The 144,179-nt window shown below is 44.5% G+C and overlaps 3 protein-coding genes and 1 long non-coding RNA gene across 7 annotated transcripts; 3 read left to right on the top strand and 1 right to left on the bottom strand.

The window, feature by feature from the left end:
* The first annotated feature begins 27,535 nt into the window (after positions 1-27,535).
* LOC141019054 (protein sidekick-2-like) lies at positions 27,536-76,041 on the top strand. Its single transcript, XM_073493832.1, has 44 exons — positions 27,536-27,615; positions 29,720-29,826; positions 30,116-30,263; positions 32,817-32,950; positions 38,260-38,371; positions 38,767-38,957; positions 39,197-39,280; positions 39,389-39,583; positions 40,117-40,233; positions 40,475-40,642; positions 41,074-41,176; positions 43,989-44,165; positions 44,415-44,551; positions 45,238-45,385; positions 46,541-46,681; positions 47,038-47,219; positions 51,455-51,570; positions 52,306-52,501; positions 52,604-52,702; positions 52,790-52,981; positions 53,616-53,737; positions 53,900-54,009; positions 55,639-55,789; positions 57,819-58,054; positions 58,150-58,267; positions 58,375-58,564; positions 59,436-59,534; positions 59,677-59,871; positions 59,979-60,180; positions 60,845-60,948; positions 61,188-61,258; positions 62,568-62,703; positions 62,887-62,943; positions 63,417-63,518; positions 63,606-63,721; positions 63,848-64,034; positions 66,496-66,633; positions 67,289-67,450; positions 67,546-67,671; positions 67,755-67,919; positions 68,153-68,293; positions 70,636-70,780; positions 73,121-73,250; positions 74,815-76,041. The coding sequence occupies exons 1-44, from the start codon at positions 27,536-27,538 to the stop codon at positions 75,223-75,225; spliced, it is 6,441 nt and encodes a 2,146-aa protein (XP_073349933.1). The 3' UTR covers positions 75,226-76,041.
* A 9,480-nt stretch (positions 76,042-85,521) lies between these two features.
* LOC141019055 (cdc42 effector protein 4-like) lies at positions 85,522-103,971 on the top strand. 3 transcript variants are annotated; one of them, XM_073493833.1, is made up of 2 exons: positions 85,522-85,797; positions 99,722-103,971. In XM_073493833.1, the coding sequence occupies exon 2, from the start codon at positions 99,874-99,876 to the stop codon at positions 100,921-100,923; it is 1,050 nt and encodes a 349-aa protein (XP_073349934.1). In that variant the 5' UTR covers positions 85,522-85,797; positions 99,722-99,873; the 3' UTR covers positions 100,924-103,971. The 3 variants fall into 3 exon arrangements, with proteins under 3 accessions (XP_073349934.1, XP_073349936.1, XP_073349935.1); XM_073493835.1 differs by lacking the exon at positions 85,522-85,797 and adding an exon at positions 88,190-88,292; XM_073493834.1 differs by lacking the exon at positions 85,522-85,797 and adding an exon at positions 97,508-97,608.
* A 3,775-nt stretch (positions 103,972-107,746) lies between these two features.
* LOC141020051 (peripheral myelin protein 22-like) lies at positions 107,747-126,936 on the top strand. Of its 2 annotated transcripts, none has more exons than XM_073495093.1 (5): positions 107,747-108,160; positions 125,165-125,256; positions 125,408-125,501; positions 125,596-125,736; positions 125,849-126,936. In XM_073495093.1, exons 2-5 carry the CDS (start codon positions 125,179-125,181, stop codon positions 126,004-126,006), a joined length of 471 nt encoding a protein of 156 aa, XP_073351194.1. In that variant the 5' UTR covers positions 107,747-108,160; positions 125,165-125,178; the 3' UTR covers positions 126,007-126,936. The 2 variants fall into 2 exon arrangements, with proteins under 2 accessions (XP_073351194.1, XP_073351193.1); XM_073495092.1 differs by lacking the exon at positions 107,747-108,160 and adding an exon at positions 123,822-124,408.
* On the bottom strand, positions 117,230-119,085 carry LOC141018878 (uncharacterized). Its single transcript, XR_012180753.1, has 2 exons — positions 118,059-119,085; positions 117,230-117,938 (listed from the first exon to the last, which is right to left on the bottom strand). It is a non-coding gene; the product is annotated as an uncharacterized lncRNA (long non-coding RNA).
* Positions 126,937-144,179: the final 17,243 nt, after the last annotated feature.

Genomic DNA, 144,179 nt, shown 5'->3' with positions numbered 1-144,179 from the left:
GTCCGTCTGAACGAGAAGTGTTAGAATCAGAGTTTCCCTAAAAACAGGAGGGTAAATTTACCAGTCGGATTGGATAATTGCAGCAATTTATGATTCATCTTGACTTCTATAATTAAGTCACTTTATTGTACTTTAGAACAAGCGCAGTGATGATGATGACAACGCAGCATACTAAAAATATGCTCTGAAGAAAGACAGACTTCAAAGACTTCATTCACAAGACTTTCCTCCCCAGAATAACAACAGCATCAGTCATTTCAGCAAACGCTACATCCAACATAACCAATATTAATTAGTCTGTGGAGGAAGTTAGGTAACTAAAGAGACACAACAGCTGCTTAGGGAGGAGATCAGGATGGATGAATGTGTGGGAGACAGTTGTTTATTTCCTGTTTCTTAGTCACAGTAAAGTTTTTTTTTTTTTAACTATGACGACAGTCGTTCCCCAACCTTCCCCAAGTACTTATTACCGTAACCATGATGGTCTGCTAACCTTAATGAAGTCATTTTAAGCCAAACCTAAATGTTTTTCCAACCTTGACTATCTACTAATTTGAACCCTAACCGCGATCTTCACTAAGTCTAACTTTGACTTTGTGCCTAGATGTTACCAAACCTGAACCAAAGCTGTGTCAGCAGATAAAACAGATCTGTTTTTCCAACAGATTTTTTTATTGTGTTTTTTTTTTTTTTTGCACAATATTTTAATTGGGATTTTCAATCACTTTCCCGGCAGCGAAAACAGTAGATCATCAGCATATCAAACATAGATGGTTTAGATCGATGTGATAGAACTTTATTCATTCTACACAGAATCAAAAATTTGGTTGCAAGAAAGTGAAAACCACTGAAGATTCATCTTTTAACTTGAAAGATTCTTTGTTCAGCTTAAAAATATATATCATATAATCATCCTTGGGATTTCTTTGATGTTCAGTACAAAATCAAACCCAATCTGATGAACTATGAGCAATTGTTGAGGCTGAGAATACAAATACAAAGAATCAAATTTAGCTCTGAGGGACAAACCTCAAAAAAGTCATAACTCAATATCTTTTTGCTTTGTACAGCTATTGGATTTTGCAAGTTCGCATGAAGGTTTCCTAATCTCAGTCAACCGTTTCAACTGAAACCTAAATGTCTTTCTAGCCTTCATCTTTCCCGAAGTCTAACCTCAAATTTTATTCCTACACATAACCAAACCTGAACAAAAGCTGTATCAAGCGATAAAGCGGATCTATTTTTCCATCTTTTTTTAATATTGTCAATGGGATTGTCAAAACATTAGTTTTTTAAATAGACAGTCAAAATATGGTTGCAAGAAAGTGAAAACCAGTGAAGATTAACTTCTGAACTTGAAAGATACTTTGTTCAGCTGAAAAATACAGATCATATAATCATCCAAGGGATTTCTTTGATGTTTGGTGCAAATTTCAACCCACTCTGGTGAAATATAAGCAATTGTTGAGGCTGAGAATACAGAATACCGAAATTTTGGAGGCCATTAATATAATAGAAGTTAGAAGCTGGGAAAAGTTGTGAATTGTGCTGGTTGAATTGGCATCGAATGACCCTGAGATGTAATTACAATGTGGAGAAATCTTGAAGACTAGATGAGCTACTTCACTCTATAATCTTATTCCGGCTGCCCCTCCCCACCCACTCTTTATTGATCATAACCACCATTCAGTTTTAAAAAAAAAACTCCTTGAAGCTCCCTCAGATGTTTTCAAAAGCTTTCATTCACTAAGGTATGCTAGTTCTTTTCAAAGCAACCCAGGATGATCCTAAATATATTAATTCATACTCGTAATGGCTCTCTTAGCTGGTAAAAGTCCAATATTGCAAGGTCCATCGTCCTTGAAAAAAAGAAAATAATCAATTGGATAAAGACCAAACTTTGGAGATCAAGACATTTTCAGCTTTGTTATCTGAGAACAACCTTTCAAAAACTTCTGACCACATTCATTCAGTGGAAGAAATTTCCTAGCAACGCAATCGTCAGAATATTTTCCTGTAGAACAACAGATAAGTTCAAGCTGTGTGTTTCTTTATGTTGCAGCTTTACATTTGTTTAGCTTATGCTCCGATTAGGTTAAGGCAAGAAACTCACTTGGTAAGGGTTAGGAAAACATCCTGGTTTGGCTTAAAATACCTGTTTTGGTTGCCACAAACACAGCTAGATGTTGCCTAACTTCCCTTGAAAAATAGAGTTTTGGTTGCCACAAACATGGCTGGAAATGTCCCGAGGTCTACCTTCAAAACACCCAGTTCTGTCCCCGCAAACACAGCTAGAGATGGCCCGACTACCCATGTACAATATCTGGTTTTGGTCACCACAAACACAGATGGAAATGTCCCAAGGTCTACTGGTTTTGGTTGCTGCAAACAGGCCCGGAAAATATCCAGAGGTGGCCCTCAAAACACCTGGTTCTGTCCCCACACCATGGCTGAAAATGTCCCCACATCTCCAGAATATCCAGTGGTGTCATGCTTACAAATGCCGGCCTCATCACCCGCTCAGTAAACAACTCGTAGTCACTGACTTCATAGTCACTTGATGTTCAGCCTTGATGCAGACTGACCTCAGTCGGCCAATAAAAGTCCAAGCTGTCACATTCAGTATGAAACCAAGCGAAATAAGCACTGCACAGAAGGTTAATATCTCACTAGCCTATTATTTATGAGTGAGTTATCAGATGATTGTTTCAGTTGCTTTCATTGTATTTTAATACACTTTTAATGAGGAAGTAACTAACTGAATCACAGCTGAGCTGACAGCGCCACACTCATTCACCCGTAAGTGGAGCTTCACTGCTAAAGGCTCCTGATTCAGTCAGTGTCGTCGTGAAGGGCAGACAAATACTATTATCCTCCGAGTTGGAGGATGTGTTGTGTATTTCTCATTACTGTCGATTCTATCTGCCAGGCAGACACTGGTTTCATTCCAGTCTTTGTCAACATTGGTTTACTTATTGTGGCGCTGTATTGAAAATGTCCTGTATTGAAAAATATTGCGTAATTGGAAAAAAAGCATTCAAATAAAATTCATGATTTCAAGGTTTGTGAGTAGGATGCTTGCTGGAAACAATTTTAAAAAGCAGCAGCATTGTGAAACAATGTTTACCAGCGGTTAATAAACTTAAACGGCACGAAACAACCAATGTGATTCTTTCAAGAGAATACAAGATGGGAATTTTTCTGCACCGAAGTCGGACACACTGTTAATGGGAGCCTCTTGCAGCGAGGGAATTATAATTTAACCTACACAGACAGAAAATCTATTCTTTTCCTCCCATGAAGCTGTGCGAGAACACAGAGCAATCAACAACGTGCCCTTTACCTATAGTTATCTGTACTGACCGATGGGGGAAATGAATAAACAGTTCTCTGCCGATTTTATGGAGAACCCGACTCTGACAGCATCAAACAGACCAGGCTGGGTCCATCACTAGTCAAGCTGAAACACCTTCTCACAGTGCTGTCCTCCCACATCTTTCTCTCCACTCCCTCCACTTGTCTCCTCTAAATAGCCACAGCACAGCTTTGCTATGCATGCAATCACTGGAAAAGACAAAAACGCGCTATAAGGTTGACTTTCCGCAGTGTGGTTCCATCACAATGCCAGACGGAGGGAGACGGGGGGAACTGATGGACAAATGAAAGAGCGAAGAAATGAAACAGCTAGAGAAAGAGAGGAGCTAAGGAAAGGCAAAGAGCTGGACGAATAATAGAGTGAGAGGAATGGGGAAGGAAACGGATCGAACAAGAGGATGCCATGACAATTATAGGCAACAGAGCCCCTAACGTCAAAGTGGAACCCTATTTCTGGGAGCTGTCTATTCATCCGAATGTGAGACAGTAAATACCTTGTTTCTATCTTCCCCAGACGTCATTGTGACCACCAGTGGCACAATGGAAACCCTGATGAGGAGCACATGCAATTGCTCTCTCTTAATAAAATCTCACAGTTCCCATTACACCCCGGCACAATGGGCCTCTCGCCTGGCCGCTGATTGAGTTCCTACTCTCCGGGAGCTGTAATAGCAGCCAAGCCACTCCCCCTCACCACCCTCACCCACTTTACCCCGCTTCCCTCCTCCGCCTTCGCCAGCCCTCATCCAGACTCCCTCCTGGGCTTGATCAAGGGAAGAGGTTTTTTATCACAAGTGAGAACTTTTCACTCCCCTACCTCTCTCCTTCTCCTTCTTTATTTCCTTCCACCCTCGCTACATTTCCTCCCACATAGAGCAAAACAATAAGAGACACCTGGGCTTCTTCGGTCATTCGATCTGATCGATAAGTGGATATTTTAGTTTGAGTGTTCTCCCATCTCATTGATGCGAGGCACACCTTTATCAGGATGGCCTTAGCGGCCGTGGAGGCAGAGTCTGTCAGGGAGCAGTGCTGATTATGAGGGATTTTGAGGAGGTTTGCTGAAAGAGTCACGAGGTGGGTTGGATTCCTTTGCCGGGGAAAAGGGCGAGATTGTTCTCAGAAGTGGGTTAGGTTGTGGGAAAGAGGATTTACTTGGTGTAATTGCTCTTTCTTCTCAAGCAGGACTTTGGCCTTAAGCATACACACACCTTGAGGGAGAATTCACCCCAAAGCAGAAACACAACTTACAAATGTAACAGAGAATGTAGAAACAGTATTTGTTCTGTAAATGCATATTAATATCTAGTAGTTGAATGGCAGTTCAGTTCACGACTACAAGTATTCAAACTCTTGTCTCTCTTCTAGGAATGCCAGTAGCCTTGAAGGGGAATTCAATTTTGTTTTAAACCTGGGTTGCATTTGCATATTTTAAGAAATGGTTCACACTTTCTGAAAGTTTTGGGATCGGTCCAGTAGGTTGCCTCAGTCGGTAGCTGCGACACAGCTGCAATGGCTGCAACGTAATCCTTCAGGGATTACGACCTTCAAAGTTCTGTCCACTTGTTTTTGTGACTCACGGGCTGAGATTCTTATTTTAAGTGTCTGACGAAGTAACAGAAACAAGTCCTAGACGTAGAGATAGACCTTTTTGTTTAACAATAAGAACCTTTTAGTTATCAGAAAAGAAAAGTCTTGCTCGAGGAGAGACAAGAGTCAGAATTGGAGAGAGGAGGTTGGTGTTTGCCAAGAAGAACTGCCAGCAAGAATTTATTTCCAAAGTAACGGCTGAATATTTAGCTGATTTTGACCATCCAGATGAGGCATCAGTGTTAACAACTAACCTTTGCAAGATTTTAGAGTGAGACTTCTCCTTGAGCGAGAAAAGGATTTTACTCTTAAACAAAAGGTCTGTCTCCGTAGTCAGACTGGCTGATGTGTCAATATAATATCGCTTAGACTTTGTTATATCGTGTTTTGGCCTTTTTTTAAAGGCTGCAACAGACAAAGCCACATTACTGATGATTATTGATCACAGATCTTATTGTGTATTAAGGGTGCAACGTGTAAGAATTTTCAGTTGGACAAAAGTTTGAAAATTATCAACAGAATGTACCAAAATGGTGTCAGATGTTATGGCATTTGTGTATTGTGTCTTTGCTTACCAGCTAGCCCACAGCCCATCCCAGTCCAAAGCTCCTGTGCTAGCAGTTTGAACACCAACGTACTGCTACCTGCACAGCTAAATGAGCTAACTAGCTAATGGCTAGTGGCTAGTCACTAGTTACTCTAGTGGCATGCTGCCCCCTATATCGTTTGAGTATGAATTCAACATGGTGGCCATTTTTTACATACTGCATCTTTAATATGATAGCCATCCTCTGTTGAAATATGAGTTGTGATATTTGATTTTCTTGCCCACTGTGAACATTTATGAAGCGCTTTGGAGGAGATTTCCAAATATCAAGATTCATATGGTGTTTCACGATACAGCTTAAAAAGGTCATATTTTTCAGTTGCTATTCTTCTTCTTTGAGTTTGCTGCTTTTTTTAAATTGTCCTGGTGGTGCATCACACACGTAACTTGTTGGCAAAATGTCACACCAAAGTTGTACAAAGTCCGAGGAACAGAGGAATTCAAACCGTGACCCATCTGACCTTTTTTTAGGTGTGGTTGTGGTGTTGAAATGCAGCGGAGGTCGGAACGGTCGTGTGGTTCCTTACAAATTAAAGGACGAGACTGAAACTCGAATTTGATTTATTTAATCCCACTGACTCACACCCACTTTGAGGGCCTTCGCAGCACAGCCCACATCCACTTTGTAGTGGGTCAAAGAGCTAATTTTCTTTTCCTTGTTGACTCGTAATGATATAATCAAAACATTATATGAGCATGTGTACGGAAAAATAATGCGCACACACATACAGCCACGCATTGTAACCCTGTTCATGAATAAACACAGTAAACAGACTCACACACACAGAGAGAGAGCTCCTCACAGGTGGTAACCCATTAGAGACCTTTTGATTAGCTGTTTTCAAGATGTGAGGCAGGTAAACCGAGGCACTCCCTGCTGCTGTGTGATGCTAGTAAAGGTCAGCAGCTGGTGGCTTCGCTCATGTCTGCACCGCATTTACTCCCTGAACTCAGGCACCCTGGGAGGGAAAGGGAAAAAAAATACTTGTATTCACGAGGTGGCTTCATGTATGCTCCAGAGACGACGTTCAGAATTGTAAGCAGGCGCCTTAAAAAGAAATCACAAATAGGATGTGGTCTTTTTTTTCTTTTTTTGTGCTTTACACCACTTTTTTAGATAAGAGTATGGCTTCCAGATGTCACTTCTCTGTCTGGCAGGGACGGCTTCAGATTTCTAAACTTGGCAGAGTGTGTGAAAGCGAGGAGGAGAGATGGAGGAAAGTAGAAAATGCTCATTCTGGCTCTGTCCAGTCTACTGTTTAACTTGAGTGAAGCTGTTTCATGTAGGTCACAACTCTCGACGAAGGCTTCCTCTCACTGTGATACTCCCCGGGCCTGGCATCAGCTGCTTATGTCATATTAATTTCATATGGACTGGTAGATGGGCAGCCTTTGATGTACTTTATATTGATTTTTTGTGTGTCACTTATATTTAATCCGGTTGACTGACTCGTCTGTGTGTGAGGGGACTGATACCATGAAGATAAGGGTGTCAGATCAGTCGGGTGCCATGCTTTATTTCCCCCTCGACAAATCCGACGAAGTTTTCGCATCTCATCGCCGCACCGCGGTGACAGCCCGACAGGAGGGGTCCGGCCCGACACACTGCAACGATAGACAGCTCACGCTGACAATAACGCCACCGTTGCTCATGCTGACAAGAGCCCATCCTTTCTCATTTCATTGAGAAGAGATGCAGAGAGAAAGATGGAGGGAGGTAGAGCGGAGAGGTGGGGAAAAAGAGGGAGGCTGACTGGCATCCAGTCAAGGAAAAAAGACCGATTTTTGAGCTCCAGACAGTCTGCCACCGCGATGGTAATCCTTCAGTAACACCCCTCTTCTGCTGTGTAGGTAGACTGTCACACTGATAAACACACGCACACACACAAACACAGATTATATAAAGCAGGCCTGTTCATACGTAGGCAACCTGCATGGTAACACACTGCTCAGTCACATTTGGCAAAGAAATCACTGTTTCACCTCAGCAATAAAAATACAGTTACCAAATTATCACCGCACTTGTTAATATGTATCTAAAAACGCATTTAAAGTTCCCTTAAGTGTTTTTTTTTATCAAATTAATTTTGCTCTATATGTCACCTATGTTGTAATTTCCTGGAAACGATACAAAATCTTCACTATGACTCATCCTACACTAATTTTCACGTCCAATGATCTCTCACTGACATGGTTGTATAAAAAGGAAAGACCAACACCAGGGCGGAGTGTTTTTTCAGGGGCTGGGCCTCATGACTTACTGTACAAAAACACAACTTTACGGCCAGATGCAGCTTCCTTTAGGGAGTTGGAAGTCGTATTTTTGCTGACTCAGTCCAGGAAACCGCCTCAGTACTGTATCCACTGTCATCTTACTGGCTGATCCGTCTGTGTTCACTGGGCGCTGCCAGTGTGGACAGAGTTGGCAGAACCGCTATACTTTCCAATCCCAAACATTTCTGTACTTGGAACGATTTATGATTGGTTGAAAGTAACTTCACTATCACTGGGATCTAGTTTAAGTAATACCCGGCTGATAGGACCAACTTCTCCTTCTGCCCGTCAGAGTCACGTGTGAATTATGGCTCTATAAATGCAGAACTGACAGGAAATAGATATTCATGATGGCTCGTGTGTGTGGAGCTTTTTCAGTTCTCAGAACAGCATTGACGCTCTCGAGCTGCGAGGTGCTGACAAAACACCACAAACCTTATTAAGCATTTGAGATCTAATCACAGTACAGACTATGATGAGGTAAGCAGCGACGGACTGAAGAGGAAAAGAAAGTCCTTTGGCAGTGGCAGGCAGCATCCAGGTACAGAAAGAGAGAGGCTGTTACTATTGGCAACATTCGTCAGTGTCACTGACCGCTGGAAAGTGATTCACATCTGTCTAGGCTTCAGTTTGTGAGTTGATGTACAAAAACAGCACTATTCTTAAAACTACAGGATGCTGTTTTATTAAGATTTTGTGCTAATTATCGGTACGATATTGGCATCAGTGATACCGGCCTTCGTACTGGATTGGACAGGAAGTCACATAACGCACATCACTAACCGCTAGCTCCGTGGGGGTGTAACACACATTCAGTGCTATTGACGACTGTAAACACTAATCAATATCTGCAACAAGTCCTTCTTTAGCTGACTGTTTCTACAGGAAAACATGTGCTGAGCCTAAACAATAAGCAGCAAATTAGAAAATCTATTTATTTCACCTCACAGGAGAACATGGCAAAAAATAGAAGTGGAGGTGTTAAATGTGATCAATGGAGGTGCTAAAAGATAAAAGTTGACTGTATTTGCTGTAAAACTTTGGTATTTACACTTATATTCAAACCCCCTCTGCACATTTTTCTCACCAGTCACAATGAAGTGACATCAGCAGACACGTGTAGGAGACGTTGGCTTTGGTTTGGATACTGACTCCATTGTTGTATTTGAATGTCATGCTGCAGCACAACCTTCGATGTCTTGAGAAGTCTCAACGTTGGTCAGCGTTAGAGCATTTTCTGCAAACTGGGTTGTTTTCACTCATGTTATAAAATCACAAGACGTATGCCTCCTGTGTGCAGGAAATATGTCCCTCCGGTGAAAACCTGCCACACTCGTGACGGATTTCACACAACACTGAAAAGCAATCAGCCATTTGTTGTGTTGAAATGTGGGTGTGTGGCTCTTTGAGGCTGATGTGATTAAGTGCTGCACAAATAAGTTCGACTTGACTTTTCTTGTTGGGGGTTGGACCTGTTAATCCAATTTTAGATGTGAGCTTACATCTCTGATTACTTCTCGTCTGACTGCGAGCCTATTTTTACAAATCAAAATGCCAAAGTTTCTCTGAGATCATTTTTTAAAAATGCTTCGATTTAGTCATTAGAATCAACTGAAAAATATAAAAGCACGTATTCAACAAACAGTCCAGCCTGCCTTACGCAGCTGGGATGTAATTGTTTATCCATTAAGGGAAGAAGCACAACTGCTAGAGGTAATTTTGTGGCTGTACAAATGAACCAAAGAGAAAACAGGGAAAGGATTCAGAATGAAATGCAAAATAAATCATCGAAGCGATTAATGAGTATTATTTTTGTGTAAAACACACGTAGGACATCACAGCACAGCCGAAACCCGAGTACTCAATATATAAACGTGACAGTCTCTGGCTGATATGCATTGGATTAGATCAGAGTGGATTAGAGGGATGTGGAGGCAGGTTGGTGAGAACAGATCACCTAGATTGAAGAAGGATTTCTAACACTTCTAAATGAGATATGGGCACGCATTCAGAGATAAGACGCTGCATATGAAAATGGGTCAATTGTTCTGCAGGTTTAGCTCGTGATTAAGAAGATTACGTTCCACCAGTGAACAACAATGGCAAAGTCAGACAGCAGCCCAGTTGTACTTAGCCACTCTGTCAGCCTGGCTGATCCCTATTCTGTCCTTTCACCAGCATCCAGACTTTCATGTTTTGAGCGATGGGACTTAAGTACTGAGGCAGTGCTTGTCAGGCAGAAGATTTTCTGCTGGAACAGAACATAACAAAGCACAGTATAATTTGACTCATTCCCAGACCAAAGACTGTTTTGATGAAAGTTTGTGCGGGTATGTTTCTGTTCTGTCCACCCTCCATTTTCCAGAGGAGAGTGATTAGAGCGGGGGCACTTAGGCCAGAGCTAGCGGACTGCTATTGATTGATCAAACCTGGTCGTTCAGTCCTGGAGAAGAGGGAGGGTTTTCCGAGCGGTCTTCCATTCCTCCTTAATGAAAGGGAGGCAAAGCTCGCTGCCTCCTTTGATCCAGAGGGGATTAAAATAGTGTTGCTTATGGAAGTAGAAAGATCAGGGCTGAATGTTTCTCTGTGTGTCTGATGTACTGCTGGGGAGGATATACAGCCCTGTTCTGAGGAATCTGAGGCTGGGTTTAGTTCACGGGAGGGCCAGGAGGTCCGATTCACCATGTGTTCAATTAATAAGAACACCTGCCTCTGTGAAGCTTTGATCAGCGGCATCGTCATCTTTATGTTCTTTCAAGCTCCTCTCTTCTGCGAGTTTTGTAAGATATGTTGCTGCGCCTCCATCTCCCGTTTTCTGTTTGTTTCTAATTTCCTTCCAGAATCATATCCGTGCTTTGCCGCTATTACATGTTTCTCCGTGTGCGTGCGTGTCTACAAACGGTTGTCTTTGTGATGCACCGTGAGCATCTCCGCTGAAGGCAGCAGATCTGAGGTTTTTGACAGTCTGTCTGTTTGCAGCAGCGAAAAGCAGGTTAGAATCAATAAGATCGTTTTGATATGCACAACGGCGCCTTGGACAGCCATTTGAAGGAAGTCCCGAAAAACACTAATAAACTTGAAGCCGCGCTCTCAATAATTAAAGCTGATTTTCTCTGAGAGAAAATATTTTCGAGGGAGCTGGCGAGGTGGAAGGCTTTGATACAGCCTAGAAGCCTTCATAAAAGTTTTAGATGTTAGAGAGAGTAATTGACATTTTTCGCAAGTTGGCAGTCAGAACCACACATACTTTGCCAAGTGGGCCCTCAAATTTGTGCGGTCAGTCCCTCTCTCTCTTTCTCTCACCATCTCTTCTTCTCTTGTGTCAACACACACACACACACACACACACTTTGTGTCCGGTGCATTTTCAGTTTGATCTGTTTTATGGATTTCTCTCACAGCTCAGTTGAGAAATTCAATTAATTGAGCCATGCTGTGAAATATCGCTCCGATCAGGATACAGTCGTTTTTCAGAGTGTGGACCATGCAGTATTCATATCTGCATGATGCATAGAGCGCACAACATAAACCATCGTGGATCAGTTGATTTATGCACATATCTGCCTGATTAATCTGTGCCGTACACACACACACACACACACACACACGTTGAGCCAGGCACTTTAGGTGATGAAGCGGTCGACCAGGTACTTAAGTTTTCAAGCCCCTGGGCAGTGGAATGCGCTGTGATATGTACAGTGACATGTGGCTCTGCTATTAAACGAACACTTGTTGTGTCCGTGCCCTTTTGAAGCCACGGCTGGTAAAAAGCCTCCAAGCTGTTCGGGAATGGTCTGTTTACGCTAAGGCCGGCCACCGGGGGGTGGGTTTGTGTGGCTATTTAACACACACACACACACGGATTCTCTCTGCATGTATGTTCCCACAAAGGGAAGGCGGAGTTGTTAAAGAGACACTGATAGCCGCTGGCAGAAACTGTAGCTCCGTCTGATTGTTCTCTCTAGGAGCGTTGTGCATGAGAGAGCGAAAACACAGCAAGTGGCGTGATAGAGCGAGAGAAAAGACAGCCTCTTTCTTCTCCGTTCAGCCTTTCCCTCCAACTACCTGCTCATTAGGTTGGAGACCGGGGAGCTGCATGAGGCCCGGTAACTGCGTGCCTACCGGAGAAAAAGCCTGACATTATCGGCGATTTATCAGAAGTCGCTGAACTCGTCAATGCACTAGCAGGCGTCAATGCATCAATAAATCAGCAATCACTCTGGGCGGTCTCGACTTCTACGGCTTCCTGCCGCCCTGACACACTTTTATATACTCTGTTTTATTCACTTTTTATGTGCCGGGTTGATGTATTTTATCGAGCTAGTTACTACAGAACATAAACTAGGGATTACAACCTTGTGCATAAAAAAAATCTGCCCCCAGAGAGAAATGGGAGCAATCTGTTTTTAATATACCCTACTTCTCATTCTCTGCACCGCTTCCACGCTTCACATTTCCGTCACTCAGCCTTGCCTTGCCTTGTTGCCTGCGAATGTATGCAGAAAACTGAGCAACATTGTTTTTATATCCTATTATCCGGAGGATTCGCCGGGCCCTCTCACCCCTCCAATTCCCCCACCTACTTTACCTTTCTACCTGTTAAGACTTCCACTAGCAGATGCTGTTATCTCTCAGGCTTTCAACAGCCTGTCACATCCACTAGCTTCTCGCTTCTTCAAAAGCTGTCTCCCACTTCCCTTCTGGATGTACTCCCCCTGCGGTTGCCGGTACCTGCTGGGAGGTGCAGCCGGCGATGTCAAACTTTGGGTGGGTGAAAAAAAAAAAAAAGAAAAAGGAGGAGCCAACGCGAGGGTCAGAATGATGGAAGGAGGGAGGGAGCGTTTGAGTGAAAGACTGAGGGGTCCCACTGCAATAAGGTTGTTATTTATTTTTTTCCTTCTGTTTCCAAAGCTGACTTTATTGATTTCTCTAACCTGAAACACAGCCACAGTAGAACCTTCCATCGTCCTATAGATTGGAATTGATTGCCTTGAGGCTCTCTTGTCCTGTAAATATTTGCAAGGCTTTATTGATTCCATTAGTGGCTGGCTGCTATTTGTGACAATGGTATGGATGGTTGCTGTTGGTAAGACTAAACTAATGCTGGGAGGCCGGAGCTTTTTTTTCATGGCACATTAAGGTCTTGTTGCAGCCATTATGTTGCAAATGGTCGCCTACTAGATTTGTTTTTGAAAGCAGTTATTCAGGTGGATGATATACAAGCTCGAAGCCGTTCTAATTAGTCCATTTATTCATCTTCAAAGAAGCCGTCAATACTCTATTTACCGCCACATGTGTCTGCATACAAAGCGGTGCACATGGGATGGCAGAGGATCTGACCTTGGATGTGACCCTCAGGAGCCCGACTTGATCTGGAAAGAAACAGAAGAGAGTAGTGCCTTTTAAAAAGAGCTGTAGTTCCTAACTCATAAAGCTCAGACACAATGCTCATATAGGGGCCAGTGATGTATAGACTGTGGGCGTTTCATCTAATCTGAGGAAGCGAGGGGCCAGGAGAGTGCTGCTGCTTAAGAGCACAGGGGAGAGCCGGGTGGCCCACGCACTGCTGCGCTGTTAACCCGCATCTCCTCAAACCCCTCCGCCTCCTGCATATTCTACTGTTGTCTCAGGAACACAAAGACTATTTTCAGGCAGCCAATCCACAGAAGAGCGGGGAAACTGCAGCCCTGCATGCCCCTAAAAGCCTTCATGACTTTTTAATCGGTGGCTCAGGGCTCTGCGTCCAGCGGTTAGAGAGTGGACCCCACTGCCAGAGCTCCACTCCATGGAGGGATCAAATCCCCCCCGCTTGAATCTCGGGCCTGTCAAAGCAGTCAGGCATGGAGGCAGTGGATGGGTGGCATTTGAAGGTGAGAGAGGGAGGGAGCGAGACGGAGTTGGCAGTGGAAAAGAGCAGTTTGCGGTTGAGGAGGGTCGGTAGAAGAGAGCCAGGAGGGAATGTTTGTAAAGGGAGGGAAGAATTTATGTGAAAGTGCTGAGAGGAGGAATAGCCCCGCACCAAAATAGCTATTTCTGAGGTGAGAAAGAGTTTGTTCAGTCGAGTTGTAAGAGAAAAGTGATGTGTGTGTGTGTTTGTGTGTGTGTGCGCATGGTGCGTTTGGTAGCACAGCATTTGGAAGTGATGGATTGTTACAGCATACCAAACAGAGTGGGAAAGGTGGGTGGTGGATTTTATTGGAGAGCTGGAAAGGTTTTGTGATGAATAATAGTCATGAGTGAATTGGTCATTGTCAGAACCCTCCAGAGCCTATTGAATCAGCAAGGCTAGGGTTTTACAATGAGCTTCAGCCATGAAGATCAGCCTGTTGGGTCGTAATAGATGGAAAGTGAGTTGATGGAGGCAGGAGGTACGATAGATGAGGCTAGCTCTCACCGCTGGAGCGGCATTTGTCTGTGGGGAAATGGGCCACAGGAGAGACCCGTGTTCCTCCCACACACTGTGCAGAGATCAGAGAGCAATATGGATGCATTTTGATGATCACGGTACATGCACGTGCACTCACGCGCAGGTACACACACACACACACACACAATGAGGCGCAGAGCAGAGTAAACATGCTGCGAGTGTAGCACGCTGGCTAATGATGCCCTGTTGACCCATCGCTAATGATCCCCCTCAACTCAGCCAGGAACATGATGGGCTTTGATCCATCTGTCATTAAGGGACTGTGGAGTACATGCACGTCTCTTTAATCTGATGAGGAATTCAGATATACATCAACTCGCTGGAGACACACACACACTCACACTTACAAGCATGTATTTACATATGAATAATTACACTTGCGCATTCACTGCGAAGATACATCTACTGTATGCTCACAAACATCCACATTTATTGTGTGTGAAGGTCAACAAGTATGCAGGCTCTTGCAGTTATAAACTCTAACACAGTTGTGTTTTCACCATTTTATTTTCTTCTTTCATTGATGTCCAGGAGTGTAACCCTTTTATCCACATTACTGATGATTACTGGTCAAAAATCTCATTGTGCTACTGTTTTAAAATACCAATATTGTCACTATAGAGATATTTAGTCAAAAATATCATGATTTGAGGATTAATCCAAGCATTTATGAAGTGTTTTTGACGACATTTCAAAATATCAAGATGTACAGTACAGTCTAAAAATACCCTGATATTACTATAAGGCCATACTGCTCCACCCTTACCTAAAAATCAAGACGCATGATTTCGAAATGTCATTATGCTATCTTGTGTTTAATGATGACAGTTAAATACATCTTGAATTAACCTAAATCTAACCCTAAAGCAAGGTAATGTAACTGTAAGACCAAAGAATCAACATTGTATTGCTTTAAATCAAGTCTTCAATGGATTTAATGCATTTTGTCCCCATTAGGACGGTGAGTCCCCACAAATATCAACGTCCCCACAATGTTAGTAATACACGTACGAAAATACACACGTGGTGATTCATGTCACTTCTGGGGACTTTTACATCAAATTACATTCATTTTCTGCAGACTTCGCCACAAGCACTCCAACCCATCCCCACTAAACTGGTCTATAGTCTAAAATGTATCGTTGAAAGTAGCCTGTCAGAGAACACACACACACACACACACACACACAAACTTTAAAAGCACAAAAAGCCCTTGAATCCATAACAGAGATTACACATGTCACTTACTCGCTGGGGTAAAAGAGCAGTAATAAATAAAACAGATGATTTATTAATATCCAGAGTTGTAATCCACTGCATTATATGTGTATTAAAGCACATTACTTACCACGGCATGGTGAGCGTTAAAGTGCTTCTAATAAAATTCTTAAGTGCCTACAGGCATTTCAAAGCAGCAGCAGATCTCTGAGCGCTATCTCCTCAGTGTCTCACTAATGGGACTGATGTAAATATGTTCATTTGTGAATCTTCCCTCCAATTTAGCGCTGCTCATATTGTAGATGAAGATTATCCAGGGATTATGAGGCTGGAAAAAAAAATGCTATTTGATGTGTATTTACGCACGGCTTATAGATGTAGTAATATGGAATTAGGTCCCATCATGGGTGGAAAATACCAACGTGAAAAAAGTGTCACTCCCCCCATCTGGCTCCCTGTCAGCTTGTCATTTAGCGATATTCATTTCCAAAAGTGGAAATTTAACAGACGTTTATGATGCAAATCACAGGCTATAACTCTATGGCGGTGTGGAGGGCCGCATTAAGACTTCAAATCACTCATGCCGTTGCTTTGGCGCTGGTTACATTATGCCATATCCGCTTGATCGTTTGCACATATTTCATTGTGTAAATGCAGCTAACAACAGTCAGTGCCTCCGCTTTGTAGGTCCTCAGAGGCGGAGAAAGTTCAGAGAATTACCGACATGTTTTCTTTTTTTTTCTTTTCTTTTTTCACTGGTGTGTTAAGAGCAGCAGTGGGAACATTTCAATAACACGGTTGGAAAAAAATGCTCTGAATACATTAACTTGATGGAAGATGGTGCTCGTATTTAAATTTATATAATTTCTAACGATAACCTCCAGGATATACGTGACATTGTGTGAAGACTAAAATTGCTGTGGTTGTAATTCCTTTTTTTATGAGGAGCTTTTGCATATGTATAAGACTGTGTCAAAAAATAGAGCTAACCTTGGTTTTTACTTTCACAGATATAAAACTTCTATACAGCTTCCCATACTCCATCCCCCCATGTGAAATGGACACGTTAGGGTGCAGAGAGTTGAAGGTTTAAATACTGGATCTTCCTTTAAGCACGTGTCTTAATCTTTGTCCTTGACCCAGAATGAGAAAAAACAACAACTCCGGCGTGCCAACATCACTGAAGCAACACTGGTGGCAATTTTCGCTTCAGTGAAAGCTTAAGAATATAATTAGTAAAACATCATCAACCTCATGTATAAGATAGGATTGTTGGCAAAGGGCTCCAAGCTGCATTTTGTTGCCAGTGTTTAGTATCAGGGGGTATGGTTCTGTTTACTTGCTTGAAGTTTTCAATAAACGACACGATCTTCACAATTTTAAAACATGGGCGCAGATGACAGGCGTGTTAGAAGGAAACGGGCGGTTAATTAGAGCTTGTTTATAGAGCGGAAAGGATTAATCGACTAGTTGCTCAAAAGAACATTGCTCAAACATTTTGATAATCAACTCATCATTTAAGTTGTTTTTTCATTTCCTGTTTCCAGCATCCTAAATGTAAGAATTTTGCTGTTTTTCTTTGTTATTTTTGAGTCTTTCAGTTTTAGAAGAAGCAATTTTGGAGATGTCACTATGATGAGCATTTTTCACACTAAACAATGAATCAAATAAGAATGAAAATAAACGTGCAGATTAGTCAATAATGAAAATAATCATTAGTCGCAGCTCTATTTGTTTGTATATAACAAATATATAATATTATTATCGGGCCACTCGATTTATTTTACACATCAGAGGCAGTTTACTGCTGTTAAGATGACGCCAACAGCTTTTTAAACTCGCTTCCTTTGGCTTTGAATAAAGTTTTACAAAATACAAAGCCTCCATAAATCAATAATTGATAATAGAAAGAGTCGTCACTGACCTTGTCATCTTTTCATCATGGGGCTCAAACGAGGATAATGCTGTTCGGGCCCCAAGGGAACGTTTGTTTGTAGTACTGCGAGTGGCCCCTGGGCAAAATTGGAAGGTCGTGCTGAGAGGTGCCACATAATATAATATATTCATGTTATACTACCTGTGAAAACAGCTGCATAAAGTCCTCTGTGGATCAGAGGGGAACTCTCCAAAGTCTGAAAAATCAATCCTGATGATGTTATAGAGATGTCATCAGGGTTATCTTGGCTCGGAGTGTGGCGTCTGAAAGATAAGAACATTTACGTGGGTGACCTTGAGTTGTGGTCTGGCAAATTTAGGATCCAAAAGTGGAAACATTTAGGCCTCTGCTGATGCTGCTACGAGATTGATGGAGTATCCCTTTAAGAGGACAGATCCTCCACTTTGTTATCCTAAGTTGTGTACACAGATAATGAAAAGAAATACACGTCTTTAATGTTCTGGTGTGGTCTGTCAGAGCCTCATCATTAGTCATTCTTTTTATTCTCAAGCATGCATAATTTCATAGTATTCACATAGGATGCTATTATGCACCCCCGATTTTAACAAGTCGTGTTTCTGGCGCTAAATCATCCTAAAGGATCATGTGGAGAGAGCACAACAATTAGTATCTCCGACTGAGAATTTTCTACGCTTTTGTTCGCGTTGCATGCTTCTCACTCACCACCCGTTACTGTATCTGATAATTGAGATGAGCAATGTGGTGTGAAGTCATGTAAGAACCAGCCAAACGCTTCCATTAGCATAATGTCAGGGCGTTCAGATCTTTGTCTGCCTGCTGGCACAGTACTGGCTGCCTGTCTTCACACAATGCAACCGAGCTGTGTTTCTCCTCTGTCTTTTTTTTCTCCTGCTTTGGGGGGGCATGTGCACTTCACAGACAGGGTCGGGCGAAAAAGACTTTCCTATATATGTGTGTGTGTGCATGCCTCAGAGGTCAGAGATGAAGCCTGGTAGGATGTAGGAGGCTGGCAGCTTTGAGGTTCCAGCTGAAGGAAGTGAGTTGGGAGTTGATGGAGTAGCTGCGACTTGGTGCTCCGGCATGGATGATGGGAGAAAATAGTGGTCAGAGGGGCCTCCCTGTAATGTGCTGGAGAGAGGCAGCGATGTGACAAGCTCCATTCTGTCAGCTCTCACACTCCAGAGGTCTCAATTAGGAACAGGGACTGTGTGTTCCCGCAGGCTGCCCCTGCTCACAAAGGTGAGGATCCTGTTACACATCTCGCCCAGACCTCCACCAAAATTAGAAAAAACATCCATCCGCGTACCCTTCAACTGTACTCATCTGTCATCTCTAAGTCCTTCCCGCCAAAGATCTGTTGTTGCTCACGTGTAATCGAATTTTCCGTGACGTATTGTCAATGTGAGAAACTCCCGAGATCCCGATCCCCTGACCGGATGATGCATCGACACCGAGGAAGGTGTTTGTCTTCTGCAAAACAGGTAAATAAAGCTTTGGCAGCACTGATCGCTGTTAAGGCTCGGGCCTCGAGGAAGGAAGTGAGACAGACAGGCAGGCAGGCCGTGTAAATGTAATGAAGGGAGATAATAATTCTTTTCTCTGTCAGCTGCTCTCTGCCATTAGCATTTACTGCCAGCCCCTGCCACTCACTGCTTGGAGCCCGTGCACTCTGCCACACTGATAAGAATCACAATCACCAGTCTTTCCACACGCATATATTACAATGGCAGGCGCCCTGATACCTCGCACCTAGCAAAACACTATTAGCATGCCAGCGGTATCGCTTCAATTCAGGAGATTCAAAGGGATTCGGCTGGGGAAGGGAAGCACGGATGGGACATGGCAGTTTGAATCCATGCATTATGTCTGACGGTATTCTGTATCTTAAAGACGCGCGAACACACGAGGACGACGAGCGCACGTTTTTTCATGCGCGCACACATGCAGCGCGAGGGGATAAAGGAGAACAAGGAGCGGACAGGTTTTCATAATGTCAAGAGCAAAGATGACTTTCTCCTCCCAAAAAAAAAGAAAGTACAAGTCTATCTATATGTTAATGGTGGGAGGGAAAAAAAGGACCAGAGTGTCTGGTGCATCAAGCAATTAAATCAAGACCCTGTCTGATAGCTGCACGGAGCTCCCCACAGATGTCCCACGATGGACAAGGCAGCTCAGCCTTGCAGGTGCATGTGATCGTCTCCATCTCGATGCGTGTGAAATAATGTTTCCCTCACCATACCATCCACTAATTAGGATCTAATTATCCAGGCTAGTGTAAACAATCGCAGCAGATGGCATAGCGCGCAGTATTAACTCTAATGACCCGGGGCCCTGTGGAATTCACATTTCAGCGCGTTTGTTTATTTTCCTCCATTAGTCTTTGCCCTACTTTCTAAATTCACTTAGGCCTATTTCCAACCTTCTCATGCCTTGAGAAAAGCTGCCCGCCTCCTATTCCCGACGCTGCTCTGCTTGTTTTTTTATTTGCTATTTCTTCCACTTACTGTCGTTTATCTGTTTTGTGATGCCTTTTTCTTTGTTGGGCTTTTTCTTTTCTTCCCCCCTTTTTCAAACAATGTCAATTAGCTCTCACAAAGATCAAGTGGAAATTTGTACCTGTTTCTCTCCCCCACCCACCCATCCAACCACCACTGCCTCCCTTCTCCCCAGTGGAAAGAGAAGAGAGGGGAAGTCAGGGGGGGAGACGTGTATGTGATCTGGCGTACGCAAATAAGAAAAAAAATCTTCCAAATCGTAGAAGCTGTCTGTCACACCTGGGAAATAACGCTGTGATGTCAGTCGCTTCAACGAGTGGGGAGTCTGGATCATTTCCCATTGTGTTCAGCTCAAACCTCACTTTCTGTAAGAAAAAAACAAATTCACGTATCTCTTCCTTAGAAAGTAAAAAATTGCCATACTGTCTTGGCTTACATTTCTAAGTTGATACACTGATCTGTTGGTGCCAAGAATATCCTCGCAGCTCTCTGCTGCAAGACATAAATCTTATGCCACAACGTCCGACGAGAATCCGTTCTTTGTCTTCTACAAAGCTGCGACTATCCCTTGTTGATTAAAGACATAACTTTCTTAAGCCGAGCTACAGTTGTTCAGCTGTGGATTTCCCACTGTTCATCGGACAAGGCTGAGCAGACGAGAGACTCGATGCTGCAGAGGGCGTGTAATGGCGGCTGTGGGTGTGTGAGGTCTCATTAATTGACGCCGGGCCTTGTGCCTGTGCTCCTCTGCGTGCCGTGTTCTGTGCCAGGAGCTGGACTTGCTAATTAGGCTCCTGGATATCACAGACACGTCCCACGGTGCGCCATACAATATACTGCTAGTGACTCAGTGCCGACGAGACGGAGAGCGAGAGGACGGAGGGTAGATGGAGAGTAAGGAGCGATTGCTGAGAGACGGGGGGGAGAAAAAAAAAGATGCAGAGACATCTGGACGAGAGCTTGGAAGGAAGGGGAACGGCGAGAGAAAAGTGTGAGATGGAGGAAAGAGATGACAACTGATGAGAGGAGAGGGCAGGGAGATAGAGAGAGAGAGAGAGTATGAAAACTACTGTTTTGGGAGAGATCAAGGCCGCCAAGAAAGAGAGACTGCCACAGCACACAGAGAGGAAACTGTTATTGTGGCGGGTAAAAAGAGAAGAGAGAAGAGAAAGCTAAGATGGGTAGAGAAAGGGAAAAAAAAAGAAAAAGAAGAGGGAATCAAAAAGAAAAAGATAGTTCGAGAGAAGCAGAGCATAGCAGAGAGGCAGAGAAAGGCACTCAGAGGAGCAGCGAGGCAAACAGGGAAGAATTCCAAACAGAAAAGGGTGTGTGTGTGTCTGTGTGTGTGTGTCTGTGTGTGTATCTGAGTGTTTGTGCGCGCGCCCTGTGAATTTGTCTGCGCTGCCCGCTGGAGTGTGTGTCCAGATAATTCAATCTGCTGCCCATTGACTGGCCTCCCCGCTCCGTCTTCACTCCTAATTAAATCTCCATTTGTTGGCTGGATGCTACTGCTTCTAATTGTGTTTCCGTAGCACCGGCTAGACACACACAGGTACGCCCAAACACACACACACACACACAGGCCCCACAGCAAGTGGGATCCCGCACACACGTCACCGCGCTACATTACACCTCAATTAATCACATCAATTACACATCAATTAACCCGTGGCGATCGGCTCAACACAGCTGCACGCAGGCGGGTTTTCTCATCTGCGGCGCGACCCGGGGACGTTTTTCTACAACATCAAAGCATCATCAAACAGAAAAACGTTTCAGTCGGCTTAAACGTGAAAATCTATACTCCTAATTCAGCTCTCTGTGTGAGCAGAGAGGCATGACTGTATGAGCTTTTTAAAAAGCATGCTACCTGGGCCATGACGTCTATATCGCCACAGCGTAGATACTGAAAGGAACTTGGTCGTACTGAATGCTGCACAAAGATGTACAAGAGGTTATAAATACGGGGAGCGGGGTGAGGGGACATCGAGCTGTGATGGACCGGCACTCACTCGCAGATGCAGATCCTGATCCATGGGCCATTTCTCTAAATGAATGTAGGCCTAGATGGAGGCTCTCCATCTTCCCCCCCCCATCTCTCAGGCCGGGACTGCTTGTTTGGCTTCGGCTGTAATGGGTCGCTTCACCTTGCTGCCTGGTGTTGGAGGACACCCCCCTCTTCTCTCTTCTCCTCCTCCACCCATCACCTCGTCCTGCCTCCTCATCACTTCTTCTCCATCTCTCGCTCTGTTCTTATATCATCTGTTTCACTCCCTCTTCCTCCTCTCTGTCTTTTCCTCGTACGCTCTTTTTTTGAATCCCTCCCTCCGTGTCCGCCCGCTCCCTGACTCACCTAAGTGATGGAGTGTAAATCGGTGGGGTGCCTGTTGTCACGGTGACAGCAGCTTGTGACAGAGTGACAGATCGGGTTGACCTTCAGGACGGGCCGTGTATTCGCAGGTGGGGAGGAGGAGGTTAGGTGTGAATATTTGTCGTGTTAGTGTGTGTTTTTGTTGGGGTTGGCTTCACGTCCTGGCCTTAACATACACATGTGTGTGTGTTATCGCTTGTATCCATAAGGGAAGCGTTTCATCAGCTCTTGAAGATGCTTTTAACCCTCCTCCACAAGCCCTACAATCAGCACCCTTTCACCAGCCCATTACTGGGGCAAGGTCACTCCCATGACTGTTGCATAACCCCCATCAGAGGAGCTAACCATGACCCAGCCTGCGTGTTAAAGTCCCATCGGAGAGGCTAAATGATAGCTCTAAATTCTCACGGATGACATGATGCACCATGAGTAGAGGTGGTCGATGGAGACGGGAAGTTATGTGCATACTGAATGTATGCGTGTGAGTCCAGGAAAAGGAAGAAGCGGAGTGGATAACATCAGAGCAGACCTCCAAATGTTTTCAACAAGCAGAGGCTCCACTTTATCGCTGCATCTCTCAGTGATATGGTTGCGCCGAGTGCCAGCGAGGATGTGGTTACATCGGCTCAAACGCAGGTGCCTGAGGATTAAACAGAGGGCAGGAAGAGCTCCCTGCTGCTGGAGTGGAGCAGGGGTAAAGAGGTGAGGCACAAAATAAGCACAGGGACAAAAAAACAAAAAAAAAAACAGAAGACAAAAGTCAATGTGAACGCTGTGTGATTGTGTGCCAGCGTGGCGCAACGGGGAACACAATGGGCCTTGGTTTATAAAGCTGCACCGTGCCTGTGGTCTTTGTCTCAGAGCCATTAAAATTCTGTGTTTGCAGCAGGGGACCCGGCTGGAGCCGTGCCACCATTCAACCTCAGCTGTCAGGTTAGAATAAGGTGTTTTTTATATCTGGTGAATAGGCTGCGGAGGTGAAGCTCCTCCACACAGCAGCCACATTAAAGCCCTCCCGGTCCTGCGGTGCCAGTTTTGGGTCTTCCCCTCGATCTGCCGACCCATTTCCATTGGCTTTTGTCTCTGCTCGCAGTGCTGCAGGAATTCCTGGTCCAGAAGCACTGCCCTCAAGCTTTCCATCTGGATGTGAAGCCTGCAGCAGGCGCCGCCGAGCACCTGCCAAGCCCACCACTGTCCCCTTTGTTCGTCGCTGGGATGCAGGAAGCGACAGTTCTTCTCCGCCAGAGCTCTTCTGTTTTTCTTCCTGTCCGCCCTGTCTCTTCCTCAGAACATGTCAGCTTTACCTTGACACAATGCAGCCAGTCAGAAGGACACATGTCCTCCGGTCATTCACTTACTGTGCGTCTGTGAACATATATTTATCAACTGGCACTACAGTCTTTCCCTCAAACTCAAAGCTGGCAAGATAGTTGGTTTTTGAGTCTCAATCCCAGAGTGTCAGTATTACTATCTCACTCACAGGAGCTTTAATTATATTGTGCATTTGTCTGAAGTCCCGATCAGACAGCTTATAGTTTTTTTTGCAGTGAGAGGCATCTTTTCCAATTGTTTTCTATAGTCAGTAAGCGTTAAATGTGCTGCCATCCACCCTGGGCACCTCATGTTTTTATGGCTCATATTTTTGCAGGAGCTCTCTGAATGCTCTGAGTTTAAATCAGGAGCAGAAAAAGCGTCAGATGCCATAGTCTGTCCCCGACTCATCCAAAAATAAAAATGATTGGCCTTGAAGTGACCATCATTCAGGTGAAGCTCCTGGACCAGCTGGTTGCACAGTACAGGGTGCTACTGGGGATCGACTGCTCACCCTCAGTCGGAGCCAAAGCTCCTTTAAGATGTTATTTATTCAGGAGGTTGCTAATTACCTATCTTGGAAGTTAACTTCTTCAACCTTGCCAAATTAAAATTTACAGATCTGCAAGTTTACTTCACAGTTCCTCTCAAGACAGGTGATGCGGCGGTTGCCAAGCAATAATTAAAAAAAACGCTCCACACTGCTTTTTTGATTTTTAACTCCTTGAGTTTTACCTCCTACAAAACGCGCCCTTGTCGATCACGGCCTCAACATCTTCCACTGCAGAAGAGAAAAGCTACATTACAAGAAAATAAACAAGAAAATGATTCAGCACTTGTGAAATTATCCATCCACGCAGCCCAGATAATTCTACTTGAAAACAAGTTGATTCAGTCTGAAGATGAGGAGGATCTGATAATGCTGTTTTTTTAATCAAATTACTTGCAACAGAACATTAACAAGTGAACTGAATTCAAGCATATATTCTTAATTATTTCTCCCCGTTCATATTTTGAGCACAGCGGCAAGAACAAGAGAAAAAAAACGTTTATTTAAGTGGAAAACGATTTAATACAAGTGGAGTGTGATTATGCTGCTTCTCCCAAAAAGTTTTCTTTTTGTGTGTTAATGCAGCCGTAAAGTAAAAATACTCAATTAAGATTTCCTGACTAATTGAGGCGTAAAGGACACGTTTGTGATCAATGTAGGAATATATATAATGAATTCAATTTTTTAAAAACAAGCTCATTAATCTGGTGGTTTCCAAATATAGATATTAAATCTTTGCATGCAAACAAATGTATGCAGCATGTGTGAACAGCACGAGGTGACACCTGAGACACTTAACAGATCGGATCAGAGTGGAGGTGAACGCAAGAGTGACAGCAGCTGCAGCGAGCCGCCGCCGCTACTGTACGTGTTGCATATATTAACAGAGCTTAATGTAAAGTTCAGATCTGCATGAGCAAAAATAGACACGTCCACCATGTGATTTACAGTCAGACACGTTTGATATATACAGTGTTGCTCTGCAGTGGGTGGCTCGCACACAAAGAGAGAAAGACTTAAAACACACCCACCGTCCGCCGCAGACACAAACACGTATCGGTGTCGTTTGACCTCAGCGGTTCACTGCAAAGATCAAAAGCACAGTGATGAAGAGGAAGGGGAGAATGAGGGTCAGACAAGAGGTTCTCTGTTGGAAACTCATTAGATCCCAGAGCCCGGTGTGCAGACGAAGTGCTCCCATCCTTCCTGCAGCAGTGTGAACTGTTAGCGGTCAGCGGCCACTTTAGTTTCTCACCGAGTCTGGGAGAGAAGATCACTTCAGTCGTGTTTCACGGGGAGCAATCCATGTAACAATCTCCGATTCAGCAACATTGGAACGGGGATGTCGATTCTGTTCTTTATGTGATGTCAAACAATGGCTTTTTCTTTGGCCTCTCGCTGGCTTTGTTCCTGAAAAATATACACTTTGCTTTAACTGTAAAATTGGTCACAAGAGCCGCGGCGCTCTGGGATCCATAATCAGACTTCAGACGAATGGTTCGGTTGAGGCAGGAATGAATGTGAGCGCATGAATAGAAGTGAAACAGGTAACCGCAGCGGTGATTACTGTGCACTCAATTCCCCGGTCCACAATTCCACACGGGTAACTACTTGGTATTATGCATATTCCTTTGCCTCAGACGATCGATGTGTGCGGCTGGGTTCGGCGTGTGCAGGTCTCTAATGGTGGCTTGTTGATGGAGCCGCGTTGCTAAGTGCACGTTGCCACCAAGCGTCCGGACCAGCTGGAAGTGGTCGGGTGTTGCCTGTGTGTGCGGAGTGAATGTTTTGTGTGTCTGCCGTGTGTGTGTCAAGTACAAATACATTTATGAGTGGATGGAATTACAGCAAAGCCGCCTCTCCCGCGGCTACTGCTGGAGGGAAAATAGGAGGATGGCTCCTCCATTTGGGCTCAGACGGAGGGGATCAGTTTTCGAGGGCCTGTCGGGTTTGACAGTGTTTGTTTTGGAGAAGTCCATGCGAGGGTGGTAGAAAGAGCAGATTTAGCCAGGAAGTGGAGTGTTGTTGTCACCAGACGGGAAACAGTGTAAGGACTGGTTGTTGGAAATGGAAAGCAACGAGATGGCTGTTGTTTGTTTGCCTCCTTTTTTACGAGCGGTGTCTGTACAGATACGGGAGCGAGCTGCAGCTTTTTCCGACTGGTACTGCACGAGCTGGTGTGTCCCGTTATCTCGTGTTTGTGTGAAACACAGAGGTGCACAGTCATTCTTTTATTTACAGTTTCAATCAGGTTCAATTTTCTGTATCCGCCTGCCCGGCCCCGGCGAGGCTGCCCTCACATTCACCCAGTTCCCACCACACCATCCTCTGCATTTACCGACATAAATCTGGGGTGTTAACTTGGATGTGGAGGGAGAGAGAAAAAAGAGAAAGAGAGAGGGGCTCCAGTAATCATCCACGAGAGTGAGTCAGCCAGTGTGGTAGACCCAGAACCAGGCGTGCTCCGGGCCTTTGGCGGCTTACTGCAACTATTAATACAGACTTTAATTAGCCCGCCACAAACACTGGCACAATCGGCTCAGTGTCGCCCGTGGCTGGTGAGGCAGACAGATCAATAGGTCTGATCATGCCTTTTTCATCAGCTCAAATGAAAGCACTTTGTCTCCGAGCCTCAGCCCTGGACCTTGCGTCTCACCTTAAAGGCTTTCTGTGGCTGCGCAGGCTGTGTGCAGTGTTGCGGATGGGGCCTGTATAATCTGGCTGCATTAGGGAACTATAAAGATAAATGAAGGGAGGCACAGAGCATAACTCATCCTGTCAGAGAAGAGGGTTTAAGGCTGGGAAACTTTGTGTTTTCTAAAGCAGCCCCTACCACCACCTCCCCACCCCCCATGGCTTCCTAGTTTCACACTCTCTCTTGTGCTTGTGTTCTTCTTTTTCTTTTTTTTGTTTCTCGTGCACAATCTCTGCCGTATTTTTCTCCATCTGCTTTCTGTCTATTCCCCCTTATCTCCCCAGCCTCCCCCTCTCTTTTCCATCCTCTTTTTACTGATCTAGAGGTATGGAAGTGTTCATTTACACTTCCCTCTGCTGCACAAATTGCTCTTCTACCTCTTTGCCAGCGCATTTCAAATGAAATAAAAGAGTAAGCTGCTTTGGCGGTAACAACTTATTCCATGTGCTTTTTGGCAGGCTTCTCTGTTGACCTTCAAGTTCCCAATCAGCGCCGAAGAAAAATGGAAATGGCTTGTTCTGAGTCCTCATTTCCTGTGAATTGCTGGGATTGTGTTGTGTGTGCTCACAGGGGTTACTGAATCACTGCCTCTCACCACTTTTTTTTCTCCCCCCTTTTCTTCAGATGACGTCCCACCGTACTTTAAGATGGAGCCTCCCCAGACCCAGGTGCACCTGGAGGGGAACCGCCTGGTCCTCACCTGCATGGCGGAGGGCAGCTGGCCCCTGGAGTTCAAATGGATCTACAACGGGTCGGAGCTCACCAGTTTCTCCTTGGAGTACAGGTGAGGAACGCAACCTTGTCTGACTGAACCGATTTCTATTATCTTTTTTATTATTATTATTATTATTCATCAACTATAATTAGCTTACTACATGAGGACATTTAAGCGGCATTTAATTGTAACTAATAGCTCAATTGCTCATTTTTATTCATATTCCAGTCTCATTTTTATGGATTTATTCAGGACTGATTTGGCTGCACGTCTCCCTCGAGACATAACATCCTGCGTTCAGGGGATTGTCAGATTTATTCCGATTTGTATCTCACGCTACTCGACATCCAGAGATGGTGTAAGCAGATGACTCTTCTTTTAGTGACTTCGTTCCCGCTGTTTATTGAAACTGCAACAAAAAAAATAAATAAATAAAATCACACAATGCATATTTCTCTTCAGGTCGTCCGGTGCGGGTGACTTTGCTATGTCAGCAGCAAGACTGTGGAGTTCGTACTGGGCACTTTACTAACTACGCACTTCAGCCACTAACCACAAGGCTGAACAGTTCGACTAACAGCCTAGAGTGTGCCGAGAGAAAGCTCAAGCCTGGCCTAACAAGGCCACTGTGTGTGTGTGTGTCTGTGTGTGTCTGTGTGTGTGTGTGTGTGTGTGTGTGTGTGTGTGTGTGTGTGTGTGTGTACTGTATGCTCTTGCTCTTGTGTGTGTCCCAGGTCTCAGTTGCAGCACAGTAAAAAAAAAAGTCGGTTTCTATCTCATTCCAACCCTGTTTCCTGAACTCTCGACTCACAGTCTGACTAGTCTCCCCGACATGGACAGACACTCCCAGGTGGCGTTGTCTGATTGCTATCACAGTCTCCCCACCCTCCCCTCGCACACCTTCCCCTTCCTGTCTCTCTCCTCCCCCCTTCCTCCTCCTCGTCGTCTTCTTCTTCTTCTTTCCCTGTCTTTCCTCAGCATTTGGCTGTGCTCTCACGTGGCTTAGTCTCTGGGTCTGCTTTTTGCAGCCCTCTGCTTGTTATTCTTCACCAGCCCTGATCAAAGAGGAGAACTGGAATCCATTTAATCAGACCCCCCACACCCCCTCTCCCCCCACACACCCTCCTCCTCCACCCGAATTGCAGCGCAGTGGGAGCATGGCAGGGGCGGACTCACACTCCTAAGTGGGCTGTAGCAAACCAATTAAAAGAGGACTCGGCTGTGGGGTTATCTCGCTCGCGTTTCACACACAACATTTAACATGAATGCACATCAGGGGACAGATGCAGGTACGGTGACGCAGGACGACGTGCGACAGATGTTGCCACGCTTTGGTTCAACCGAGTAAAGACTCACAATAACAATGGATTTTTTTGTGAGTCGACACCGGGCCTTAAAGAAACAGATCGGAAAATTCAGTCGTTATCCGCTCACCAGATGGAAAATCAGGTGAGGTTTAGTATTCCACAAAACATTTTCTGGAGCTTCACAGCAAAACAAATAAAAACAAAAACAGAAAAAAACACAAATTGGCTCCAAACAGCTCGTCCAGGTGTTTTATAAAAGTCTCCAGAAGCTCCAAGATCCTGCATAGATTCAAAAGATGTTATTTACACACTTTTTAAAGCTGAAAGCTTCACTGTAGCTGCTCTGCTAAAGGCGTTAGCTTGTGGGTGCACAAGCTTGATGTCACATTGACAGTGTTAAAGAAGTCTTTTCAAATCAGTTAAGGATACACTTGGACTAAACAAGAACAGCTGTATGGAGCCATTTTATGTTTTCTTTTTGGTTGTTAAAGTCCCCATCTACTTCTGTTGTTTAGCAGAATGCGACACTGTTTTGCTGTGAAACTCCAGAAATGTTTTGTTGACTACGAAACTTCACCCAACTTACTATCAGCATGGACGTGAAAAAATAACGACATTTCATTTTTGGGTGAACTTGTCCTTTAAAATACCACCATGTACTGCACCTACTGTCCTGAACCACGTCGTCACACTTCAAGGCCGCCCCGTTGGCTAAGTGGATTTGAGCTGGTGCCCATTGAAACATCTCGATTAATTTGGCATCTTGACTGTGTGTGGGGGGGTGAAAGCGTCAAGATGACAAATGCCGCTGTCCGTCACGCTGATGATGACTAATGGCGCTTTGTGTTTTGCGTGTTGCCCATTAGGTACCTGATCCCCTCGCTGGACAGAGCGCACGCCGGCCACTACCGCTGCATCGTGAGGAATCGAGTGGGAGCTATAATGCAGTGCAGCACTGAAGTGCAGGTCGCCTGTAAGTGTGTGTTTCTGTTCCATATATCCCCCCCCCCACGGTTCTGAGAGAGTAAGGGGAGGACACTGTTTTTGTTAAAGGCTTGTCATGCACAGTATGTGGATGAGTCACTCTGAGTAAAGGAGCTTAGGTTTTTGAAAAGGTGGTAATAATGACAATTCCTCTTTTTCATCTTCTTTGTTGCTGGCGTGCTTTTCCTCCATGTTGGCAACATTCTCCTCTCCTGGTGTTAATATTTAATTTTCTTTGTCTCCCCTTCTTACATGCTTTTCTCTATTATTTCTGCCAGACATGGGCGGCTTTGTGGAGGCCGAGAGGTCCCAAACGGTATCTCAGGGCGAGGGCGCTCTCATCCACGCCCCGCGGATACACAGCTTCCCCAGGCCGCAGATCACCTGGTTCAGAGACGGACGTAAGATTCCTTCCAGCAGCCGCATGTAAGTCCACTTTCACCTCGGCTCGGTGTGTTCGGCGCGTTTTTTGGCACGTGCTCTCACATTTGAGTTGTTTTGAGAACAACGAGCTCCCGAAGCAGAATATCTTTCACTTCGGAGAACTCTGAGAAGTTCAATACCGCTCACAGATTCTTTCCTCCAATCCCCCGCACACACCGCCACGCCGAAAAGTTGAGCGGGAGTAGTTGATGAACGAATTTTGGTGCGGGGCTCTGTGTTCATCATTGAATTACTTCTCAGTGATAAAGCGGGTTATTATATCGCCCCTATTGACTTTGCAGGCGGAATGATTGAAGGGTGGAGATAGAGCAGGCAGCAGGGGAACCAATTAGACAAAATTGGACAAAAGGCCTCAATTGATGATATGTTTGACTGACAGCACTCACCCCTGGGTGGATTTGTGTGTGGGAGGGTGTGTGTGTGCACATGTGCATGCAGTAAGAATCTATATAAGGCCATATGTGCACAGTGGGAGTTCTCGTAGGGGGAACTGTATGTGCTGCGATGTGTGAGCACTAGCGTGGCAGCTGTTTTTTTTTGTGGATTCACGTCTGAAGAGACACTGTGAAGGTAATCACCTGAGATTAATTCTGCCATCCAGGACAAATAGAAGAAGGCAGTCCACAACTCCTCAGAAACCACCTCCTCATCTATTATTCAGCAGCGATGGTTGGCATGTCGTGGCTGACATGAAGACTTCTACCCTGCTCTCCATCTTCTGTCTGCAGGGCTCCAAACGCGAAGAGGAAAAAGCAGAAAGAAAATTGCGAGAAAAGAAAAAATCTCTCATCCCCCCCCGTCCATGAATGTTTCGACCGATTCCAGAGCTGGTTACTATGGCGCTGACTCTTATCAGAAGTGAAGCGGTGAAGCTTTGCTCTGTGACAATGAGAGGCACTGACAGGACACTCTGCATTTACCGCTTGTTTGCTTACTTTGTGTCAGGCCGCATTGATATTCACAGGCGTGTGTGTACATCGGTGTTTGTGCGTTTTGCGTCAGTGTCTGTTGACTCGGTAAAAAAAAGCCGCGGCTCCTAATTGTCCAGGAGTGTGTCTGTTTATCCCTCACCGATCAGGCAGATGCCGGCAGATACGGAGAGTCTAATCTGGCCTCGCGCTTAGCGTCAGTTCTCATTTAATGGGCGCTTCTCAAACGTTCGACGCCGTCAAACGATCTCAGCCGTTCTACGGGCTGCTGGGACGCAACAGTCGCGCGAAAGAAACGTATTTTAAAGGAATAGCTCTGTGTTTTTTCTGTGTAGTTTCTGCGCCTGACCACCATTTTCAGATGCAGTTAATTTGGGAGGAATCAGAAATGTATTTCGCGCCCCAAAGCAAAGCAGAGCTCACAGTTCGTACTAAATTAGGGACTCGCCCTTTTAAGATCTGTCTGTCACAATTATTCATGTCTATATAATGAGGCAGGTTGCACACAGATGGAGTTTGACTGTGGCTTACATCATACAAATGTACTTCAAATATGTAGACATCTAAGTTTAGCTAGTTGCACAAAGCTGTTGCGGGACCAATTAATTTGTCCCGATATATTAAGACTGACTGAGCTTCTGTGAACCGAACTCACACTGGCCTACAGCGTCTCACAAGACCAGCAGCACTCATCCAAACTTCTGTGGAAATTACAGTAAACTTTGTCCTGCAGGATTAGTGGATATAAAAATGAACTGAACTGTTCCACTGAAACACGGTGGTACCTTGAAGACGGTTATTGTTTATGTTTGCTTTTCTTTTTGAGACGTAATTTATGTGAATGTGCGTGTTTGTTTGTGTTTTCAGTTTCCCCTCAGGATTTACTGACTGCTCGCTGCTGTTTTAATGATACCGATGTGTCCGCACACTTGTTAATGTTGAGAGACACGGTTTTTTTTGGAACGTGTGATTAATTTGCAGCCAAAATAGCGACAAACTACATTCAGAACGACCCGGAGCTGTTTTAATTAAAGGGTTAAGTGTGTGTCGTGAGAATGAATGTAAACCAATGCAGAGAAACCCTGCAGGTGAATCAATATCACCATGAAACTTCCCCAGTTGATCATTTACATCAAGACAATTATTTTTTGTGTTGCCAGTTTGTGTCTTTAAAACGTGCAAATGAAGCAATATGTAGTTAAAAACGTGACATTTCCACAACAGAAATCAAAATTCTTGTCCCATTTTGTCGACATACTACAGTCAAAGATTTATACAAAGAGAATAAAGGATATATTTTGTTTTTCTATCACTCAGTAAATCAGAAAATACTACCAACAGCCATAAAAAATCAATTTCTGCCATGTGCATCCCTCCGCTCTGGTGATAGCCGTGATCGGAGGCAACATGGTCTTCAGGTTGAAAATGAGGTAATTTGCCTGAATGTCCAGTGAAGATATCAAAAACTGATTCCAACACCTTCAATATGTATTCTGGATGTTTTATTTCCACTCGTCTGAAAGAAGAAAACCTGAAAATTGAGCAGAGCGTTTAAAAACAACATGTTTCAGCACAACTAATGTCTACGACTACATATTCCCTTTAGTGCCATCACCCTGGAGAACACGCTGGTCATCCTCTCCACCGTGGCGCCCGACGCGGGACGTTACTACGCCCAGGCGGTCAACGACAAGAACGGGGAGAACAAAACCAGTCAGCCCATCACGCTCACCGTGGAGAGTAAGTACACTCAGACGAAGAAGACGCACCTCACGAGCAGATTGTTTGTGTCGTGGGCAGATTGTGTTAACAGGTTGTCGCAGATGAAAATGTTCAGCAACACTTCATCTAACAGCTACGCAACAGGTGGCTCAGTTGAGACAATAGAAACACGTTGCGCCCTCTACAGGCGTCCGCCTCTCATCAGATCACTCCCTCCTTCTTCTTCAGTGTGTCCTGCAGTAATCATACCCATTACCTTCACCACAGTCATCCTCCTCTAAACCTCCGGCAGTGAATCACACTCGTAAGGGTTGTTTTTTCACCTCTCTTCTCTCCGACTGGCTGGATGTGCGCTCCCGTAAAGTGGACCTTCACTTTAATCACTCCTCACAAAAAAGCAGATTTATGAAAATGACAACCGAGCGAGCGGGAGGGAGCGATTAACATGCTGCCATGCAAACACACACACGCGTCGCGACTAGAAGGTCGGCCTTCGCTTACAGATGGCGGCGTGTTTCACAACTTCAAATAAGGTTCCGCGTCGCTTCTGCAAGCGTGGTGTCAAATCATTAGTGTTTAACTGAACCTGTCGCGTCTCTGTCGCCCCACCTACTGTTGCCTTACTTTGATCCGAACAAAAAAACAGTTTTTCCTCTGCTTACTTTGAACAGCCAATTAAAGGGAGTCAACACATGTATTCTGTGAATATAATATTTATGATGATACAACACAAACTTTGATAGAAGATGAAACGCAACTATGATGTACAGCAGATATCAAGAAAAGGGGGTTGCGACTACCTTATTGGTGTTTTCGAATGCCAAGAAATCTTCTTCTTTTACTGCCGTGTGAGGGTTTTTTTCACAACATTTTTCAGTATCAGCTTCCTGCCGGCTCCAGCATCTGCTCGTCATATCATTAATAAAGTGTTTGTAATTCAGCACGCATGACGCAGCAATCTGCGGGGACCAGATATCGCCGAGTATCACTGGATCTGGCCTCGTGGATCACACAAGCGCACTTTGCATCTGAAAGTCAATAAGGTTTTTTTTACAGCTGCATTTGTTCATTTTAGCAAGTCTGTGGAGAAAAGAGAGAGGAAAAATATGCAGGAGGGGGGAGAGAGCGTCGATCCAGAGGGAGCATACAAATGAGATGGAGCTGAGTTTAATAGTAAAAAAAGCAAACTGACACCGGCTAATACTCCAACTGGGCAGACGTGTTGCTTTTTGTTCCATTCTTCCGAGTATGAAATTCACTCGGTGGTTCACAGTTTGTCTTTTGGACAGATGTAAAACAATACGGTGACATTAGTAGCTAGGATTTTGCTATGCAGGTCACCACGTTGTTTACTTCCCCATTTAATTAGAAGATTACACACTCGAGGTATTCTCACCACTGAGAGTTTATGAACTGCAATACATTAATTAGTGTCTGCCAGAGAACCAATCATGTCTTCCAGGAACTAAAAAATGAGTTATTGGACGAGACCGATGGATGAATTCCCTATTTTTTCGCTGGCAAACGTGGGCGGAAGTCTCGAGGAAATATTAAAGAATTTAACTCCATTTATCAAACTAATTTATCGGTCTGTTAAACATTTATTTACACAAATCTGTAAACAATTTCGTTAAGCTTAAATACTGTGTTAAGTCGACTATCAGCTCTCTGTTGAAAGAGACAGCAACTATCTTATTTATCTTATCATGACCGCGGCGATAACAATCAATAAATCATCCACAGACATAATTATGTATTATGGTTCTGTTTATACCATACTAATTAGTGACCTTAGTGACTTTGCTTATTCTTCATCTCTGGAAGAGAATGAAAATATATGAATTAGGGCTGCAACTAACAATTATTTTCATTATCGATTCATGCTGCTGATAATTTCATCATTTATTCTCTAAAATGTTGAAAAATTGTCAATAATCCTCATCACAATTGATGTCACAAGTGACGTTCTCAAATCGCTTCTTTGGTCCAACCGACAGTCCAGAATCCAAAAGTCTCCTCATTTACTATCATAAACTAGTCAGTAGAGAGCATACCTCCGCCCAACAGTGCCCTTTTGTACTTTTTAATCAAGATTCATGCCGTCATTCCCTGAAAATTGACAAGAAAAGTCTCACAATGTTGAAGAAAGAGCGCAAAAAGTCCTAGATCCGACCCTTTATCGGGATCTGCACCAAGCCAACCACCAAACAGACACAGCTGAAAACATAACCTCCTTTATTGAAGTATTTACAAAGAAAAGCTACAAATCCTTGCATTTAAAGGAGCTGGAATCAGCAAATGTTTGACATTTTTGCCTTAAAAATTACTGAAAAAATCAACTGATTATCAAAATACTTGACTAATCTAAATCCTTCCCTTCCCTTCACTCTCCATTCATCCACTTCTCCTCCTCAGACGTCATCAGACCCAACACCAGGCAAACTTTCCACGTAATCTCCTCCAATAATTAGGCGAGAAAAACCTGCACAAATTACACATTTTAGCCAATAAATTCTGATCCAAGTGATTTAGATTTTTCCTCATAAATCCCCTGGACCTCTGCAAATCATTGCAGCCTGTTTAAGTTCATCTTTTTCAGTTTTTTTTGACTCCCCTGCTGACTTGACAGCGAGCTGCTCTTCTGCATGAATTGATTGGTCTTCGCTATGCTAATTAATAATAATGTCAATAATGCCCCCAAGATGATGCCTCACCATCACGATAGGATGGATTCATCTGGATGTGTCGTAGAATTTTAAAACCTTCCAGTCAGCTGCAGTAACACAGAGCTGTGTCTATTTACTTACAGAGAGAAAACACTGAGTCAGTGGAAATATATTGTCTTTATGTGGAGATTAAACAGTGTTATGGTAATATTTTCACCCTGTAGTTACATATCACACTGATATGAAGAGTTGACGCATGCTAATGAGTAAATTGTGTGTCATCCTCATAGGTATTCACAATGCATTACCGAATATATATATATATATAAGGATATTTTTTTCTATATATTGACAAATATATCCAATAATTGCTGTTTCTCATTGTTTCTATTGCAAAAATAATACCAGATAGTATATTATAAAAATATACAATATAGTAATATATGTAAAATACATTTGAGGTATTCATTTTTATAAAACATACACGAGTTGACTTACAAAAGGCTAACCCGGCTGTTAGCATCGCCCTGGTTCCCTCGATAAAAAAGCCTAAATGGGATTTTTCCAACTGGACTGACACAAGTTTATGATGCTTGCAATGCAGAAGCCAAAGTTAGGCTTTAAACGAACTACGTCGAATGTCTTCAACGTCACCGCCATAAAGCCTCTTACTCGACTCTAAACTGATCAATCTACAAGTTTTAAAGTTAGAGTTAGAGTGGTTTTAAACTGAAGTCTGCCTGTAAAGACAGACGAGTGAGTAGATGAGTGTTCTGAGCGATGGCGTTTTAACATCCTGAACTTGTTAGCAACCACCTTTTTTAAGACATGTTTAATAATTCAAACGTGGGGTATTTACTGACGTATTTTATGTCGCAGAACATGAAAAATCTCTAAAGCTGTGGTGCCCCGTAGGAGGCTCATCCCGTTTCCTGTCGTCTCTCAAACTGTCCTATCAATAAAGCCATGAAAGCCCAAAAAATACTTTAAAAAAAAGAAAAATCTCTAAAGCCTGGGTTGATTACAGACCGTATTTCAGGTGTCTAACCAAAAAATGACCATTGACTTCGAGACGAGGAAACCAGAAATGCAAAAATGCTAACTTATTTCCAGGTTTTAAGACTCATTACTGCGGCACTATATGATAATATATTGGCATGATTGCCCCCCCAGGTGCCCCCATGTTTGTTAAAAACCAGCGTAAGCGCCCTCTATGGTGCCCCCCCAGTGCAGTAGATATAATCAGATAATCAAAATGTATCTTCACGGTAAATTTATCCTGACTTTCTGTGTGCTTGTGCCACTTTTTATTTTTATCGCCCCTGACCCTCAAACATCCTGAGTCCACCCCTGGTGGACCGCCTGGAACCACTTGTTCCACAAGGGTCCAAAACGCGAGGAAAAATGTCATCGTTCCCAAACTTCTCACTTCAAGAACCCAAACTTTTCTGTCTCTCAAACATCATTACATTGAATTTTAAGGTCAGGGTTCACCACTCACCTGTTTAATACACTCTGTGGTGCTGTGAGGGATCATCGTCTCAGTCAGTGTGTAGGTAATGCTCTGGGGTTTAATTCAAATGCTGTAATTTTGAAATGTTAAATGAGTCCTTTAAATGTCAGCAGCAGCTAAATGTGACTTGAAGCTATAAAGTCGTTGTTGGTATCTGGATCAGCCAGAATCACTACTTTCAATTCCAGTTTGTTTACAGTGAACAGCTGCACTCGACGCTGTACATTGACTTTTAAATCTCAAAACTTATGGAGCCGATTACATGAATGAGAATTTATATGCGAGCCTTGCAGAAAAATCTAATTCCACAAGGCAAATTGTTTGAAAGTGTTTTTCATGGCAACTTTCTCAATGCTCTGTATTAAAATTGAAATTGTAAAAAATCATTTTTTAACTCCGCAGCTGAAGAGCCAGAGACATGAATGAGGCAATCAAAGTGGGAGCAGAACCAAACAGCAGCAGCCCATCAGGAGGCCTGCTCCTACATTCAGACAGTGTTTGCTGAGGGAAGCTTTGTCATTACACCGCTGAGCTTCCACAAAAATGGGCCTTGAAAGGGTGTGATTTACAATGAGGTGGCGCAAAATAACAATAATGATAATGAAAACTTGATTAGGCGCGCTATTAACCCGGGATAGCCTCGAAAAACCTTCGCGAACACACAGATGCGTACGAAACACGCAATCACTCAAACACATACGAGTGCACAGGCCCGTAGTCGTACTCCGGGGAGGTGGGTGGAAAATGAGATCAGATTCAGAGAGAGATCACTGATTGAGGGCAGTGAATCGATGGTTGGCTGGAGGCTCCGTGAAACCCGTGAGTGATGGTGCTGCATTTAATCGCCTTTTGTGTTTGTCTCAATTATGCTACATAATGGCTTCTAACACCTGGGCTAACACCGTGCTCTGGAAACGCTGTGCGCACTAGACAGAAGGATCTAAAGTAAAGACAGGGGTGTTAATAGTTGGGCGATAGCATGCTGGCTACCTGCTGCCGCTAGTGACAGATTGTCAGTCTCTGTGTAAGGATGGAGTCACGCTCAATTGGCTGCAGCAGACAGGTGCACTGGGATTAATCTGAGCTCTGCATATAGCTTATAGATTTTCTCACGTTTTTCTATCTGCCTTCTGTGTGTGATGTGATAGATGTGGGAGGACCGGCGGACCCCATCGCCCCGTCCATCATCGTCCCCCCCAAGAACACCAGCGTAACCATGGGGAGAAACGAGGCCGTCATAGAGTGTGTCGCCAACGCCAGGTATATTTTTTCACACAGCAAACACACACAGGCACCCAGGCATTATGCAAACACCTTCGCTCACCTCCACATCTGATGCTTTATGACTTGAATTAATCTTGAAATCTTTTGTTTGAACATGATGGAAAAGTATTTTGTTACGGCTCTCATTTTGTACCTCTCCCTCCATTCTTCCCCTTTGATTCAAGGCCCTGGCTCTGTTCGAGCTGTCTTGCGCAATTCCAGTCCTGAATTCTGACTATTATCTCCGATTCAAAGACTTAATCAAAATGACAGATGTATCCCGTTGCTCTCTCAATGCTCCGTAACCTTGAAACAGAATATGAATCTGTATTAAAAACCCCACACTCCCGCTTCTCTCTTTTCTTCCTTTTCATCTTTTTTTTCTCCGCTAGACCCCTCGTCAAAATGAGTATTACTTGGAGGAAAGACGGCGTGGTGGTCAACACGGGGATCCGGGATTTTGGCCGTCGATTGGTCATCAGCTTGCCCGCGGTCAGCGATAGCGGCTACTACGAGTGCGAGGCGTCGCTCCGCAGCAGCAGCGTCCCCTCAGTGACTGCCGGGGCCTTCCTGCATGTTCTCGGTAACTAACCCAGCAGCTTATGTTTTTAACAGCTTGGCTTAAATTATCCAAATATTGCATCAGCGAGCTAACCCCCCTCGATGTTGAGAGAACATTTTTGCTGCCATTTTTATACTCCGGTAATAGAGTTGATGTTCTTATCTGAGAAAGGCCGAGATAAAAAAAAGACGATTTGTGAGTTGTTTTTAAGGCTTTAATGGAGCGATTTTTCATGCTTTTTTTTCTCTCCTTTGAAACAGAGTACCCTCTGTTTGTCAAAGAGCCACCGAGTCACATCAGCGCAGAGATGGAGAAGGTGGTGGATATCCCCTGTCAGGCGCGAGGTGAATGCTGTTTGGTTTTTTTTCGTGTGCTGTGTGAAAGAGCAAAAAGGAATAAAAGGGTCACAGCGACAAGGGAAGAAAAAAGCTAATCCTCTCCTTCCTCTGCAGGCACGCCGCAGCCAGACATAGTGTGGTATAAGGATGCAGTGCCCATCAGCCCGGTGAAGATGCCCAGGTACAGGGTGCTGGTAGGAGGCAGCCTGCAGATCAACGGCCTCCTGCCGGATGATACGGGGATGTTTCAGTGCTTCGCCCGCAATCTCGCAGGAGAGATCCAGACAAACACCTACCTAGCTGTTACGAGTACGTCCTCCTTGAAGAAAATTTCAAAGCTATCTGCACGTCTGCTGCTTAATTCCGCTCATCTTCTCCTCTCTGTTCCCTCCCTGTTTTTTTTATTTCTTAAATCCGCTCCACTGTTCGCGTCTCTAATCCTCTTTTCTCCCTCTTCTCTGTCTTGCCTCCTACACCCCATCTATCTATATATCTCTTCGCATTGACAGATTTGTCACCTTGGATGCTCGGGCAATTATTGGCTATTTTTGAATGTGCAGCAGAAAGCAGAGAGAGAGAGAGAGAAAGGGGGAGAGAGAGGGGAAGAGAGGGAGACTTGCCTTGTCACATTCTCCGAGCTGTCCCTGAAAATGAGACCTGACAGCCGCCCCTTTTGTCAAGTCTATTAAGCTCTCAGCTGCAGTCTGCTTTATTAGGACCAAAACTGTTTATATATCTCATTATCACCTCTGTCTCACTTGATCTCGTTGTGCATGTGTGTGTGTGTGTGTGTGTGTGTGTGTGTGTGTGTGTGTGTGTGGCTGACCCCTCCCCCCTCGCAGGTATCGCTCCCAACATCACGGCTGGCCCCGCCGACAGTGCCGTGATTGACGGCATGTCAGTCATACTGCATTGTGAGACCTCGGGAGCCCCACGGCCCGCCATCACCTGGCAGAAAGGTGCGTGGGTTAACAGCGTGAGGTTCTGAGTGGGGGGGGGTTTGTTATGTTGGACTTGTCAAACTTAGAGAAAAGGATTGAGAATATGCATTTTCTCCAAACAAGCTTCCTTACTTTGCTGCACTGCTTCCCCTCCTGTTTGTTTTCCCTGACATCTTTCCAATACCCTAATCTCTCTTTCTCCTTGTTCCCCCCTTTCTTCATCCCATACCATCCATCACTTCCGTCCCTTTCCCCGCAGGTGAACGTGTCTTGGCCAGTGGCTCGGTCCAGCTGCCCAGGTTCACCCTGCTGGAGTCGGGCAGTTTGCTAATCAGTCCCTCCCACCTGTCCGACGCCGGTACCTACACCTGCATGGCCAGTAACTCCAGAGGCATTGATGAAGCTTCGGCTGACCTAGTGGTCTGGGGTAAGCATAACAGAAACTGGATACACATCCTTCATGCTGCTTGGATCATCTGCCTGTGCCTTCATTTTTTCCCTCTTGACCAGCATAAAATTCTGCAAAGTATGAGCTAAACCTTAAAGATGAAGAGAAAAATCCTAATATCTTTAATCCGCGACTTGTTTACTTGAAGATGCATTAAGTACCTGGCTCCTGGAGGTCATTGTCAAGATTTCCTGACTATTAGTCTAATGACTCATGCGTGTGCTTATTTCTCAGTGCATGAATTCACAGTACCAGTCCTTGCAAATACTCCACGCAGCAGAAATAGCATATGATTCACACTGTTCCAGAGAGACATTGACTGAAAGATGAGACCAAGTCCAGTAAGCTCTCCTCAAATCCGCTGTTCAAACACAGTCTCTGTATAACAACCGCTCTGTGTGTGTTGGCAGCACGTACCCGCATCACTAAACCGCCGCAGGACCAGAGTGTCATCAAAGGGACCAAGGCTGTGATGAGCTGTGGGGTGACCCATGACCCCAGTGTCACTATCAGGTAATTGTGACTTCCAGCTGCAGTATGTATTGGAATTCAGTCGAGCAAATGTGGGAACTATTCATTTCACCGATATCTAAAGGTTTCTATTTTAAGTCCAAGCCTTTTTACAGTTTATATTAATAGTATTAATAGATTTTTATCTGTCAAGCACATTCAATATGCTGATGATACACTATTGTACTGTAATATTCCCCAAATTGCACTTAATGATCTTAAACTTAGTTAAAGGTGCAATACGTGTTAACTCTAGTTGAATTTTCTTTTTGAAGAAATCACAGTTTTTATGTCATTACGTCTGTGTATCGTTGCAAAGATGTTTACTGAAGTTAGCATGCTAACCAGCAAGCCCCGGCTCGTCACGGGCTAAATTTCCTGAATCGATGCTCCAAGCTCCAAGTTTGGCCCCGTTACTTTTAAAGCTAACTGAACTAACTAGCTAATGGCAGCTACAGTTAGCAGCAGTTAGCTGTTATTCTGGGGATATGCTGCCCCCTACTGGTTTGGAGTATGAACTCGACAGGTGGCCAATTCTTGCTTGAGGCCAATGATGGAGAAAACTTTCCTATTTCCACTGCACAAGGATCCGACATTAAGTCACAGAATATAAATGCCTCGGTATCACAGAGACAATTTTGTCAATTATGGCAAAAAAAGAATTAGACCTAATTTTGCCATGCTTTGAAGGAAATGGTTTGTCAAAGCTGTCTGTCTTTGTTCTGTAATGGATTATGATAATGTGATTTATAGGTATGCCTCTGCATCAACCCTTAAGCCCTCGATGCTATTTATCATTCTGCTCTTAGGTTTATTACTGGTGATGCTAATAGCACTCATCATTGTACCTTGCACAAAAAAGCTGGGTGGTCCTCTCTCTTCACAGAGACAGGATAGGCGTTTTTAATGATATGATTTGTTTATCTATAATAAAGTCCTTAATGGGAAGTTGTTGATCTATATATCTGCTATTCTACACGGGTCGTCTGGAGCTTATTAAACTTGGTCTAATGACTGACTTTCAAGTGTGTGTCTCTTTAGTTTGTTCTGGCCTTGGAAGATCTGCTTTTTGTTTCTATGTGCTGTCTACCTGGAACTCTTTACAAAGCACCATGATAATAACACTTTGGTGAAATAAATTGATTCAGCTTCTGTTTGTCCCTGTTTAAATGTAATGTTTTGTAAAGTGTATCTTATATGAAAAGCCCAGTTGCCAGAATGAATGTTCACAACGGATATATTCAAACTTTACATTTCTGTTTTTTGCAGCTTTACCTTTATTCAGGTTACATTTTATGTTGTGACAACATCGGGCTGAGGGTAAAGATCATGTTTTGTCGACACAAGCAGGACTGGAGGTCCACAAAAAAGTACCTAGAAATATGAAATTATTTCTGCAAATGTGTGGTTTTATTTTGGTGATTGTGCTCTCATGAACCATATTTATATATTTGTTTAAATGAATAGTTTTATTGTGGTATAGTGGCAGACTCAGGATGTTTGAGTCAGGGGCAGAGAGAATATAAAGGGCACCAGCTGTAGGCAGTGGGGGCTCCAAGAGGGCATTTTTTCATGTTTTTTGTACCATAAGCGCTTTTTGCTGCATTTTTTCAAACACAGGGGCACCAGAGGGCCAATGTTATGGTATCTTATTTTTGTATCTTTTATATTAACATGGTTCTCAACAGAGCTGTAAATTAGAATCTGCCCTCAATTATCTTTGAGTTAAAATCAAGGTTATGTATAATGCACTGTTGCAAAAACTACCCAAAAGTCATACTTGTGTACAAGTAAAGATATGGTGTTGAAATATTACTGATAGAATCTGATAATAAATGCAAAAGTATCAAAATTGGATCTCAGCATTTTCTGATTATCGGGATCAGCAGGCGAGAAAATTAATTGGCTTTAATGCAGCGTGCAATCTGAAGAGTGACTCGAAACTAAACATGTAATGGAGTATAAAGTACAATATAAAGTTACAGAAAATGGAAATAATCAAGTGAAGTAAAACTGTACTTAACTTAGTTACACTCCAGCAGTTAATTATTATCAGACATCACAACTATTCCTTGACGCAACCTCGGTCGAGAAAACAAGTGGGTGTTTAAATGTCGTACTTAATTAGTTTATGAAATCTCCGAGAGATCTTATAGTGTTTATCCACCCTTAGACGACCTCCTATGGGAAGATTTTGAAACTCATACAAACTGATTGAGGAATTAGTCCGGCGCTTTGCCTCCTCTCTTCAGACAGTCTTGAGCATGATGGAGTGTGTGTACATGCGTCTGTCTCGGAGGGAGTGAAATGATGTCTGCGGAGCCCAGTGATTAGAGTGCCTGTCACCTGTGGGCCCGCGGCATTGATCAGATCGCGGGGTAAACAGATGAATATGTAAACAGAGTAATAACTTCAGACAGCGCCTTTAATTAAACGCAACACAGAGGAGATTAGCTGGAAAGCCCGAACAGTCGCAATTAATCACAGGGAGCTCCTAGTGTGTTGCATGCCTATGTGGAAAGAGGGAAGAGGGGGGATGGGGGGGAGGCTTCCATATGTGCATTTGGGTCTGTGACAGGGAGAGGGATGCATGGAGCAGAGGTTCGGTACTGTATGTGAGACAGAGAGAGATGGTTTTCGGATTCAAATCGCTTTGCAATCAGCCTCACAAGGCTTTTCATCGGTGTCAGCGCCTTCTGTGTTTTGCTGTTCGAAACTGGCGCAAAGCAAACAGATTTACTGTCACGACACTCCCGAGTGTTAGTGTGTGTGTGTGTGTGTGTCTCTCACATATGCATGTACATACATCCTCCAGGTATGTGTGGGAGAAGAGCAGCTCGGTGATTGACGTGAGCGCGTCGCCCCGCCTGCGGCAGGATCCCGACGGGACCCTGCACATCTCCCAGACGTGGTCGGGCGACATCGGAACATACACCTGCAGGGTGACCTCAGTCGGTGGCAACGACTCCCGTAGTGCCCACCTCAGAGTCAGGTATGCATATCTGCCTCTCCTGGCATTATTTTCCCTCTTATTTACGTCACACCGGGACATGATGGATGGATGTTTTCTCCGCTTTTTGTGGTTTATCACCGCTCTCCTCTCTAATCCATCAAACACTCTAATATTTACAATGCAAGCCGCTCGCTTCGGCTGTTTAATTCTTTTTATTTGCTGCCTCTCTTGTCTGATTCTGTTTCGCTTTACCTCTTTGTCCACACACACACAAACACACAAATACAGGCAGCTGCCCCACGCTCCAGAAAACCCAATAGCGGTCCTGAGCGCCTCAGAGAAGAGGGCCATCAACCTGACGTGGGCTCAGGCCTTCGACGGCAACAGCCCTCTGATCCGCTACATCCTGGAGGTCTCGGAAAACAGTAAGGCGCTGGTGTCACCATTAGCACCGCTTGTTGCTCAGATGCATTTATTGTGTCTTGTTAGTCATTTTAAAAGCAATATTGTTACCTCATACTCTCTGGAAGAACTCATTTGCTGCCCCTCTTATTACATTACATTTCCATGGTGTCCCCAAAATTGGCAGTTGCGTCCCCTCTTACCTTCTGCAATCAGTCTAACTCGATTGCCTCACCTGTGCGCTTCCCTTTCGCGAATGATCCGAGGGAGCCAAATTGCGTTGATGCCCGGCAAGCTTATCTTCCTCTTTTTTTCGCTTGATAAAATCAAAGAAGTGGGAACGCTTTTCACCCACAGAGAGTGAACCGTTCAGCCATTGCTCATCAGAGCTCAGGCTAACTGAGAAGATGACAACTCATTAAGAGGAAAATGAATCCGGGGATGCAGATGGGATCTGGGTTTTTTTTTTTGGATAATTGAATTTCAATCTGATATTTAGCGCAAGTGTGTACAAAATAAATGACTTGTTTTGTATCAGCTGCAATAATATTGCTGAAAATGAAACAATGGTGTGCAATAACAGTCAGGAATGACACTGAATTTGAGTTTGCGAGGAGCTGATGAGGTTTTTCTCAAGAATGCAAATGCTCTCGCAAGGTCATTTACGGCTCACTAGCTGCTGCTCACAGCTGTGTCTCCTCCGTCTCAGACGCCCCGTGGACGGTGCTGCTGGCCAACATCGAACCGGAGTTCACGGGGGTCACCGTCGGTGGCCTCATCCCAGCGCGCTCCTACCAGTTCCGCCTGTGTGCCGTCAACGACGTGGGAAGAGGCCAGTTCAGCAAAGAGACCGACAGGTTAGTGCTCTTCTGCATCTGCTGAATATGAGTGATGTTGCAGGTGGTTTGTGTGCTAGCCATGGGAACGGTGCTGCACTGGGGGGCTTTCACAGCTCTGGTACAGCCTGTACTCCCCCCCCCTCATCTTTGGCAGTTCAATAGAAAATCCACTGATTATTTCCTGTAAGTCCACTTTTTTTTTTTTTGGCTTCACTCCTGTGGGAGAGAGTGAGAGATGAGGCAGCTTCAGGACGGGCCTTTTTCAAGATAAAACTGTGAATGAGCTGAAATTGTGCTTTGTGAAGACTTGATGGGTGCGCTGACCCAGCTTCATCTCTCTCCCTCCTATTAACTGTCTTCATGGGTAAAATACAGAGAGGCGAGAGCGAGGCGAGAGCTTCACACGGACTCGACTCTCAAGTAAATTCTCTTGACTAGCAAGACGAAATGGACGTAATTACACAGACGTACGCACGCTCTCAGCTCATCACCATTCACCTGTGCACACGACTGCCTGACCTTGTCTGCATCAACACAATCCCATTTCCCGCTATTACACCTGCAGCGAGGAAATCCCTCAAACCCAAAAGTCATCGCTGCCCATCACGCATCTTCTCGCACCGCGCACATTCATGTGAAGCGTGCCCAGACAAGAGCGCACGGCAGGAGGGCGACCGAGCGCCAGCGAGAGTGCAGGGCTTCTTCTGAGGCGTCTCTCAGGCACACCTCTTTGATCCTAAACACTCTGCTTCATCTCCTCCACAGCAGTGCGCCGGTGCACTGGGAAGAAATCAAGATGTCATCTTAAATTGACTTAAGGGAAAAGTCTGCCTGGATCGCTCTTTCTTGTTTCTTTTATATCTTTTTTTTTTTTCTCTCGCTCGTTCTGTCTTCTCTATTGTGCCGCTCCGTTCTCACCAAGGCCTCTTTGATCCTTGTCATGCCACTTCAAGATGTCCCTCTGCGGACAGTATTATGGAGAATATGTTTCGGACAAAGACGCGGGCACGCTTATCTCGACTTTCCTTTATGCCGTTCTGAAAAAAAATACAAAAAAGCGAGCTTTATTATAATTTGATGTCTATGATGAAATGGGATAGAAATATGCAGAAACTCACATAATTAATGCATGGTTTCGCTCCGTGTCTCCTCTTTCACCTCTTCCCTCTGCAGACTCACGCTCCCCGAAGAGCCGCCCAGCGCCCCCCCGCAGACGGTCATCGCGAGTGGCCGCACAAATCAGTCCATCATGATCCAGTGGCAGCCGCCCCCGGAGAGCCACCAGAACGGGCCACTGCAGGGCTACATCATCAGGTAAGAAGACCGTGACAAGCTGCCTAATTTCTTCCCAGAGATAGGTGCCTGTCTGGGCCAATGCCATTCAGGAGTGATAATAACTGTTATGTCAGCTCCTTTTCTTCCTCTCCATTTCGCTTCATTCTCGCTCACTGCTGCAATAGAATAATTGGTGCCAATTAAATACCTTCCTCTCCATTCATCTGTTGTCACCACTCTTCCTGTAACCATTTTATTACTGTTCTGCGTGACTTCTCCTCCGTGACTACTCTCCCCCTCTCCCTCTCCTCTTTCCTGGAATCTCTTTTCTAATATATTTGTATTTATGTCACCTGTCTGTCTCTCTGTCTATCGATTACTCCCTCTGCTGCCAGGTACTGTCTGTCAGGGCTTCCGGTTGATTGTCAGATGAAAAACATCACCAGCCCGGACCAGAGCAGTCTGCTCCTGGAGGACCTCATCATCTGGACCAACTATGAGATCGAGGTGGCAGCCTATAATGGAGCGGGCAGGGGCACCTACAGCCACAAAGTCACTGAATGGACACTGCAAGGAGGTGAGGGCAGCACACAGGGATTTATATCGCATACTGTTTATTCCCAAGGAAGCCTGACAGCAATCCCAAGCAGCCAAGCTCGATTTAAGGCTTGTCTGCTAGCATCACGTTGTGCTTTTCAGAGTTAATGTTTATACCTGGCGTTAGCATCTGTCCTGAGTGATCCAATCACAAGGGACAACTCTAAGTCTGTGAGTTCACACGTGGCATTAGAATGCGTCTCGATATGCATCTCGAGTGACCTCTTATGATCGGATCGGACAAACAGACAGTGTTTTTTGCACAAAAAAGGGAGAACTTTATGTATAAGATATGCCGAATTTACAAGGAGGCCCAATTAATTAAGAATTTGTTGGAGACAGCATTTAACAATGTTTACATTGGGTCTCCTAACTCAACAATTCATAAAATCATGCGATTTTTAAAGGGAGTCTGGGGATTTTTTCCATGGAAGACAAAAAAGTAGCCTATATTAGTTACTGTTTACTGTATTTGTAAAATTTGACATGTTTACTGTCTAATGAATGTACTGTAATGTAATACTGAATTTTGGCATGTCAGGCACACACTTAAGACACTGAAGCTGGTACAATAAAGCCGCGACAAACAGACACTTTTTACAAAGAAAGAAACAGCTAAATGTATTGCATTTAATGCCGAATTTAAAAGGCAGTCAAAATAATTAAGAATTTGTTGTAGACAGCATTTTACAACGTTTATAATGTTTCTCCTAACTCAACAACTCATAAAATCATGCGATTTTTAAAGGGAGTCTGGGGATTTTCTCCACGGGCGACAGAGAAGTAGCCTATATTAGTTACTGTTAAGGTCTTTGCAAAATTTGACATGTTTACTGTCAATAAAAAGGCGTCTTCATTCATAAATTTTGTATAATCGGTGAAATCAGTTGAAACTGTTCGAACAGCTGCTAAATGTTTTGCAGTTAAGATGCACTTAAGAGGCAACTTACTGTATTGCATTTCCATTTCCACTCCTCCGCCTGTTGTTGTGGCTTCTTCCTCTTGTTTCACAGAGGACGTCAGTTGGCGTTCCGTCGCTATGACAACCGTGATGTCCTTGTTGTGGTCAAATGCGTCCCAGACCACCTTGACAACGTGTCTTGGTGGACATTTACACTGGTCTTTGATGCATGTTAATGCCGGGTGTAAACAGCCTCTTCTTTATTTGGCTCTACAGATTCCCATTCATCACCTGCAGCCTCATCGTGTCAGGACGACGCTCAGTCTGCCGCACGAAACCTGCGACTTGCTTTAATCTAATGATCTGCTTTTAAATATCATAAGAGCTGTACAGCCGTGTTCCTCCACAGCACAGCCTTTTTAAGAAAAAATCCTTTGCCAACCTTGAAAAGGTGATTTGCGCATGTTGTTGAGAAAACTACTCGCTCTTGTCTCAATCAGAAGCCGGCATTTAGACTGCAGCAGCAGGGCTTTTAAAGGGAATTTAAGACGGCCATGTAAGTGCTATTTGCCTCTCAGCGCTGCTTATTTGTTTTTGTCAGGTTTATTGCAGGTAATTTCTCAATAAGTGCTGCAGCACTGTAGAACAAAATTGTGTGCAGAAATGAGAATATACAGGTTTTTTTTTTTTTTCACTTCAGCTTAATATTGACTTTCTTCCTGCTGATTTTTAGCCTCAGCACCTGTTTTTGTGTGATGGCGCGTTCTGATTTTTTATCTCTGCTTTCGAATTTAAACTCTCCAGGAAAAAAAATCTGACTCTTATTAGGTGTTTTCTTCTGACTTGCAGCACCTCACGAAAAAGAGAAAAATGTTGACATTGACCACCTGGAGATGTCGGGGCGTTCTCAAATTTAATTGATGCCGCACATAAATTACCAGGTGATGAAGTGCGTGAGACGTACCTTTTCGATGTTTCCACAGGAAGCTGCCTCGGTTGACTTCTTCTCTCATCCTACATGCTGAGTAATATAATTAGAACACACAATGTGAACTTTCCCCAGGTGTCAAACAGCTACATATTTCTGTCACGGCCGGCGATTCCGACGCCTTATGTTCCCCGTCTCCTCCGTCTATTCAAAACCTTCAGAGGATGAAAGTCACATTTGTTACTGTGAAATTATATCGAGTCACGTCTAAGATTATTTTTGGCAGCGAACCCCAAAGAGAATAACAGCACAGATATTGAATCTGGCTCCAGCGGATGAAACTCAGATAAAAAAAATAAAAAAAATACCCAAGGTGTGATTTCACAATGTAACCTTCAACCTCACATTTACATGCCGACTTTTTTTTGTCCAGAAAATATCGCTAAAGTAAGCCGCAGCCGGGTGCATTTGCATGTTGAAAGGTTAATCTGTGTTTTTATTAAAAAATATTGAATAAACCACCTCTCTCTCTCTCTCTCTCTCTCTCTCTCTCTCTCTCTCTCTCTCTCTCTCCTGGCTTTTCCCTCAAAAGTCAATTCATAGAATACAGTGCGAGTCAAAAAAAACACAAGTAAGAGGATCTCGCCTCTGGTTCTGCGCCGGCCTCCACTTCGATTTTATATTCCTTTAACTTGTATATAAAGCTCGGAGAGGCTTAACACACTCACGCATCTCCGAATCCCTGTCATGTTAAATCCACTCTCATGAACGGAGATCCTCTACACCAGGCTCACTAAATATTCTCAAGAGCACTCGCAAGAAAATTGGGAGTGTTTCCATTTCCTATTCTGTTCCACTCCCTGCTCCGATGCAGTCATTAGAGAGGGTGAATCAGCAGATATTTTGATTTCATTAGATTGTATGGGTTGTACAGCAGACTGTTACACTGGTTTCGAGTTTGAGCTAATTTATTCATATCGTTTTTTTTTGTAATGAGAAAGTCTGAGATGCTTTGCGGAGAGGAGAAAAAAAAGTGGAGCAAAGAAAAAGACAGACGAATAAAGACGACAGAGTTTAATCCGTTTAGTAGAAGAAGCAAAATATTTCTTCTTCTCCTTTTTCTTCTTCTTCTTCTTCTTCTTCCTCGGAGCTGCGGTGATTAATCAAGTAATCGATTAGCTGTCGGCTGTGGAATTAATTGCCGAGCATTTTTTGATAATCGATTAATCCGTTTAAGGGACATTTTAAGCAAAAATAGGCAAAATTATCTGATTTCAGCTCCTTAAACGTGAATATTTTGTCTATGTTTGGACAAAACAAGACTTCTGAGGACGTCATCTTCGGCTCGATCGATGTTTTTCGCCATTTTAGGACGTTTTATTGACCAAACAACGAACATTTAATCGAGGAAATAATCGAAAATCGCAGCCTTATTCGTACCTGAGCGTCTAACGCGGCGGGTCTGTACATTTCTACACATTCGTCTCTATAAATTTCCTCTAGCTGATTTATGTTATGAGCGCTGAGCAGGTGTGTGTGTGTGTGTGTCACTTTCATTTGGCTGGATGATTACAAAAACACTTCAAACGCCTCAGAACATGATGCGCTCTACCTGGCACGCGTTATCGTTAAACCTTGAGAAAACTTCGCCGTGCTTCCCGTGTGTGTGTGACGCCCGATCAATCAATCAATTAACGAGAGTCTGCAAATAAACAAGCGTCGCTGCATTTGTAAAGACGCTGCGATCGTCGTGTTTAATTAGCAAAAACTTTGAAACCTGGAAGGTATGGCAAACACCGCCACTTTATTTTCCATGTCACTTCCCCTGCGGAAGAAAAAATAAATAAATAGTAATTTCATCATCCAAGTCTCGCTGTCAGTGGGTAATGACAGCGAGCGAGGCGTTCGTGTTGTTTAGCTCAGCTCCCATTAATTGGATGTTTCCGTCACTCACTCCATTAAAGGCACAAGAGCAGATCATGACGAGCATTTAAATGCATCCGAAGAGGAAACCGAGGACGGAATATTGATGAGGGGGACCGACGCCGGCCAATCGCCTTCATTAACGTTCGCCTTCCTCCTCGACTGTTTTTTTTTTTTTTTTTCCGGTGTTACATCAGAATCGCTTGCTCACATCAAACAAACCGCTGCAGGGTTCACCTGGAAGCCGCCTGAGGCGAGCGCTCTCACACCCGGTTTGATTGGCATGTTCTTACCTCCCCAAATGAGCCGAGCGCCATCCTGATTCTCACGCTGTAGACCGGGCCGGGCTGAAAGTGCCTGTTGTACATTTTCAAGTTTTTTTCCGCCTCCTATCTCATCTCTCTCTCGTTTTTTTTTCCCTCCCACCCCTCTCTGCTTTTCTTCTCTCCCTCCTCTGGATCAGTGCCCACTGTGCCACCAGGAAATGTACAAGCCGAGCCTGTCAACTCCACCACGGTGCGTTTCACCTGGAGTGCCCCGAGCCCTCAGTTTATCAATGGAATCAACCAGGGATATAAGGTGAGCCCCGGCACCCTTCTGTCAACTGGTGCACTCTAGTGGTCGGAGGCAGACAAGCACGCTAGTCTGCAAAATCTCATCATGTCTTCAGCACTGAAAGGATATATACTGTATCTCTCAGTGGTACTTAAAGACACGTGAGCAGTTTCTCACATGTTCTCATAAACAGCTGTTGTAAATGTAAATACTCCTCTTTAAGTTGAATCCAAAGTCTCCAGAAGCACCAAGATCCAGAATTGATTTCAAAAGACGTTATTTAAATCCTTTTATGTCATCAAAATCTGCAATGTAACCGCCAAAATAAAAGCATTAGCCAACCAAAACGCTTATTGAGGGTGTAAATAAGGTCATTTTAGATGAATGTGGGATCCCGAGGCTTCTGGAGCACTTTATGGGTATTTTTCTGTTGTTTTTTTACATTTTAAAACAAGTCCCCGTCTACTTCAGTTATTTAGGAGAATGCTGAAATGTTTTGTTTTAACTGTGAAGCTCCAGAAATGATTTGTCTGACTATGAACTTCATCTGACTTTCTGTCGGCATGGAGGTGGTTAGATAACGAGTGAATTTTGATTTTTGGGTGAACTCTTCCTTTAACCTTAGAGGAGACACTTCAGGTGAAAACAATTTTTTTTTTCATGCACTAGATTTTGGGCAATTTTGCCTCTCATAGCTTGACTGACTATTGACTATTTTACTTACTATAATTACAATAATACTTCCAATTGTGCGTCTAGCTGTTGGCATGGGAACCAGGCCGTGGAAACGAAGTCACCGTCGTCACGGTGCGTCCCAACTTCCAGGACAGCGTTCACGTCGGTTACATCTCCGGCCTGAAGAAGTTCACCGAGTACTACATATCAGTGTTGTGCTTCACCACCCCGGGGGACGGCCCACGCAGCCCCCCACAGCGGCTTCGCACCCACGAGGACAGTGAGTTCAGGATATTATATATTTTATAGTACAGACAGATAATTACGTGTCAGGCTGCTGTTCTGCTCGTTTACTACCTGTTTTTTATGATTTTGTTTACAGCCCCCGGTGCCGTGGGACACCTCAGCTTCACCGACATCCTGGACACCTCGCTGAAAGTCAGCTGGAAGGAGCCGCAGGAGAAAAACGGCGTTCTCACAGGTAACCGAGCGACATTAACACGTCTGTGAGTCACCGCCGTGTGTTTTTTCTCTGCCTCACACTTTGGATTTCGAACACTTCCTCCAGGCTACCGTATCTCCTGGGAGGAGTTCAACAGGACCAATACTCGGGTGACCCATTATTTGCCCAACTTAACTCAGGAGTACAAAGTGACGGGGCTCACCGCGCTCACCACTTACACCATCCAGGTAGCAGCCATGACCTCCAAGGGCCAGGGACAGCTCTCCGCCTCCACCATCTCCTCCGGTGTACCGCCAGGTCAGATGAGATATTTCACTTTAAGTTGACTTAAATTAGAGTGTTTTTCACATGGAGTCCGGCTGAAATGAACCAAACTCGGTCCTCTTTCTGGTCCACTTCAGCTCTGATGGGGCCTCAGTCCTCTCTCTGTTCTGACCTTCTCTGCTTTGGATTATCGGTAGTTTCACTCGGCACCAGATTGCTGAGGATTCTCTGCTTTTTCTCAGTTTAGTGTGTGGTAAAGTACTGTTTTACTGCAGCGTGGCCCTACTGAAGCCTTTTACTCTCATATAAACAGAACATTTAAATCTTAGCGTTGTAAAACAGTTGTGCAGTAATTTCTTCCTAAAAACTACTCTGTCGTCTCCCGTGTTTGTTTTTGCGAGCGTCTCAGTTTTGTCTACGGCAAGCCTAGAGGGCTAAAACGCAATCGCAAATGCTGACTAATCGCTCTGTGTTCGCTTAGAGGGCTTGGAAGGCACCGAGTGAGAAAACACCCCTATAAGTGCCTGAAACATCCACTGAAATGATTTCAAGATGACTCATTTCCACTTACTGTGACTCAACAGATTTTCTCCTCAGCTGTGATATTTTAAAAGTGTATTTTAATCCGTCTCTCCTCCATCCTCATCCTCCTCCTCTTCATCCGCAGAGTTGCCCGGCCCTCCGACCAATTTAGCCATCTCCAATATCGGCCCCCGCTCCGTCGCCCTGCAGTTCAAACCTGGCTACGATGGCAAGACCTCCATTTCCCGTTGGCTGGTCGAAGCCCAAGTAAGACGCTTCACATCTATTTCAACATAATGAGAACAGTCTGGGTGTTTGTGTGTGTGTTTGTGTGTGTGTGTGTGTGTGTGTGCATTTTTCTGTGATAGCAGTTAATTAGTTTAATTTGTTGAGCTGCTGATATCTCCTCGTTGTCTCTGTGTGTCTCAGGTCGGTATAATAGGAGACAATGAAGAGTGGCTGACGGTTCATCAGCTGTCTAATGAACCTGACGCCAGATCGCTGGAGGTCCTGGACCTGAACCCCTATACGTTCTACAGGTACGCACACACACAGACAGACACACGTGTACAGGTGTGGCATGAAGACAAAAATCTTGTACACCTGCGTACTTTACAACCCTGAGATCTGATTCACATGGCGCCCATCTTCCTGCGTTGTACCGCTCACATGTGGTACCATCGTATAAACAGTTGTATAAACGGACAGAATCAGACAAATTAGTTATTTCACTGCTTTGGGATTGATTAGCAACTAAAAAGATGATGATAGTGAAAATTTGGAGAGACGTCAGGACATGACTGGAGGTGAAACGACATATTTGATAACCTCTTAGCCAACGTTAGACAGCAGTTAATGTTAGACAACAGCTAAATTTTGACAACAGCTAACGTTAGACAGCAGCTAACGTTAGACAACAACTAACGTAAGACAGCAGCTAAAGTTTGACAACAGCTAATGTTAGACAACAGCTAACGTTAGACAGCAGCTAACGTTAGACAGCAGCTTATATTAGACAACAGCTAACGTTCGACAGCAGCTAACATTAGACAGCAGCTAATGTTAAACAGCAGCTAACGTTAGCCATCAACCACTTCCGAGCTAACTTACGAGACACATTTATTTAAACCTGGCGGTAAAACACACTGGATGTAATCAAGCGCTATTGTTAGCTAGGAAAGTGGTTGAATGCTAACGTTAGCTAACAGGTTATCACATATGCTACGTAGCCCTGAAATATGTGTTCCTCCAGATTTTCACTAATCATTGTCTTTTCACCAGCTAATCAATCAAGAAGTGGTTAATTGATAATGACTTGTCACATTTCCTACGTTTGTACCCACCCTGACTGTGACATCAGAGGAAAATGGCCGCCATGTCAGAATCAGAATCAGAAATTCCTTTATTTGTCCCGCAAACGGGGAAATTTGTGCGTCACAGCAGCCAAAGTTCACAGTTCAATATAACAATAAACAATAATAATAATAGTAGAAAATAAACAATATACTAAAAAGGTAAGAAGAAGAGATAGAGATGTGAGTACGGTCCTGAGGGAGGTTTTCAAAAACACACTGCAACAGTATTTTTATGTTGAATTCTTTAAATTGAACTTTTAATTCTCGGGAAAGAATGCAGAATAATTGGCCCCTCTGGTGTGAATTTGCATGAAAATCTGGCATTAACTAGTTTCATCAGTTTCATTCATTCACTCATGTTTTGCTGCTGACCCTTAGAGACTCTTTCCAGGATGTCTGAAATATTTATTTGTCTTTCTCCATCTCTCACTCGCTGAGGAGGGCCAGAAACAAGTCGTGATGACTAAAAAGGGGAAAAACATGTGAATGTTTGTCGTGAATCGGTAAAAACACGGAGAGTTTTGACCGCGGGAGGAAACTAGGAGAGAGCAATGAAAAGCCAGAGTGAAAATAAAGTGAAAATGATACACTGATTATCCTTTATCTTGATAAATCCTTTCAATTTACTGTTATCCGAGATTTCTCTGCCACCACAATGACCCAGTTTCCTTTTGGGCGTCATTAAAGTTTCATCTAATCTAATCTAAACTAATCTAATCTAATCCTTCCCGCCGTATCATCGCGATTAAACGCCCACCTTCCGTTGATTTACCCCTCCGTCAGCTCGTTTTCCCTTTTTTTTTCCCCCTCCAGGTTCCGGATGTGTCAGGTGAACATCGTGGGCACCAGTCCTCCCAGTCAGCCCTCCAGGAAGATCGAGACCCTGCAGGCCCCTCCGGACATCTCCCCCGCCAACGTCACCCTGCGCACGGCCAGCGAGACCAGCCTGTGGCTCCGCTGGGTGGTGAGTGCTCACGGCTCGTTGCGCATCGCGGCCTCGCTGAGAGCGTATGAAGTTAGTGGAGTTTATATGATTATGATCAGATTTAGATAGGCATGTCTGAGTCGCTCCTTTTTCAGACTTGGGATTACTGAAATCTCGGCGCTGTAGATGAAGGTACGCCTCTGCATGCTCATAAGCTATTTGAAATTGCTCGTCTGTTTTCTTTTCCGTCCTTGTCGTTGGTAAGGTGGAACATCATGTTGGTGCTGAATTGGTAAAACGCCCTTGGGATATTAATTGGATCCAACATTTTTTAAAGATAAGCTTTGTCAAATCAGATTTAGGCAATTTCATTTCGCCTTCAGAATCCATTTTTTTAAAATATGTTTTAGAAAGCTTGACATTAAATGGTGACTCTTTCAATGGGAGTTGCTTTTTTTTATCTCAGCCGACTCTAAAGCGTCGCTCTTGTCACAAAACCTCATTTCACTTCGTTACGTCTTCATTGTCGTTCGGTCCGAGTGTCAAGCAAGTCGCAGGTCAGGTCACATGCTGTGTTGACTCCCAAATAACTGAAGTAGCTGGGGACTTGTTTTAAAAGCTAATAAAACAACTGAAATAAAGACATAAATTGGCTCTTATACAGCTCGTGCAGCATAATCCAAGTCTCTGGGAGCCCTGACAAGTTATTTAGGCCTTTTTTAAAGCCAAAATCTTCACTGTAGCTGCGAAGCTAAAAGCGTTAGCGCACACAAGGCAGGTACGCAAGCTCGACCGCATGTCCAGGTTGTAAAAATAGTCTTTTCAAATCAATTTGGGATATCAGGGCGTTGGATTACACCAGATGTATGGATTGGCCGATTCATCTACCCTGCTCAATTTGTAAGACAATGAATTGAACTTATATTAAAGTTATTGATATTCAGTGACATAAATGTAATAAAAAAAAAACAAATAACTTTATAAAAGCTCATTTATTTCACTTTTAAACCGTGAAATTATGACTGAATTCGAGTCGTCATGTCTCAATTCCAAGTCGAGTCTGGAGCTATTTATTTAAAGTTGGCTCTCATCACCACCTGGAGTCCACGTCTCTGCTGATTTCACTGTTTGGGCCATGAAAAGTCGCCTCTTCTTTCTCCTCTGTATCTGTTTTCTGTGTTTTTTGAGCTGTTATATGCTGAAAACACTGATTATGTTTTGGAAAGCCGGTGCGCTCTCCGTCCTTGATTATTGCTCCCCTCGTCAGCGTCCGGCCCAAAATATATTCTTTGCTGCGTCTGTCCATTATCATCGCCGTGCCAGTGGCTGAGCAGGTGCCAGGCTGCCGACGGTCTCGTTTCAGGAGCTCCTGCAGGATTATAACGAGCGCACGTTACCTGGATTTAACAGCGGAGGAGTGTCGGCCGTGTGATGTGGCTCTACAAGTTAATGACATAGCTCAATGATTGCGGGCGTTTTGAAAGCTGGTATTATGCCGCAGTAAAAATTTTGTGGTCAGCTTCACGGCCGTGACACGGGAAGTCTCAGCTCCAATCAGACTCGCTCTTTAGAAATCTGTATGCTCACTTATCATGCTCAATTATGTGCGTGATACACTGCAGAGGAAACACCGGCTGGATGACTTTTACAGTGATTGCAAAACGCCTTCAGAAGTCACGACATTAAGTTCAATATTAATGTACTCAAACTCACTCAAACCTATGTTTTTTGATTGCCTTGAAGAACTCTACTGAGAAAGATATTTACGTCCTCTTCTTCTTTATTATTATTGGTTTAACAGATTTAGCGACGGTGCTGTTATTGTAAGACAATGGCGCATTAGCACATTTTATTAAACCCACTCAGCGCGGTGCTTAGCGCTAAGAGGGTTTAGCTTCTCTTCCCATATTGCCTCTCATCGCTCCTGACAACACCTCTCAGCTGCTGTAAAATCACTGTTAAGTACGACCTCTCATGGCTTACTGCTTCACTATACGCCCAGTTATGATGTCATTTATATTGATTTTTCCTTGAACTGGGGGAATAAAAACAAAAAATCCTCTCTCAGCCTCTTCCAGAGTGGGAGTACAACGGGAATCCGGATCTCGTCGGCTACAAGGTGCAGTACTCCAAAGCCGGGTCTAAAGGGGGAGTTCTGTCTCACGTCATCATGGACCGGCTGGAGAGGGAGTTCACCATCGAGGACCTGGAGGAGTGGACCGAGTACGAGGTCAGAGTTCAGGCCGTCAACGGTATCGGCTCCGGGCCCTGGAGCCAGCCGGTCCACGGCAGGACCAGAGAGTCTGGTGAGGACAGAAAGGAGCTTCATTACTAAGCTAAACACGTACTCGCTCAGACACATGCTCGAGTGCTAAGCTGCTGTCCATCCTCTCACTGCAGGTGCCCTCCAGCGGTCCCACCAACGTGTCGGCTTTCGCCACAACCTCCAGCAGCATCCTGGTGCGGTGGGGGGAGGTCCCAGAGGCGGATCGCAACGGACTCATCCTGGGATACAAGGTCAGAAGTCAACAGTCAATCCACAGTTTATACCGTCCCTCTGAGAGTGAGTGCAGAATAATAATAAGGCCATAAACACTGTGTGTGTGTGTGTGTGTGTGTTTCAGGTTGTGTATAAGGAGAAGGACTCGGACACAGCTCCTGACTTCTGGCCGGTGGAGGGAAACACCAGCCACAGCGTCCAGCTGAACGGGCTGGGCAAGTACGTCCTGTATGAGATCCAGGTTCTGGCCTTCACGCGGATCGGAGACGGGAGGAGCAGCTCGCCGTCCATTTTGGAGAGGACCCTGGACGATGGTAAACATATGAGCAGCCTAAACATATATGTTGATGCATGTACTATATATTATGGGTCGACTTGTCTTCCTGGCAGATAATTGGATCCGATATTAAGCAATTTTATGATTACACGTGTTAGTTTTCTTGTTTTTAATCTGATTGCTGATGAAATAAATTAATTTAATGCTCTATGTAGCTCTAATGTAGCATGTAATCTGCATAGTTAGTAGTAACTAGTTTTAAAATAAAGTTAGTGGAGTATAAAGCAGCTGAAGATTAAAACATTTTAACTTAAAGGGTAACTCCACGCCTTTTGTGGCTCCTGAAGAAGCTGCATGGAATCTGCCTGCAGTGGTGTCACTCAGTGGCTCTGTTGCATTGTGGGTAATGTAGGCGCCAGGCTGTGAAAAGGAAAAGTGTTATAGGAGAGCACTGCTAGAGGGCAAAACTGGACTGCTTTACAAAACCTGGTTCCACATTACCCACAATGCAACTGAGTAACATCAATGGAGCCACAAAAGGCTTTGTACTTACTTTTTCTCACATATACTCACTTTAATGTGTAAAAAATTGCAGGAATCAGCCTTTAAGCACAGTTTCTTGAGTAAATGTCATTAGTTACATTTCTTCACTGCAGCCTATTCAATCTTCTTATCTTTCTGAAATGCGTTTCTCACCACGCTGAGATCATTTCACTCTTCGCGGATCAATTTGCATCAAGAATTTTCTTGCTTGAAGTGTTTTTCCAGCAGCTGATTGAAACGTTCTGCCTTCTAACTCCTTGTTTGAAGAAGCATGTGAGAGAGTTTTTTTTTAATCCCTGGATGTACATGTATGGCACATGTAATACTTGTACCCTGATCGGTCGGTTTTATGTGTTTTCATGTAGTACCGGGCCCTCCCGTCGGCATCCTCTTCCCAGAAGTCAGAACCACATCAGTCAGGCTCATCTGGCAGCCTCCTGCACAGCCCAACGGCATTATCCTGGGTCAGTTAAATACCGTCATGAGAGCAATGTGTTGCTTTTGTCCTTCAGATGTCTCCACAGGCCGCTGTTTGATTTTGTAGTGCAGCCCGAAATCGTTCTCTTTGCTCTCTCTTTCCGACTGATCTGGGTTTTGCCTTCTCAGCCTATCAGATCACATACAGAAGAAACTCTTCAAACAGCAACGCCGCCACTGTAGACGTGCTGAGCCCCAGCGCGCGGCAGTACACAGCCACCGGACTCAAACCAGAACTGGTGTATGTGTTTCGCCTCACCGCTCAAACACGAAAGGGATGGGGGGAGGCTGCCGAGGCTTTGGTGGTCACGACAGAAAAGAGAGGTAAAAAAAAAAACACAGCGGCTGAAATGTTTTATTCAAATTACTCTCCTCTAAAAATATTAACTGTTGAGAGTGAACCCGTGTGTGTGTGTGTGTGTGGCCTTCAGCCCGACCCCAGCCCACGAGCCGTCCTGTAGTGCCTCAAAATGAAGTCCAGGCTCGCAGAGTGCTGTTGTCATGGGAACCGGGCAGCGACGGCCTGTCCCCAGTTCGTTATTACACAGTCCAGTACAGAGAGCTGCCAGACAGCAACTGGACTGTCCACTCTGCGTCAGTCAGCCATGAGACACACTCCTACATCGTGGACAGGTAACTGTCAAGGTCCACTTACTCTACCCTCATTTATTTATTTGTTTTTATTATATATTTTATAAAATATCATATAATATTTTATTTATCTCAAACAAAACTAATAACTAAATGTATAAGTTTAATGTAGTGCAGTTAAAAGTACATTATTTCCCTCTGAAATGAAGTGAAGTAGCAAAAAATGGAAATACTGAGGTAAAGTACAAGTAGCTTAAAAGGGGGACTAAAGTGTGTTAACAGGTGAAGTGATATCACTCAGTGGCTAAGTTGCATTGTGGGTAATGTAGGCAGTGAAAAGCAGACATCAGGTGTTTCATCGTCGGACTCATTGTGGACAGTTTAAAAACAAATGTCCAGACTATGAACAAAAATCCATGCAGCCATTTTTAATCCGACGCATCCTCCTTCCTTTCCTTGTGCCTGCATTACCCATAATGCAACTCAGCCACTGAGCAACACCACTGGAGGCAATTTATGAGATTACATGCAGCTTCCTCTGGAGCCACACAAAGCTTTTATACATCCTTCTCACACATTCCCTCCCTGTAGCGCCGTAAACACAGTTTCATGTGTAAAGTTGGAGTATAATACAACACGATGCTCGTACAATACACGAGAAGAAGCTGTACGAGACGTACACATTGCTCTTTTTCTCCCCTTCAAGGTTGAAGCCTTTCACTTCCTACCAGTTTCGTGTAAAAGCCACCAATGACATCGGGGACAGTGAATACAGCCAGGAGAGCGAGGCCATCACAACGCTGCAGGATGGTGAGAACTTGTGACAAACGCTGTCAGCGTGCGGCGCTGTTCTGACGCACTAATTGTGTGAGCATGCCTCCACATCAGCGTTTTAACTTTGGATTTTTTCACAGTGAATACTTTACGTCAACACTGCGTGTGTTTACTCTCAAGCTGTTCCCCCCGCCAGACTGTTTGAATTATATATCACTCTCGACAGCTGTGTTGGTTTGCTCACACCGAAAGTCTTTTTTTTTTATCCTCTCCAGCCCCAGACAAAGCCCCGACGATCCTGTCTGTAACACCTCACACCACCACCTCGGTACTGGTCCGCTGGCAGGTACACTGTGACTTACATCACATGTTTTTATGAATGAGAGAATGAATGATGAAGGTGGCAGTTATGACCCAGAGCTGGTTTTGTGTTGTGTGTTGAGGTGAGACACTACAGGTGAAAATTATGTTTTCACGCACTGGTCAACTTCGAGATTTTGGGCTCTACTTTCAGACTAGTGGAAGAAAAAACACATGTAGGTGTGCAATGCAAAAAATAATTGTCTTAATGTGAGTAATCAGCTGGGGAGGTTTCATGGTGATTTCCTTTCGACATTTCTCTCTCTGATTCTCTGAGTCTCCACTTCAGTCGCTCTCCCACTCAGCAAAACATATCCAAAGAGGTGCCAATTGACCACTCTTTGTCGACGTTGAAAAGACTTCCACTGAAGGTTTTTGCCTTCAGTGGAAGTCTTTTTTTTACGTCTTTTTTAAGATGTCTTTTTTAAGATGTCTTTTCAACGTTCACTTTCACTTCGGATCCTTAAAGGGTTGAAAACTAAAAGTATTTACGTCGGCGTTTCAAGACGTCTTTTCAACTTCGATTACAGTCGCCGGAAGATCAACGTCTTGTGGTTCAGAATTACAGTTTTTTTTTTTATGACGGCCCAATTTTAGTACATCCTGCAGAAGCTACAGGGTGGTGCCGACTCTACCAGGCGAGCTAGCAGGGAATCGTGCAGACTCACTTCTTTAACTGTAATAATTGAATTCAAAGGTGGGAGCAGTAGCCCACCTGAAGAAGGTTGGAGGACCAAAACAAGGTTTTCAATAAAGCTCATAGTAAATGAAGATGTCTTTTGGATATGTTTTGCTCAACGGGTAGACAAACTTTCCATCTTCTGAAGGTTTTCACAGAGGGGTTTGTTCATATATCATTTATAGCCTGATTTATACAGGAGATATCCAAAATTCCCTCTGTAAAAAACCTTTGACTGTAGCATGTCAACAGAATGAAACAAGTATTTTGAACTCAGCTTGATCCAGTGTTCACTGTTCTGTTCTGGAAATGCTAAAGGGGCACCAGAATTTTAATATTTACAATATTAATGAGGTAATAATACAAACTGAGAAATATAATTGTTTTCCATAAGTGAATAAACAAGCTGTTCTCAGAGGAAAATAAGGTCCCAGAACACTGTTTGAAGCTCGAAAGGTGGCAGGGTCCGCCACATATGAACAAAGTAAAACAAGCAGGGAGCAGCATATTACCATAGTAACTGCTCACTGTTGGTGCCGTTAGCTAGTTAGCTCCATTAGCCGAGCATCCATTCATCCAGACTGGGAGCTCAACAAGAGAGTGTTTCTCTTCACAGCCTCCATCTGAAGATCACATAAATGGAGTCCTGTTGGGGTTCAGGGTCCGGTACCGGGAGCTGCACTACGACCGAATACGCAGCTTCACTGTCCGCACAGTCAACAGTCCCTCCGCCAACTGGGCCGATCTGACTGGTGAGTTTACATTTCGGTCAAATACTTCTGCTTTTATGCAGAAATCGGTGCTTTTTACATCCAAGTCTTGCTTTGATGCTATCAGCAAAAGGCCTTGAGTGTGTTCTGGAGAATAGATAAATCTGATAATATATTTGCTTCACCTCTTTTCCCAACCCCGCCCATCCTCCCTCCAAACTCCAGCTCCTTACAGCGTCAGGAACCTAAGTGAATCCTCGCTCACCCAATACGAACTGGATAGTAAGTCGCTCTTATGCCTTCCCTTCCATCACTCTCCATCTGTTTGAATGCCATCTGTTGTATTGTACTTCCACACATTATACCATTTGTATGATAATTTACTGCGAGCGCGCGTTGCACCATCCTCCCACTCAGCTGCATCCGCTGAGAGGCCGGGCGCTGAGGGGCCGCCGATGAGTTTTTATGATGTGCGGACGACTTTAATCTCTCCGAGCTGCCCTGTCATTCTTTTTTTCAGTGTGTTTTTGTTTCATTTTAATCACCGACAAATCTTCCTCGTGTCCCCACAACAACCCCGTCTTTTCATCAGCTCGCCTTATAATTCCAAGCCCTCGTCTTTTTTTGTTCAATTTTGTGATGTTGTCTTGCCACGGGCGTCACTGTGACTGTGTGGTCTCTCTGGAGTGAACTTCTTTTTTTTCCTCTTTTTATCTTAACCGTTTTTATTACAACGCTGCCGTCTCTCCTCGCAGATTTGAGTAAACACAAACGCTACGAGATCCGTCTCAGTGTGTACAACGCTGTGGGGGAGGGTCCCAGCAGTGCACCACAGGAAGTGTTTGTTGGAGAGGCGGGTGAGTGTGTTTGTATGCTTTACCTTTTTATCTTGTCGAGTAACAAATGGAGCAGATAAAACGTATTTACACTCTGCTCCCTTCCAGTCCCAACATCCCCTCCTCAGACTGTGGTGGTCCAGTCCTCAACAGCCACACAGCTGGACGTCACGTGGGACCCTCCACCTCTGGATGCTCAGAACGGGGACATTCAGGGTTACAAGGTATCAATAATGTGTCTTTTTCTCTGTGTTGCTGCATATCTGCCGAAATTACATCAACTTATTTTTAATATTTTCATTGAACAACAGATGAATCGTGCACCCTAAACTCTTTTATTCTCTTTATAGATCTATTTCTGGGAGTTTCAGCTGCAGAACGAGACGGAGCGCCTGCGCACTCTGTTCCTGCCGGAGCTCGGCGTGAAGCTGAAGAACCTGACGGGCTACACCACCTACATGATCAGCGTGGCAGCCTTCAATGCTGCAGGGGACGGGCCCCGCTCCCTGCCCACTAGAGGGCGCACTCAGCAAGCAGGTGAGTTGCAGTGAATCCAGATGTGGCTGAGGGGAGACTGCAGATGATGTTCAGATTAACTTGCAGCAAAGAGACCTGCTGCCAGCACCATGTAGCATTTGACAGTCTGAGGGTTGTGCTTTCGTTGGGCCTCTCAAATGTTTCCCCCTGTCTGTCGGTCTCCCCCTCCCCTCCCCTGTCTCCTGCACAATTATACTCATTATTTAACCACATTGTTAATGGTTTCTCAAGTGATTTTGTAGAGTGGCATCTCAAGGTTAGTCCGCTCTTCGGTGACAAAAGGTGCCTGCGAAAGAATAGACGCTGAGTGCTTTCAGCTCGAGTCACCGCGCTGCACAAAAACTTCACACTGGAGCTGGAGTGCTGCTGCTTTAAGACAAATAATGCAAGACCCACTTCTCCTATTCACTGAGAAATAGAACAGTTTCACTAAAGAGTTTAGTTTCGTCCTGTGGGATACAGCATAAGAGATCAGAGCCTTCTTGGCACCTCCTCCAGGACAAGTCACGGGGGTGGAAGCCTAATGACAGCGGCAGAGCGCTGAATACAGAGTGCGGGGGACACATGTAGATTAGTTTTTTTTGGCCGCAACTGCACAAAGACGTCTGTGTTTACAAGCGAGCGAGAGTCCCTCCTCTGCGGTTTCAGCACAAAAATGGTTTACAGTATAAATTTCTCTTGTCTTTTCCACCCCCTTGAAGGCTGTGACATTGGCGAGGGGTACAAAGTGCTGAGAACTTAAAAAACACAGGCAGGAATTTTGGCTCTCCGCACCACAGGGTACTGGGAAGTGAGCCAACACAAGCTTTTGTGAATTTTATGCAGAATTGTAGCAAAAATCCTGACACTTAGCTGGATCTGGGTTGGGTCAGCAGGCAGAATTCTCACAGCTCGTTTTCAAGGTCACTGGCTGATATTTAACACTCTTATGTCGACTTTCAGTTGGCTTTTTCAGTGCCTCATTTGCTTAAACAGTGTGTACACCGCCGGGGTGCATGCTTTTACATGCACAAAACATTTTGTTGTTCGTGCTCTGATAAAGAACAATGAACAATGAAACTGCTTTCATTTTATAATCTCCTAATATTTCAGTTTCATGCCGTCTAGCATAACACGATTTTTTTCCTTTTGAGACTTTGAGCTGTGCCTTTTCATTTCCCTCTGTCGCACTGGTCCAGTGGTGTTTTTGTTGCCAGTTTACCCAAATGTCTCGAGTGTTTGGAGCAAATGGGGAAAAGCTGCAACAGAGGTAATTTAAGTAGGTGAAAAATTACTTTTGTGACTTATGAAAACTCCCCGGATGTATCCTGGTGGTATAAGCCTGCCTTTGGACGACTATTTCAGTCAGGAGTCTCCTCACTTTTGCTATCTTCATATTACTGTCGTCACTCACTGTGGTAATCAACGCGTTATTATGGATCCCACTGCTTTTTTGGCAAGACCCACCCTACTCTGCCACTCATTGGCTGCCTTCGTTGGGTGTATCTATGTGTGTTTTTCTTGCGGTTCTGATACAGCAGTTTATGAGCTGTAGTTTCGCCGCTAAACACACCGACCTCTTCGGCCTCTCACAGTTTACTGGCGCTCTTTTTGAGGTCATTCATCCTCCGGATTGAGTGTCTTTGGGCTAGGCAGAGTGGACAGGCTGCATGTCAGTTGGGCGGTCGCTCGCTAGCTTAGAGACACTGCAGTTGCAAAAGCTGAAGAGGTCGGTGTGTTTACCGGGGAAACTACAACTCATGATCCGCTGTATCCGCTTCACCGCTGGTCGTTTTGTTTTCCAAATCAACCAGAAGAATACAGACACGAAACATTAACAGAAGACAGCCACTGGACATACAGTTGAGAAACAGCATGCTAGCTGGCTAATTGTTGTCTCATTTGTGGTGTGATTAATAGTGAATGTATTTGTTTAGTGGACTTTCAGTGGGCCACAAAAATCTTTATCAGATTTTTTGTTTCTTTGATGAGAAGAAGGTGTCTATTGCTTGAACTCCCCTGCTTTGCTCGCCTCCTCAAGTACTAAACAACTTCCCCTTGGCACTATTTTGCAGAGGCGCCATTGTTGCGTCCTGCGTTTAGCGCCTCCTGCGATGATTGTTAGTTGGTTGTAAATTGGTGCAGCCAGACCGTTCGACAGCAGTGACACAGCACTGTGGAGATCTGGCTATGTGAGGCTAACTGGAGAGGAACGTTAAGAATGAATTTAATAAATATTTCTGAACTTCAAATTGCTCGCTGGATACGTATAATAAATAAATAATGAGTTCATTTATTTATTTTTCTGACGCATGTGGGTCTCAGTTCGTGCCTTAATTACAGAATTTCACTGAGAATTTACAGATGTTTTCATGAATATGTAGACATTTGCGCTGCAGTTTGGCAGCTGAGCGTATGCAGAGTGTTGAAGAGATCTGACTGTCATCACCTCTTTCCTCCCTTTTTCTTCGCCCAAAAAAAGCGCCGAGTGCTCCGAGCTTCATCCACTTCAGCGAGTTGACCACCACCTCGGTCAACGTGTCCTGGGGAGAGCCCAAACAGGCCAACGGCATCATCGAGGGGTACCGCCTGGTTTACGAGCCCTGCACTCCAGTAGATGGTGAGAAACTCTGCCTGGAGCCCTAACAACCCTGCCATGTCTTGACATTCCACAGCTGGCTTTCGCAGACAGTGATTTACAACCTCTCGCCTGGTTACCGTACTCTTTTTTTTTTTAACTCATGCTGCTTAAGCTCACGCTCTAATCCGTTGCAGATGAGTATATGCCTTGCACTAATATATATGGCATGGCTGATAAAAAGAAATATGTAGGAATGCTCAGGTGAGACCTTGCAGTTTTGTCTCTGACTGGGAAAAACATGGCTAATAGGTGGCTAAGTGTGGGTGCCTGGACCAGATTGTCAAGTAATTGGGTGCAGAGGTGAAATGCTGAGCTGAGGCTGTTGTGGTCCCTCGGCTATTCACTAATGGACCCAGAGCAAGCCGAACAGAGCGGTATAGACACAGAATATCAGTTGGTCTATTACAAAAAGGTCCTAGTGTCTCCTCCTATCTGGATATCTAGACGCCTGCTGGACTAACTTTTTGTGTTATGTATGCAAAGATGTGTGTGATGGTCTGAGTCTCATGAATAAGTCTGTGTGACTGTATCTATGTGTCTATTTATATGCAAAAGCTTGGCTATTTGTCGCTTGTAGAAAGCAGTGTCTAGAGTCTTAGTGTTTTCTGCACAGACTCCTCTCCTCGCACTCCAGGTGTCAGTAAGATAGTGACAGTGGATGTGAAGGGCAGCGCTCCCCTGTGGATGAAGATCAAGGATCTGGCCGACGGCGTCACCTACAACTTCCGCATTCGGGCCAAAACGCTCACTTACGGGCCCGAGGTGGAGGCCAACATCACTACCGGGCCTGGAGAAGGTGGGAGACTCTGAATATTCTGATGTTCACGTCAGTCATAATCCTCGTAGGAGGCCTGCTTTTTCTTACTATCTGCCTATTTTTGTCTTCTCAAGGAGCCCCGGGCCCTCCTGGAGAGCCCTTTATTTCTCGGTATGGCACTGCCCTCACGCTGCATTGGTCCAGCGGCGATCAAGGCCGTGCACCCATCACACGATACGTCATCGAGGCCCGACCCTCTGGTGAGAACACTTTTTGGTTGTTGCGTGATGACTACAGCTTTCTTCATCGGTGTATTCACATATTTTCCTCGTCCTGCCTTTAGATGAAGGACTGTGGGATATTCTGATCAAAGACATCCCGAAAGAAGTGACATCCTACACACTTAACCTGGACATGCTACGAGAAGGGGTCACGTACGACTTCCGAGTGATTGCAGTCAACGACTATGGCTACGGGTCGCCCAGCGCCCCCTCGCCCTCCATATCAGGTACTTTAAACGTGGCGTTATGTCGCAGGCCAGGCCGACTGCAGTCAGCTAACACGGCCACTAGCTCCACGGATACTGAGCCAAATAGTTAATGGCAGCAATAAGCGGTTATGCTGCCCTCTAGAGTTTTGGAGCTACCTTTGAATTCTGGCCATATCTTGCAAATTACACCTTTAAACTAAAATGTCCTGCCTGTTTTCTTTATTCACGTCTGTTTCATGTCGTGTTCTCAGCCCAGAAAGTGTCTCCGTTCTACGAGGAGTGGTGGTTCCTGGTCGTGATCGCTCTGGTGGGCCTCATCTTCATCCTCCTCCTGGTTTTCATCCTCATCATCCGAGGCCAGAGCAAGAAATACACCAAAAAAGCAGATTCAGGTAGGAAAACGCCGCTGCGGCTAACGTCTTACTTTCTCCATTTGTTTCTGCAAACCTAAGCCATCGACTGGAGTTTGTCTTCCTCTCGGACAGCTCTGCTGAGGATTGCACTCTAGTGATTGTACTTTTTAAGCTTCTACAATTAGACAAATTGCCCAGATTTTCCCCAACATTGTTCGGCTGACAGGGGAAAGATGAGAGTAAAGGTTACTGTGGTGAAACAGGCAGGTGAATAAACATTATTGTTCATGTTTAACTGCAGCGAGGATCGATACGAGGATAAATGGCTTGGCAGTGGTTTAATGCTCAGGTCATTAGTCAGACCGAGAGTAATTATATAACTACAGCGCTGCAGCCGGGAGCCGATTTTCATGATTGTGAATTATCCCAGGTGACACTGCTGCTCCCAGAAACTCTTTATCAGAGCTTCTATCTTCAAACCTTAAAAACATGAGGTAGAGGACGTTAATCAATGTTAGTGGACTTACTGTTAATACTTCACATTATGGCTGGCGTGTAATCACAGCGAGGGCATCTGAGGCTGATTTTTTTAGACTTGTTCCGGCCACCAGCGTGCAGTGGTGGGAGATTTTTGGGGGGGAAAGTAAAGGGTGAGGTCAAGCCCTCCTAAAGCTGCGTCCCAGTGACTTTTTAGCTTGGTCAGCAGTTAGCATGGTGCCAGGGTTACCAGGGTCAATAAACAGGGCTCAGCGAGACCCAGTCCAGACAAGGACTGTGTTTGTGTGTGGACACAAAGAGGTCTTCTTAGCCCGTCTGAACCCCTCCCCAGTTTTCTCAGCCATGAAGCTGATCCGTCCTACTTGCTGCTGTTTGTTTTTTACCAGAGGCCAGGACTGGACAGTGGGCCCGACTGACTGACAGACTGATGATGTTTCTTTAATGTTGTTTTTATGGCGTGGTGTTCAACTAATCACTACAGGTGAAGCACTGCTCAATGAGATTTTGGGCTATTTTGCTTCCACAACATGTCTTCTTTCAGACTCATGGAGAGTTTCTTTTGCATATTTAAACAAAAAATATCAGCATTTTTGTCAAAAAATACATGTACGATGTTTATCTTTTGAGGAAAAGTTCACCCAAAAACTTTAAATTCACTCATTATCTCCTCACCTCTATGCCAGTGGAAAGTCGGGTGAAGTTTCGCTGTCCATAAAACATTTCTGCAGCTTCACAGCAAAACAGTGTTGCAGCCTTCTCCTAAACAACTGAAGCAGATGGAGACGTGAAGTCATAGACTGCTCCGTACAGCTCGTCTCTGGAAGCCCCGAGATCCCAAACTGATTTAAAGAGACGTTATTTACCCTGATTATTGAGCCCAAATCTTCTGCACTGTAGCTGTTAAGCTAAAATCGATGTGCTCTCGGGGCTTGTTGTGTTTGTTTAAGTTCATATTTCCCTTCAGTTAAACAGCATCGCGTCCAAATTTAAACAGACAACTTGTAATACAAAACAGAACTGTTTTAATGTAACTAATCAGACGGGGAAGTTTTTATATCTGATATCTATTAAAGTGCAACTCGAATAAATTCCCTCCAGGGATGTCACTCAAGTTGCATTGTGGGTAATGTAGGCGCCAGGTTTTGAAAAAAAGGAAGTAAATATGTGATAGATTGTTTTTAAAAACCTGGTTACCCACAATGCAATGTAGCCACTGAGTGACATCACCGGGGGCAGTTTATCAGATTACTACAGCTTCTTCTGGAGCCACAAAACACTTTATACTTCCTTTCTTTTCATACATATGCAGACGTACTCCCTGATGAGGAACATTTGTGAAGCTAACCCTTTAAGTTTTTTACTTTAGTCACAATTCTTTGCCTGAAAATGTCTGAAATGTACCTTATTAAGGCCGTGTTTTCTCAAAATGAGAAGTTTTCTCATTCTCCACTTCACTTACAAACACCAGACTTTGCAGTTTTATTCCTATCTATATTCTGAAGGTTTTTACAGAGGGGACTGTTCATATATCATTTATAGCTCGAGTTATCGAAGATTTTATTCCGCAGAACACGGTGAAAATGGATTTTTCTTGGTTGTTTTTTCTTATTTATGGAGTGATAAGAAGAGATGTCCAAACATCTCCTCTGACTCTGATGTGTCAAATAAATGAAACTGGCTTTATTCAATGTTCAGATTTCCGATTAAACTAAAATAATTGTCTTCATGTAGGTTATTAAGTGGGGAAAGTTTCATGGTGATTTCTATTAGCTAACCTGTAGTGTCTCCCCGTAAGACTGAACTTGATTGGAGGTTTGATTGATTCACAGATCACTTATTTCAATCCACAACCCTCACAGTGTCGTCTACATATCACTGTCCAGGCAACCACTCCAACTGCACGGCCCTGCCTCTGACCCACGGGGAGATGGTGCGCCTGGACGAGGGACGCTTCCCGTCGCTGGAGCTCAACAACAGACGCCTCTCCGTGAAAAACTCCTTCTGCCGCAAGAACGGCATCTACACACGGTCAGTTCCCGACCGCACACAGCATTCATTTCCCGCGTGCTGCACCTCTCAGGCATATTGTTAGCTTCGGCCCCGCCTGAGTTTTTCCTCCTTGCTATTCAGCGTGTTGCTTGTGATACTGACAGGAATTAATAATGTAGTGTTGTGTGTTCCCCGCTCGCCTCACAATAGTCTGTCAGTCTGGAGAGAACAAACCGAGCCTCGAGAAGCCCAGCTGCTGATTGGAGCCGTCTTCCGCTGCCCTCGTTGATATTCAGCGTTTGTGTGGAGCAACAATTTATAGAAAGGGACAACACAATACCGGCTAATTAGCATTCATGAGCTCCTGCGTGTGCTCTTTGTCCGTCCGTCACTGCTGTAGACAAAGGGTGCTTATGGGTCAGAGCCGGACCATTTTTTTTCCTCCTGGCCTCCAGCCCGGAGTTTCTCTGGAGTGCGGTGCTGTGAGAGCTATCTTGACACAAAGTACAACGCCGTCAGTATGCGGACATGTCCTTCTACCCGTCAGGAGGACTTTGGCAGGCGGCCGACTCTTTGGGAATGCTTAGGCAAACATTAGATAAGAGGAACTTCACAAACTCTGGACGCGGAAGGAGACACGGGTCATTTACACGTTCGGTGACTGGACGGACGGACGGTCACGTGGGTTTGTTGGGAGGTTAGGGTTCAGAGTCCAGAAAGAAAGATGTTGGTTTTTACACATTATGCTGGAATGTGCCAGAAGTGGTGCATTAAGGGGCAGCTGAGCCTGTGCTGATTTCTCCTTGACCAAGGAGGCCAGAGACGGGGGATCAAAGGGCCTCGAGTTGCTCCCTCGCTTTGAAGAGCTCCAATCTGCTAACGTACTCTTTGCTAATGATCTGTGGACTGAGGAGGAAGAGTGGAAGGAGGGGGCTCCCTGTGGGATATTTGAAAGAGGGATGAATTAGACAGATAAGGCGTAGAGGAAAATACAGTGCTCCTAAATAATTCAAAGCTCACTGGCAAGCGTGATCGGTGGCGGGGATCCGATGGGCTCCTCCTCCTGTACGCTCACGTGGCAGCATCCTTTTTTTAATGTCTGACTCAGCCTCGTCTGAATACTAAGTAGAGGTTTTTATTCCTTCGCTCTCCGCCCCCTCACGTCACCCCCTTTAACCTAGAGGAGAAGTCCCTTTGTTGTGTCAGCCCTTTCATGGCCTTCGTCGCGTCGTGTCTTCTAAGCTTTTTCCCCGTTTCCCGGTGATTTAGCTCCCCGCGTACGTCTCAGCACATCTTAATTTTCATTTGAGAGCTCGTCAAGGTTGTCTGCTTTATGCCTTAGTGTTGCTCTTGACATCACAGCGTTTTTATGCTCATCTGTTTCTGCCCCCTCATGCAGCGTTTCTTTTCCCATCCCAGATCATTTAAACATTTACTTTCATGCCATTCCTAGTTTACGTAATGACTTCTGAAAAACCGACTGTGCAAACTCTCCTCCCTGCACGGCGAGCCCGCTGATGGAGCTCTGTGATGCGAGGGGGTTAGCGGTCCACTCTCGGCCCTCCGACCATCCCGCTCAGTCTCGGCAGACCTTGAACGCAGCAGCAGTCATTACGGCAGAAAGAGAAAAATAATTGTCTGCGCAGATGTTTTTCTCTGCCTCACTTTACGGACTTAATGACTGGAGCCAGAAGACGGGCGAGGGGGGGCCTTTTTACTTGACCTGCGCTCGTAAAAGAACTTTTATAATACATTGCTGAGCTCAGGGCCGCGCTTAGTTACGCAGCTTTTCTGCAGGAGGTCTAAATCTCAAAGCGCACAGTCCTTCACCTCTAATCAGCACAAAGAATCCTTTCATGGAGAGCATCCTGCTCGTGCGTCCCGTGGCGGTGGAGGTGAGATGAACTCTCGCAGAACTTGACTGACGTTTAGCAAAGATCAGAAGGAAACAGCTAAAAGATTTACACCAATTATAATCTCCTCCCTGCTTTGTGTATTAGTGGCTCCCAGGAATGCATAAATAACCCGTCCTGTGCCTGTCTGAGCTCAGCTTTCATTTTCATTTTCATAACCTGATGAGTCGGCGCTTGAGTCTGCGCGTGCTGACCCCCCTCTGAGATGTTAAAGCTTCTTCATTTTCCAGAAGTACTTTGCATCCTTCCATTAGTCATCTGAGCGGTGTCAGTCACACCAACGATCAGACGTTTTACTTGAGGAAGAGAGAGCTCTTGAAAATCTGTTTGAGTTTCCCAGAGTAATATATGATGATGATGATCAAATGAAACATTTTCGTCTTATATAACCATTTTGCTCCCTCTCAGCGCCTGTCTTCTGCTTTGACACTCTTTCTCTGCCTCCTTTTTCTCTCCACCCACCCAGGTCCCCACCGAGGCCCAGTCCTGGAAGCCTGCACTACTCAGATGAGGATGTCAGCACTAAGTACAATGACCTGATCCCGGCAGAGAGCAGCAGTCTGACCGAGAAACCCTCAGAGATATCCGACTCTCAGGTAAGCGCTGACCCTGGCTCGCGGCCCAGTGTCCGCTCCGACTCCGGCATCGGCAATGAACTTGAATTTAAAAGTGAAATTCAACTGTTTGAGTTTCTCAAAGGGAGAAAGTCCTCCCGGGCAAAGTCATACCCTCTCCCAACTCAGATATACTTCTTTTATTCCACTGTCTTTCACTTCTGGCACATTCACTTTCTTGATAACCTCCATTCTTATATGTCAAGATCACTGCATTTTCCAGATGTAAAAACTGGATAGCTGTCTCATTATGAAGCATCAGGACAAATTAATCAGCCTCAAGGTGCGTCGCTCCGACATTAAATATCTTCTGTTAGCCGAGGCCGGTCACGGCTGACAACTCTGGATCCGGGTTTTTATTACTGATCTCTCCCATGGGAAGGAAGCACGGGACTGATTCTCATGTCTCATGTGTTTTCAGATGTCTTCACAACTAATTAATTCTCCTCAAACAGGAAATGTCGCGTTAATCTGTGCTGCAGCTTGTCATGTGATTTCTCAGTGTGCGTTTGTAGAAGAGGGGAGGTCCAGTGAACAGACAGGGAGGTTAGAAGTGACGAGGGATGATGAACACAAAAAGGAGGAGAAAGCTGATCGCAGCAGATCGCGAACATCTGTCTTCCCACACTCTCTCAGGGTCTCCCCGGCCAATTTATGTGCTACCTGCACAGTCAAAACATTGTTCAGCCCGGTTTGAACAAACACGGCCCTCGTGGGAGACACAAACCGGTGTTTTTCTTTTTCCTCTGCATTGCCTCCCACTGTTTACCTGCCACTTGTGCAAATAAATGGTGCTGCAACATCTGTTAAGCTGGAGTGTCTCAATAGAGCGGTAGATGGGCAGGCACTTGTCAGGCGCACGAATGTGCCAAGTGTGTTTTTCTGTGAGAGTAATTTGCTCTCTTGTTGTTTTTTATTTCGCTGTTTGTGTCTCTCAGTATGCTGGAGAAGAGACAGGACTCACCCACACACACACACACACACACACACACACACACACACACACACACACAACTTAAAAAGACTGATGGCTTCCTGATACAACAAAGGCAAGAATTCATCCTGTAAACACTGTTTCTGTCCAATTCCAGGACACACTCGTGTACACTTATCACATCTGTGCTCCGCGGAGTCACGGGTGAGCTCCTACGTATGAAAGATGAACAACAGTAATAGATCCCAGTCGTCTCTCTGTAGATGCATCCTGCTGTGTCACGACTCAGTTTTGTGCTGTTTGACTGTAAGGATTAGAGTTAGCTGTCATTTTTCTCTCTGTAGTGAACATCCTGTCTGTTTAGTGAGCTCACTGTGTACAGAGTCCTTTCACAAAGTACTCAAGTATCAAAAGTAAAAGTAGATCCAGTACAGATTTACATGTATGTAATTCATTTATGCTGCTGTTAGTCAGTTATCAGATCCGATACTAGAAACCCACTCGAGTCCAAGTAGATTTAATGGTAACTAAAGTGAAAGTAAGCGGTGCAATCTGCAATGTAACTAGTAACTAAAGTGTACTTCTCACCTCTTCCTCCTGATTGGCTCGCAGGGCAGCGACAGCGAGTACGAGATGGATCAGAGCCGGCAGAAGACCCACTCCTTCGTCAACCACTACATCAGTGACCCCACCTACTACAACTCCTGGCGGCGGCAGCAGAAGGGCGTCTCTCGTCCGCCTGCGTACGGCTACTCGCAGCCCGAGCCCCTGGTGGAGCAGGAGTCGCGACAGCACCCGCCGCCCGTGCCCCCGCTGCCGCCTCTCCTCCCCCAGAGCGCCCCGTCCCCGCAGCCGCAGTGCCAGGGCCAGGGCACCCTGTTCAGGTCGAAGGGAAGCCGGACTCCCACCCCCTCCCTGCTGTCCTCGGAACCTCCCAGCCAGCACAGCACCCTGTACCGGCCCCCCAGCAGCCTGGGCTGTGCTGCGCAGGCACCCACCGCCGGCTTCTCCTCTTTTGTTTGACACACAGCTCTCCTTCCAATAACAACAGGACCCTGAGGACGAGTCTTTGATTTTGTTGTTGTTGGTTTATTTGTATTTTGCTCTTTTTTTTTTTTTTTTATCTCCATTTTTTTTCTGTCTCACCTGACAGAGTTGTTGCTCTATAATTAAGCATTGCAGGCATCTTGAATAGCGTTTTCTCCTCTGTGAAGAGTGTGTGTGTATGACTGTGTGTGTGTAGAGCGTATGGCTGGTTAATCCATGTGATATGTATTTTAATGAAAAGACAATCATTTGAAAAGTTTTTATGCGTTGCTTAAGTAAAAAAATGTATTTGAAGGTACAAACCATGTAAACAAGGGAGAACAGAACAGAACCCGAGGCTCTGAAAAAAGAAAACCTTGTTTTAAAAAAACACTGTATTATTGTTTATATGAGAGCTTTATGGATAAAAACAACCACCTTAGAACCATATAGAGTATGGACCACTTGGCTTGCTGAGACTGTACAATGGATCAACCCAACTCTGATGGACTCATGTGATGTTTGGACTCAAGGACAACACTGATAAGTGAGGACTGGACTCCGACTCGGAGCGCGGCACCACGCGGGGCACCGTGGCCCCTCGGCTGCCTTTGAGTTTCTCACTCTGCCTAATCATTGTTGGAAAACTGCATTACGTGTTTACTATATGTACTTGTCTCATATTGTTTACCAGATATTTATATCAATCAGCTTCAAGCTACAAACATTTTCCGAAAAACATCGCTAGTGACAATGTTATGAATCACATTAAAGCATTGTGGCACCTTTATAGTAGTCTGGGGAATGTGTTGATCGTGCGCTGGTGCTCATGTCAGTAGATATACAAGCTAAGACAACTTTCTTAATGTGCATCCATTTGCTTTTTATGTTTCTCACAGAATATGACTGAGGACCAACAGCACAAAATCTTCTTGGTTCTAATAATATTATCCCATCACGACCACATCACAACACGACGCTACGAGTAGCTGTCAAAGACACAGAAGAATAAACCGTCTCCGAGACGTGAATTAGTAAAAGGTGAAGCGAAAGCAGGTCTGCTTACAAACGTAAGAGATCTAAACTGTCGTGTTATTTCTCACAACAATGAAAAAACTGACTTTACAAAATGCAAGAAAGGGTTTTCTTGACAACACTGGAAAAGAAAACAGCACGAAAATTGCTCAATTTCAGACGGTAAAAGTCCCAAAAAAAAAAAGGAAAAGCAGATATTTTACCATCTGTTTGTTAAAGAGGCTGCGGAGGAGTTCAGCTTGATTGTGCATCTGTGTCGATTCGAGAAGCTTTACTTAATGATGCACAGCGACAGGACGAAGGTATTGTACATGAAATGCATCACCGATGACGTGAGATTATTGTGTTGAACATGCTACAGTGTAACATGGCGATTATACGATGACTGGAAATGTGTTTTATGCTCACAGTACGTACATGATAATGTTATGATGAGATGTTTTCTACGAGACTTTTTTGAATATTGCTGGATCTTTACTTTAAAAGTTGAATGGGACATTTGCTGTGCTGGAGGTGGACCCATAGTGTATAAACTTTAGACGGTCGGTCCAAAATATTCTGTCAAAATTTGCAATGTGAACATCACTGTATACATCATGAAGGATACATTATGGACCTATTCATGGTAGCTCTCTAAAATAAATTATTCTATTTTGTAATGGCTTTTTCTTCATGCCTCGCCTGAATGTTTTAGAATGTAATTTAAAAATATTGGGTCAAAAAGTCGCGGACCACAAGTCAAAGTGACGTCCATTTTGTTTGGAGTGCAAAACTTTTTCTTTTTTTTTTGTTACAAGTGATAAAATAAGCTGAACAGTTCGAGTGACAAGTTGGATTATTGTCAAATTATGGTGGGATGACGTGAGTCATCAAGTTTGGCACTAACTAGTGGAGTCCATGCCAGCTCAAGAGCATGCAGCCATTAAAGCAAAAGGGGGCATTTCAAAATATTCTGAAATGTGTGTAGCCCAGATTTCACAGTCTCTTAGTATTCGGTGTCCCACTTTTGCTTTAATGCCAGCATGTGTTAGACCAGGCATGGACTCCACAAGTTTGTGCAAAAACCTGATGACTCGTGTTATCCCAGCATGATTTGACAATGAATCAACTTTTTATTGGCGTCCATGTTGCTCCATGATGCACATGAACGCACCAAAGTCAGTGTAACAACTTCCCTACTAGAGACATGGGACCATACGAGGCGCACATGAATTCAGCAAGTGCTCCCATAAATGTTCTGAGTGTTAAGGTTGGTTGACTGTGGAGTCGTGACAGTCAGGACTCCTTCTTCAACTTGTTCTCGCAAAGCTTCGAGGGGTGTTTGGGCTCGTTATCCCGCTGCAGAACTGTTGCAATCCCATTGTGTTTTATTTTGGCTGAATTTTTAAAATCCCTCTGGATTGATTGCGGTGGATTCAGATCACCTGTGCACAGAGTGTGGAGACCAGCTCCTAGTTAATGAGTGAGAGCAGCTTGGGGCATTGCCCTCGCAGCCAATCGGGATGTGGCGACACGCTTTTTGTGAAGGCTTAATAGAGGTGCCACCAAAGGGCAGCCTGATCCTCATTCTGATTCAGTCCTTGACTCACTGCGGACCTCAGAAACTCTGCTCTGTTTAGGCCCTGTTGAGATTTCTTTGCTGTCCTTGTTCTTTCTAGTTGAGGGTATTTGTGAGCATTATGTAATCTAGTTGAGGGACCGTCAAAAAAAAAAAAGAAGCAATCTCATCGCAGATAATTTACTGAATAAACAACACAAGACTCCGATCAGCAAAAGTTCTGTCAGAAGATGGGCTGTGTTGTGGCGTCTCAGCTGAAGAGCAGCAGTTTCTAAAACACTTCTCAGGAGGGGAAATGAGGTCAAATGCTGGAGGTGGGCTTAGAAATACCAGCATTTCACAGTGGACACCTGGAAAAATCATTCCTGGAAAAAAAAAAGTCCTATTTACTGATGAATCCCAGGTAGAGATTTATGGCAGTAACAGAAGGGCGTGTCAGGAGACAGACAGGAGACAGGATGATACCACAGTGTTTCAAACCCACAGTGAAACATTGTTGTGGGAATATTCAAGTCTGTGGTTGTTTTGTCTCCTCTGGAATCGGACACCTGCTCCAAATGGACCCCACCCTTACCCAAGGACAAGTACAACCCCATTCCTCAGAGACACGCTCTGTGGGAGAAAAATACGATTCTCCCAGGTCATTCTGTCCTCATACAACAGGACGTCATACGTACCCTGTACAGACGTTAAAGTCTGGACGAGGATAGTGAAGACTGCTCTATGAGGAGCATATCTCATCTGCAACCTGGTCAGTCAAAGCTGGGAGAATCATATTTTTCTCCCACACGCTCCACCCTCTGGTTTGGGCTTTGTGCAGAAGGATTCATACTGCAGCAGGATTATGAGCCAAAAAACACCTGGAAGCTTGTAAGACCAAAGGAGACCACGGAGTCCTGACTGTTACCTGACCTCCACCCCAATGAACATTTATGGGGGCACTTGAAGGCTGAGAAAGCCAAGCATTTTGTGACATCACAAGAAGCTTTGTGGAATAACATGAGTCAACAGCAAAAGGAGCGCATATCATTACAAAAAAACCTGTTGGATTATTGTCAAATCATGCTCAGATAACATGAATCACCATGTTTTGCACCAACTTGTGGAGTCTATGCCAGCTGGAGTGCATGTTCATGAAGCAAAACAAGGACATACCATCACAAAAAACTCGTTGGGTTATTGTCAAATCATGCTGGGATAACAGGAGTCATCAGACATCAAACTTGTGGAGTCCATGCCAGCTTAAGTGCATGCTACCATTAAAGCAAAAGGGGGGGCATAGCATCACAAGAAATCGTGTTGGATTCTTGTCAAATCATGCTCAGATTACCATGTTTTGCACAAACTTGTGGAGTCCATGCCAGCTTGAGTGCATACTGTCATTAACACGAAAGGGGGACATACCATTACAAAAAAATCCCTTTGGACTATTGTCAAATTATGGTGTGATAACATGAGTCATCAGGTTTTTGCACAAACTTGTGGAGTCCATGCCAGCTGGAGTGCATGTTCATAAAGCAAAAGGGGGACACACCATCACAAAAAAAAACTCTTTGGGTTATTGTCAAATCATGCTGGGATAATGAGTCAGCCGGTTTGGCACAAACTTGTGGAGTCCATGCCAGCTCGAATACACAGTCATTAAAGCAAAAGTGGGACAAACCATTACACAAAACCCTTTGAATTATTGTCAAATCATGCTGGGATAACAAAAGTCATTAGGTTTGGCACAAATTTGTGGAGTCCATGCCAGCTCTAGAGCATGCAGCCTTTAAAGCAAAAGGGGGGGACATACAAAATATTGAGATATTCTGAAATTTGTGTAGCCCAGATTTTTTCACTCATATTGTTATGCTTATATTATCATTTGTACTTAAGGAAAATGTCTTACGTTCAAAACAAAAGCTAAATTTGAATTACTGTCAAGTCAAGCTGGGATGACATGTGTTACCAGGTTTAGCACAAACTTGCGGAGTCCATGCCAGGTCAAGTGCACACTGTCATTAAAGCAAAACAGGGACATACCATCACAAAAAACTCTTTTGGACTATTGTCAAATCATGCTGCGGTAATGAGTCATCAGGTTTGGCACAGACTTGTGGAGTCCATGCCAGCTCAAGAGCATGGTGTCATTAAAGCTAAAGGGGGCATTACAAATACTAAGGTATTCTGAAAGTCATACATTTTTCAGATCGAACTTTTCACTTATATTGTTAAGCTGAGATAATTTTCACTGAAAGAAAAACGTCTGACATTCAGAACAGAAGTATTTTGTCTGGTCTCAGACTTTTTGACCCCATTTTACATTCAAAAAGGCAAAGCAAGGTGAATCTTTGAATTAGCGTCGGGTTTTTAAAGCAAATGGAAACCGTATCGGAGCCCGCAGGCGACTGCTTCACACAGACAGTCAGACCTATTTGCATGGTCTGGAAGACAAAGTGATTCTAGGTGACACTTGATCCCACAGTGCAGAAACGGGCCTGAATCTCTCAGCCACAACAGAGACATAATTGGGATGCATAAGAGCATGAGTTACAGGGCAGAATTTTGAAGAAGAACCTGATCCGGTGCAAGCATGCTGAAAAGCTTGGGGGGAGGGTGGGAGAGTGCGTCTGGGTAATCTCCTTATTTCAGGCCGGAAAACATTGATCTTAAGGAAGGCGAGGGGGGAGAACAGAGGGATCAGGCTGGAAGGTTTTAAGGGGAAAAAAAGAGAAAGTCATGTCAAGGGTACTGATAGTGGCTGCTGGAACATCTGTATTTGCCCTCATTAGGAGCTTTAACAGACCATAATATCAGTTTAAATCACACTGGCAGATGCATAAGTGGATGGATCATCACATATGGATAATTGATCATTATGCAAATCATTACATTTCTTAATATTCCCCCAGAAAACAGTCCCTCAACTGCAGAATAGGGGAAATCAGTCACATCACATCTCATGTATATTTTATAGCCACAAAACTAAAGCTCAGTTTTTAAAAACCCTAAACATAACATATCGCTTGAATAATTCTAATTTGTAAAATCCAGATTATGGTAATTCTTCAACGCTAACGTGACTATTGTTCACCTTCTGCCGATCCACTGCATACACAGTGATCTTCTGTCAGACGCACAGACGCAGCTTCACATCAACAAATCTGTTACATTTTCTTTTTTTTTTTATGCATTTCAGTTCAGTTCAGCGTCTCCTCGTGGGACCGACTTATACAGAATGCGTCCTAATTCTGACTGCGTTCGCCGGAGTGCATCAGAGCGAGTTTTGCAGCGCGGCTAACTCATCCTGACTGGTGAGTCAGAAATTAGGACAAAAAAACAGGACACAGAAGAGAAATTGGACGTTACCGCCTTTTCAAAAATATTGATGAACAAAGGATTTAGTCCTTCACCTCGTTTAAATTCACTCAGTCAGTTTAGTTGAAATGAAATGAAGGTTATGAGTCATAATGTTTCTTTTTTGTGTGTGTGAGCATGGTCCAAGCCTTGGGATGGTTGTAAAATAGGTTTTTCTCCACTGTCCTCTGCAAGGAAACAAGCTGAAATTGCTGCATGTACTCGCTGAACTAATCAGGACTGTGATATTTGTCCTTAAATGGCCGCTGCCATCCAAATTTTCACCCATAAAGCGACAGACAACGTGATTAAAGGGCACGGTCTTCCCTCTCTTATACGGTTTATAGGCTTAGCTGTGAAGTCTGACCTTATTGTGCACCCTCAGCTGTGAAATAACATAAAACATCAGATTTATAATGTGCATCCGATTCATTGCTGGACGCCTCAGATCTGGTCAGGCTGAAGAGATAACACACCGACCAAGGGTTAAAGGGGTCCCAAGTAAAAAATGTAGAAACCTCAACATCTGATCCTCTGAGCATCACTGTACAGCAGCGGATGATGAAACCAGTGAAAAACAAGCCAGACAGCCAGAGATGTTCCTGAACGCCCCAACATGCAACTGAGAAGTAATTTTCTTTTTGAAGATTGAAAAACATGAAATGTGTAAGTTAGCCAGGGGAAAGTAGAGGATGTGTTACTGAGCAGAGCTGTCAGAGCTGCAACAACAGCAGTGTGTAGCTGTATGGAGGAGTTAGACTGACAAAATCAACAATGAATAAAGAAGAAATAAATAAAATGCATTAATTAATTTATAAAATATGACATAAAGTGATATTTCTGCTTTTTAATTTGTATTTGTATTTATTACCCTATTTATTTAGCTGTCTTTTTTAATTTTTAATTGGATTTTTATTAATATTTCTCATTATTCATGTATTATTTTCCCCATTTATATCCACAAACTCACTTATCTCTGTATTTTTTGTACATTTCTTTGTGCATTTCTCCTTCATTATGCAAAAAGCCTACTTGTATTTTCCATAACTTCAATGCAAATCATCGATTTTTGACATTTCCCTTTGCGTTTTGTCCATTTATCACCACAAACATATTTATTTCCATCTTTTCTTTTTACATTTCTTTATGCATGTCTCCTTCATTATGCAAAATGTACACATTTTTTTAAAAATTGTTGAGAGTTGTCAGGTTTTTTTTACTTATTTTTTATTTTGGCAGTTTTCATCTTCCATACCACACGGCCTACAATATAAGAAATAATGTGCTTACTTGTATTTTTGCCTGTTTATCACCACAAACATATTTATTTCCATGTTTTCTTTTTACATTTCTTTTTTCATTTCTGCTTCATTAAACAACATTTACGCATATGTTGTTTTTATTGACAGTAGTCATTTATTGATTTTCTAATGTTGACAGTTTTCATCCTCCATACAACAGGGTCTGGAATATAAGAAACAATGTGCTCATAACTTGAATGCAGATCATCCTCACTTTATTAAACAAAGTTGTGTTTTTGCTACTTTACATCCTGCAGACATGACATTAACCCTCCTGACGGGTCAGTGGAAAGTTCACCGTATCACCAACGAGCCTGCATTTCTAACTTTCCTGCCTCCGAGAACTAACACGAGCACTGAATGCGTAAAACTGTCTGCGCTCACTCTGCTCGGAGGGCCAGGAGAGAAAACCTGATTACTGGCTGTAACTGCAGGTTTTGGAAGTGCGAGCCTACGATTTCCTGTCCTAACCAGATTCCAGTAACCAGGTTTGGAGAGTCAAACATCCGGTCGACACACATTTAATGTTTCCTCTTAGCAGTATGTCGGTAGCGAGCGGTAGAATTGATAGTTTTGGGGCATGAGCATGTCAAAGAAGCAACTTATAAAATGTGAGCACAGCTTGCTGCTGAACAAAAGGCCACTGCAGTCACATTCTCATCATAAAGAGGCCTGTTCTCCCATCAGCTGCAGGGACAGACCGTACTGGGAACATAGCCAAAGGCAGGAAATAACTTCTGAATGTGTGTGAGGGACATTTTCAGTGCAGCTCATTACATTATGGCAAGAGCACAGATTTTAAAGTATAGCAATGGATGGATAGACTGTGAAACGGCTGTGAAAGACGGAGGTGAGTAGTCATTCGGTGCAGGTATCGGAGGAAAGTGACTTCTGCCCTTTGATAATTATCAACCATTCACACATTCCTCCTCTCTGGAGCTCAGGGCGAGCAGCCTTGGGGTGCATCGCGTCTGCTTCCCCTCTCATTTCCAATGCAAAGTGGACTAATGAGCAGTCGCTGACAGACGGCAGCTGATCAGTCTGGAATACACAAGATCAAAATATAAAAGGTTCACCCATTAAAGGGAGTCTTTACAAGAAAATCAATGAAAGCTTCTGAACTTCTCAAGCGTGAATAATTTGACTCCGGTGTTGTGACTTCAAAAGAGAGGAGAGCTGTTTCTTTTTTAAAATCCTTAAAATGGCACCCCCACTCCTTTTGCAGTAAATATTCCAGAATAAATGCAATTATTTTTACATTTTTCAACTGTAAAGTCCTCTCTCAGTGAACTGGTCTGTAGGCTTAAGTCTGACTCTGGGGACAGGAGTGGAGTGAAGCAGGAGGGAGGGCTTCATCAGCGCCCTCCTCCAGAGGCCTCAGCTATACTGTCACCTCGTCAGATACAAAGTGGATGACATGAGACTTGGACCAAGTGACTTCTGCTATTACGAGATAGGACAGGCCAGGGCTAGCAGGTTAGCATGCTAACTTTAGTAGATATCTCTGCAACATAGTACATGAACATCTATTTCTTCACATTCTGTTAAAGGTGCATTATGTAAGAATTCTCTTTGAGAACGTATCTAAAATAAAATTATAAACAGAGTCTGAGGGAATAACAGTTTTAGCATGCTAAGCAGCTAGCCCTGGTCCAAATCTCCTGTGCTATTAGCGTGAAGCACCAACACTTTTCCCCGGAGCCCCTGAGCTCCCAGTCCAGACTGCGAGGGCTAGCTGCATGGCTAACTGAGCTAATAGCAGCTACAGTTAGCAGCAGATTGAAGTTACTCTGGTGATATGTTGCCTCGTATTTGTCAATTCTTACATATTGCACCTTTTTTTAAAATAATGTTAACTTTTTTATGTTTTAAAGCAACGTTATGTGGCAGACAGACACCGTTCAGCCTGTTACTGTTACAAGACACTAGCATCAATGACAGCATGATTTTGGAGCTGTTATTTTACGGTAAAGTTACATTATGTTGTTTTAAGTAAGGACTTGACCAGTAATAATGACTTGGGACTTGCTTGAGACTGGGATCAAATGACTTGAGTCCCCATGTGTGGTATCACGAGAAAGGATAGGCCAGGGCTAGCAAGTTAGCATGCTAACTTCAGTTCAACGCAGTACATAGACGTCTTTGACATAACGTCAACATTATTTGTTGTTTATGATAAATAACGTAATTATTTCATCTTTAAAGTTGCAGCAAATGATGTTTTTGCACATAGAAACACATTGTTACTGGGTCCTGTTAGCCTCGCTAGCTTGAGTATTGTATTCTCCTAGTAAATTTACTAGTGTTAGTGTCTCACAATTGCAAGGATGTAATGTAACTAAGTTAATTTACTCAAGTACTGTATTTATGCATCCTTTTGAGATATTTGTACTTTACTTAAGCATTCTCGTTTTCTGCATTTTTGAAGGCAAATCATTTACTCGTAACATTTATTTGATATATTTAGTTACTTCAGATAAAAAAAAGCCCAGGTGATAAAACGAGGCTGATACTTATCCTCCAGTACTTCTCTCATGACTAAGTAATATTTTAATATAACATGTATGACTGTTAGGTACTTTCTTTCACAACACTACCCACTGACACAGTTCATGCATCACATTTCTGAGGAGCTGCAGGATGATATCATCTCACTTCCTCTGCTGTGCCTGGCGCCCTGCAGAGGATGAGTCTGCAGATTCTCTGAATGACACATCACAAAAGGAGACTGAAGCAGAATAAAGCAGCACTTCAGCAGATTTACACCACTGCTATTATAAACACAGCTGCTGGATATTAATCCCCTTGATTGGTGGAAAACACGTGATTAGAAATGATTAAAAATATCCTATATGGTGTCATGTTTGGTGGTGAAGTGATGTTTTTAAAGCTTCTCTGGTGATTTCTATGTGATAAGTGTTGATGTGACAGGCGGACCCCTCCCTCTACACTGCATGCTGAGAGCTGTGTGAGTGGCCCCCATGCTGGCAGCCTGTTTCTTTAAGCAGCCATGTAAAGAGGGCGTGTTCACTCACACACACACTCACACTCACACACACACACACTCCCGAGCAGGCAGCAGCAGCTTTGTAGTGACTTATTGCGCTTCAGAGCTGCAGCGTCGCGTCTGAAGATGCGGTGACAGCAACGCAAACATATATGAGAAGAAGAAGAAGAAGAAGAAGAAGAGTGCTGTGTGCGTGAATGTGAGAGTGTGTGTTATTTGGATTTGGAGTTGATCCGCGTCTCCTCCCGTCTGATGAACGCGCCCCCTCTCCATTGTCAACCTGCTGGGGGGCCTCAAAGTGAAGCCGGCTTTTATGAATGGGATGCTCGGTAAGTGCGTGCTCTCTCTCCAGTGTTTCTACTTCACTTGATAAACAGAAAACAAGAAAAAATACTACTACATGTGTGTGTGCAGCTCGGATGTGCTCGTGTGTGTGTGTGTGGAGCAGAGCGGCTGCGTAAAAGAGCGCACGGTGCGCCAGGCAGCTGACTCTTTGTGGTCAGCTACTTATTGTTCTCCTTGCTGCCATTGACCCACCCTGAATCACAGCCTGTGTTGTTGTGGGGAGGAATCAGCAGCACAGAGGGGGGAAATGTCCCGAGTGCTGTCAGAGATCCTCTCACACTGAAGTGTTTCTGCTCTTTAAAGCGTTTCTGTGGTGTCGGGAGAGGAGCTACTTTGTCTGCTCCCCCCCTCAGCAACCATGTTCATTTGGCTTCATCATATTAGCTTTGGAGGCACAATGGATGCTTTGATTTCCCTTTTTCTATATTTTTTTTATAATATCACTTTCCATTAAAGGGAAACTCACAGGAGGAGAGGGGAGTATTCAGGAATTAGGCCGAACATGTGGGGGATGACATTTTGCTTTGCACTGCATGCAGAGAGGATGTGGTGTTGGCCTACATGTACACATGCATGGTTTTCTTTACTATAGATATATTATGTGACCAGTGATAGAATGTAACTAAGTATATTTACTCAAGTACTGTACTGAAGTTGAATTTTGAGATACTGCTACTTTGTCCTACAGTCCAGAGGCTAATATTGTACTTTTTTACTCCACTACATCCATTTGGTAAGTTTAGCTGCTACTTACATTGCAGATTACATCCTGTATCAGAGTGTACAGTGTACAGATACATGTAAATATATGTAGAATTTACTTTTACTTCTGATTTGAGCTCAACTGGTGCTTGATTTTGGGGGCAAATGATGATTTTTAGCGAGTAAACAGTTCTGACATCGATCTGTGGGTCAACAAAGACGCATTTCTTTTGTAGTAATCCCTCAAATTTGGTTTTCAAACAACAGCTGCAGGGTGTTTTACAGTTTAACCATCAACCTAGAAGCAAGAAGCTCTCTAGAATTAAAGCATTACCCTGAAACAGTGAACCTGAATGTCCACTTTGTATCAAAGTTGATTTTTGAGTCTCCTTCCAAACTCATCAAACGTGGACACTTTGGGTTTTTGGGTCGGGTTGGTCTCCATGCTTTGGGATGAGATTGAAAAATCAACTTTCTTACAAAGTGGACCTTTTTAACTTGGAATTTAATCCTTATAAACAACCCCAAGAATCTTTTTCTGCATTATAGTCTCTAAAGAAAAGTCGAAAAACATGCTGATACCGATCGGCCTGCTGATATATCGGTCGGGCTCTACTGTCATTAAATATCGGATACTTAAAGACTCTTATAAAGATCTTTATTCTTACTCCACTATGACTTCTGTAACTTCTGCGTAAACTCCTTCCAGACTGAGTGACGTGTCTTCTTCTTTAGAGGAACTTTACCGGCACACATTGACATGAAGTCTCTTACATCATCAGATGACTAAATGTAAAAATCCACACATTACATCACCCACTATCTGCTGCGACACGTCGTGCACGCCTGTCCTGTTTGTCTACCTCATCACCCAACGTGTCCCCGAGACTGTCGACTTGGCAGTTTCTCATAAATTGGCCTCGGCAGGGGGGGAGTCACGATGGCATCTGATGGAGCTCACCGACTGGGATGATGATAATACGGCTCAGGTCTGCGGGCCATCGCACGCTGATAAGAACTCCTCAGCAATTGTTTGAGGAGATAATGTTATCAGAGGTGTCTCCCTGTGAGGCGGACTGAGTGGCTTTCTTTTGTTTTTCGCTGGTTTAAGTTTGACTTTTGACCCAAAACACACAGACGCCCTTTTTGTGAGACGTCAACACGTCCTGCCTGGACTCTGATGGTTTAGGTTGATGACACAGCAAACATGCAAAGCCTCATCACTGAGATCTGAGTCAGGAGCTCAGCCTGTTTACTCGCCTCCCCCTCTGAAAACATTTTCTAACCAGCCTGCACAGGCTCTACTTTACTGTCTCTTAAATCACAAAGCATCTAATTGCCTGCAGGAGACATGTGTTTAGTGCCTGAAGGTGAAAGTTATCCTTCCTCCCGTGTGGTGTCGGACACTCTGCCAAGCACTCTGTTATTGGGCACAGCGCAGCGTCGACAGCAGTTGCTGGCTCGCGGCCCGGGAAACACAACCTGCTCCGAATTTAGTCGACAAAAGTGAGGGAGTTCGTGATGATCCCTCTCTGCTGCGGTGCCGAAGTGCAACTTTAGTGGTATTTGTGGCCGACGAGTGTAAAGTCCTGTCGTCCGTGTTTGAACATGTCTGCAGTTTGTGTGCTCGTTCGAGGCGATGTGTGTGTCCTCGTCCGTCCGGCCCCTTCACATTCCAGGAAATACCAACATAAACTGTTTTTTTTCTCTGGAAGGCCTCTGAGGATGGTGATAGTGGACCGTTGGGTTATTATAGAGGACGTGACTGGTCTTTAGTGTAAGTAAGTAGATGTTGGGTTGTACTACCACATAAATCCAGGCTGAGTACGACATGGACTCGAGTAAATAATTCATGGATGTCGTCTGGTTGACCTGTGACATAACAACCACCTTGTTGTCCCAACATAAAATCCTAAGAGGCGTCTCGTATGTCAGCGTGTGAATGCCGTGTTTGTTCCTGTGTCTTTTGTTTGCTGGCATTGTTTTCTGGTCTAATCCAGCACGCTGAACTGTGGCCCGGCCGTGGGCTGGGGTTTGGTGCTGCGAGCCGGAGGAAATGCTTATTCTTCTCCTCCGTCCTGTTTCCTCGTCAGTAGTTGTAAATATCGGATGGAGTTGATGGTATCAGGGCAGCGGCAGACAATGACGAGGAGTTTATCATCTCAAAACTCGCACAAATGTCACGATGGCTGAGCAGAAGAAGGTATTTTTCGACAATAAAGTATATTTTTTGTGTTAGTTTGAATACTTTTTTGCTATTTTAGACTCATTAAGGCAGAGCGACATGGCTTTAAAGTAATAGAGCGATATTTTCAGGCTGTATCGGACACAAAAATAGATCTCGATATTTTGAAATGATGTTATTTTTTACCAAATACCTCGATTATAGATACTAGCGTACTGGAGACAATACTCCAATTGTCAGTAATGTGAATATAATAACTAAGTGGGTGGATTTGATGCCCGTCACCGTTTGAGTGCAAGACAACGGTCGTAAATACAAATCCCAGGTTTCTGTAGCAGTTTGTCGGATGTAATGTGAAGCTACGTGCTAACTACCAACAAAACTCAGCTCGTCCTAACAGTGTAAACGGTGTCTTTAATAAAACATGCACAGGTATTTTTTTGCCTTGTGGCAGCCAAAGTTTGCACATGTGCTGCACACAACTCAGAATAGTACCAGTAACTGGGTCATTACATGCTACCGGCTAAATCTGTGTTGAAATGAAAATGGGGAAAAAAACAACAACACAAACATAACTCAGTAAGCCGGCTAATGTTACTTCCTACTCCGTCAATGTCCTCTTCAGTCTCTTCACCTCTGTCACGAAGCCCGATGACCTGCTCACCCAGCTCTGGTTCTGGTGCCCATTCGGGCTCTGGACCTGAAAACCTCCTTCTCCTCCGAGCGATCCAAAGCAGCTGTGATAGCGGTGTAAACACTGACAGTCCACGGCGATTGCTCCGAGCGGAGCCTGCTAATAGGGGCAGCTTGTAGCTACGGTAAAAGTTAGCTCTATTAGCTTCTAGAGCTAACGGTACGACAACAGTCACAGGTTGGCAGAAGACATTTTCTCCATTGAACATGATCCAGTTAGACCAAAACCACTGATATATGGTCCTGTGCTGTAAAGCGTTACACACTGTGATCCTACCTGCTGTTTTAAGGTGAAATAAAGTTACATGATGCTTTAAAACCAGGAAAAGACGAGTTATATCACGATATAATGAAAATCAAAGCAGATTACCCAGCTCGAGATGGAGTATCTGTTAGCATAGCAGCAGATACTTCGACAGGTTAATCATAAAAGACTCTCAGGTCGAACCTTTTCTCTTATTTTATTTGATTCATTTTAATCCACTAATTGGATTTTAAGTTCTGAAAGAGAACAACACGCTCGGTGCACTCACGATCCATTTAAAGAGCAAACTCTGCTGCCACATGAAGTCGAGTGGTTTCTCATATTTTGTAAAAAAAAGACAAACTATTTTCCAGAAAGAGCCTCCACTGTTTGATAGCTGTTACTTTGGCTTCCCTCCAGCAGCTCGTGCATTTTGTTGCCTTTTCTGCTGTCCTGACCCCTGTAATTATAGCACTCTCGCACTTTCGAGCAGCATCCCATAATTTTCCCCTGCATTCTTTCCACTGAGGAGCACCGCAGCTTTTCAAAAATGTAACCTCGCTCTCCTTCTGTAGCTTTTTCTTTCAGAGACGGTCGCTGCCCTCGCCGGTGATACGGACACCTGGGGCCCTGAGGGCGGAGCTGTCGGCACCGGTGACTCAGAGGATCCGGTTGTGTTTTCGGCTTCTGCGATGATTAAATGTCATTGAAGCTGTATGGACGGATATATGTTTAATCTAGGCCTGCTGGTGAACACAGAGTCCTGTAGGTTATTAAAACTGTGTGTTGATGGAGATATGAGCTGTGTTTGTTTGGTTAGCCCCCTCTGTCTGTAATACAGTATGATGGAGGACAGCCTTGTTTAGATTACGAGTGGCCAGGAAGGGCAGGCTGAGTAGATTTCCGGAGAGATGGGAGGCTTTACTGCCTTATTTTCTCCCTGCCCTTCCTGTGGTCGTACCCCCCCGAACACGCCACCACGTTCCTCTCCATGAAACGCTTCATCATGTGTGGCAACGTCTGTGTTTTCGGCTAATTTCTGAGGTTATATTGTGGTTCAAGTTGTCTCAGGCGTCTCTTTAAGAGACGGGGGGCAGTTATTGGCGACCCTGAGCTGGTTGTTGACCCCTGCAAGCTCCAGTTGGATGAGAATGGAAAGCCGGAGAGGTTTCAGACGTGTCTCATTAGCGGAAAAAACAAAATAATGTTAAGCGGTTGTTTTCTGGCATGCTCTGGGGTTGATTTTGCCAGTGTCACTGTGCTAACTGCTCAGTCTCTCTGATTATGATAAGATACGTCGGATTTGTGCCAGTGTCTCGCCGCACCATCAGCCTCCTGTTCCAGGAGCCCAGCAGACAGGTACCGCTGATGTTGTTCAGAACAGAAATAGATATTATGTCCTTATAAAAAAGGTATTATAGATCTGTCACCAGTCTGAGCCCAGAGAATACTCTTTTCTCTTGGATGTGTCGATGCAGAGTGCAGCCTTTCTTGTTCGATGTTTACGTGTAATAAAAGCTGTCAGTTTCATCAAAGCGGAGGACGCTGGAGCATCGTGTCTGGAGGCGGCGTCGGCTGGTAAATGTAAGAGAGACGAGTCGTCTCCTCTCGGGTATCAGAGGTCAGCTGGTGCACGTCGAGCCGAGTCGCTGCAGGCTCTGTTCTCTGCCAGGAAACCTTTCATTGGCTGTCGGGGCTCTGTTGAAAGCTATAGTGTCTCTGGTCGTGATCTGTCCGTCACTTTGCCTTCGCTCCTCGCTAGCTTTTCTTGCTGAAACTTTAAAGTTCTGCTCCATTTAAAGGGTTGGAAAGTTCTTTTAGAAGTGATTTTTTTAAAAAATATATTTTGTAGAACATCCAGACAGCCATCAATAAATCAAACACTCTCACAGGAACAGGCCTTGAAGCCAATTTAGGTGGAGGTGAAGCCCAAATGGACTTTCTCCGATAAGCTTACGTGGTGAAAGAAGAAGTGATAACGCTCTGTTAAAGTGTTTTATTCCTGTTCAAGTTAGCGAAAGGCTAAACCAGAACGTAGCCGCTTGGCCAACAGCAGTCTCCACTGCGCACGCTCTGCGGGCCACACAATGTGATAGATCAGGTGATTTTACACCTGGAAGTCGAGCTCTTTCAGGCTTGATGCCTCGTTGTTCTGCCTCCGACACTGTATCCACATTTCCAATATAAATGACCAGAGTCTCCCACAGTTTAGGCAGAGATTACCAAAAGCTATTAGTCAGCTAGTCGCACATGAATGAGCTGCTAGCTTGACAGCTTAAAGTACCAATGATATCCATGCTCGTTGTTTATGTTCAACCAGTTAGCACAACGCACACACCCACAGCAGTGAACAGCAGCTAAACCAGTTAGCACAAAGCACACACCCACAGCAGTGAACAGCAGCTAATCCAGTTAGCACAAAGCACACACCCACAGCAGTGAACAGCAGCTAAACCAGTTAGCGCAAAGCCGACACAATCATGTAAAAAAAACCTATCTTTTAATGTTCAAACTCAAGAATCCTGTCGTCATATTGGCTGGTTTTGTCCTGGTGTCGAGGTTTGCAAGCGTTACATAATCATGCTCACAAGCTATCAGAGTAAAATCAACAAGGTGACAATAAACATTGATTGCTGGGGGTAAAAAAATATTTTTGCAGTTGCATTTCTAGTAGCGATTTAGCTGTGATGCTAAAAGGCTTGGAGAGTCTGGGAATGATTGGTTTGGGTCCCTCGAAAGTGCTTGAATCTCCCTCTCAAACAGCTGTACCGACCCAGCTACCGTCGCACGCTGATTAGATGGAATTAACAGTCCGTTTAGTTGTGTAATCATTTGCCGGTCTACTCATTGTTATTTTTAAACACCGCTGAGTCCTTGTGAGTTTGTTCCTTCTGTCCAAGCTGCTTATACCTTCAGATATTCCCCTCGCTGATCTGAGGATCGGCTCCAGATTCAGAGCTCACTGATATGAACGCCAATTCAAAGACCTACAGGCACTTTTATTAGCAGGAAAAGCTCGAAACAATCTGTTGTGCTTTGATCCTCGGCGAGCAAAATGTCCCGCTGGGTGAGGTGTGACATTTGCATAACAGACTCGCCTCACACCAGCTTGCCGGGTATGAGGGACGGCAATAACACTGATATGTGAGGGTTTTTTTTGCTCTCTGTGTTTGAGGAATCCACACAGCGAGGCTTTTAATCTTCTGCTTCCTGCACTCGAGGCTTTTTACTTGTTTTTTTTGGAAGAATTGTATCAGTATTTATGGGTTTTTTTAGCTTGTTATGATAAAAGATGTTGAAAATAGGGAAAATAGTCTCTGTGTTCACGATGTCCTGATTTATATTCCTATCGAGGGCTGTGACCAACAATTATTCTCATTATTGATTCATCCGTCAACTGTTTTCTCAATTATTCACAGAGTTGTTTAGTCTGTAAAATGTAGATCTCCAACAATTAAGCGATCAGTTATCAGCTATCAAATTAATCACAGACGATTTTGTTAATCCATTAATTGGTTTGTCAGGAAATATGTCAAAATTCATAAAGAAAGACGTTTGGAAACACTGAACGTCATTTTTCAGCATTTCATGACATTTAATAGACCAAACAACTGATCAGTTCATCGTGAAAATAGTCGACAATGAAAATAATGTCAGAAAATCATGAAAAAAGCTGCCTTAACGGTCCAAAACTCCCAAATATCCCATTTAAAATGAGATTAAACAGTAAACAAGGCAGCAAATCCTCACACTGGGTGAGCTTGAACAACCACTTCTGGCATTTTTGCTCGGAAACATCTCTTAATCGATTAAATTTTTGTCGGATTTCCAAATTTTTTCAGCTTTATATGTGTCAAACTGTGATAAAGCGGTTGGTCACAAAAACGGCAGCAAACATTTGAAGGCCTGGAGTTGGTGCGTCACCGGGCCACAGCGTTCCCTCCTCATTTCACAGCGACACATTCTGGATTTGCTCTTTGATCAAAATGAGCCGCTGGCTTTCCTCGCTGTATTGGAAATGCACGCTGGAGAATGGCATTGAAAGTGGGCCGGTGGGGCAGGAGGGCGGCCCAGGTGCCCTGTAGGTCCGACGACAGGATCCGGATCCACGGTGGCCTTAACGAGCCAATTAGACAGCAGCTAAATCTGGCTCTCGTGTGAGTGGGCGGGCTTTATCACTACATTTTCTCATCGCTGTATTTATCTCAAAGAGCAGCGTCAGCTTGATGTCTGCTGCTCCCCCGTCAGTGTGATTGAGAGATAATGTAATTTCCACTGTTTGTCCTTCGGCTGCTCCTTCCTAAATGAGATATTCAGCCCTGCTAACTGAGTTGCGCGGCAGATACCTATCTTCTAGAGGCCATTTGTCTGCTTAATTACTGGAGCATGTGTGTGTGTTATGAGTGTGTGTGCTGCATACCTCTTGCACTTAAACATATGGCAGTGAATGAGGGGTTTTCACCAGCAAATGGGATTTTTTTTGCAAATGGTACGACGAAGCTGGAGATGTTAGTCCCTGTTTTGGACGCACATTTGGGGCACATGTGGCCTCACCACCCCCCGATGTCATTTCACCCTCGGGTCATGCGGTCGTCCATCCAGGTCAGTGCCTTCAAATGAGGCAGACAGAGCGCTTCCCCCACCATCACTGCAGCCGTCGACCCTCTCCCAGACAGCAGAATACACACAGGACGAATTAAGCACAAAGAAGACGCATCAATACTCGATTAGGGAAATGGACCATTAGTCATGTTTGACTGTGTGTGTGTGTGTGTGTGTCTGTGAGTGATCTCTTGTGTATTAGCGTCCACCGGCCTCGTGTGAGAGAAATTGACAAGAGGTGAAAATTACACAAATCATCCAGCAGGTCAAAATCTTTTTTAACAGGATGTCACATGAACATGTAAATTCAGTCTGTTGTTTTTCTGTGAGCTGTAAAAAAAACTCTCGAGTGATTTCTGAGTCACCGCTTCAGCTCGTGTGCTCACTTCCTCTTGTGCAGCATCTGTCCACGTTAAGAAATGACTGCACAGGATTTCCTTTTGAGATGCGAGAGATTCTCCCAGGTGAATTTCACTCGGGTCATCCATTTCACCAAGAAGAAGAAGCCATTTCTGTTCACCTCCCTCCTCTGTTATTTCTGTACGTTCCCTCTAAAAGAAGAGCTGGGTGTGTGTTCTCTCACCGCTAAGTAGCAGCTATAACCATACGATGTTATACGAGCTGATTTAGGAATCCTCCCGAGACCTCAGCTAGGTATTTATATTGATAATTGAGTTATGTGATCTATAAACAGGGCTAACATTACATTCCCATGACATAAATACATTTGGGGGGAAATGGGTTTGGAATATCATTTACCAAAACAGATGTGCAGCAGCACAGAGAGGCGAAGGCCCTCCTCTTCCGGTGAACCGCCATGGGACAGGAAAGATATGCACAGTAGTGAATGGTGGATATGGGCCTCATCCCAATACACACCCACCACTCAGCCCTGCCTCTTTGTTTTGCTTGTTCACACCTACTGTGTCTCAGGTCGGGTTGTGACAGAGGGGAAGGGCAAAGTGGTCGACCCACATGGCTCTCCAAGTGGAGGTTTTAGAGAGGCACACATCAAAACAAGGGTAGCGAGAGTCATTTCAGTGTTTTATGGTCCTTTACGTTATAACAGGGCCGTCACGATAGCAGATATTTTTACTAGACGAGTATCGTGGACAAAATAATTCACGTTAACGATATTATCACGGTATCTCGAGTGTCTTGGCTAGCTAGCTTATGGTACATGGCACCACAATGATGCAGTGTGGCTTTTTTATTTGATGACTTGGATGGTAGGGTGAAGCTGTGATGGCATATTGGAAATGTCCGGTCTCGTGTGTTTACGTAGACGCCATCGACGACTGCTGATGCCGTATGAAGGTTTTGACGGGTTGTCTCGTTCCTTTGGTAGATTTCAACCACTGCCCCTCTGTAACTAACTGAGGGGCAAGTGGGCAATCGAAAACAAGGTGTAGAGCTAAAACTCATGGATCTGAGCCATGATGTGTCAATTTAAAAGACAATTTATCCACTTGAGAAAGTCGTAGTTTATCATAAGAGGAATGAAGTATAAGACTACAGACTAAACACACAACCGTCGTGTAAGTGGCGAAACTCACGCGTCTCTCACCATGCATATGTTTTCTAAAATCAGGTCCCGTGGGGCACACCGGCAGGGCCTGGCATCGGCGACAGTTTGGAAACCTTCCCAGTGTGCTTAAGTTTATCACAGCCTGTGTGCACACATGCTCACACGGCTGCGTTTTACCCAGCAGTTGAGAAATACCACATGAACACTGCTCAGACATCTTCAGAGGGTCTGCAGGTCAGATGAGTCTGCAGCGTGTCACGTTTCTGAGGAGCTCGTAAACCGTCGCCAGAATGAAACGACGCAGACGTGTCTCGTCCTCTCGTCCCGTCTCTTTTCTGTCCCACATTCTGCGTCTCCAGTGGGGCTCCGCTGCAGCCAGACCCCGAGTGTTGTGAAGGTCTGTTTATAAAGTCAATCCCCCCGCCGTGACCCCGCGGTTCCCACGCTAACTGCTGTCTTCTCAGGCCCTTTTCCACTTTTTTTTTTTCATGCACGTGTACACCCACACTTGCATGCACGCACACACGGCTATAAATAAAGCAGGGCTGTGAATCATGTTGGATGTAACTGCAGAAGGCCTCCACTGCTGCTGAGACTCAGGATCTGATTTAGATTCAGCTGATGAAGAAGCCATGTTCTCGCAGTGGGCACCGTCGAGCCTGTCAGATTGATCCTGGCCTGAGGGTTCTGAGTCGGAGGCGGGTTTTCTCCTTTTGTTTCACCCGCTGCTTGTTTTTTTTTTCCTCGTCTGTTTATGCCACCCAGAAGCAACCACTCAGGAAGAAAAAAGAAACTTGTTTTTTTGGCTGGGTGTGAATTATTTCCCTCTCATTATTTCCACAAAAAAACAAATCAGAACATGCAGCTTCAATAATAAATATGTTGCCGTGTTTGTGCGTTTTTTGGCACGAAACCATTCAGAGTTCACGGAAAGTTTTTCACGTGTGACGCCTCAGAAATGCTGCAATCTGACACGCGTTTGCTTCTTTTGACCCGGATGCTTTAGATTTTTTTATTTACAGCACCGGAACATGTTTATATTTGAGTTCATCTTCATTTTTACTGGGGCTGCAGGTCAAAAATGTTGTTTTTTGATTAATACATGAGTTGTTTTGTCTATGAAATGTAGGAAAATGGTTAATTAGTGTTTCCCGAAGCCAAAGATGACGTACTTCATCTGTCTTATATTCAGTTTAATGTCATGAAAGAGGAAAGAAACCAGAAAATATTCACATTTCAGAAGAATTTGGACTTGAAATAACTCAAACATATTAATGAATTACTGGAATTGTTGCCGATTAATCCAATAGTTGACTTTTAATCCTGGCAGATCCAAGTTTTACCGATAAAAATAGAAAGGATGTATGTGAAAGAGAAGCAGCAGAAACGCTGCAGGCTGCAGATGAACAGGCACATTGTGTGAGCTCTGGGCCGACACAGAAGGAGGCCATGTGTTGCATGCATGTATGAAGCCCCGAAGCCTCCTGCAGCCCCAGACAGGAAACGCTGTTGCTTGCTTGTAGGAGGGTGTTTCCATGGAAACCGAAGCAGGTGAGGGCATTAACAGGAAGAGGAGTAGAGGCTCAGCTGGCAGAGGGGGGTGGGGGGTGGGGGGGGGGTGGGGGGGGTGGAGACACGAGAATGAGGTCAATGCACTCAAAAGGCTGTCACATTAAACAGCCCCAACCTCCCGACGGCTCTTCAGCCGACTGACCGAAAATATCTTCGGAGAGGCGTCTCTGCCAGAAACCCAAAGTCGAGGTTAAGTCTCTGACTGTTTTAATGATTATCTCGAGTGTAAACAAAGAGACGGGCATTATGTGCACGCTCAAGACGGCAAGGTAAGCACTTTCTCCTTCAGGCCGGCTTACACAGAACCGTTAGAGATTTTCTTTTTTCCACCCACAAGTCAGAGAGAGGTGCATGTGTTTTTCATGTCTGCCTGCAGAGAAGTGCTCGCTCGGCACTTTGCAGGACCACCTTGGCAGGGCTGTTTTTTATTTTGTGTATTTTATATGATGGGATGTGTTGTTAATGAGACAGAGCAGCACCTGAGGTAGCAGCGGTGGTAGCTGACAGCCTGCGGTGAGGTTTCCTCTAGAGACAGACCGATACTCGATACAGATATCAGGCAGAGAAAAACTCCAGCTGATAAACACATTTTTTTTACTGTAATCCCCCGAAAAAGGTCATCAAACACTGACAAAGATATGTGATGAAGGAAGGATATTTGTTGTTGCAGTGCACTTTCATTTAAGGCAATAAAGTTTTGTTGTTTGACTGTCGAACTCTGCTGGGAATGTGATGTTTATGAAAGCATCTATTTCTGCATTTTAAAGTCGAACTGAAATGGCTTTTTAACCGTTTGTGATCATGTCCGCGGTCAAATTGTGCACCTATTTAACAATATGTGCCAAAAAAAGCTACAAAAAGTTAATTTCTTTGTATTTGCATGTCGTCTTCCTGCAAAACAAAATGTCACCTGTGCTTATGTCAGCCTGTAACAACCAACCTTAACCAATAATATCATCCACCCGTCAACCGATCTTCAACTTTGTCACAAGAATGTTTAACTGCACGAAAACACACATTTATAAAGTTTTTTCACTGATTTTGATGAAACTGAATCATATTTTATGGAGACTGTATTTTCTGGTTTTCCCTCTTAAGTCCGCCGGCTGCTCGGCCTGAACCCTTCGGCTGGTGTTCGAGACCAAACTGGATCCAGTTTGATGACGGGGGATCCAGTGCTGTTAGTCGGGTACCACCATGCCTCTAACGTTAGCTTCCTATTAGCTGTCAAACATTAGGCCCCCGGATTGCCAGGAGCCAAACCTGGCAACAAAACCACCACAGTACTGTGTTCCCTGTCATCACACTGGCAGCCGTCAGTCTCGTGTTTGTCATGGCCGTGTTCACTCGGACCTCGGAGCTGCTCGGTTTAGCTTCCTCGTCTCCTCTGTCTGGGCTGCATGTTTCAGCAAACATGTTTTCTATCAGCTGTCAGTCACAAACCTCCAGGGGTTTGAACACTGCTGTCCGAGAAGGAGAAGCAGACGGCCGCAGAATATTAACACAGCATCTCTTCTTCTGCGATCACAGCTTCAGATACGTTTGTCCAAACAACACTTCTGTGACTGCTGAGTAGTTAAGAGGAGTGTTATTATTCTCAGATGCTCGTACGATGAGTGTTCGGTCATACGACTGTCTGCTGTGCTGTCAGAGTCGAGCGTCACTCTGGCAGCTCTCGACGATCCTCCTCCGATTCATGTCGGTCTGCGGCCGCCGTCACGATGCAGTTAAAAGCAGAATCCTGTGGTGTTTTCCCATCTTGTGTGTGTTTTTCTTCTTCCAGTGCATTTCAGAGGTCATCTCACACAGATGTTGGTGGAGTGCTTCTTATCATTACGGAGCTGCGTAATTGATAGCTTGACTCCCCAGTAATTAGTGGCACATTTTGAAATTCCTCGAAATGTTTTTATTTACTCGGCGGAGATGAAACAGCCGAATGTGGATGTCGGCTGCATTTATCAGACCGCTTTAGTTACTAGTTACTTTGCTGATTACGGTTTCCCTTCCTGTCCAGTAAAAAGACATGTATCTTCATATTCACTGTCATGGAGGAGGAAAGAAACCAGAAAATATTCACATTTAAGATGAATTGATCGATTTTTGCAGCTGTATTGTGAATATTCCTCACAGAGCGTCATGTGGACGCTGTGCAGTAACACACAGTTTCCCCTTATGTGTCTTTTAGACGTCAGTAAAAGTGTGTGAGCTTTATTTTTTGTCATTTTCTGTGTTAGTAATTGCTTTCATGTCTCTTTCTTTGATTGTTCATCACATCCTGACAGATCTATTCACTCTGAATGTCTTCTGTTATTTAACCAGAAGGATAAATTTATCATCTAAATAAATCTGATGTAATTTATTCTATTTTTCTTCCTCTTTCAGGTTCCCGGGCTGACTGCAATTGAGAAGTGTCGATATTCGTTCCAAGGCCTCTAACAAGGATTATATATCCCAAATTTGGAAGCTCTCGTCGTCGCCTGAAAGCATCTTTCGTTACCTCTTTGTGCAAAAAATAAAGCGGCTAATCAGCCACCATGCCGATCCTCAAACAACTGGTGTCTGGCTCCCAGACCAAGCGCCGCTCGCGCATGGACCTGACCAGGGAGATGATCAGCGCGCCGCTGGGCGACTTCCGCCACACCATGCACGTCGGCCGCAGCGGCGACGCGTTTGGAGACACGTCCTTCCTCAGCACCCGCTCGGGAGAACCTCCAGAGGCCACGTCCTACCCCAGCTCCCCCCGGCCCGGCCTCCTGTCTCGCACCTTCAGGAGCAGCAAGCGCTCCCAGTCGGTGACCAGAGTGGACCAGCAGAGAGACAACGCCCTGATGGTGCCCGGTGAGTCGCCCACCTACGTGAAGAACGCCATGTCTCTGCCCTTCCTCAACGACGGAGACAGAGACAGCATGGTGGCAAAGAGTTTGTCCTCGAGTCCTTTAAAGCAGCAGGACGTGGACGGGAGGGGTGCAGCCGCGGCCACTCACTTCCTGGAGCTGGAGGAGCGAAGCTTCGGCGAGCTGACGGAGCTCCCGGAGACCTCCCACCACTACGGAGGCGGCATGAAGCACGCCGAGTCGGTGATGTCTTTCCACGTGGATCTGGGACCCTCCATGCTGGGTGAGATTCTGGGGGTGATGGAGAAGGAGGAGGACGATCTCGGCTACGAGGAGGGCAAGAGCAGCGAGGGGAGGGCCTCGCCGCCTCTCAGCACTCACGGTGAGGAGGAGGAGGAGGACAGCGTGGAGAGAGAAAAAGATGAGGATGCAGAGGAGCAGATGGAGGCAAAGGAGGAGGAGGAGGAGGAGGAAGAAGATCTGCAGCCGCATGCCGGCAGCTCTATCGATCTGGGCCCTGAGCACGGAGGGCCCTACACCCCAGAGTACACTCCTGAGACCCGACCCAAACACTTGCAGCATCTGGACAGCTGCTCCATGTCCAGCTCCGGCTCCGCCGCTCTGGACGAGAAGCCGAGCAGCCAGACGTACACGGGAGACACGGACAGCGCCACCTTCAGCGCCCCGCCGGAGGAGGAGAGCAACTTCTCCTCGTTCCTGGAGGATGAAGACGACGAGATCCGCGTATGAGAATCCAAAAGCCTTCTTTAAAAAAAAAACACAAAAAAAAGAATATGGGACACGGATCAGGAAGGAGTTTATGTGGAAAAAAGGCGAGTCCCTTTGACTGTGTGGATTTGCACTTGAAATGGAAATAAGTCACTGTTGTCGGGAGCTGTGAAGACGAGGGAAGGACCGCGAGGAGAAGAGTGACTGCTCCTGTAGGACGAGCCCGAGCTCCATCTGTCAGAGAGCCTCATCCTCCACTTCTTCTGCGAGTCTGTCAATCCTGCCTCCACCGTTTGAACGCCCCGGGGGGAGCTGACACGGAGGAGCAGCCACTTTTTAAAATATGGAACATTCCAGAAGTAAGAAGAGGAGGAGGAGGACGGGTTAGAGAAGAAACTTTTGTAGGAAAAACACTTTCCATAACTGAAGCTCGGTTCTCACTCTCTCACTTGTCACATGTGCTTTTTTCATTTGCTTCTTGTTGTCCTTTCCTTCTGTCTGTCTCTGGCTGTGGGACGTGAAGAGGCCTGAGCTGAAGGACGAGGCCTCCGTCACTGCTTAGGTGTCTTGTCACAATAAAAGAGGGCTGTGTTTGGCCCTTGCCTTGAGCTCCTCTCATCTGAAACCAATACAGTAAAAAGTGCCACAAGATCTGTCAGAGTGTGTTTTCTCCCTTTTGCAACTCAGGGTCCCTCGCGACGGGAAGCCGGACCACGAAGCCCAAAAGACCAAAATTCCCTTCTTGTTTTTAATTCTCTGTGAGGCGCCACACACTCAGTTTGAGGGAAAGCAGGGCTGTAGAGCTAACGGAGACACACTGGCCTGCGTCACTATAAAACAAGGTGTTACTACAGGAAGCAAGAGGTGTGAGGAGTGGTGTGTGTGTGTGTGTGTGTGGCGAGGGGGCACCGTTTGTTCAATCAGATGATTTTTTTTCTTTCTTTCACCCCCGAAGCCATAAAGATGGTGATTTTTTGCAGATGAGCTGACGTGAATTGGCCATCTTCCTTTTTGACTTATCTGTTATTTCAAGTTGAAGCTGAGAAGACTTTGATAACCACTTCCTTCCTCGTTCTCAGACATCCGAGCTGCAGCTGCAGTGGTGCAACTGAACCTTGTAAAAAAAGATTGTTGCTCCTCATTAGTCCGGCCTTAATGTCAGAAAAAACGGTTTCCACTACCGCTCACGAGGAGAGAATCAGAGCACCGACATGCCTGATTAAAGCAGACACTACTAGTATTTGCTGTTTAATACCTGTTGTTGTTGTTGTTGTTGTTTTATATCTTTGCTACGTTATCCGTCTGAAGAATGGATGAAAAAGAGAGAAGCACAGCCAGCAATAGATGCAAGAGCATTAAGAAAAGATTTGCTATTTTTACACAAGTTGCACAGTCATTGCAGCTTCACTGTATCTCTTGCATCATTAAAGGCCGTGGCCAGAAGTGTCGAGGCTCAGCCGCGCTGATTGATTTTCACTGCCTTAACTGAAACTGACAGATGTGCCAAAATCATAATTCTTTCTAGCCAAATATAATTCAAGCTCACTTCTTTTTTTTTGTGGGAGAGCCTTGTCAAGTCTGTCTGTCACATCCTTCTGTGTGCGTGTGTGCGTGTGTGTGTGTGTGCGGGTAAATCACTGTTGAATTCAAGTTTCAGAACCGAGTCTCAGCTCCGAGGTTAAAGAGTAAAAATAGAGTTCTGAGATGCAGGAAGGAAAAAAAAAAAAAAAGGAGAGAGAGAGAATGAACTCACATAACTGGATATTTATATTTCCAATCACTCAAACACTACATAATATATTCAGGTAATGATAACGGTTAAAGGGACAGTTCACCACAAAATCAGACAGATATTTTTGCTTTAAGCTGTAGTGCTGTTCATGTGTCTAGATCAGGGCGGCCCAGAGTGAAGCCTGCAGCCCCGTCAAGTGTTTCTAATGAAGAAAAAACTTATTATTGTTATTTCAAAACTAATATATCATAAGTGGCTTTTGCAGCTTTACCAAACAATACAAGCACAGCACATAGTCCACCATTAAGTTTCAGTTTTGGCCCTCCAAGGGAAAAAGTCCGGGCACCCAAGAGACAGATTGTTTTGGTGCGAGGTTGTCGAGTTTTGGAGATATCGGCTGTAGAGATGTCTGCCTCCTTAAAAACTCCACAAATCAAGACCTGGTTACTTGAGACCTTGTCGTGAGCAGTTTCATGCTGGAACTATTTTCTTTTAGTATCACTGCGCAGAAGGAAGCGTGCATCTACTCACAGATGAGAGGCTATGCTAACTAAGCTAACGAGGAGGCAATTATTGTTGACATCCCGCGCTGTCACCAGCCTCTCGTCCACGAGCAGGTGCACGCCTCCTTCTGCACGCTCATTCATACATCATAGTTGGGTTGAAAGAAAATCGTTCCTGCATGAAGCTGCTCACAACAAGGCCCGGGGATAAGAAGCTAGCTAACGTTCGAGTTCAGCCGAGGAGAGCGCCGATAATAACAAAAAAATACATTTGAAAAACTATTCATATATTCAAGACTCGCACTTGTCACCGTAAACTTTAATGGCGTCCACTTTGGTGACGTCGGCTAGGTTAGTTAGCTCACCTCTTGTCCGTGAGTGGGTGCACGCTTCCTATACCGAATTGGGATAAAATGCCTTTTTTTAATCTTTATTTTTTTGCTATCGGACGAGATGGATTTATTTTTTGTATCACAGAAGGAAGCCTGTATCTTGTTGTGGACGAGAGGCTAGCCGGCTGAGCTAACTGAGGAGGAGGTCTTCATTATATCAGAGAGACGGCAGACGTCTCTAAAACTTGGCGACTCGCACCAGAACAAGCCAGATAGATAGAAATGACTACAGGTAAGAGGAAAAATATGCATAATTGATTTCAAGGTGAGCTGCCCCTTTAATAATCAAGTGTGAATGGGAGGCTGTCGGTGATGCCCCTGCCTGTGTAATGTTGTATATTAAGCCTTACTGTCTTCTTTTCTGTACATTTACAGCCTTTTTTCTCTGTGTTATCCAAAAATAACCTATATTTTTCAATAAAAGAAATCCTGAACATCTTTACCGCCGCCTGTTTCATTGCCTCACGCTACGTTAGATAACACAGTCGAGTGCGACTCAATCGGCAGCGTTAACAAAGGAATTCCTTGAGTGCCTCGTCTGCTTCCTGACGCTATTCTCCGGCTATTCCCTGAAGAGGAAGGAAGGAAGGAAGCAATCGAGACCCAGTTGGACGTGTCTCTTAAGTATTCGCCATTACAAGCAGAGAATGATGTGATGACTCGTGTTAATAGAGGAGAGTGTATACCCTCACGGTAGGAGGCTGGAGTCACATCAGGACAGATGTGGGAGACGCACAAGTTCAAGGTCTCACCAGCCGGCGCTCCTTCACATTAAAACAAAAAACAACACACACTTCTTCACGTCTTCAATCTTTTCTCGTGTCCACTTGGGCGGATGTCTAATCTCCTTCCACTTTCCCTTTTTCACAGTCACATTATACCAGCGTCCAATCTGCCCGAGGCCTGGGAAAAGTCATTATTCTTACACTCGGGGTAAAAACAGGCCATTTATATCGATTGTTGTAGTCAATACAAACCAGTGGGGGCTATTGATCCTACTTTTTCCTCTCCTGTCTGTATAAAGTCGTTATTCTTTTTTAGAGATTGTTGGGTTTTTCTTCCTCTGAGAGGGTACGGACCTTAAATCCTCACCGGTCAGCCCTTTTTCTGCATTTGTTTTGAGAAGTCTTAAAGGAGCAGTACGTAGTTTTGAGGAGGAGAAAGATCTTCACCGACTGATTTTTAATGCCTAAATAATCAAACTCTCTTTGTTTTCATGACTGATTAAACAAACTGACCTTAAAGGACGACACAGGTTCATACTTTACCTTTATATGTGGCGGACCCTGCCACCTTTCTAGCATCGAAAAGTCTTCCTGGGTCCTTATTTTCCTCTGAGAACAGCTTGTTTATTCAGTTATGGAAAAAAAACCTTCATTAACATTGTCTGAGTGTGTATTTCTTCTCCAAAGCTACGTACTGCCCCTTTAACTGAGTTACAGCCCTCTCCTCTGCTGTGCTGCTGCCTCGTGCTCTGGCTCCAGTCTGTCTAAGCGTTGTTATCTACTGCCATCTAGTGGCGGCACACGGCTCACATCTGGTGATGGGTGTGTCAGTGGATTTTGACTTTGGGGCTGTTGAATCGAGCTTTTGTTTCATCTCACACCCCCAGAACAGCTCGCTGATCGATGAGCTTTATATGTGATTTTTATTCATGTTTCGCTGCGACGCCCACATTTTATAATTTCTTACAGAAAAACCTGATCAGCAGGACTGTCAGGTCACATTACAGGATGATTTGTAGTTAAAGGCAGGATGTGAACACAACTGCTCCAGTCGTCCTGCACATTTTGAACTGGATACCGGAGACGGCTGATTTGTTCGGGGGGCCCTCGGCTTCACCTCCCTCCCCCCACAGAGAGCCCATTGTAATCTGAGTCAGCCCTGCAGCTGCCTCTCCCTCTCAGACACCCTGGATGTAGTTTCTCATCTGCTTCACAGAGCTGTCAAATGTCATTTCCCTTTTGGTTTCCAACCAAAAAAAAAATGGTGTTTTCTTACCAGAGCCGCCAACGGGAGGCGCTCACTGCCTTCAGGTTTATTATGTGAGGAGAGCCTCGGCCTGGACCCACAAACCTTTTCCGCCAAATTCCATCAGCAGACCTCGCAGCCCTTCCAGGAGGCCGACGGCATGCTGAAATCTGGAAAGTATTAAACAACCTGCTGGTGGAGGGGGGACTGGGGAGGAGGAGGAGGAGGAGGAGGGGAGGCGGATGAAGGAGGGACGTGAAAAGTGGGGGATGGGGGAGGCAAAGAAACAGAATACAAAATTGTTCATATACCGCCCTTTGCCTGGCTCTGCTCCCTCTCCACTCCCACACACACACACACACACACACATTAACCCCCCCCTCCCAAAACACACACACACACACACACACACACATCCAGACCACTCCCCACACAGCTCCAACATTTTTCTTTTATGTTTGCAGCACTATCCTGCAAGTCCTTTTTTTTTTTAATGGCTCATAAACAAACAGCCGTTTCTGCTGTGTCGTTCTGGGTGTGTGTGTGTTAGTGTGTGTGTGTGTGTGTGTGTGTGTGTGTGTGTGTGTGTGTGTGTGTGTGTGTGTACGCTGGCACAGAGCTGGAAGGCGAGTGTGACGGTCGAGAAAGCCCCAACTGTGTGTTTGTGGCTGCGAGCGAGAATGAAAAAAGCTGGATGCCATCCAGACATCCTTTCCCATGCTTTGAGGGTCATAACTGACCAAATGTATGCACGGCATCTGGGAGGGCAAGCTGTACCCGAGAGGGAGAACGGGCCCGCCTATAAGAAGATGTATAGAATCTGACTGGTGCCAAGATTCGAGCAGAGAAGAGAGTCGAGACATTAATCTTCCTGAGAGTGGGATCTGTCTCTGCACTCTGCTCAGACACAGTCAGACTGTCATTCATTATGCTGCTGTCACTGATGATCGTCACGCAGCCAAGAAAATGTTGTGGCATTGTGTTTCTGTAAACAGCGGATAACTTTGTACGTTTTGTTCTATCACATCAACATCTCTACATTTCATACTGTGTTTAGACAACATGTATGTGAGCCAACTTCCTTATCAGGAGGAAGAGGAGGAGGAGATAGTGGTGTTGCCAGAACCTGGCTGTTTGCGACCACTTCAGCTGAAAAACAAGATATTTTGTTTCAGCGAGAAGCAGATATTCATATTGAAACAATGTGAGAATTTACAACAGAAAACTGTATTTCTTAAGTGAAATGTCAGAGCTATTTCCAGCCGTAAACAAGGTATTTTTAGCAAAATGTTGGGACGATTTGCAGCCGACAGCTGGGTATTTTCAGCGATGTGTCAGGACAATTTACAGCTAAAAATCTGGTATTTTTAGTGAGATGCCAGGACAACTTGCAGCAGAGAACTGGCAACACATCAGGACAATTTGCAGCTGCTAAACGATATTTTAGCAACATGTCGGGACAGTTTGTCGCAGAAAAACATTTCTTTTTAGCGAGATGTTGGGACCTTTAGCAGCCAAAAACTGGGTATTTATAAGCAGGATGTCAGTGCAATTTACATCCAAAAACCTCTGTAGTTTTTGTGAGATGTCTGGACAATTTGCAGCAAACAACTGGCAACATATCTGGACAATTTGCAGCAGACAACTGGCAACATATCAGGACAATTTGCAGCCGATAAACGGGTATTTTTTAGCAACATGTCGGGACAGTTTGTAGCAGGAGAACATCTCTTTTTAGCGAGATGTTGGGACCTTTGGCAGCCAAAAATTGGGTATTCATATGAAAGATGTCAGGACAATTTGCAGCAGAGGTTTCTTGAATGTAAATTGCACTGACATCTCACTAAAATTACAGACAACTGGCAACATATCAGGACAATTTGCAGCCCATAAACGATATTTTAGCATCATGTCGGGACTCTTTGCAGACAAAAATCGGGTATTTTTGAGCAGGACAATCTGCTGATGAAAACCAGGTATTTTTGACGAGATCTCAGGACGTTTTTCCAGGAGGATCTTCTTGATCGAACCCTCACCGAGTAGTTTTTTGTGCCTACACCTAAACCAGACCAGGAGCACGGTTTTATCACGACACAAAACTGAACACTGAACAAATAGAAACATAAAGTTGCAACACATCATATGTGGAGGTTCAACATATTTGTGGTTTGCAGAAACACACAAGCCAACTTTCTCTCTGGTGACTCTCTGCGTTGCACCATGAACGTTTGCTCAGTAAAGACGTCTCCGTGTTGATCCCGTCTCAACTCTCATCGCCAGATTAATTTATCTTCGCCTTTCCAGCACCTGCCTTCGCTTTGCATCTGCCGAGTACCCAAACAAAGTGTAACACAGTTAAACTAACAGAGTTATCATTAGGAGTTTTTCTCTCTCGTTGTGTCCTCAGACATTTCTCTCCAGCTTTTCCTCCAGGAGTGCGAGGCGCTGCGGATATTGGTGTTAACAGGAGCAGCGAACATAAACATTCCAGTACCCGGTGTTGACCTCCTGACCTCTAAACCCCGGAGCGGCAGGAGACCACACACACGTGGTGGTGGGAGGAGGAGGAGCAGCGAGGAGGATGCAGGACTTCTCCGGTGTCCTCGCCCTGAAAGATTAGCCCGACCCCTGAACATCAGCGCTGCGTTGGACTGTCGCAGGTATGTCAGAATGTGGGTCCGGCTTCCCTCAGATTGGAAACACAGCTCCCGTCTCTCTCTTTCTCTTTCCACCAGTTGTGTAACTAAAAGTTTCCTTTATGAATCTGAGATTGTGTCATAACCTCTTCTGGTCTGGACTCCCTCAGCGTTAAAATATGTTTTTCCGTCTTGCAGAACCGCAATTTCTAAATCCGCCTTCAAGTCAGCAGAAAAAAAGAAAACAATGTTTTCCACAAAAGTTTTATTTTTTTTCTCTCGCAATGAACGAACAAACAATCAGTCGGAACAAAAAGCTGCGAGCTTTCATGTGTTTAACTTCCACCACGGCTCCCCTCAGATGTCCCATTTTCACGTGCAGGGGCTCATTTTTGTCGCCACCAGCACAGAAACAATGATTCATTTTCCATTCTGTCCTTCTGTCTGTGCGCTAACCCTCGTCTCACTCGGCTGAAGAGAGGAGTGCTTCCTGCAGCCATGTGTGTCCCCAGGAGGTCTGGCCTGGCCTGCACTCAGCCATGACCACATAGGCCGGGGCTGGGGGGGCTGCGATGCTCGCTGCTCCCACTCCCTCTCTGCCAGGGGCTGCTTTCCCTTCCAGGGCCCGTCCACGGCTGGCTGACACTGGAGGAAGGAGAGCACACACAACACGCCTCCACACACCCACACCTTCAGTTAGAGAATACAAACTTTCACCAGCAAACTTTCAAGCAATTAGTGAAACGACAACAAATAATTCAGCATTAACTGATATCCGCGTCTTATTCTCATCGGTGGGAACAGTTAATTCGACAGTGAGTCCAGGATTGATACAAAAAATCCGCCTTCAGATGTTGATCACACACTGAGGCTCCGTCCTTGCCAACATAGACTTGGCGCCGTCCCAACAGAGGCTGGTTGTCCATACAATACGCTCCTTGTTGAGGAGACACCGCATGCCCACTGTGGAGCCGAAATACTCCAAAGCTAGGACCAGGAAGTGAGGGATCACGAAGGGTCACTTCCCAAAGGCCAGCCGTAAACTCTGACCTTCCAGTCCTTCTTCAACTTAATCTCCCGTCTCTGCCGACATAATGAGCGATACCAGTGCCACCCGTTCACTGCAGGGACGGAGGGAGCTGAAGGACGGACTCAAGAGATTGATGCCCGCCGATAATTTTGAAATAAGCGGCTCCTTTTGTCCGACACATTTCTTTTCTTCAAGTTATTTTTAATATATATCAGCTGTGCATGTTGAAAGTAAAGTTCTCCGTGTTTCTGCAAACTAATTTCAGCTTTACAGACTCTTAAAGTGCTTTAAATTAAAGTCTACATGACGGGGAATTAGTTTTGAAGTTTTAAAAGTTTTTGCACTTAAAAGTTGCAAACCAAGATATGAAGAGCAGCTTCAGGACTGTGTTAAAGGGACAGCTCACCCCAAAATCAAAAATACATATTTGTCCTCTTACCTGTAGTGCTATTTATTTAAATAAATATATGTCATGACAGAAATCATGACTCGGTTTCTCAAGATAATCCGCAGACCTTGTTGTGAGCAGTTAAATGCAGGAACTATTTTCTTTACGTATCACCGCACAGGAGGAAGTGCACATCTACTCGTGGATGAGAGGCTAGCTAACTATGCTAGCTAACATTACAGCCCAACTCATGGACGCAATAGGGGGCAATCTTGACACAGCGTCAGGAAGCTACTCAGTGGCACATGAGGCCAGAAGAGCTCAACTCGTCCGTGACTAGATGCCGCTTCCTTCTGTGCAGTGATATAGCATGGTCTGTGGACTATCTTGAGTAACGGGGTCATTATTTTTTGGTCTGGTTGCTAGCGTAGTTAGCTTAGTTAGCTCGCTTCTTGTTGCGAGCAGTTTCATGTAGGCTCCCGCTCGGGATGTCAACACGTATTGCCTCCATCTTGGTCTAGCTGTGATGTTAGCTTCGGTAGCTAGCTTCTGAACACTTCCTCCTACATGGTAACACAGTTGGCGGGTTTTCTCACAACAAGGTCTGTGGATTATCTTGAGTAACCGGGTCATGAGTTCTGGAAAGAGACGTTACTGTCTTTCAAACCTCTACAGCTGACATCTGTATTTCTGTTTTTTGGGCGAGCTGTCCCTTTAAAGGACATTTAAACTTTTCTCATTCACTTCATGAAGTGAGGCGAGTGTCTGTGCTCCTCCGGCAGCTTTGTGAAAACACAGTGTCCACTGTTCTCAGTGATTTCATCGTGCACCCCGCTAGTATCACTTTCCATTACAGTCCATCACCTTCCTGTTTTTTTTTTTCGTCCACTCGTGGAAAAAAACCGCAGCAGCTTAAAGACTCACTGAATCTCCAGAGCATCATAAATCAGGGCGTGTCCAGAGATAGAAAACAACACCAGGGTGAAGAATCCCAGAGCTCCATGTGGAGGGCTGTCTTTAAAACACAGTGTACTGGGTGTTGGTCCTCCATTTAACAGCTCCGTCATCCGCTCCATGCTCCCCTCCCCTCTGGCCACGGTTCCCTCTGGGCCGAGCTGGACCGGAGAGGGGGAAAAGTCCGGCCGATGCTGGCTCTCCTCATCGTCATGCCGGCCAGGCTCCGGCTCCCCTCCTCCTCCTCCTCCTCGGAGATGACGCGGCCAATCAGAGGCAGCAGAGCATAAGCAGATGTTTTGTGAGTGTTTGTGTGACTGTTGGGTCGAGTTGTGTTTGTTTTAATAGATCTGATTATTGGATGATTGGATTTATATTTTACTTTAATAAAAACAATTAAACGCAGACAAGAATACTGACTGAGGAAGAGGATGATCATCCTGCACATATTAAAGGGCAACTCCACCAACTTCTATACATTAAAGTGTGTTTACAGGTCTTGGGGAGAAGTTACGCACGTGGAAAAAGGAGCGTAAAGTCATTTGTGGCTCCAGAGGAAGCTGTGTGTAATCTGATAAACTGCCTCCAGTGATGTCACTCAGTGGCATTGTGGGTAATGTAGGCGCCAGGTTTTGAAAAGCAGTCCACTGGTCTATCATCACACTGTTGTAACACTATTGGACTCATTATGTACAGTTTAAAAACAAATGCTCAAAACTGACATTTTAAATCCACATATTCTTCTTCCTTTCCAAAACCTGGTGCCTACATTACCCACAATACACAAGACAACACAAGACTTACACTACTTTTTTTCCACATATGCAGTAGTCCTCCTCACAACCTGTAAACACACTTAAATGTGTAAAATTGGCGGAGTTACCCTTTAAGTTCACCCCTGTACATGTTCCTGCTCTGATGTATCAGTAAAGACGTCTGTACAGCAGCGCTAATCACTTATAAAAGCACTCGTCCTGCAGGCATGCATGCCATAAATGCAAATGTTCACTAAAACGCTGGATAAAAAGCAGCATCAAAAAGCAGCAGCGCACAATTATTTGATCTCTCTAACAGCCGTGACATTCCCGTATCTGTCATGAGATATCTTCTCTTTCTGGGCCTGAAATTTAAAATCTATCTGCAGTGTTTATTTTAATCATAAATACTCAACGTGATGCTTCGCATGTGATGTGAAGGGCGGTGTCTGGAAGACGCAGCTAAGCATGTGAGGCCATCTCTTCCTGGCTTTTCCCCCTGTATCAGACAATTGCCTCTTGGCGGGCGTAGCTCGCATGGTAAAGCCTGGTTAAAGCCCCCCTCCGCCCTCTCCATCTGTAGCTGTTTACTCTGACTGACAGCTCGCTGGGAAGCTCCAGAGAAAAGCTGTACCAGACTCATGTCGAGCCGAGCGCTGCCTCATTCACACCAACGATCTGCAAAGCGAAACGTCATGTTGACGGAGAAAACCGCAAAACTTTTGAGGGAGTGAGGCGCTCGTATGTGTGTGCTGAGGAATGCGGGTGTGCTTACGTGGGTTGTTTGACCGACTTGGTGAGTAAGAGTGAGGTTGGACAAAATGTGAATCAGAGCAGGATGGAACAAATAGAGGAGGAATGGTGAAGTAATCATCCAAATCACTTTTCTTTTCTTTTCCACTATTCTCCGGCTCCAGCTGCTGCCGCCGCTGCTGCTGCTGCTGCTGCTTTGGGCCGGGCCAGGAAGTGTTGAGGGGAGGAGGGAGGGGAGGGTGGGGGAGTGTTTGGGGTGGAGGCAGGGTGAGGTCACCAGGCTGTTGGCCCCTGGGAAGGGAGGAGAGAGTAGAGACACTTGGCCCACTGTCACAGCTCCATCTATTCATCCCTCCATCTCATTGTTGACCGAGCCCTTCGACATATGGTGCAGCCGGAGCGTTTCCAGCACGCAACATCTGGAGCACAGTGCTGCCATTTTTGAAGGCTATCAAACACTGACCCCCTCCTTTTCACACACGTTCCCATAGAGTGAGAGTTGAGTCACCACGCAGAGCTGTAGGCATATTTCAGAAGACCACTGTGTGAGTGTCGGAGGCCTTGCGTGCCTGGGATGCCTTGGGTGTGACCGGGGGGGGGGGGGGGTGGCCTTGCATGTGTGTGTGTGCAGTGTGTGTTTTGGTCGGTCCAGCTGCCTGTCGTCTGCAGCCTGTCCACCCCACCCCCTCCTCGCTTCACTCTGGAGGGAAGAGAGCCAGCCAGACAGCGAGTCAAGTCAAGCACAGATGCAGGAAAGGCGACTGAATGGAAAGAACTGCTGATAGAAAGTGGAATTTCCTGGTCGCCGGCGACTTTTCATTGGGGCGAACTGACTGAGCGTCGGTCGCTTTCCAGGGGCCTCGATAATCCAACTACGCTCATTACGAGTCTTAACGCGGCGAACCGCAGAAAGTCAAATTCAATCATGAAAACACACCGAGTTTAAGCTCAACTGCTATTTTGGATTCGGTCGTGAGAGGTGAAACGGTTTCCTACCGTCACCACAGAGTTTCCAGTCGTGCGATTGTGCAACACTCGCACACCGAGAGCTCCGTCTGGTGAGTCTCAGGAGTTGGCCGGAGCTTTTTACTCCCTCCTCCCACAACCACGTGTGACGGGGGAGATCTACAAACCCAACCATGACCTCAGAGAATTAAACATTCTCCTCGGAAAACCCCCGCATCCCCAAGGTGGTAGTTTAGGTTGTCAGCTGCGTTGTGATTGTATGTGTTTCAGTGTGTGTAAGGTTTTTGACTTTGCGGCTCTCAGATATGCGACTTGTTTTCCACGAGCGTTGCGTTTCCAGCCCGTCGCTTTGTCAACACATGTTTTGTACTGAACGTTAGTTATAAAGCCCCAAAAGAGAGAGAGGGACGACGTTTTTGGGTTCTTGCAGGAGCCCAGAGTTTTAGTTTAACGAGGCTCAGGCTGAACTGTAGGCTCGCTGTAATGAGAGCCCAGGTAATTGTTTTGAAAGGGTAACTTTATAATGGAAAAATATAAAAACAAGTCCTGTTTTCAATTAAGTCTTTCCATCCCATCCCCCCCTGCACGACGCAGTTCAATCCGAGCTGCCATGCTATATTTTCTTCTCTGAGTTCACCACTCGCCTGCAACATATGGCCGAGAACGGGACTTTAATGTAAATTTTCCGCTTGCACACTCTGAACCTCAGCTTCTGGAGGCCTTTATTTATTTATTTGTTCAGTTAAATGTATAGATATTGTTTCTGTCTGTCTTCGTGATGCTGCCACACCCAGATTTCTTCTTCTTTGGTCGTGTGAGGGTGAAATTCCTCACGTAAAAGAGGAACCGAGCTGAACACATGTTTTGTATGGGTGGTGGGGGGGAACAGGCGAAGGTCTCATCTGGAATGCATAAAGCATAACAATACATCCCAACATCTCTCATCACTGGAAGGACGCTAGGCTGCAGATGGGAGTGGGTGGGACCTGCTATGTCTTAAAATCCAGCTGGTATAGGATGAAACTCTGCAGACGGTAGAGATGGAGCTCTTCTTCCTGTGGCCTCTTTCATATTTGTGAATATACTCTTTAAGTTTGTCTCTCTGTTGGGTCACACTGATAATCTGCCAGATCTGTGTTTTATGGGGAACTTTGGACACATCTTTCACGATAAGCCGTGACCGCCTCTTTGGTTTAAGGCTCTACGTTCTGAAGATATCATCAGCCAGAGCTGTGATACTTCTTCTCCTCACATTTTTTCCTTTGAGGAGGTTTCTGTGGCAACAGGCTTTTCCTGCTTCAGCTCAGTCATGGCGGTTATCACTGTTTGTGGTAACTAACCAATTGTTTTTCTATTGAGTCCTATCTAATGAGGGTTTGTTCTCATTTTTTGTTTCCATCCAGAGAACATTGTGTTCTTGGAAAAAACCTACCAGAAACATTTAGCTGTTAGAAGCTTTCATTAACTCGTCAGCATGACTTCATGCAAATCAAGAGAAGGGAGGAACGAGCCTGTGACAGCGGCTCTGTGAGGCTCAGCTCAGCTAATGTCAGCATGCAAACACGCTCACAAAGTTTACCATTGTCATGGCTTAGCATTTTGCATGCTAACATTTGCTTATAACCATTGGTTTGTCTGTTTTGGGCTGCTGTAGAAACATGGCGGTTCAGTATGGTGGAGGAGGCTAGTCCCCATTATTAGCACCAGGCTATAAAAGCTAAATTGACCTAGTGGCGACGAAACGTTTAATTACGTCACATGATGCACACTGGCACCAAAAGACTTTTTCCCATAAGCTTACATTGTTAAAGAAGTGTCTGTACATGGTGGACACATCTTTTGAGCATCACAACCCCTGTGACACGACTCTTTTCAGCATCAGAATTTGATCCTTTCAGTCCGATAACATTTGCAAAGTCAATAGTTAGCGGAGGGCTACACCGGAAGTTAGCCGCTCAGCCGGCTTAAGTCTCGAGAACACACGCTCGATGGGTTGCAGATGGTGTAAAATCCAGATAATTCTGTACCAGCGAAGAAGTTTCTTGCAAACTTGTTTAAATGTCATAATTTGATCCATCAGGTCCGATAATATTTGGAAAAAGTCTAGAAGATACGCAGAATTAAATTATCTTATCCCCCTTCAAGTTAGCCAGGGGCTAAAGGGGAAGCTAGTTGTCGGAAACCTTTGGTGCGCATGCCCAACAGCCTCACAATGCGGGTTATACCTCGGAGGTCAAGCTTTTTGGGCTTCGAGGGCCACTGAGAGGCTTTCATAGGATTGAACGTTGCTTTGCCTCTGACACTGTATCCACATTTATCCATGCATTGAGCTGTATCATTAGCTAAATTAGTTGGCTAGCCTTCCGTCCTTCTGCGCCTGATAAAGCAGAAGATACAGGTAATTTCCTGCGGCACTGAGCAACTTTCATAGGAATTAACTGAGCCAGGCCTCCAACGCTGTATCCAGATTTCCTTTAATTGATCCTTGGGAAGAAGACCCAAGGTGTTGGAGCAACGAGCCGACAGACTGACCAAACAAATTAGCAACCGAGCCACTTCGAGGTCTTGACAAAAAAATATACTTGTCATGATGAATATCTCACGTTACTGCTTTAAGAGGCACTGTACACACTGTGTTCGAGTTGATCTTGGAGTTAGGAGCAGTCACACCAAAATATTTGTGAATTGTGGCTGTTTCAAGTGTGTGAATTATGCGTGTGTGGATTTGTAGCACGTGCTGCTGCATCTCAGAGTCCTGCCAGGATTCATCGGTCCATCCTCACCTCCTCCTTCTCCTCCTTCCACTGAGAGGAGCTGTCAGTGGAGCTCGGCTCAGATCTGGGCTGCAGTCCAGACCGATGCCGACGGATGAGCACACACACACACACACACACAACACAGAGTCTTCTGCATCCAAGCCAGGCTTTAAGACCCGGCCACAGTTTCCTCTGGCCAGGCCGCGGTGCAGTCACCAAGCTCGCCATCACATATGTATGTGTATCACCACATTCCCCCAAAGGCTAACCAAAGTTTGACCAGCCGTCTTCCTCTCCAAACACAGACAGGAAACCAAAACACCAGGAGTATTATGGATTCCACTATCAAGTTTGGTTTCATGTATCAGCGGCTACATGACTCATGATGTAAGCAGCCAGGCCTGATGTAGACGGCGATAAGGCCTCGCTCTGCAGCATGCTTACAGGGACGCTTCACCACCAAATTAAAAACATATTTTTCCTCTTACCTGTCGTGCTATTTATCTATCGACGTTGTTTTGTTTTTGGAGATATCAGTCACAGAGCTGTCTGCCTTCTCTCTAATGTAATGGGACCAGATGGCACTCGGCTGCCCAAAAAATACATTGGAAAAACTCAACAGCAACGTCTCTTTCCATGAATCACGACCCGGTTAGTCATAATACTCCACAGAAGTTGTTTTGAGCAGTTTCACTAAGTTAGCTTAGGATGATCTGATTTAATATTGACTCTTTAGCCTCCTTTCTTTCACACAACACAGCAGCTAGCCCCTTTGTTAGCTGTCCTAAAGCTAATAATCCACCTCCCCAGCTGGTTTGCATGAACTTTCTATTAGTCAGCACTTCTACCACTCGGTGTGAAAACCTCCTGACGGCCCTCGGGCTTCCAGAGCTAAACTCACCACAGCGCTAATCATGTAAACACATCTTACCGAGGAGAGTAAACAAAGCTCAGCGCCTGGTGTTTACACTGGCCTAGCGTGACCTGTGACCCCCAGGAGCAGCTCTGGATATCTGCATAACACACGCACGGCTTAGGTTAGTCAGTTAGAATCGGCTCCTTATCCTCCAGGTAGACCACATTTACAAAAAATCTACAAAGCGTGGCAGCACTTTAGGAAAGAAAGTACTCCCTGGCACACACCTTTCTTTACATAGCGTCTGAACTGGCAGCCGGTAAAGGAAGTGCTGCACTGTTAGCTGTCAAAGGAGCACAGACACTCTGCTCGGAAAAGATAGCACACCAGCAGGAATGGGGGGAAACCACTGATAACAAACAGGCAGGAGTTATTTTCTTCTCTGCGGGGTTGAAGGGGGTTTTAGCGGCACATCTCAGACGTAAATGAATCATAAGACCATCAGTGTATCAAACACTTTTTGATTGTAATTAAACACAACTAGCATGCGGCGTGTCGGATGCAGCTTAGATATTTATCCGTAGATAACGGGGCTGTGAGATCTGTGTAGAAAATGCGAGCAAAGGCGCTACAAATTGAATTCTTTCATAGCTTTTATTGCTTCATTCCAAGCCCCTGAGGCCACTATCACTCTCGTTCGAAGCAACAGTTTGTATGCCGGTCCTGCCTGTTGGGATGTGAGCGCTGATGACATCGACTCCAACAGGAAGCCAGGGGCTAATGATTAGCACATGTTGTAGGATCACTTGGGTGCCACAATCTGGAGTTCGTCACGCCGTATGTCTCTGATTTATTTGGTTGTTGTTTCTTCACAGGGAGGGACAGGCTCGTTTCTGAAGGGAGAGAGGAACTGAGCCACTCTCCCCTCCCTTCTCCTCCCCTCCCGCTGTAACATCTTGGCCCACTTTATCTGATTTTTCACTCCCAGCCGATGGAGCTCTGCAGCTCGGTCATGGTCCGTTTTTTCGGAGCTTGGGAGTTTAAAGTGGGAGAGGTGAGACGGGGCATGCACGGCACAGATGCTCTGATGCGATCCTGATTTACACAGGCAGACCTGCATGTTGTGGTGTTTCCACACACAACAGAGATCAGATGACCGGCTGCACTGTCAACAATAAACTGCAGACGCTGCATAATACAGTCTGAGGGCAGGTCGGGTTTGAGGTGAATCAATACGTGAGCTTGTCTTTTTGTAGTCTGACTCATCGGAGGTAGACTTTGGACCCTTTCAGTCGGTATTCTCCTCCTTTCTGTTTTCTGTTTGTGATTTCAAAATCCCCGTCTCTACAGAAAACACAGCACACAAGTAAATAACAAACCCCGGCACTTCCAGGGGAATTCTGGTACCTGAGCCCTGTGTTAACATATAATGTGTAATCATTTCTGTAAATGATTCATACTTACCAAAAGTATTGGAAGTGGGCCAGCAGATCACCTCAGCTGGCAGCTGTGACACGGCTACAGTGGCTGTGATGTAACTTTATGTTGCAACTACTGTACGACACTTAAAGTTACATCCAATAAAAGTGCTTGTTTTTGTCGCTGACAGGCTGAAGTGTCTGGCAACGTTACAGAAACAGTTCCTGTGGAGATGTTACCGGAAACACACGCCCTAAAATCTGATGTGGAGTTGTTCCTGTTGTGTAAATCAGTTAGTCAGCAGTGACTCTGGAGATAAACTCTTGGCGGTGACCCTAAACTAACCCTGACCCTTCTCTCCGACTGTAGCCGACCTTTCCACCGACATCTTCCTGCAACAACTCGTGAGATTTCATTGTGAGACTTGATGAAGACTTTTGTGTCTGGTTGCAAAATAGATCTTATTATTTATTTATTTCTGGACCTTATTGGACGTAACTTTGACAGTCGTAGTTTCCCCAAAAGCTTACATCGCAGCCGTGTCGCAGCTGCTGGTTGAGGGGATCTACTGGACCGATTCCAAAATGGGAAGTTTGAATTATTTACACACCAAAATATATTTATTAGCCCCAACAAAGACAGTAGGTCAATGTCAATTTAGCCTGTTTTTCCACTATATCTTCACTACAAGAACCTGAAGGCACCATGTCATGTGATGTGACCAAACCCGACCGAACCCTGACAACATTCCAGGTTTTTGGTCGAGTATCGTTGCTCTCTCACTAATGGTATGAATTTAAACATGAGAGCAGCTTGTACCGTTTCTTTTGCTGTGATTTGGCCACTTTAATGCCAGAGCTCGCCTCCCCAAGTGCCAATGTTTCATCAAAACAAGTTCCCCTGACACTATTTTGCAGGGGCGCCATTGCCTCCCCCCCGGGCTGTGATTGGTTTAGAGAAACACAAACAAGCCAGGGCGTTTTTTTTTTTTCCTCCCCCTGTAGCAGAATGATAATGGGTGCAGCCAGACATTTCCCCAGCGCTGGCACACGGCTGTGGAGATATGCCTGGCTGTGCGAAACCGGTCTCTCTCTCTCTCTGAATGCATTTTGTAACATCTGTGCTCCGTGTCAACACGCCGTGTAGCATCGCTGTCATTATGTGTGAACAGTGTAACATGGCCTGGATAAAAGTGTGCAATCCTTTAGGTGTGGGTCTCCTCTGCAGCTCCTCCTGCCTGGTCTGTGGCATGTTATCTGATAGTCACTAAGTGGCGAAACACAAACAGTAAGAGCAGCAGAGCAGAGGAGGCCGGTTCAGGCCTGAGGATGGGGCAGCACGAGAGGAGAGGCAGCCGTGCACGTCCTGGGAAGCAGCGAGTGCATCTGGGAGAGGAATGTCGCCGTCTCTGGTTTCAAAGTGAACTGAGTGATGCGTTTTGAGCGAACAGGCCAAACTAACCCGGAGCTGCAAGCTCAGAGGTTTCACAGATGTGATGAGCCACAGATGACCAGTGAGATGACCTCTGTTTTTTTTGTGCACAGGCGTTGTCAGCTCCTCCCGATCACATCTGAGCAGGCTGACTTCAGGGCTTTAGTGTTTCCTCTTGTTTTGGCAGCGGCTTCCATAGGTGAAGGAGTTACTGAGGCGTTCCACCATTCCTTCATATCCCCACGGGTGAAATAGGCCCGTCCAGCTGTCCCCGCTAACGCGTCCCCTTTGGCGGCTAAACCAGGGTCAAGTCCAAAACTACCTAATTCCTGATTGTCTCACTCTTCCCCTGCTGTCCCATGTTTTGCTGTTGGAGCGCGAGCAGTCCAACAGACTCATTTGGCCACTCCTGCAGGTGGAGCCCATGCAGCACTTTGTACCCGGGCTGGGCCCTGAACTGAGGCTGACTCATGCTGTCATGAAACAGAGGACGGTTCCAGTGAAACGCCCCGACTGTAACACAGGCCTCGACTTGACTTTGGATTAGATATGAGATAAAGACAGAGCTGACATCATCTGCACTGACTGGCAAAAAGAAAAGTGAAAGTTAGCGCTCACCTTGCCTCGGACATTAAAGTCCAATCCAGACGTACAGATACAGATTTAGATTGAAATCTTAATGCCACATAACAAAATCAACGTATTGTCACTGAGGAATCAGAGGATTCATCTCCAAACTGGAGTTATCCACGCTGCAGATGTACTGGGCCCAGTGTTTCACAGCATTACAGTTTGTACTTTCATTAAGAGGCAGTAAACGGCTGTGACGCCTCTGTGGTTTAATTTCAGATCAGCTGTTTTGCTCGAGGTTCCTGCAGCACAAATCTGCGAGGTTCATTTCAGGAAACAGACAAAACACTCTGGTTATTCAGCTTTCCACATGACAAACTTTCTAAAAAACTGCTCACCTGTGTCCTCCAGTGAATCAGGGTGTGTCGGTTTCATATTTCAGTCGCGGCCCTCGCCACAATAGCCGCGACTATAGTTACTGGTGCCGAGCTGCTCCGGCCTGTTTGCTTTGTAATCCTTCACTTTCAAGGGAAGACGAGCTGTGTGTTCTCATCTAATGGGGGTAAAAAGGTTTTGGATGGTTTCCAGCGCTATCAGCCGTGGAAGGCAGATCATAACTCTGCAGGGTTATGCTCGAGCTATCACCGACAGCACAGAGTAATCAGTCAGAGAGGTTGGTGCTAATAACCGTGTGGGGTGAAGTGTGAGAAACCCCTCACACATCTTTCAAAACGTCCTCGCAGAGACTGGGTGTGTGTGTGTGTGTGTGTGTGTGTGTGTGTGTGTGTCGTGCTGAATTAATTATCACAAAACTTCAAATAATAACTGTATAAAGAAGTCATTAAAAATGCAATATGTGGATGTGTTTTGTAAAAAAAATGATTAAACATCCAGCCGCTGTGTAGAAGGACGGGGGCAAGCTCACTGTGGATTAAATGAAAGTTAATAAAAGTTGTGATGAGGGAAGGGTGGGGCTCGTCCTCGCTGCAGAGGAATGTATCACAGACGAGTTTACAGCAACAACAGCAACACAGCAGCGTTTTAATTTCAAGTTATTATTATTGTTGTTAATCTTTAAATGGGTTTTTACACTTTATCAGAGCAAAGTAGACCTTCACCAACACAACTGTCAGCATACATGTCGGCAACGGAGATTTCTGCAAAACGTATAACTTTACGTTTGATATGTTGCAGCTTTATTTTGTTAAGTTACTTTGTGACAGTGTTGTGTTTATGGTCTGGTTAGGTTTAGGAACAAACACCACTTTGTTAGGGTTAGTTTTTGGCTTCATGGTTCTGTCGCCCACAAACGACAGGCTGGAAATTGTTCCGATGTCTCGTCAAAATATCTTTTTTGTTGCCGCTCACACAGCTGGAAAATATCACGACATCTTGTCAAGAATATCCAGTTTTGTTGCCACTAACGCTGCAAAATGTCCTGATGTTTCATCAGAAAGTCTCCCAATTCTTTGCCACTAACTTGCTAGTCTAACTTCGTCAGTACAGGAAGGCGAGTCAGTCTAACTTGTCAGTTTGTGTCACAAACACGGCTGAACACTGTCTGTATGTCTCTTCAAAAACATCCTGTTTGTTGCCACCAACATGATCAACATCTTGTCACAAATATCCAACTTAACTGCCGCTATCACAGCTGGCAAATGCCCCGACACCTCGTCAAAATATCCGGTTATTGTTGCCTCTGACACGACTGGAATATGTCTTGACATCTTGTTATAAACTAGTTGATCTGTCACCACGAACGTCTCGTCAAGTAGCAGCGTAGTTGTCACTCTTCGTCCCCTTCACCTCCTGCCACGAAAGTCAGCTCAGATTCATGTAATGTGAACATGACTTGATTTATTTTGTAGAAATGTTGATGTGTCACGTATGAAACGCACAAAGCTGAATGTATCTGTGGTTTGCAGGACAGTAATGCCAACATTTCATCCTGGTGACTGGTCTCTCCTTCACTATTCAGGGCAGGACTGTGTGTGAATCCTCTCTGAGTGTTGACATTTACAGCCTCCACACACACCTGCTCACGCTGACCAGTCAGGTTTGACTCCTCACCCCGCTGCAGCTGGCACCGGCCTCCGCCTGACCGCTGCACCAATTACATCTTCATAAACAGCAGCGTGTCCAGCTGAGCGGTCAGCTGATCGTCAAAGAGCCTTTTCTCTCTCTCTCACTGCCTCCTCCAGCTCTGCCGGGACTCCTGCCTCACCCCGGCATCCCACCGCGGGCCTGGGCAGCGCCTCGCAGCTCCTCCTCCTCCTCCTCCTCCTCCTCCTCCAGTGTTTACAAACACAGACCGCAGGAATCCACCTGAAGAGCCAAAAACTGCACGGGAGATGGAGGCCGAGAGGGGAGGTGTTCACGCTGCCTTCTCCGCCTGCAGCAGCTGATCACAGTCACGTTCTCCTGCTTTTTTGTCGCTGTTGTTGTTGTTTTGTGTTTCTGGTTTTACAACTTTGTCACTCGTGAGGAAATGGCCTGAGACGACAGAGTAATGAGGGATGCAGAACCACGGCGGGCTGTGGCGGGAAATCATTGTCAGTCATCCTTGAATCATGCGTGCGTGGAGATCCAGGCCGTTCCATCAGTTTAGCGTGACCGTAACATCGCACTGCGGTAACTCCCTTTGGCACTGGACAAACTCTCCCTCATGTCTACAGACGCAGGAGTAAACACACACACACACACACACACACACACACACACACACACACACACACACACACACACACACACACACACACATAGAGGGAGGCATTCTGGGCATACCACGGGGCCTCCAGAGGGCTGGTCTGTTCACACGCAAACACACACACACACTATCCGGATAGAAAACTGATGGACGTGTGTGTTTTATGAAGCTCAATGTGCACCTTTAAGGTCAGTTAGTCAGCGGGGGTCAAACACAAACACCTGGAACGACTTAAATCAGATTCAGAAAATGCTTTATTGACCCTGAGGGGTAAATGTAGTTACGTTACAGTTGCTTCTTCTGAAATAGAAACGTGACAGGGTTTGTGCGTGAAGGCACAAAAATAAAAATGTAAAAATATGTGCATTATACTATAATATATGGCAGCTATACAGAGAGAAAATAGAAATACTGATATAGTATACAAATATGGGCCTCATACTACACAATAATTGCTGTATAGATGCCCAAAGTGGGGCCCACAGGACAAAGTTGGCCCGCCATAAGGTTCATTGTGGCCCTCCAGATGTTTCTAATGAAGCAATAATAAAAAAACGTTTAAAAAATGTGTGTGTGCATCAAATTTTTTGTCAGGGAATAATACTCTTTAGATATGTAGGATCCTTAATTGTTTTTTTGAACTGAGCACAGTGGACAGGAAGTTAGTCAAATAAGGGATCCTACACTATATTATATCATTATACAACACGACACAACTCGACACGGCACGACACACTACCATACGATGCAACACGATACGACACGATACGATACTGTACGGCACGGCACAACACGATATTATACGATATGACACGACACGATATATGATGCGATATGATTCGACACAACACAATGTCATACGATACGATATGATATAATACAAAACGACACGACACGATACAATACCATAAGATACGTATCTGTTGTGTCATATATATATATATATATATATATATATATATATATATATATATATATATATATATATATATATTTATATATGACACAACAGATACATTTCTACTTATTTATTTTTACTGTTTTTAATTGACGCTCAGTGATCTGATCTGATCTTAATGACAGTTAATATCTCAGCTCACACTTTTAGGACTTCAGGTGTGGTTGTAAAGAAAATAACACACTACACAGTGAAGACCTCAGGACGCAGGACCAGGAAATAAAGACATCAGTGTTATAAAATGCAGCAACAACACATGAATCATTAAATGACAGAGCCTCAGAGACTCAACATGCCCTCACTGGAATCTAACCTGTTGTGTCATCGCGGTGTGTAGGTGTGAAATAATAGATGTTTTTTGAGGGGTCGCATTTCTTTAAACAATAGGACAAACTCTACACAACCATGTGGCCTCTGGTACAATCCAGATGAGAGGGTTACCACAGCGAGGAGGAGAAAAGAAATAAAAAGGAGGGAAAAGAAGTGAGCTGGAGCGGGCCTCTGGTGACGTGCAGGGCCTGCAGGGCGGTGTTCTCAGGCGGAGACAGAGGCAGACTGGGGTGTGTGAGCCACATCTGGAATAGTAGCTGCACAGAGAGAGTCGAGAGTCGGAGAGGAGCAGAAGAAGAAGAAGAAGAAGAAGAAGAAGTCTTTCCCAACTCTTCACTCCAGCAGCACTCCCTTCTCGCGGACACCAGCTCTTTCCACCTCCTGTAGTTTTTACTTTTTGTAAGTTGGACTAAACGCGTCGGAGCGTCTTACTTCAGTCACACAGATGATTTTCTTGTGTGTTTTTCCACTCATACATGAGGACCTCTGGACTTTGGATTAACTTGTATTCATAAGTCTCATGTGTTGCTGCTTTACCTGCCTGTCTTCTTCATGTTTCACCGCTTTAAGTTCACGTTTCCTTTTAAAATCTCAGTCTTTAGAATAAACGCGCGGCGGCGGCGGCGGCGGCGGCTGAGGGCGCACGCATGGCGCATGGAGTGTTTTTCGCGCAGATGGCTCCAGTTTGTTTTTCCAGCAGCATGCATTGATTAGTCAGCCTTTCTCTCTCTCGTATCGACCTCCTGCCAAGCTTCTCTTCTTCCTTTTATTTCTTTTTCACCTTTTACGCAAACATGCTTTCCTTAAAATTAACGAGGCGTAATTAAATCGTTAAGGCTCGTAAACGGATCAAAAGTTCACGCACAGTGGGATCAATGTGTGCGCTTTAAAAAGTTGGACGTGTTGTTTTTTTTGCTCCATCGGGAAGAAATTAAAGTTCTTTCTCTCCTTCCTTCTTTTCTTTCTACGTTTGTAAGAGGATACTTTCACATTGAGGTAAACATTGCGGTTGGTTTTGGTGCACAAGTGAGGAAATAGCGCCATCTAGCGTCAGGATGCGATAACATCCAGCTCCACGCCTCACAAGAGGTTTGTTTATGGCTCATGTGGATTGATTTATTTATTTTTTTTCTTTATTTTTTATCTTCTTTTTAGATCTACTTGAAAAAATGCTGCTCATCCTGCTCGGAGTGCTCATCCTGCACCTCATCATCCTCATCCTGCTCATCGTGTCCACAGCAGCCAGTGTAAGTCACTCTTCAGAGGGTAGATTGTAGATTTGTGCACAAACAGGAAGTGATAATAACTGTTATGGGTTGTTGGGTTGGTAAGCCCTCAGCTCAGACTTGCAGGAGGCTGAATCGTCTTTAAACCTCCTCTGTGTTGTTGTGTTCCCAGGCCTGGACTGTAGGTGGGGACAGCAGCACAGATCTATGGTACAAATGCATGACGACTAATGGAGGCTACCACTGCAGGCCGGCCAGCAATGAAGGTTTGTCGGCATCCCTGAAAAAAAAAAAAAAAAAACAAGCTGAAATGATGTTTAGCGTTTGTTTAACTCTCCATCTTCTCTGCGTGTCCTCCAGACTGGATCCAGGCGGTTCAGGCCCTCATGATCCTCTCCATCCTCTTCTGCTTCTTCTCCCTCATCGCCTTCCTGTACCAGCTCTTCAGGCTGGTCAAGGGCGGACGCTTCTTCTTCACGGCCATCTTCCAGATCTTGGCGAGTGAGTATGACCTCATCGGAGGGTCCACACCCTGAGCAGAGATTCGGGTGGAGTCATGAGATCATAATTCGGTTCAGATCCCACCTCACATCTCCCGCCTCTCTTCCCCTAGGTGTGTTCGTGATGTGCGGGGCCATCATCTACACCGTGATGAGTCCGGATGACAGATCCGGGGCGCAGTTCGGCTACGCCTACGTGCTGGCCTGGGTGGCGTTCCCTCTCTGTCTCGTCAGCGGCCTCATTTATATCGTCCTGAGGAAGAAGGAATGAGAGACGGAGCGGTGGAGGAAGGAGGGAGGAGGGGTGGCGAGGAGAGACCCCTGACAACAACATCGCACTGTGCCTACTGCCCACAGACCATAGACTGACATCCCGACTACACGACAAAAGTGCATGTGCCACTAACGACTGTAAACACTAAATCACCGCCGGGGATCTTTTTAAAGCTGTATTCCTGCAGCCCGTTACGTTCCCATCACACCTGTTCGCGTCGCTGCACTTGTTTCCCCGCGGTGACGTCACGATGTGTTTAGAAACGCGTTGGTGGCACGTCGACTTTTGTTGCACGCTGGCACCCCGACTTCCACACAAAAACCCATCAAAGACGAGTAAATCCTGCCTTGCTTTCAGTACAAAGATGTACATAGTGTCTGTGGTTTTTAGACATATTTATAACATTTTTACATACATTTTGTACATAGTGTCGTCAAAGTTAACATTGTCATGCTCAATTTTTTTACGTGATAGAGTTTCGTGTCTCTCACAAATCATGCAGCTGTGCCAAAGAGATGTCGCTTCAACCGCCAGAGTATCAAGCTTCTGTTTTCTAAATGTCGTCCTTTTTTTTTTTTTTTTTCGAGCGTCGATGCTTCGACCCGCGTGCCGTACTCAGAACGTCTCCGTTCTTCTTGAAGGAAATGAGAACATCCTCAGAAACTAAAAATAATAGCAGTAATAGTGTTAATAATAAACTCATGAAGTTTTGTTTTCTGAATTATCTTTGTACTTGATATGCCAAATAAAATGTTTTTGCATTTTGTAATCTAGTCTTGAAAAATGGTGCTTTTTTTACAATCATCTATTCTTGAAATGTAAACTTTGTGTTGCAGTGTGTCGTCGTGTCCTGTGATCACTTTGCTTTGTACAAACTTACGTTTGCATTATTGTCAGTATTCTTCTAAATAAACACTTTGAAATTTATTCTAGTTCTTCTAATATTTACATTATTGATGAGTATAGCTGGACATTAAGTGCACGGTATTATGGGATGACAGACGGAGTCATGGAATGTATATAAAAGTATAATTTGAGGTACTTGTACTTAGTTTTTTCCATTTTCTGCTACTTTACACTCGTACTTCACCACATGTTGAAGGCATCTACTGTACCTTTTACTCCACTACATTTATTTGATCATTTTAGTTACCAGTTACTTTGCAGATTACTTTTGAGGACAACAGATTACTTTTTTTGCAAAACTGCACTGATCAAATGCAACTAAGTACATTTATTAAAGTACAATGTGAGGTACTTGTACTTAACTTGAGTATTTCCATTTTCTGCTACTTTATACCTCCACTCCACTACTTTGGAGGCAAGTATTGAACCTTTTACTCCACTACGTTTGTTTGATATCTTTAGTTACTAGTAACTTATTCTGACAATCAGAAAAATGCTGTATTCAGTATGTAAATATATGTATCATTTACTTCTACTCGTACTTTTGATACTGATACGAGTACATTAACATCGGATACTTCAAGACTTTTACTCGAGTCCTATTTGTTTGACCGACTTTTACTTTCACCAAAGTAATATTTCAACACGATATTTACTTTTACTCAGGTATTACTTTTGCTTACACTGCAGTGATGAAATGTAACTGAGTACATTTATTCAAGTACTGTCTTATAGTACAATTTTGAGGTACTTTACTTGAGTGTTTCCATTTTACTTTACACATTTTGGAGGCAAACATATTGTACTTTTTACTCCACTACATTTATTTTGATAACCTTAGTTACTAGTTACTTTGCAGATTACATGCTGCATCAAAGGTTTTATTTCAGATCTCTTAGCCGTGATCAGCCGACCCTGAGTATACAGTATAGCTAAAGGAAAATATACTGTATGTATACTTTTACTTGTACTTTGATACTTAAGTACATTTATTGCCAGAATATTACAGTTAATAGTCTTTAACTCAAGTACTACTCCTACCAACCCTTTTAACATCACTGTACAGAAATGTTGTCACACACGGCTTCTTGTAGTAGCTGAATTGCACCACTTGGTGGAGCTGTGACCCACAAAACACTCCCAGTTCTGACCTCTCGTTCACCTGAGGGACTCATGGGTGTGTGTGAAAGTCTTATTTCTACATCTCAAGTGGTTCATCCCTCTGATAAGATGTTCAACAACAATTTTTAAGCTGAATAAACTCAGTCTGAACACAGAAAGACGTCTGAGTACAACTTTAAATGATCCAGTACATTGTAAGCTTCCAAAATGTGACTGTTTGGCTTCTAATTCAAACGATTTCTCAGTAAAACTGCTGATCAAATAGATTTCCGTGTGTTTTTTAATCCGTACAGTTGTTTATTCGTCAGCTTCCAGACTGTAAAGAGGCAAACATTCAAAGTACACACAGCTCCATCTGGCTGCCGTCTGAGGAACAAGCTCATCAGCTGCTGGAAACTTGGCACACGACTGAGCATCGATCACAGAATAAAGTGAAATGTGGTGCAGGAAAATCTGCCTGAACAGCATCTCTGTGAGGAAAATTAAATAACATTTCCACAAAATATTCTGTTTGGATCGTCGGCAGCGACACAGTAAAGTGATCTCTGTTTATCCCTGACAGATTCTCCCCTCCATCACTCATTTATCATGTTTAACCTCCTGATACAGTGATGACACAGGGCACAGCACAGTGACGCGCCTCAGTCCAAGTAGCTCTGTAGTATATGATGTAAAATGATTGGATTTGATTCTCCACAGTGCAAGAGTCCCCGTGAGAGGTCAGCAGGTGATATATACACCTGTGTACCTGTATTCACTGTAAAAATCATTGTTGTGATGATGACCAGACATAATTTTACTGCAAAAATACAGTATTTGATGTAAAAGTACTATGTAAACTGCAATAATCATCTTTTTAAATTAATGTAAATTCACAACAATTAACTGTAATATTACAAAGAATTACCCATCACGCACTGCAAAATAGTTTATTGTGGTACTTCACTGTGACAACCTGGTAATTGTTAACATAACTTTGGTAAAAGTAGGAATACCACAGTGTTATAGTGTTACAAGCAAAAATACTGCATTCAAATAAATACTCAGAGTATCAAAAGTAACTGTGCTCATTACGCAGAATAGCTCAACTAGATTATAATTAATTATTGATGCATTAATGTGTTCGCATCTTATACAATAGTGTAATATATCAAAAGTTACATTTTGTATTAATACTCTGAATCAAAACAAAAGTTATCAGCAAAGTTACAACTAAACAAAGCTGTCAAATTAATGTAGTGGAGTAAAAAAGTACAATAAAAGTGGGAATATCTGAGTAAAGTGCCTCAGAATTGGGTTGAATTATGGTACTTGAGTAAATGTATTTAGTTACAGTTACAGTTAGGAGACAAACAACCAGCAGGAGTCTGTATCTCATCCTGTAAATGCTGTTTTAAAGCAGGTAAGCAGTCAGCAGGTGAACACTGATGGTCCTTCTATCTCCACTAGGAGGCGACTGCAACACACTTTTCTCCTGTCATGTCTCCTGAAGTGTTTTTAAGTTCGACAGAGGCGTCACAACTCAGAGTGATGTAGTATAAAATATACTGCTGCTCCTGCCACACTGGAGGAGATGCGTTCCCCTGCTGTTTAAAGCCAACCGCACTGTCGTAACATGACACTAATCTTCTCTCCTTCTCCCCTCTGAAGTTGGCACCACAGTGGATTATTGAAATAGGATTCTGCCTTTGATCAAAAAGGAGTTTATAGATCGTCTTATACTTAACATCAGGAACAAAGTTTACGGCTTCCAGCTCTTGAACTGCTGTACAGTGTGCACATGATGTTACACTACCGAACCAGAAGTGAAGGCTGTTCTTCAGAGGCTCTTCTCTCCTTTTTGTCTTTGTCGTGCTTGAAAACATATAAATCTTATGTGTATATTATATTATAGACCACACTCAATCCATTTCAATTAATTCCTCTGCACACATTTTTATTTTTACTACTGTTGGACACATGCTGATCAGATGGTAAACAATGAAGTCTCCTCCTATCGTGTTTCTAGCAGTTAAATATTTGTGTATTCATATTATTGTGGAGTATTTGATGAAGGAGAAGGAATAGGTGCCATTTTGAGGATTCATTCATTCAAACGATTCATGATGATACCTCCGGTGCTCGGAGGAACTAGCCAAAGTGTTGAAGCATCGTAATAACTGACCCAATGGCGCCACTTTCAAAGCTTTAGCAGTGTTTGCTAAGTGGGCTTAGCAATAATCATTAAGCCGAGACACTTAATGAATGAATGTGGTCTAAGAGCGAGGATTTAGCATCCTTTTTCCCAGTATCATGGGGGCTATGAAAAGGGTGGATAACTGTAGCTGCTGTTAGCTAGATAGCTCAGTTAGCAGTGCAGCTAGCGGTACAATTAGCTGACCCAATCCTGCCCTGACTGGAAGCTTGGTGCACCAGGGGAGTGTTGCTGGGGGGATTTTGGGGAGCTAGCTGGTTAGCTGGCTGACAAACGTCACATCCTGTTTATCATTTTTGTTATTTTTATACCTACGTATTGCAGCTTTAATACATGTGTGGAGGGGATCTTTAAATGTAGTATTGTTGTCGTTTCATGTAAATCCTGACGCTTCAGGTTTCATGTCACTTGTACACGACACGAATCAGAGCGTCTTCAGACTCACAGATAACACCACCAGCCGCCATGACGGATAAACAACAACCTTTTTTTAGCTGCCGACCAGACGCCGCAGTGCAATTACCATTAGTTCACATACTACCCAGCGCCATCTGTGCGCATGCTTGTATGACCGCCTGCGGTACTCTGTGCAGGCAAACAGGATTCACACACACACACACACACAACCTGCATCGCATCCTGCACAACCTGTGTGCAATTTTATCTAATAAGTCGTTACGGCTGCTGAACGAGCAGGCAGAGAATTAAAATCTCATCCTCGGGTTTGTCAGTTAACAGACCTTCTCCTAAGTTCATCAGTCGTGACACAAAAGAGAGGCCAGTTAGTGCTGCTCTGCTCAAAGTCCCTGAGCATACAGATAACATATTGGGGATGTCAAGAAAACTCCGGAGGCCTATAATGGCCTCACAGCTCCATTTCAAACGTGGTTAACCTTAAGGGTTATTTATCACTGGGAAGGTCACCGGGGGGCACTTAGTATTTACTGCAGGACATGCAGGATGGGGGAGAGGGGATAGAGAGGAAGCCACCCTCATAACCGTCCACTGGGTACTTACTTTGGTGGCTGTGTGCATACATCAACACTGTTTAACTGCTTGATAAAGACCAGGGTATTTCAGACTGACTCTCTGAAGGGTTAAACTGCTGCAAAACAACAGACAAGGACATTTACATGTCAGCATCTTAAGTGCCTTCTCCGTATCCCAGGAACACATCAGGATCATTTCCATAAGTCTACGGTTGGGAATTTCTCTGGTGAGGCAGTAATGGTCGTGAAGGAGCAGATACAATGGGCTGCAGCCAGCTGATGGCTCCCTGAATGGGACCTATGAGGACTTCAGAGGAGTCCGCAGCCCTCCTCTCTTCTCTCTTTTTTAGATTTGTTGCCTTTTTATCCGGGGTGTCCGTCTCCCGGAACAAACCCCGGAGCCTTCAGATGTTGCTAAACGATAGAAAAAAATGGGCAACCCCAGTTTATTCAAGGCTGATTTCATCACGCCCATAAATCTCGGAGAAATCAAAGCCCGTCTTACGCCCGCCCCTCTCCTCTCCCTTTGTCTTGCTAATACGCATTAGACTGCGGCTGGCTGCCCACTTTGACGGCGGCCCGGACAGGATCTGGGCAAAGTTGCAAATGTGGAACCTGGAGGCACCTTTGACCCCTGACCCCCACCGTTAAATCCAGCCACTAGAGTCCGCCTCAGACCCCCGCCATGCAGAGGAATCTCCCAGCTCCATTTCCTGCCTGAAAAACTCACACGGAGACATCAAGATATATTAGGATGGAGATGACAGGAGACAAGAATAGCTGTTTTTTCCTCCTTAAATAAAATGTTTTCTGACACGCTCCTGACCACAGATGCACATGACTGCACATATGCATACGCCCAGACCAACATGAATGCTTTCTATATAAATTATGAGTGAATAAAATCCCACAAACGCTAAATCACCCCATCCTTCATGCTCTTTATGGCACGGGCACAGATGGGGAACACTTTCTCTACAGCATCCAGCTGTCAGGAGAGACTGAGTCAGAAGTATTAAGCGGAAAAACTTTCAAAATTTCAAAAAAAAAGAATAAACTTTCAGTGAAGTTTGAGATTAAAGTAGCACCACAACGTGTTCGCTCATCCCAAGTGACCCTGAATCATTTCTGATTCCAAACATCGCTCCTGCAACTTCAGACTTAATTAAAACAGTGTGTTAGTAATAATTTAGAGCCAGCAGCCAAGATTCAACCAGTCATAATCATTGAGTACGAAGTGAGGTGGTTGCACAGGGGAGGAGAAAAAAGGGAATAAAGATCAATTATTCACTGCTATTTTTACGCACATTAAATCTAGTTCCATAAAAAAAATCAGGGAGTGATCTGGGAAGCGGCGCTAACATCGTGCGTCTGCTCACATACGTACACCTGCATACTTAAAAAGGCAGTGTGGCCACCAGCCGCCGACAGAGACCTTCTAATCCAGCTCTGGTGGCTAACAAGGGTTTCTATACTGGTGTGACGAGGCTACTGAGGCAAACATTTCTCCTTTAATTATACAACAGTGAGCCGGAGAGTGTCTTGCTGCTCTCTGGTGTCTCCGGCCCGAGCAGAGCTCCCCTGCAAATTAGAGAGCAGTGTGACAGTGCTGCGATGCATCTCTGTGGGGGGAAACACGGAGCGGCAGTGGTTTGCACGGCTGCTGATCCATTTATGGGCTCCGAGTGCGCTTTGCCACATTGGAGATGAAAATATGTAGATAATTTGAGAGAGCTTGTGAAAGCTTGCACATACAGGCACATGAGGATAATTACACACAAAGATGGCACAGAAATGATTTTAAAAACACGATGCAGTCGGGGAGGAAAGAGGCGAACACACTCAGAATGAAGATGTTAAACGTATTTGATCGTTTTTGTCCTCGGAAATGTGTCTTTGCTGCGACATGAGTCTCTTTTTAAGCGTGTGGAGCCGGAGGGTGACGCTACAGAAAGACATCCATCCCCCTGTACAGCGTTAGCATCAGTATCAGAATTAGTGTCCTCAATATCATGCCTTGTAACTTCAACCCGATCAACTGAAGACAGCTCAGAATACTATTTAATTCACAATATATTCATACATAGATCTAATCACAGCCTCTCGTCTGTCAGTGGGCTAAATAAGCCCGAGCGGTTGATGTGATATCTGCTGGCAGATCAAATGAAGGATGGCGGTCGTGGCCTAATTGAGGGGTCAAACTGAAGTAGCTGTGTTATTTCAACCCCACTGACCCGGGCCAGTCGCCCCCCGGTCTTCCCCCGGTGGATTTTTAGAGTGGATGAGGGAGTCGCTACCAGCCGAGCTGTAGGTGTTTGGAGTGGGTGTCTTTGTTTGCCTTCCCAGCCTTCGATACCCCTCTCTGGTGACTGATGATTCAGAGTCCTGGTGCCTGCTGAAGTCTGGAAGGAGGCGAGCTAGAATTACACCTTTAGCAAACACTCCACTGCCCAAAGTTCAGAAAAAGGGTGGATGAGATTGCTGCTTACACCGGCTAAAAGCTTCACACACTGCAGAAGTTGCCAGTTCCCAGAGTCTATCTGCTCCAACAGATGCCAGGATACCTTTGTTATCTATCTGACTGTACGGCTATTCTGGTGGGTTGATTCGTCAGCAGTTAAATCCCCCGGATCGCCTGCATCCTCTGATTGGATGGAACAGCCTATTTCCTCCCTCTTCCTTTACTTTCCTCTAAGTTTACACCAATTCATCCTCAAATATGTTGTTGCAAGAGAGCCCCGAGATATCTTTTTGGTGCAATAGCTGCTGTTGCTGTGCTGCAGCTGCAAATTCATTAATGGCCAGGTCCACTCATGGCGTTAGGACCACCCCACGAGCTACACGCTTTGTTTTTGTCTGTTTCAATTGCTCCTGTGTGATTTTATCTGCTTTTTAAGGAGACTGGCATGGATTTAGATACAACGGACGACTGAGTAAAAACCACTAAAGAAGGTATAAACATGTTATCCTCAAATGTGCCTTTATTTTGATGAGTTTTAACCTAACAGAGTTCGCTTCCTTCCTGCAAATTTAAGTCTAAGAATGTCTGAGTAAGAATTCCCAATTAGGTCTTTAACGAGTGTTGATGTGACCGAGGCTGGACAATGTAAGCAGCACAGAGGCCAGAAAACCTTTTTAAAGCGGCTGGCATAAACCTGTAAACACTAAGGAACTCCAGTTGTAAGCAGCCAGTCCAAACCTCGTTACACCACAGTTAACCCCGTCAGTGAGAGCAGTCAGACACCTAAACATTAGGACAGACGGAGAGAGAGACACAGAGGACGGAGAGACATATCTGCTCAGATAGGTTCAGACGGGGTTAATAGGTTTCCCCCTTAAAACATCTGCGTAGTGCAAATATTGACAGTGACTCCATCGTCTCATCTAACGACCTCGTCCATGTCTCATCTCACAGACTAAAGAGTCCAAACAGCTGCTCTGTGATCGCTTCGCTTCTCGTCCTGAGGAGATCCAGACCAGTCCAGAGTCTGTATTAAGACCCATATCGCTAATGATTACCCAGACTGCCCATGACAGAGAAGAGAGATTAAATGCAATACATTTGTAGATTATGTCCAGAATTCAAACGTAGCTCCAAGACTATAGAGGGCAGCATGTCACCAGAGTAACCCACGACTGCTGCTCTTTGATAGCTATTCTTGGCTGTAGCTAGCTATCATTAGACAATTAGCTGTGGAGCCAGTCGCACAAGAGTATACCTCGGATCATGGGGGGGGGGGGCAGTGAACACAGGTGGACACAGAACTGGGACCGAACACACCCTCCAAGACTGTCGGAGGTCAGTTTTAAGGCGGGGGATAAAGTAAGGAGGCGATTTACAGTGGCTCTGACGAAGACAAGGACTCTAGGGAGGAGAGAGAGGTAAAAAAAAAAAAAAAAAAAGCGAGTAGAGCTGGACTATTTTTCACATCTTAATCTGTGAATTGAGGATTTATTTCATCCAAACCAGAAATGATTGTGGAAAAACAAAACAAGAATGTTTTTGATGGGTTTTATTACATTTATCTCGACTTAGAGTGTTTTACGATGAGTTAAGCTCATCTCGGTTCGGTGTGGGGTTTTATTTTTCTGTTTGCGAGGGAAAATAGATGCAAGTATAATTTTGTGAGTTTATTTTGTTCACTTATCACACTCAAAGCTAAGACAGCTTGTCAAATGTAGCAACTGCCACTAAATCTCTCAGCTAAAAACTACTGGGTGCTATCAGACTATCGCCTCTTGAGGTACAAAGTGGTATTACAGAACAGGACGAGCGCGAGGGCTAGCTGGTTAGCATGATAACTTTATTAGAAACCTCTGCCACACAATACAAAGACATCTTTCTTCACACTGCAGATTTTTTTTCAAACAAAAATTCTGGGTCTTCCCTTATCTTACAAAATGTCACTTTAAAGCAGCATTATGTAGAAATCCAACAAGTTACAGAGTGCAGAAACAAGTGATAGGGGGTCAGAATGGCTGTGAAAGAGACACCATTCACCAAAATGATTTGGAAGCTGTTATCTCAGAGCAAAACAGTGACGTAATGTTGTTTTAAGAGGTCTGTATTACTAAAGTGAAGCCGGAGAGGGATGGATGCACATCCTATTAGTTCATCATGCAACACTTGAGAATAATCTAACTTTAATGAGAACTGTGTAACATTATCTTCTCCTATTACATCTTTTTAATAGATAATGATATGATTATGTCTGGGGAGGGGAAATTATTTAATTATCTGAGTGATTTCATCTCAGTTCTGCCTCCTTTGTTATCATGTAACAAGTCTAATTTAAAAACATTTGAGCAGGTTAACATGAAACACGAGATCAAGACGGTGACGTGCGAGGCTGTCGTGTAACTCAATCAGTTTCACATTTCAAAATAACAATTAGAAATCCGTTATATAAGTAATTAAAAGTTCAGTAAGTGTATGATCCATCATTCGTTCGGAGCTCTTCAGAGAAGTGGTTTGTTGAAAAGCGCCGCTCTGCCCCGGAGATGTGTCTGTCAGCTGCTTTTGAACAAATTTTCTATTATGCAGCTTGTGTCAAAATAACAGTTAACTCAGACAAGCCAGGTTAATTCAAACGTCTCCGAGAGCCACTTATTCTAATTCTTCATTGATGGTGTCAGGCGGAGAAACGGCCCCGGGCCACACAGGGCTGTGAACCCTGTAAAATGTGTTTTGGAAAAAGTCTGAACTGGTGAGTGAATTGTGGTTAAGCAAGAAAACACTTAAACACTTAAAACATGCCTCTCCCCGAAAAAACAGGCGCACCCTCTTGCACAGCTGGCATGCTCCTCAATAATTGCCTGATAGATCTCTGGCTACTGGAGTGTGGCTCATTCTCTCCATCTATAAACATCTATTATTTATAAAAGCATCGAAATGCAGAGTTGGAAATGGAGAGCATTACATGGCTGAGATGCGTATCATTTTGCAAACAAGGGCTTGATTGCTCATTCTTCAAGAATGTCGGACTTCAAAAAAGGGATTTGAATTCTTTGGATATTTGACAAAAGCCTCAAGTGGCAACGGCAAACAATGGCGATCATTAGCCGTATCGAAAAAGAGCATCGACTAATGAGCCAGTTAACCTTTCAACCTGCAGACACAGGGCTCCTGAGTGGTTGGTGAAGTCAAGCATGAAGCTTTGTGTCACCTCCATCAAACCAGGATCCCAGAGCATCTGTGGACAATCATCTGTCTCCTTCTGTTCGGTTTTCTTTTTTCAGAGACATTTATTCAAAATTAAAGTTACATCTCGCCAATTGTGAGCAGGCTGATAGAAAGACTGCAGAGCTAGTTTTGTATCATCAGATCCCTCCTTCCTTTCAACGTGTTTTTCAGACGTCTGCAAATTAGGCTGCAGACAAACTTTTTTAATTGCCTCCTCCTCAGCTAATAGCAGAAATTGATGGCTGCCACAGCCTTGACCCTTCTGCTACCGGCATTTAAAAGAAGCAGAACCTGCATACCTTTCACTGATTCATCCGAGAAGAATAAGTCTGCCTCTCTGTGTTGTCTGTGCAGCGCAGATGTATGAGTCAGCGCTGACAGCATTCAGCGTTAATGTCTTCCATTAACCATTGTTACATAAAACCTCCATGCATTCATCCTTTCGCTGCGTGAAAATAAGAGCAATTAATGAAAAAAATAAATATGTCCAACACGCTGTCAGGAATAATTACTAGACGTCCTCGTGTCTTTGACAGGAGTAACGAGTGCTCCTACAGCTCCATTGGCACCTCGAGTGTGTGCATATGCACTGTAACGAGACTCTTCCATTTGCTGCTGTCAAGGTGTCAAGAAACCTTTTGACAGCTCAGAAAGTTCACACCGTGTTCGGTTTTGTCGGGTTCACCCTCTGTCTGACATATGACCAGCGGTGGAGCAAACATCATCACTGAACTGCTGGATCATAAAAGGCAGGATTCATGGGAGGTCATTCAGCGTAGGCTACGGGTCACCATGGGTCATGGTACACACTTTATTTTGTTCAAAATCTTTTAAACAGATTCGTCAACAGGAGATAGCATCATATATTTATATACACATTACGATATGAAAACTGGCCACAGCAACAGGATATGCACATACACATAAAGAACATCACAGGGCAGCAAAACATATTGACGAGCAGTTATGTCTTTCCCCACTTCCACCTCGATCGGAAAGGTCCATCGATTCTCGATGTGTGACAGGAGGACTGAGTGACGACAGGACTGTAAGTCACATGTTCCCACCTCTGCCCTCCATTTCCTACTTGCACAACAAGCATCATAAATCTGATCTGCCCATAAAAGTCAACATTTATTGAGTCCATGAATATAAGCTCAGAGTTCACGTGTTAACTGTACCATAACTTTGCATTGCAAACACAAAAACACCATGTAAATATTCAGTTTTCAGGTTTATTCATTCATAGTTGTTTTAAACAGGCTTTTATTTTGAAATGATGGATACCGGAAGTGAGGAAAAGACGCATACAAGTTTAAAATTGCTCTTCTAAACAGAGGAAAAACGTCATATTTTGTATTGTTTAGCACCTGGCTCATAAAGGCACAAGGTTTGTAAGTGTTTTGTTTCATATTGTGCGCAAAATTTAGTTACTTATGAGATCGGTTTTAATCGTTTATGTGAGTTTGAAGCAAATGTGTAAGTTAAGCTAGCTAGTCGCTGTATTAGCCTGTACACCGGAAGTCCGCCTGATAAGCAGTTACATGACCTGGTTTAAATAAGTTTGTTATTTTATGTTAAAAAGAGTAAAAGAAGCTGTATTTAATGTTTATGCTATAACATGTCAAGTTACTTTAACGCCCCTTATTGGTGATTGTCATAAAAACAGCCTCTGTTAAAGGGGCACTATGTAGTTTTTCAGAAGAAATCCAAACTCAGAATTTTAATATTTACAATATTAACGAGATAATAATTCATGCTAGAAATATTTATTTTTCCCATAAGTGAATAAACAAGCTGCTCTCGGAGGAAAATAAGGTCCCCAGAACACTGTTCGAAGCTAGAAAGGTGGCAGGGTCCGCCACATATAAGTTTGTTTATTTAGTTCGTTTAGTCAGTGAAGACCTTTCTCTTCGGATTACATTTTCATCCCCAAATCTACATAGTGCTCCTTTAAAAAGGGTTCAAAAGAGAGATTTCATGGATGTGTATGGATTCAAAATATTTTCTCATCAGCTCTTACGGTGTGTTTACGTCTCCATCATTCAGGCCATCATTCTGCTGCGGATGCTACACACCGAGCCGGTCTCCTCTGTCCAGCGTGTGTGGTTACTGCAGAGCCAGATGTCCGGACCGCAGCGGTCTCGTGCTAAGCCCGCGAGGGCTTCACAGGTCCTATTCGACCGCTGCTGAAGACGAGTGGTGAGTGAAGCTGAACAACCCTGACGGCCGTGGCTCGCTGACGTCTGTGTGATCTGAGCGCAGCCTGCTAAAAACATTGAGAGGCAGGATGTTGCAGGATGTCTGCTGTGGGTAATCCAACCTGATCGACTGGATAAATGAGGACAACTTACTTTGCTGTAAAAAAATAGGCTGTTTTAAAACTTCACATTACTTTATGTCACAACTTTAAGTGTCACCACATTAATGGCTGGACATTTCCTAGTGGCTTGTCCACAATATCCAGTGGTTTCACTCTTACAAATGTTGAAAAGCTGCCTCGAACAGTGGTCTTTAGCTTGGCAGCCTTGTGTAGCCGTCATGAAATGGCTGAAAGTTGTCCCGACGTCAAGAATATCATGTTTCGTTACTGCCAACGCGGCTCAAAAATGTCCTGGTGTCTCGTTAAATAGATCCAGTGGTTTCATGCTTACAAATGTTGAAATGCCATCTTGAAGAGTTACTTTGCTGCTGTTAGCTGTGCGGCTACCACACCCCCTTCACCTCCTGATATAAAAGTCAGTTCATGTACATGTAGTGTGAGCGTGATATGACACAAGTAATATCAATACAGTATAACACGTATGAATTTGGACCTGTTGTTTGCGGCGATCTGAAGTGAATTTTGATGACATGTTGACATAATGCACCAGAAAGGATCTCTCCTGTCAGCACATCTGGATGATTAATTGTTGCCAATCCTTTCTGAGTTTATTGGTTTTGGAAATGTTTTAATGTGTAAATACCAGAAGAGGGTTGTTTGATTTTAAATCATGTTGCCAAAACTTGAGAAAATAACTCACCGTCTCCCCCCCTCCACTGAAAAATGTGTTTTGCTTGTTGTTACTTCACGTGGATGTTTGCAGAATGATGTATGTGCAGAGTTTGACATTAGAAGACTGTTTTCAAATTCATCGGCCGGAGGGGGAAACTTCTCTGTGCTCACCTTAAATCTGAGTCTAATACATTCACACTCTGTGACATAACAACTAGTTAGGAAGCCAATAATGGTCCAATATTCAACTTACACATGTATGATGTGGAAGCATGACACTCCAGTGTACATACACTGGAAATGGGCTTCAGTGAAGTAGTCGTAGTTTTTCAATGAGGTAGAAGAACCCATTGGTTTGTGGACTACCGTTTTGAAAGCCTCCAGTTTGGCATTGCAGCTGTCGCCATCTTGTTTTTATTGGAGCCAGAAGCGACCATGTTTGGTCCAGATGGCGAAGCTGTGGAGGATATGGTAGCAACTTGTCTGTCACAAGGTAGCCACACCCTAAAGCAAACCCTGCTTTATCGTCTATTTTACTCTAAATGGGACCATAATTTACTAAATGAACATCGTGCTGTACTGGAGAGGAATTAAACGAGTGACTGAGAACATAAACTCATTAGGAAACTTTTTACTGAGGTAATAAATCAAGTGAGAAGTAGGGTCATTTTCTCATAAGCTTGAATACAACCGGACAGTAGAGTCATCCTCTACTGGTTGTTAGAAATAACGCAGGTTTAAGGAATTTCTGCACCAGCTTCACTTTTCCGACAAGAAGTTATTTGTTGAAATTAAATTGGACCATTAATTCTCACTAGAAATGATATAAATGTCTGTTTTCGTCGTACAAAATCATTTTTACTTTCCCTGATAACAAATTGCATGAATTCCTAATTCACGCCAGTACGTGTCACGATGTACCGTCTGAACTCCGGGCCGCTGCTGAACTTTGACATGGATTTGTGTCGGGCGCCGGGATAATCAGCAAAGTAGCAAAGACGAGGAAGAGGGCAGTGCAGCCATGTCAGCTATTATACTTCCTTCAATTTAAATTAAGAAATTGGTGCGGTGCACTTGCTTCCTGTCTTAAGAAGCTTTTCGAAAGATTAATTGCTTCAGACCAGGCTTTTACAATGTAGGTCAGATATTGAGCTTTATTTCAGTCTGTTCATTATTTGCATCAGCAGAGAGAGAGAGAGAGGAAGAAGCCAAGAGCCTCTGAACCTTCTGAGCTACAGTCACGCTGTCTCTGGGTGGAAGTCGCCTTCTTGACGAGCTGAAAGCCATTTTTCAAAGTTCGTAGGGCATGAAGCCATCTTTAAAGCCGACAGCGCTTTGATCCTGCGGTTTGCCGTGATTTGTTGCTGATTAATGTGGAATTTGGTCCTCTCATTTATGTGGATACGTCCCCTCCCCTTAACACACACTCACACATGCACTCATCCTCGGCTCTGACTCTGCTTCATCGCAGCCACGCAGCAGCGCTGACGAGTAGACGCCAAAAACTGCATCGCAGCGCCGCAGGGAACACCGCCTGTTTTCCTCTGGTCGGAGTACAAGGAAAGAAAAACGTCACCCCGAGGGCCAAATGTACGAGAATAAAAAAACACAGGGAAAGAATTTGTTAAATAACGGATTAGTATCTATCGTACTACTGGAAAGTGGTTTCACTGGTTAATACAGCCCAGCCACAGTAAACAGAGGATGTTCCAGGTGAAATAATTTTATTTGCTTTTAGACATAAAACACATGTTTACAGCGCCAAGAGAAAATAATAAATGTCAACACTTAATGTCGGCCTTTATGCCTCTTTGACTACAGCAGACTGTTTGAACTCTGCGCCCTCTCTGTCTCCATTGTGTGGAAGTGGAAACTCATTTTTGACACAGCATTCCTGATTTTGACCTGAAAGTGACATCCATCATTGTTCAAACCGCGTTTTTCCCTGCTCAGGGTGATGGTAGGGGAAAAAGCAAGCAGCTTCTTCCAGGTACACATATAGAACAGGCTAGATTTTGTACAAACACCGAGAGTGGTCGGACGATTTCAGTGAAAAGCCGCGAGGCAGATTTCCAGACGTGTTTTTACCTTGTTTGTTAGAGCACTTCAGAAATCATAAATATCCCGAGGCTAACCTTCGGCTAACAAATAAATGGGTGCAGGACCTTCGGATTTTCAGCGTCAACAACAAGAAAAGCATCATTACACTTCTCTGTGTTTCTAAACACAACAAAATAACTTTTTCCAAGGACAGCACTGCATTCCATTACAGCCTGTCTCTCACTTCGGCTACATTTTGGTTAAGTGTGTTTTCCAGCGATCACTGTTGTTCTTGTTGTGTCTGCTCTGTTTTTGTCTGGTGTCTGTAGCGATTTGCTGGATATGTCAAGGCTATTCCGTCTCTATCAGCGATCTGTTTCCCACACCGGCTGTGATATAACCGTGACTGACTGATTTTATTTTAATGCACACAACGTGCCCAAACCCTGAAGTACAGTTGAGGCGGTCAAACATTTAATTTCATAACTAAATGACAGGTTAATTAGCAGCTCGGTCTTAAAAAAAGGTTGTTCTCACTTCTCTCTCAAGCTTGACAAACAAAATCTGCTACAGAACAGGCTCCGCTTCCTGAAGCACAACCCACGTTTTTCAGAATCATCCTGCCAAAAGAAATCAGCATAGATGGAGGACATTTTAGTAAAAAGTACATCCTTAAAATTAAAACAAAAATTAACCTCATTCTCACTTTCACCTCACACAACAAAGTCTGTCCTCCTGTGGAGTGGCATTAAACCTGCCAGTCTCCAGGGCTAATTGTAAACCAATTTCCTCCATACTTGAGAAACATTTTGCTCCTAATCTCCTGTTTATCACGAGTAACCTTTGGATTTTAACTAATTTAGCACAGGGATGATTCGGCCTTATGTCCAAGTTCAGTATCTTTCTTTAGTGATCAGACATCTTCACAAGTCTATTCCAAGATAAGATATAAACACCTTTTCTCTCCACTGCTACTAATAACTGGTCTCTACTGTGGCTTCCCGTTACTAAAATAAAACAGTGTTTGTGTTGCTCGCTGTCGCTTGCATCATCCATCCTGTTCTCTGTATGTCAGCTTGCTCCTTTCAGTGTGGAGGAAAAGACGGGGATGTTTTTCCTCCACACTGCTGAGCTTCTCATCTCAAGTAGTGTAAGACCAGCCCCCCTCCTGAGGAACCTTGTCTCAGCCACCCGACCCAACAACCTGAGATACTAAACTTCTTCAGTTGGGACAGCCTTGGAGGTTTTAGTTCTCATTGTGACGAAGGCCACGATCATCACCATCTGCAAGTAGCAACGTCACCAAACTAAACGCTCTTGTAGCCTCCTCTGGTTCTTGAAATTATCACCATTAAAAAATCTCACAGACGTGTTTGTTAGAAGGCCAGTGAGCAGGAAAAGCTACATTTTGAGTCGTAAATGATCTACACTCTCCTTACAAAACTAGTTTGAAGAGTTAATCATAGAAAGTCGATGTCAAAGTTGACTTACGATCGTCAAACATCATAATTTGAATAATGAGTCAGACAAAAATGGCCACATGCAGCCCATTCTCTGAATATAATGTAGTCATTACAATGATAATAGTGACTGTAATACTGCAGAAATAATTGAATTAGTCCGCCTTGTCTCTCCTAATACAGAGAAACTCCCAGTCCTCTGAGCTACGGGTCACTGGTTGGTTGGAAACGCTTCACCAAGTGACCAGAGAGGATCGCAGGCTGTTTAACTGTGTGATGTAGCACAGATAATGTCCCAGTGCTGTAAATGTGGGATGACATCTATTAGAAAGTGTGTGCGTGAATGTGTGTGTGTGTGTGTGTTTAAGCAATGAGGACATGAGTTACAAGGCTGAACCACCCACATTATGAACCCTCCCACCGTTTTCCTCTCCGTGCCCCGTTGAAGGTTGCAGCAGCGGCCAAGTCAGGAGAGCCGGAGCAGCGTCGAGCGGGTGGTCGTCTGCAGCTCGCTCTATAAAACATCTCTGTACACGAGGCTAGGAAATATACTTGGCCCTGTGCTGAAGAGGTTTCTGTTAAGTCCAACAGTTATCCAACTAGTTTGAGGTGCTGTGCTTTTAATCTCTCCGCCGTAACAATGCAACACAAGCTTTGTTTTATTTATTTATTCATATGTTTGATGGATTACCTCAAACTCAAACATTCAGTCAAAGCGTCGGTGAAATATGTCGGCCAGATGTCCCTGGAATTAAGTTGCTATTGGACAAACCCTCACCTC

Source organism: Pagrus major, chromosome 23 (assembly GCF_040436345.1).
Source record: "Pagrus major chromosome 23, Pma_NU_1.0".
NCBI lineage: Eukaryota > Metazoa > Chordata > Actinopteri > Spariformes > Sparidae > Pagrus > Pagrus major.
Note: the sequence above shows the minus strand (reverse complement) of the source record. Positions and strands in the feature narration are given on the sequence as shown.

Bases quoted from the DNA above. Each gene is read 5' to 3' on its own strand.
- LOC141020051 (XM_073495093.1), top strand. From the start codon at position 125,179: ATGCTGCTCATCCTGCTCGGAGTGCTCATCCTGCACCTCATCATCCTC. The intron at 125,502-125,595 runs GTTTGTCGGCAT...CGTGTCCTCCAG, and splicing joins CAGGCCGGCCAGCAATGAAG to ACTGGATCCAGGCGGTTCAG. The intron at 125,737-125,848 runs GTGAGTATGACC...CTCTTCCCCTAG, and splicing joins CATCTTCCAGATCTTGGCGA to GTGTGTTCGTGATGTGCGGG.
- LOC141019055 (XM_073493833.1), top strand. From the start codon at position 99,874: ATGCCGATCCTCAAACAACTGGTGTCTGGCTCCCAGACCAAGCGCCGC.
- LOC141019054 (XM_073493832.1), top strand. From the start codon at position 27,536: ATGGCGGAGGGCAGCTGGCCCCTGGAGTTCAAATGGATCTACAACGGG. The intron at 67,451-67,545 runs GTGGGAGACTCT...TGTCTTCTCAAG, and splicing joins CACTACCGGGCCTGGAGAAG to GAGCCCCGGGCCCTCCTGGA. The intron at 70,781-73,120 runs GTCAGTTCCCGA...CCACCCACCCAG, and splicing joins AAGAACGGCATCTACACACG to GTCCCCACCGAGGCCCAGTC.